We start from the raw sequence: 105099 nt of genomic DNA on the forward strand, positions 1-105099 counted from the left end.
GATTTAACATTTGCTATTTGCTTTATATATTCCAGAATGTTGCGGGAATATGATTATTATTTGATCTTCACAAAAGTTATGTAAGTTAACAGGACTAGAACCTATTATTTGCATTTTATAAAGACATTGTGACTCAGAGACTGTTGAATCCAAGTTTACTCAACCACTTAGGGTAGACTTGAATACTTTAGATCTAGGTTGATACATTGCTAGTTGGGAACTTCCTTACAAAATATTTGCTGACTTAGCCAACACTTAATTATCCCAATTATAAACAGACAACCATCATATTTTATGTCAGGCACAATGTTCTAAAGCTCAAGTTCCCATATATGAAGGTAGGAAAATGCCTCTGGGATAAACAATATCCAATATGACAGCACTCTGTTCTATTGTCTCCTAGAAAGGATTTAGAGAGTCAGGAGTGATGACAATATAGTGGTCACATGAACAGGAATTAATGTTTATTTGTGTAAGTTATAGCCTTTTGATATTAGGGTAGTTGTTTTCAGATATTTTATGGATAATACACGAGACACACAGACTGTTGGTTTTTTTAAAAATCAAATCTGCCTTTTTCTCATGGAGTTGTAGACCTTAAAATTTAAATGATCATTGAACCAATATAGAGTGAAGAATTGACCAATAGCAAACCAATAGTAGGGTTTGATGATACTTGAGGCCTACTAATTTTTACCAAGTTGCTTCTAATGGTACAAGTACTGTGAAAAGACTGCGAATATAAAGGTGATGGGTCCATCCTTGGTGTATGTTCAACTTTATTTTTGCACTTGACCATTTGTTCACTCAGGATATATTAAGCAATTGCTTTGTGTAGAACCTTCTGTAGGTTTTGAAGAAACATAAAACTTGCTTGGAAATGCAGATAAGTAAGTAAACAATAACACAAAGTGTTATATGGTACTGAAAGAAATGAATATCTCATGAGATGGAGGTACTAGGTCTGACTAGGCAATGTGTACTTCATATTTGAATAATAATTGATAATGCTGATAAATGAGGGTAATTTTTTTTATCTAAAGATTTATCTCTCAGATACTTTGCTTCTTTCCCCTGAGATGTATCTCTATTCCTATCTCTTTTCTATTCATGACCATGTAATGTAGCCAGATTCTGGATTACCAGTTCAGTTAGTAGGAACTGGTGCTGTGGCTCAAGTGGTAGAGCACTAGTCTTGCACTGAAGAGCTCAGGGACAGCACTCAGGCCCAGAGTTCAAGCCCCACAACCACCACTGCCAAAAACAACAAGCTTCCAACTGAGTTAGTGTGCAAATAGGAAGATAGATCAGGCATGTAACTAACAACAGAAACTTGGCCAGCTCTGCTGGGAGAAAGGGCTCCTCTTCATCAAGGAAAGACTGTCATCAGCCAATTTTAGCCAAACCTTCACACAGCAAATCTATCACAGCCAAGGAAAAGAGAAGATGGAAGATTTTATAGTATTTGCTATACAGTTTACAATCTTTTCTTCGTTGGTCTTTTTTAGGAGTCTTTCTCCCACTTATTCACTGTGTTTTCCCCCTTGGCTTCTGTTCCTGATAGCACACTCTGTATCTGTGCCTTTAGATGAACACCTTCCTTCCTTCCTTCCTTCCTTCCTTCCTTCCTTCCTTCCTTCCTTCCTCCCTCCTTCCCCCTCTCTCTTTCTTTTTTTCTTTCTCTCTTTCATGTGTTGAAAATTGAACTCAAAGATTTCTACCCTTTGTTGGCTTTTCCTCTCAAGGCTGGAGCCATATTTCTACTTCTGACAGTTCATTGGTTAATTGAAGATATGAAATTTATTTTTGTCTGTCTTGACTGTCTTAGGAACTTAATCCTCAGCTCTCAGCCTTCTGAATAGTATTACAGAGGCAAGCCATAGGCACATATCAGTCATTTTTGAAGATCTTATTTAAAAAAAACATTAGGAGTTTTGGCAATACCTAGGTAGCCTATCCCACGTGCTAACATTTGTTTAAAATAAATTAAAGGAAGTTTTTATTCCAAGAGGTAAAATTCTAAAGCTTGGCCTTTGATGCAATGAGTTTATAATATGTTTATTCCAATAAAAGTAAACTTGGTTTTCATTTTTGACAGCAAGAGAAAAATGATGTTGGATATTATAAAAAGATGTACTATTTTTCCTCCTGATGGATGCATTCTGTAAATGATTCAAATATTTTAAATGTCTAGTAGAATTGATAAATGATGGCTCAGTTTACTTTGTGAATAATTTTATGGTCTGTATTATGTTTTAGAAAAAGAATAAAAATTACCTCTGTGGTATAACACTGTGATAAACACCATTTGTTTCTCAGAAACTAAAGTTTTATGTTTATGTTTTTCCCATTATTCATTGGCAAGATTTTTTTCATATTCATAATAATTATTTCTTTGAAGAAAGGTTAAACATCATTTACCCACTTACCCAAGAAATTTAACCACCCTAAGTCTGATGAAGATGAATGCAAACATCTTTAAAACTAATAAACCTTGTAATATGCTAAGCCACTCTGCAGTTTTGGGTTCAGTTGCTGTTCTAAAGGGAGTGTGATTTTTGCATATACTGTGAAAGCCTGCAGCAAGTACTTAAAAACCATCTTTGACAAATTAACTCTGACACCTCTGGGTTTTGTGGCTTCCCTGGGCATAATACCACACCTTATTAAGATGCCAACATAATTTACAGTGAACTTACAGAGACAACTGATAGTACCCACAGCCCACAAGGCATATATAATGAAGCATTGCTATCATGGAAAACACTAATTATTTCTCTAAAACCAAATATCTGGAAGAAAACTATGATGTCCCTGGGGCAGATGCCTGGGCTAGCTATGTCATTGCTAGCTACCAATCACATCTTTGTTCCATAAAGAATGATGTTCTAGCCTCTACCCCTATTAGACTAGGATCATTTGGCCATCAGACAGAAAACTTAAAATTTTATTATCAAATAACTTCTACGTGAAAAGGAAAGCCCAGGTCAAATATGTAGCTGGCTTTCTTCTTCTCTATTCTTCAAAATTTCTAACAATAAGGAGGGTTGGAACTCTCATTTTAACATGATAAATCACATGGTGGGAAGGTAGGAGGAAACTGAGTGGCACAAGACCCTTTGCATTTTTTTATTTGCAGCAACTCTGTGGGTTTATTGGAACCCAACAAATCTCCACCTTCAGTTTCAGGCAAAGGAACTCAATTGGGATATTCTGATAAGGACAATTGGGACATAAGGATGAGAAAAGTGTCTCAGGGACACAACGTTAGACTTAAGGGTTTTGTTTCCTTGGGAAAAAACACCCAATCCTTTCCATTCTTTTAGCTAAGCCCAACCTTGTACAGATGAGGTAAAACTCTCTCTATTTGGAAGTTCAAAAATGCAATACTTCTGGTAATAATATTTTAGCAATATAAATAGATAATTACCAATTATTTGCCAAAAATTTGACAAAAGGTTTTGAGATCTTCAAAGCAAAGCTTCCCAATGGTTTCCAAAGAAATTTCTTTTCAAAGAAATTTATTTTGTTTCATTGTAAAGATGAGGGATTACATTTGCATAAGTAAAGTAATGAGTATTTTTCTTGCTGAACAATGTTACCCCTTTCCTTATTTTCTTTCACTTTCCCTCCTCCTTAGCTCCCCTCCACCAAGTTGAAAGTTCATTTCCAACATAGTGTCTTGTATCACTATTGCATTGTCCTACCCTTTGCCTTTTTGTCACCATTTAATGATCCCTCTTCCCTTTCCCAAATCAGATAAACATAAAGGTATATGAAAGTCACATGTTACCAGTATCAAAAACAGTGGCAACAAGGGATAAATCAAAGTGGGGAAATATGAAAGGGAAATGAAATAACTTCACACAGTACATAAAAAAAAAAACTCTTGCAGGACCAAGTGTGGTGGCTCATGCCTGTAATCCTAGCTACTCAGGACACTGAGATCCGGGGATCATGGTTCAAAGCCAGCCCAGCCCAGGCACTACTGTGAGAATCTTATCTCCAATTAATCACTAAAAAACAGGAAGTGGGGCTGTGGCTCAAGAGGTAGGGTGGTACCCTTGAGCTGAATAGCTCAAGGACAGTGCCCAGGCCCAGTTCAAGACCCATGACCCACACGCACAAAAAAACCCCCAACAAACTAAGATGTTAAAATGTGAAGGCCAGTGTTTTATATTTGATAAATACAAATGTCTAAATATAGTAAAGCAATTTTGTTATGTTTGAATATATAATAAGACTATAGTACAAAATGTCAAATCTCAAAAAATTCAGAGAAAACCAACTAGCAACGAGTAACAAAGGCTTCAACAAACCTAATAACTACTTTTCATCACATTAGCATTTATTATATGTTTTAATAAAGGACAGTAAGGTAATGTATAATTTTTAATTTTAGTCTTTCTTGCAATTGATGAACTATTTAAATTTAATTCATTGGATTAATACATTTTCAGACATTTTATTGGCTGGTATTTTTACCTTCTTTAATAATGTAATATGAATTATACCTAAAGACTGAATTAGGAAAAGCTCCAATTTTAAACTCTTGGCATTTCACAGAGAAGAATTAGTGGCAAATGTCAACAGAATTGCTGTGTGAAATGACAGCAGAGAGAACTGCACACTTGCAATTCTGTGGAAAATAGATTCATATGACTGAAGACAATTCTACCCTGTCATGTAGCTCATGCTGTTTTTTTTTTCTTTTTAAAGTTGTAGTAGACTTATACACATTGCTTTTCCAAATTGAAATGAGTAGATCCATTTATGGAGAGAGATGTGGCCAGGATTATGTATGAAGGAAAAAAAAACCTGAAAGTTAGAATACCCATTCAATTCTTCCCAATACAGACACAGTCACAAGAGATTTATTAATGCTTTCTGTAAATCTACCACTGATTTACCTATCAAGTATTTTTTTTATCTCATCACTGTTCAAATCTAGAATAAACATTTATTTATTTAATATTTTTATTGTAATTAATAAATGGGTTACATGATATTTGCCAGATAGAAGGTGCATTAATTCACATACATTGATACCCTTTCACATGTCTTGGTACCCATTACCCTCCCCCCACCCCCATCTCTCTTGGTTTTCCCCCCTTCCCTATCAAATTTCAAATAACCAAATACAAATAAATTCAATATATCAGATAACAAAGTGATATACTGTAACAATATGAGATAACCAAGGGACAGCAAAAGAGATGAGATATAACATAGTACATTAAGGACAAAAATCATTCGTTATATGGCTTTTGTTTCAATATCCTGAAGGTCCTTTCAATTAGCTTCATACTATATGGCCTTATGTATCAAGATTTTGCTCTATTACAGATCTCTGCTAGTAGAGCCCAAGGTTTCTACTGATTATGACAAATGAGGGAAACCATTGAGCCTAAGTTCCTTTGAGTCTGGCTTACTTCACTTAATATGATTTTTTCTAAGTCTTTCCATTTCCTAACAAATGGGGCGATGTCGTTCTTTCTGACAGCAGCATAGAATTCCATTGTGTACAAATACTACCACTTGTTGATCCACTCATCAACTGAGGGACATCTAGGTTGGTTCCATATCTTTGCTATGGTGAATAGTGCTGCAATGAACGTTGTTGTGCTAGTGGATTTAGTATGCCCTTGTTTCTGGGTGGTTGAGTAAATGCCAAGTAGTGAAATTGCTGAATCATAGGGGAGTTCTATGTTTAGCCTTTTGAGGCACTGCCACACTGCTTTCCATAGTGGTTTGCACTTCCACCAGCAGTGTAGTAGTGATCCCTCCTGGCCACATCCCCTCAAGCATCTGTTATTATTTGTTTTCCTGATTCTGGCCATTCTAACTGGAGTGAGGTGGAATCTTAGAGTTGTTTTGATTTGCATTTCTTTTATGACCAGAGATGTTGAGCATTTCTTCATGTGTCTATAGGCCATTTTTGTTTCTTCTTCAGAGAAGACTCTCTTTAAGTCTTTGGCCCATTTTTTAATGGGATGGTTGTTACTTTGGAGATTAGTTTTGGGGTGATTCAATTTTTTGAGTTGTTGATATATTTTAGATATGAGGCCTTTGTCTGTTGTATGGTTGGTGAAGATCTTCTCCCACTCTGTAGGCTTCCTAATTAATTTACTAGCTATGTCCTTTGCCATACAAAAGCTCTGCAGTTTAATGCAGTCCCACTTATCCAGCCTTTCTCTGATTTGTTGTGATTCTTGGTCCTTATTAAGAAAGTTTCGACCTGTGCCAAGGAGGCCTAGTGTATCTCCTGTTCCTTAGGATAAAACATTTATATCCTTAGCTGACAGCAAATACTTCATGCGACTGATTGAAACTTGGGGAGTTAATAATTTTATAGCAATCCAAGCCTCCCAGTTATCCTAGCCCCACATAGCATTCTTTGGTGAGGGCCAAATGAAAGTGGTTTAAAGTGAGTAAGGGTTAGGGTTAGGGTTAGCTGATATTAAATATAAAGAATTATCTAGTGGGATACCTCCCCGCTACACACACTGCACATGCGATTACAATCTTGTTATATTTTTATCAACAGCATCAAAATTTAGAAATATGCAGTATTCCTGAGTATTAGAAAGTAGAAGCATCTTTGTATTTCCACAGGGCCAGTCAATGTTCAAAAGTATTGGCAGGAAGGAGAGCAGAAAGAGTGACTGGCACAACACCATTTCCAATTTGCCCGTCTTCACACTAGAAGCCTCTTGAATCCAAAGAGCAAAAAAGGATGTGACTACCTTACAGTAGTGATAGGAAGTCCAATTCCCAATTGTAGTCATGGAGACCACAGGAGGAATTTATAAGGTTCTAAGCAACTATCTTTTTTTCATATTTTTTATTGTAATTAATAGAAGGGTTACATAATATTTGCCATATAGAAGGTGCATTAATTCCCATACCTTGATACCCTTTCACATGTCTTGGTCCCCATTTCCCTCACCCCCCACCCCCACCCATAAGCAACTATCTTTGTCTTATATTGGTTGTAAGACAAATCAAATGTTTCTGAGATTCCAGAACTCAAAGGACAGTCAGAGCACTTCCAGAAGATTTTGAACAATTAAGATTTATTTAACATTTTAACTTAGAGAAAACAAGATTAAATACAAAGCAGGAGCCTTGTGCTGTAAATTCTATTGCCAAGCAGTATCTAAAAATAAAGACAAAAAATTTATCTAACCTGCCTTACCTTACTGGAAATAAAAAAGAATTTATTTATTGAAGATCATTTTGAAATAATCAATAGATGTTAAAATGCATTATAATGAGAGGAAAGAGCCAGGAAGATGAATATTTCTTTGCTCATCTTATGAAATAAAAAATTATGTCGATTCATTTCTACTAATTATGCTCTTCTATTTTGTTTCAATGGATCCCAGAGGTTACTAAAATTAGTATTTTCTTAGCCAACTGGTATCCATACAACCTCAAAATCTGGAAATCAAGATTTTTCTCCCATCTCTCAAGAAAGAGATAAAAAGAATATCCATGGAGAAATATGAGTCTTTGAGGATATTCCCTACCACTAAATAGATGGATAATTATAACATTTAAGCAATAACACACAACCTCAAGCTGACCTTCCTCAGAGGTAATACAGATAATGGAATATAGGAGAGGGTGACAAACATCATGCCTAATTTTAACTTACATAAAAGTTTTAGCCTACTTGTGTTTTATTTCTAAAGTACATTGCTCATGCTTCCTCAGAAGCTTGTAGGCATTGAGAATTATAACGAATTTCACAATCAAATCAGAATTCTGTACAGTAACCTTGTTTTACTGCTGAAGGGCATAGGGCATTTCCTAGGACCTCCTCTGGCATAGAAAATGAGCCATCAAACAAGGAAGAGGCTTACCTGAGGACTATGGGTTCTCTTTTCATTTTTACTGGAGTGGAATGCATTTTTTTTCTGTCCCAATTCATTACTTTCAGAATGATTATTTAGCTTCTAGACTTTCATGGGCAGATCTAGGTCTAGTTCTGATTTCTTCTTTCCTACAGAATATTCTCTCCCCTGATAATCCTCTGAAAAGCATACACACTTCCAGAACATATTTGCTCCAACTGAAATAATTTCTCATTTATTATTAATATCACAGACTCTACAACATACCTTAGCTTTAAATTCATTGGAGGTAGATCTTTGTTTTCCTGTATGCATGGTATAAAGTAAGTCTTTTAAACATAAAAGAACTTAATATCCAGGTGCCGATGGTTCATGTAGGTAATCCTAGCCACTCAAGAGACTGAGATTTGAAGATCATGGTTAGAAGTGAGCCACGGCAAGAAAAGTTCATGGGACTCCAATTAACCACCAGAAAATGGGAGATGGAGCTGTGAGTCAAGAGCTCCAAATTTCTTGTTTAAAATATTTATGTGAATTCCCTGGTATAAATGACCTAGACTACATCTGACTTTCTCAATCCAGAATACAGCTGATACTTTGAATCAGATTAAGGGACAGGGCTCTATGCTTTTCAGGAAGTTTAGCAGCACTGCTGGACTTCATTCATTAGATGTCAGTAGCAATTCTTGTCCTGAAGCTGAAATAATCAAAGAATATCTTCAGATTTCCACAAATGTCCCCAGGTAGAAAAGTCTATCTCCTATGGGGAGTTTGCATCATGATTGGAAGTAGAAATAAAAATGTAAAATGTCACAGTTAAAACTTCTAATGTCTGGGGCCAGGAGTTTAGCCTAGAGGCAGAGTGTTTGCTTAGCATGCACGAAGACCTGGGTTCGATTCCTATGTACCACATACATAGAAAAAGACAGAAGTGGTGCTGTTGCTCAAATGGCAGACCACTAGCCTTGAGAAAGCCCAAGGACAGTGCTTAGGTCCTGAGTTCAAGCCCCAGGACTGGCAAAAAAAAAAAAAAGAAGAAGCTGGGCCTTTTCCCGGTACTAGTGTTTCATGTCTGTAACTCTAGATAGTCAGGAGGCTAAGACCTGAAGATCACAGTTCAAAGCTATCCCAGGCAGAAAAGTGCATGAGACTCTTCTCTCCAACAAACTACTCAGAAAAAACCTGAAAATGGTGCTGTGGGACAAGTGGTACAGCACTAGTCTTGAGCATAAAGAGGCTCAGGGACAGTGCCCAGGCCCAGAGTTCAAGTCCCAGGACTGGCAGCAAAAATAAAGGGGAAAAAAAAAGAAGGAAAGAAATCAGGCCTCTAATTTTCCATTCAAAGCTTCAAAAAATGGTAGCAATGCAAATCAACCTGTATGATTTCCCCCTATAACCTTAACTTTACTGTTTAGAAATCTAGCAGAGGAGACCCTTGTTTTTCCTGATACTCTATGATCTTTAAGGAGTTTGTTGTTGTTGTACAAACATATATCATAAAAATAAAGAAGTCAGCTATTTTAAAATTGGTTTTAATGTCATCTTTTGAAAATGTGGACTTTGCTCTCATATTCATAAGCTTTGGACAGAATAGCTCTCAATTCAAATAGATCTCACTGGAGGGGATCTATTATTTTTACTGTATTTGAAAATCAAATCATGTAGAACTTTCCACCAATATATCAACACTGCCTCCAGACTGTTTTCTAGAACCCAAGTACTTTGTAATCATGAGAGAAAATCAAATTATCTTCTATTTGTATACTCCTTAGATGTAAAAGCTGTTACACAAACACTAGGCTCAACCTTGCTAGTAGTATTTTTTCTCTTCCCTCCACAGTTTATTATTTTCTAATGGAATCAAATCAAACTATAACTTTCTCAAGGCACTTCATGAAAAATTAGGATATTCTGTCAGCTTGAGAGATGAGGAGTAACCTAAAATAGTTAATTCAGATCTCTGGCAGCTTTTTTGAATTTTTTTTCCAAAATGGTCAAGACAGAATTTTAAATATTGTCTGTCTTAACTCGATTGAAATATTTCTAGTTTATCATTGTTGGAGCTAGCAGACTACAACATACTTATATGTTCTCTGTTCTTTATTTATCTAGCAACTTTCTTCCAAAAGCTCAGCACTGATGAAAAACCATTGATAAATTCCCGGGGCAGAATCCAGATATCATCATTGTGGGACATGAGATTGGTGAAACTTGCTAACAGCTTCCTCTCAGGTATAAACAACAGCACACTTTGAAGTAAGACTGCCCACACTCAAAGAAGAAAGGAGGTCAGAAAGGACATTATTTTTTGTGAGAGAAGAACTGGAAGGTTTTGGAGTAGAGACATCAAAGCATTTATTCACTCAGTGTTTTATGTTTTTGCAAGGTAGGGAAAAACTTGACATAGACCATAAGTACTACACCTTGCGGCTTTTTCTAAATTCTATTTTTTAAATGTATATAATCAACTCAAAAGGATTCAAGGTAAGCCAAGTTATTCCCTATCTGTTTTCGTTGGAATGCAGGAAGGCTTTGTTTTTTAGAGTCCTTTCAGATGTACTGTGTTTAAAAAAGAAATTAGAATCACATCTTAGGCATAAAAATGCCCCAGGCATAGTTAGGAAATATTTCAAATGGCAGCAGTGCCACTAGAATAACTCTACTGTTTGAGTAAATTTTATGGGACCAGTCAATTACAGAAGTGACCAACATTTACATAGGCTGTTTTTTTGCCCTAATGTATTTTACACCAACAATGACCCATTATGCTTCCTTCTATCAAAAATTGCCCCGAGCTTAGTGACAACAGATATTTATTGTCTTCCAATAACTGCACTGAGCAGGCTAGAAGTCTGACATGGATCTTACTGGGCCAAAATGAAAATATCATCAGGGCTATTTATTTTTGTGGAGGCTTGCCTATTCCAGCATTTATAGGAACCTAAATCTCTTCATTTGTGGCTCCTAACCTCTATCTTCGAAGAAAATTGTGGGTCAACAATTGCTCAAAAGCTATGCACATAAGGTCATATAGGATAAGACTAAACGAAGTGAACTCTAGGATATGGAAACAAGAAGTTTATTTTTGTGACTGTTCTTAATGTACTACGTTATTTCTTTTCTCTTTTATCCTCCTAATGGCTACTCTTATGTGGTTACTGTATCCAACTGTTACCTGGTATATTGTGTATTCATTTATTTGTTTATTTGAAATAGGGAAGGGAAAGGGGGAAAACAAGATGATTAGGAGGGGCCCGGGGAAGGAAATGAGGACAAAACCACGAAAAAGGGTATCAATGTGTGAGAAGTAATGTGCCTACGCCGTGGCAAATGTAACTGTAACCCCTCTATACATTACCCTGACAATGAAAAAAACAAAAAAGAAAATTGTGGGTCAAGTTCACACATGGAATCACTCCATCTTCCTTCTGCCCCTTTCTTTCATTTATAGCGTATTTTGTGATTTATCTGAGCTAACTTTCTGAAGGTATGCTTAGCAACATTATTCTCACCTGCATATATGCTTATCTGCAATATTTCTATAAATAGCTATATGGATCTATCTACAAGTTCTAGGAATTAGATGTGGACACCTTTGGGGAAGGGGTCATCCTGTCTACTACTGTAGACATAAGTCATAAATCATAATGACATAAGTCAAATTTAAAGACAAAAAAAAATCAAATTGACTGGAAGCCAGTCACACTGAGGAGCAGAATCACAGATGATAATTTGAATTTCACTTTCAGCCTTACTTGCTGCATTTGAAAAATTCAGAATATAGAGATCAATCATCTTTCCTTATCCTTACTCTACTTTTTGTGTTTTTATATTATAATTTAATTTCTGAAAATAAAGACCATAGGGTCAGCCATATCTTGTGTAAGTATAAACATTAGTTTTTGTTGTTGTTGTTGCCAGCCTTAGGTCTTAAACTCAAGTCGTGAACACTGTCTCTGAGCTCTTTACCTCAAGGCTAGTGCTCCACCCTTGAGCCACAGCTCCCTTTCCCTTTTTAGTGGTTAATTGAAGATAAGAGTCTCATGGATTTTCATATCTGGGCAGGCTTTGAACTGTGATCTTCAGACAGCCTCCTGAGTAGCTAGACTTACAGGTGTGAGCCACCAATGCCTGGCTTATAAATGTTACATTTACAAGCCAAAATAAAAAAATGGATAGTGCAGATTTAAATGTCTGCTGTTGTTTCAATCTGATCAACCAGCTTAAATGAAAGCTGCGAACTAACAACCATTTCTTTAATAGGAAAAAAAAGATCTTTTAGCTTATTAGCAAAGAAAATACCATAACACTCATCATCAGGCTGAAATTTTAGTATAAACTTGTATAATCAAGTCACTTTTCATTAGTCTACTTTAAAACATATACAACTATAGTATACAAACATGTATTCTAAGTCATCAGAACATAAATACTTGGGACATTCAAATTACTGCAACAAGTTTAGAAAGTACTACAGAAAAGATGTCCTAAATGATGTGGTTGGAAGATGGGAGAGCATTGCTTATCATTTATGTGTTCACAGTTATTTTCCACTATATAAAAACATACATGAGTAAATAGCTGTCAAAATGTAATCTGAAACAGAGACCATACTAAAGCCTGAATTATCGTTCAAAGAAGGTAACTGGTTTCTCCTACTAAACTACAGAACACCCTTGTATTTAGAGCCTTTGCTCAATTTTGGTATGGTCCTCTCTCAGTCAAAGATGTCTTCTTACTGTTTTCTTTTAATCTTTTTCTATTATAAGTAGTAAAAAAAAATCCCTTTATGTTGGGATTCTTGGCTCTCAGATGAATGTCATTTCCCAGCCTCTCTTGTAGTCAGAGGTGGTCATTTAGCTGGGGTGTAGCCAATGGATATGATGTTGGTTCAAGCCAATAGTTCTTTCGAGTCTGACTCATAAAATCTGCCTATGTATGGCCTTCTGTGCTATTCATCCTCTGTACTGGTTGGATTAAAAATGGTTCATATATTGTAATTCAGCTATTTGAAACCCTTCAAAACAAAATGATTCAGAGCTACCTTTAATCTGAAACCCTCACCAAAGACTAGTGTATGAAAGAGAAAGCTCTTGTTTTGAAAGCCACTGAATATTCAGAGTAGTTTTGTTTCTGTAGCTCAGTCTGTACAGACTGATTTCTCCTATACTCTTGCTGAATTCTCTCTTTTCTTCACATTGTCTTACTTTAGCCAGGTATTTCCTGTGCAAAACCTCATGGAGCTGCTTCTACTAATGCTACGCAGAGTGTACACATGCACTACTTAGAGCTCAGAGTGATCCCCTAGTTGTTCAGAAATCTTTGTGAATTTCAGGAAAAGGTATCTCCTTTGGATGAACCAAATGGAAAGGTCCCCTTGGCGCTAATGCACTCCATAACTGTCCTAACTGCACAGGGAATAAATTGCTGTGCAGTAAAACTCCAAAGGGTATTTCTCTTCTCTAATTGTATTGGTTGACTGACACCTCTCCTAACCTTCCTACTTCCATTCTCTCTCTGACCTCTGCTTACCATCATTCTATGCTCTATTTCCAGGTCATACAGAAGCTACCAGTTTCAAGCTTTTGGAATTTTCTGTGATGACTGCTCTTTTCATCTGCAGAATTGTCTGCCTTCATGATAAAAATCCTTAAAGGAAAAAGAGATTAGCTATAGCTGTGACCCAGAAACTATGCTTAAATTCAAGACACAGTCACAGTTATCTCAGCCCATTCCTAGGATTCATTTACTGGCTTCTCATCTTCTGGCTAAGACTCAGTGTTCATCAGGCACTGAGGTCTCAAGGAAAAACAAAGCTGTCAGAGGAAAAGTAGCTATGTTTCTGAATATCTGCGTGGTGAAGATAAACCTGTTGATGTGAACAAATAACTTTCCTTTAACTTTTTAAGCCTCTGCAATTTTGTTGTTGTTGCTGTTTATGGCAACAGCCAACCTACTGTACTTTAGTACTGTATGGATATTAGTTTTCATGATAGCTTGACATTAAAAGCACTGTTTGAGTTAATAGAACACTGGATCTATCTAAAGCTTGAAAAATCAATGAATATAATACCATAGGGTTATTTCCAAATATTATATTAAAAAATGGGAGCCAGGCAGAAACAAGGACATACTAAATCCACTAGCACAACAATGTTCATTGCAGCACTATTCACCATAGCAAAGATATGGAACCAACCTAGATGTCCCTCAGTTGATGAGTGGATCAACAAGTTGTGGTATTTGTACACAATGGAATTCTATGCTGCTGTCAGAAAGAATGACATCGCCCCATTTGTTAGGAAATGGAAAGACTTAGAAAAAAATCATATTAAGTGAAGTAAGCCAGATTCAAAGGAACTTAGGCTCAATGGTTTCCCTCATTTGTCATAATCAGTAGAAACCTTGGGCTCTCCTAGCAGAGATCTGCAATAGAGCAAAATCTGGATACATAAGGCCATATAATGTGAAGCTAATTGAAAGGACCTCCAGGATATTGAAACAAAAGCCATATAACGAATGATTGTTGTCCTTAATGTACTATGTTGTCTCTCATCTCCTTTGCTGTCCCTTGGTTATCTCATATTGGTATAGTATCTCACTTTGTTATCTGATATATTGAATTTATTTGTATTTGGATATTTGAAATTTGATAGGGAAGGGGGGAAAACCAAGACAGGTGGGGGGTGTTGGGGGGAGGGAAATGGGTACCAAGACATGTGAAAGGGTATCAATGTATGTGAATTAATGTACCTTCTATCATGTAACCCTTTTACTAATTACAATAAAAAAAATAGAAAAAAAGAAAAAAAAATGGGAGCCAGGTTTTTGGCCTAGTGGTGGAGTGCTTGGGTAGCATGCATGAAGACCTCAGTTCAATTCCTTGGTACCACATACATAGAAAAAGAAAAGATGGAATGGTGCTGAGGCTCAAGTAGTAGAGCTCTAGCCTTGGGAAAGTCCAAGGATACTCTGAGCTCAAGCCCAGGACTGGCAATACATTTTTTTAAAAGATGAAATGGTATTTAAAAATTATATTAAAAAAACTTAGCACCATGTCTGTAAACAGTGTAAGACATGTTACATAACAATAATACTCTTTAATTTGGAGCATTGATATAATAGTTTTATTTGTACTTCACTTTAATTTAAACATGCAAATCTCTCTTTTGAAGAAGTTTTAGCGTATTACATTGTAATGACATCTAGCCTCACTTCAAAATTTAGCAAATTTAGTTCATTTCAGAGAGAATGGCAACTGTTCCTTTGTTACAAAGAGCACAAATGAGATGATTAATAATTCTTCTGATTAAAATTAATCCCTGCTGTTAATAATATTTTATTCTTACATAACATTTTGCTTTAGTATATGTAATACTATTATTGCCAGTGCTCAAAACATATCATTGAATTATGGAGACAGCATTGAGTGGATGTGTGTGCCTGTGTTCATTTACCCTTACCTGTCTACCAGCTACAAACAGAAGAGAATCAAGGGCTTATTTGGTAGATGCTTCCCCCATGATATCTGTAGAAACTGGTACAGGGGTGGAAATGAAATAGAAATGTGGGCCAACATCTTTGTATTGGTTTGGCTGGTGAGAATCAAGTGGTTAGTCCAAGTGTCTAGAGTAGTAGGGTCCAGAATGTGGTAATCCATATGAGTGGTACCAGAGCTAGTATTTTAGGTATACTTTTCATGTTGGGTCATCTTGGCCAGGCATTGCTTCCCTTGGCTTAAACTGCTCAATTGTTTTTTGTTTTTGTTTTTTTTTTTTTTTTTTTTTTTTTGCCAGTCCTGGGCTTGAGCTCAGGGCCTGAGCACTGTCCTTGGACTTTCTCAAGGCTAGAGCTCTACCACTTGAGCCTCAGCACCACTTCCGGCTTTTTTCTATGTATGTGGTACCTAGGAATCGAACCCGGGTCTTCATGCATGCTAGGCAAGCACTTTAACCACTAGGCCAAACTCCCGGCCCTGCTCAATTGTTTTTAATGCATCTATTTCTCCCTAATTCTCTGAGCTGCCCAATATTTTAAAATGTGCTTGTTTGGGTTAGTTTATGATTTGAGATATTTATACCTTTACTGCTATAATTGTCTTTGGTATAAAATTGTTATTAAAATGAGCAGTTGGAGCCAGAAAAAGAGAGTTCCTAGAGTGAACATTTCCTTCAGGAACATGAGTAGCTCTGTGTCATCCCCTAGTCTCTGAGATCATCAGTCTTAGCAGTTGACATTCTGCATCTCTTCCAGTAGTCCTAGTATGAAGCTCAGTTGCTCTTTAAAACAGAAGGCTTCTAATTCCTCACCACATTTTAATTCTCCAGTGAACCCTCACTTCATCCAGGAAGTCCTCAAAGGCTTCTCTTCATTTTGATCACTACAATTTTTGCTCTCATAAAATGTTCTTATATAAGCTTCACTGTGCTTATCACAGTGAAGGGATATGTGGGCTTACTCCTCTCCTAGATTAGAAGCACCCTGAAGAGGGACCTTGAGCTATGTATCCCTGTGTTCTCAGACCTGATATAGTATTTGGGACTTAGTAAGTACTCAATAATGTCTGTTGAGTGAATCAAAAGAATTAAGAATTAAATCCCTTCATGTATGTGAAGGAATTTTTCACAACTGTTTGGACTTTTACCATTTTCATGTTGTTCTCAACCTGGATTAACGATATATTCTTGAGATGGTTGGTCCTGCTCATCAGCTTGCTTGGATAGAGAGATGCCTAAGACATTACTTTTGGGTGTGTCTGTCCATCAGGATGTTTCCAGAGATGGTAGACAGGGAGGCCAGCCACTCAAGGATTTAGAGTCATAAAGGAATTTTAGGATTACAAATTCAAATTTTTACAACACTCCCCCCCCTGAATTTAGTGATTTTTATACCCATCCATTGGCACTGCAGTTAGTAAGAAACAACATCCATAGTCACAAATCTGTTCTCCTATTTTCCAGCCCAGCTTCTATGTGCTTGTACAAACACGTGTTCTGTTAAAGGTGTGTGAACAAATCCATGTAGAATTTTTTGCTTGTTTCTGGAAAGAGAGTGATGGTGCTCAACGTTTACTGCTCTCCTATCGTAATATAGGCACTATACAGACATTCTGAATTTCTTCTATTGCTAGTGTCTTAATGACACAGAAGAGGCAGGTATTATTATCTATATCTTACAAAAGATAGAAGTAGAAGAAAAGTTGCTCAAGAATACATGCTGAGACTTAGAATTCAGTCTGTGTAACTTGGAAGTTACAGGAAAATTATATTAAAATATAAGCAGAATTTTTCCTGCTATGGAAGAAAGTTGTACCTGTAACCTGTAGAATTCTCCATTCAGGCCTTTTGGTCCTCTGCTGATCAAGTTCTATATTTGCCTATGCTATTCTCAACAGCATGCTCCCTTCTCTAGTCTTTTCTAGAAGTTTCCACTTTGAACTATATTAGAGATTACCTCCTCCTTAAAATTCCATATACCTTAGGGGGAAAAGTCAAATGTTACGGATTCTGTTCAAAATGCCATACAACGATCCATAAAAACTCATAAGTACACTTATCATTTTTATTTATTTTTATTTATTTATTTATTTTTTTGCCAGTCCTGGGCTTGAGCTCAGGGCCTGAGCACTGTCCTTGGACTCTCTCAAGGCTAGAGCTCTACCACTTGAGCCTCAGCACCACTTCCAGCTTTTTTTGTATGTATGTGGTACCGAGGAATCAAACCCGGGTCTTCATGCATGCTAGGCAAGCACTTTAACCACTAGGCCAAACTCCCAGCCCTACTTATCATTTTTAAAAATAAATCTCCAACTCCTCTGTACATTATGCTGACAATAAAAAAAAATCTCCCACTGAATAGTTTGTTTTCTAAATAGAAGTAACTTAGAATTAAGCTTTCTACTTGGGCAAATTGGTAGTAGAAAAGTTTTCTGTGCACACTGGGCCAACATGAAGGAGTCAGGCAAATACATTTGAAATTGATCACATCTGTCTTAAAGGGAAATAGAGATTACTGTCAGAGTCTAGATAATTGAGCCTAGGAGGGTACAGAGATCTATCAGTAAGTCCCAAACTAAAATTAAATTTAAAATTAAAATCTCATAAGGGGTCTATATAAAACAGAGATAATAATACATAGAAAATACATTAAAATAATTTACTAAGCCAAATAAAGCTTTCCTTTAAAACTTACTCAATCCTTATCTACAATTTTTCTGATATTTAAACTAAGATTTAAATTTCTTTGCAACCATTGCTGTTCTTTTTTAGTATATTTCTAACTCATCTTGCTACAGACTCATGTATTATTCAGTACATACATACTTTGAGTCAAGGAAGGCTCATTGCAAGGAATATCAATAGCAGTTAAGTTTCTGAGAAAATAAAATAAGGAAAATTTGTTAAATGTACTTACTACCTTATGTACATAACTGTAACCCCTCTGTACATAACTCGGACAATTAAATTAAATTAAAAAATAATAGTAAAAGGTGAAATTATTTACTTAAATCTTATTGTTGAAACACCAATGATTCTTTAATCCAAGACAACTCTATTTTGGGTAAAAGTACAAGAATTTAGTATGGATAGAAAATATTCATGCAAAAAACTGTGGCCTTTTTATCTATACAAATTTATCTGGACAAATACCAGAGGCGATCTTTCTTTATTTTTTGCCAGTGCTCAGGGCCTGAGCACTGTCCTTGGTCTTTCTCAAGGCTAGAGCTCTACCACTTCAGCCACGGCAACACTTCTGGCTTTTTCTATGTATGTGGTACTGAAAAATTGAACCCAGGTCTTCATGCATTCTAGGCAGGCACTCTACCACTAGGCCAAACTCCCAGCCCACGCATTCTTTAATTGAATATCAGTACATTTTAGTATAGCTCCTCCGCAGATATTGCAAGGAGTTTGTCCAATCAGAACTCACAGTCATAAGGTTATAACATAATTTATAACATAAATTATCACAGCCTCAATTAGAAGACAATGCTCTCCCAGGGCAACTTGTCAGTAACATAGGTGACAACTATATTCCAGACTTTTTGAGGAACTCATGAAGTCTTTTATATATATATTACAACAATCAACAAGCAAATTTTCTCATTTATCACTTTTCCTCTTCTTGAAGGTATAATAGGAAAAGTGCTTTCTATGAAGAAGTGTGGCAAGATACCTTAGTGAAATATAGCCAAAATACAGTGGAGAATGCTCTAGAAAGTGTGACATGATGCTATTATATCTCAATCATACAAGTTTGTATAATTTCCTACTTTAAGTTCTTATTTCTTATTACCATGGAAACATCTTTAAACATTCAGAAAGAAAGCAAAAGGTATAGAAAAGACTTTGAAATGACCCCCAACATCTAGAAGCTAATCCAGGGAGAAGTACCAAACCAGTGATAGAAGAATTACATTTCATGTCTGGGTTAAGTTCTTATTTTGATTTTATTTTTTTTTTGCCAATATTGGGCTTGAGCTCAGGGCCTGAGCACTGTCCTTGGACTTTCTCAAGGCTAGAACTCTACCACTTGAGCCTCAGAACCATTTCTGGCTTTTTTCTATGTATGTGGTACCGAGGAATCAAACCTGGGTCTTCATGCATGCTAGGCAAGCACTCTACCACTAGGCCAAACTCCTGGCCTGATTTTAATTTTTAACAACAATTTCATTTGAATGCTAGCAATAAATGTATAAGAAGTAATTTACATCCTTGATGTTTTCAACTTAATAAACTTGTTTCTTTCTCACCAAGGTAAACAATTTACAACTTATCACTGTTGTCATAAAAATAAATATGAAGTTAGTAAAATGGAATAAAAAATTTCTAACATTATTTAATATGAACATCAAAAGGTACTCATAATAGAGAGAATGGAAACCTCTTGGATTTGCCCAAGACCCTATCTGCTTTTGCTATGGTCTGGATTGCATGAGAAATATCTAGAGCCTTAAGTAGCAGAGCATAAAATTAACCTCAAAAATTAATGGCCATAGGGGAGTTCTATGTTTAGTCTTTTGAGGCACTACCACACTGCTTTCCATAGTGGTTGAACGAGTTTGCACTCCCACCAACAGTGTAGTAGTGATCCCTCCTGGCCACATCCCCTCCAGCATCTGTTATTATTCCTTTTCCTGATCCTGGCCATTCTAACTGGAGTGAGGTGGAATCTTAGAGTTGTTTGATTTGCATTTCTTTTATCACCAGAGATGTTGAGCATTTCTTCATGTGTCTATAGGCCATTTTTGTTTCTTCTTCAGAGAAGACTCTTTAAGTCTTTGGCCCATTTTTAATGGAATGGTTGTTACTTTGGAGATTAGTTTTGGAGTGATTCAATTTTTTGAGTTGTTGATATATTTTAGATATGAGGCCTTTGTCTGTTGTTTGGTTGGTGAAAATCTTCTCCCACTCTGTAGGCTTCCTAATTAATTTACTAGCTATGTCCTTTGCCATACAAAAGCTCTGCAGTTTAATGCAGTCCCACTTATCTCTGATTTGTTGTGATTCTTGGTCCTTATTAAGAAAGTTTCTACCTGTGCCAAGGAGGTCTGGTGTATCTCCTATTCCTTCTTGTAAAGTTTTCAGTGTGTCAGCTTTTACCTCCAGGTCTTTGATCCATTTGGAGTTAATTCTAGTGCAAGGTGACAAAGAAGGATCCAACTTTAGTTTTCTACAGGTGCTTAACCAGTTCTGCCAGCACAATTTGTTGAAGAGACTGTCTTTCTTCCATTCTATTTTTATGGCTCCCTTGTCAAAGATTAGGTGGCCATAGGTCTGTGGTTTAATATCTGGGTCCTCAGTTCTATTCCATTGGTCTTCAGGCCTGTTCTTGTGCCAGTCCCAAGCTGTTTTGAGAATTATAGCTCTGTAATAGAGTCTAAAGTTTGGTATTGAAATTCCTCCTGCCCTGGTCTTTCTGCTAAGAAGTGTTTTTGCTATACAGGGTCTTTTATTATTCCATATGAAATTTTGAATTGCCTCTTCTATTTCTTTAAAGAATGCCATTGGGATATTAATGGGTCTTGCGTTGAATTTGTAGATAGCCCTTGGCAAGATTGTCATTTTCACAATGTTGATTCTCCCAATCCAGGAGCATGGGAGGTTTTTCCATTGCCTTAGTTCTGCTTTAATTTCCTTTTTTAGGGTTTTAAAGTTTTCACCAAGGTCCTTTACATTCTTAGTTAAGCTAATTCCTAGGTACTTTATTTTCTTTGAGGCTATTGCAAAAGGAGTTTCTTTCCTGATTATTGCCTCGTTCCTCTCACTGTTGGCGTAAAGGAAGACAGTTGATTTTTGAGGGTTGATTTTATAGCCTGCTACCCTTCCAAAGTTTTGAATCAGCTCAAGGAGCTTGGGAGTAGAGTCTATAGGATTCTTTAAATACAGAATCAGGTCATCTGCAAAGAGGGATGGTTTTATTTCCTCTTTCCCTACTTGGATCCACTTTATGCTTGCTTCTTGCCTTATTGCACTGGCTAGGAATTCTAATACTATGTTAAAGAGTAATGGAGAGAGTGGGCATCCTTGTCTCGTTCCTGGTTTTAGAGGGAATGGCTTTAGATTTTCACCATTAAGTGTAATACTAGCAGTGGGTTTCTCATACACAGCCTTTATTATATTGAGGAATGTTCCATGGATTCCTAGTTTCTCCAGAGCTTTTAACATAAAGGGGTGTTGGATCTTGTCAAATGCCTTTTCCGCGTCTATTGAGACAATCATGTGATTTTTGTCCTTGCTTCTGTTCATGTGTTGAATTATATTAATTGATTTGCATATGTTGAACCAGCTTTGCCTCCCTGTGATGAATCCAGTTTGATCATAGTGTATAATTTTTTTGATGAGTTGTTGTAGACGGTTGGCCAGTATTTTGTTGAGAAGTTTTGCATCGATGTTCATCAAAGAAATAGGTCTATAGTTCTCTTTCTTCGATGAATCTCTGTCTGGTTTGGGGATGAGGGTTATTCTGGCTTCATAGAATGAGTTTGGTAAAGTACCTTCATTTTCAATTTCATTGAAGAGCTTGAGGAGTATTGGTGTGAGCTCTGCTTTGAAGACCTTATAGAATTCAGCTGTGAATCCATCTGGCCCTGGGCTCTTTTTAGGTGGAATTTCTCTAATTGCCATTTCTATTTCAGAGCTTGAAATAGGCCTGTTGAGTTGGGTTAGCTCTTCTTGGTTCAGTGTGGGTTTGTTAATATTGTCTAGGAATTCATCTATTTCTTCTAGATTCTCAAATTTGTTGGCATAAAGGTTTGAGAAGTATTCCCTCATGATATTCTGGATCTTGGTAATTTCTGTCGTGATATTACCATTTTCGTCTGTGATTTTGTTTATTTCGATATGCTCTCTTCTTTTTTTGGTAATATTTGCTAAGGGTTTGTCAATTTTGTTAATTCTTTCAAAGAACCAACTCCTTGTTTTGTTGATTCTTTCTATAGTTTTTTTGGATTCCAAATCAGTTAATTCTGCTTTGATTTTAATAATTTGCTTTCTTCTACTGGGATTAGGGTTGGTTTGTTGCTCTTTTTCTAGGAGCTTCAGGTGAGACATTAACTTGTTGGTTTGCGATTTTTCCAACTTGTTGTTGTAGGCACTCAGCGCTATAAATTTTCCTCTGAGTACTGCCTTTGCTGTGTCCCAAAGGAGTTGGTATTTTGTGTGCTCCTTATTGTTAAATTTCATAAACTGTTGGATTTCTGTTCTGATCTCTTCAATTACCCATTGCCCAACAATTCCACTACTTGGCATTTACCCAACTATCCAGCAACAAGGGCATACTAAATCCACTAGCACAACAATGTTCATTGCAGCACTGTTCACCATAGCAAAGATATAGAACCAACCTAGATGTCCCTCAGTTGATGAGTGGATCAATAAGTTGTAGTATTTGTACACAATGGAATTCTATGCTGCTGTCAGAAAGAATGACATTGTCCCATTTATTAGGAAATGGAAAGACTTAGAAAAAATCATATTAAGTGAAGTAAGCCAGACTCAAAGGAACTTAGGCTCAATGGTTTCCCTCATTTGTCATAATCAGTAGAAACCTTGGGGTCTAGTAGCAGAGATCTGTAATAGAGCAAAATCTTGATACATAAGGCCATATAGTATGAAGCTAATTGAAAGGACCTCCAAGATATTGAAACAAAAGCCATATAACGAATGATTGTTGTCCTTAATGTACTATGTTATATCTCATCTCTTTTGCTGTCCCTTGGTTATCTCATATTGTTACAGTATCTCACTTTGTTATCTGATATATTGAATTTATTTATATTTGGATATTTGAAATTTGATAGGGAAGGGGGGAAAACCAAGACGGGTGGGGGGTGTGGGGGGGAGGGTAATGGGTACCAAGACATGTGAAAGGGTATCAATGTATGTGAATTAATGCACCTTCTATCTGGCAAATATCATGTAACCCTTTTATTAATTACAATAAAAAATTTAAAAAAAATTAATGGCTTCCTGGGTCTGTGTCTCACAGCTGTAATACTAGCTGCTCAGGAGGCTGAGTTCTGAGGATCAAGGTTCAAAGCCAACCCAGGCACAAAAGGACCTGAGACTCTTATCTCCAATTAATCTCTAGAAAATGGGAAGTGCGGCTTGGCTCAAGAGTAGGGCAGTAGCCTTGCACTGAAGAGCTCAAAGGAGAGCACCCACACTGGTTTCAACCCACATGACCTACAAAAAAAAAAAAAAACAGTGGTTTTCCTGTATGCCATCAATAAGGAGAGAGAGGCAGAAATCAGGAAAGCAACTCCTTTTACAATAGCCTCAAAGAAAATGAAATATTTAGGAATTAAGGATGTAAAGGAACTTTATGATGAAAACTTTAAAAACCTGACAAAGGAAATCAAAGCAGAACTAAAGAAATGGAGAAACCTCCCATGCTCCTGGGTTGGAAGAATTAACATCGTAAAAATGGCAATCCTGTCAAGGGCTATCTATAGATTCAGTGCCATACCCATCAATATCCCAGTGCCATATTTTAAGGAATTCGGGGAAGCAAGCCAAAATTTCTTATGGAATAATAAAAGACCTCAAATAGCAGAAACAATCCTTAGCAAAAAGAACAGTGCTGGAGGAATATCAATACCAAAGTTTAAACTCTATTACAGAGCAATAGTATTCAAAACAGCTTGAGACTGGCACAAAAATAGGCATGAGGACCAATGGAATAGAAATGAAGATCCAGAAATCAACCCACAGACATATGGCTACTTAATCTTCGATAAGGGAGCCAGAAATAACATGGAAGAAAGACAGCTTCTTTAACAAGGGTGCTGACAGAATTGGTTAAGCACCTGCAAAAAAATTAAAGCTGGATCCTTATATGTCACCCTGCACTAGAATGAATTTCAAATGGATCAGAGATCTTGAGGTAAAAACAGATAACCACCCTAGATAAACTAGCAGCATAGAGACCCAAGTAATAAGCAGTGTGGCGGTTCCTCAAAAGACTAAACATAGAGCTCCTTTATGACCCAGCAATCCCACTCCTTGACATTTACCCAAATGCCCAGAGACAAGTCCATACTAAAGCTACTAGCACAATGTTGTTCACTGCAGCAATATTTACCACAGCTAAGATATGGAATCAACCCGAACGCCTCTCAGTTGATGAATGGATCAGCAAGATATAGTATTTTTATACCTTATTTTTTTTTGCTAGTCCTGGCCTTGAACTCAGGGCCTGAGCACTGTCCTTGGACTTTCTCAAGGCTAAAGCTCTACCACTTGAGCCTCAGCACCACTTCTGGTTTTTTTTCTGTGTATGTGATACGGAGGAATTGAACTTGGGTCTTTGTGCATGCTAGACAAGCACTCTACCACTAGGCCAAACTCCTGGCCCAAGATGTGGTATTTATACACAATGGAATTCTATGCTGCCATCAGAAAGAATGATATCATCCCATTCATAAGGAAATGGAAAGTCTTGGAAAAAATCATATTAAGTGAAGTAAGCCATTCCAAAGGAGCATTGGCTATATGGTTTCCCTCATTTGTAATAATTAGTACACATTTAGGATTCTCCTGGCAGTGGATCACAATAGCTCAAAAGCTATGTACATAAGGTCATATAGGATGAGACTAAACGAAACGAACTGTAGGTCAATGAAACAAGAGGTTTATCTTTGTGATTGCTGCTCTTAGTTTACTATGTAAAGCTATTTCTTCTCTCTTTTATCCTCTCATGGTTAATCTCATGAGGTTATTGTATCTGAATTTGTATACTGACGTACTTACTGGTTTATTTGAAATAAAGAAGGCAAGGGGAACCAAGATGACTGGGAGGGGGAAGAGTGGGGAAGGAAAGGGCAACAAAAACATGAAAAAGGGTAACAAGAAATAATGTACCCACCACTTGACCAGTGTAACTGTAACTCCTCTATACATTATCCTGACTATAAAATTTTAAAAAAAGAAAAAAGAGAAATATCTCGAGCCTCATAGGTAATAAAAAGAGAAACATTTTGTCTCTTTATGAATTATTATGAATTATTTTTCTTCCTTAGCCATATCATTTGGAATAAGAACCACTTTGTACAAGCATTATTTGAATTTTTTGTAATGTCATGCATTAATTGGTGCCATTAATAATTATTTTTATTACATTATTACAAAATATTCTGATTTTTCCTCTCACATTCATGGATATATTCTCTCTTCAAACAGGATACATGGTATATGATTTAATCTGTACTGTGGTTTACTACAATTTTTAATAAACATGCAATTTATGATGGTTAACTTTACATTGTATTACCTTTTCGAGTTAAGTAAACATTAGTTATATAGAAGTGAAAAGTTTTGATATTTTGCTTCTATGTTACACTTTAGGATGAGTCAGAAGGGTGGAGAAAGGGAAAGTGGGAGAAAAACATGGGAAGGGGTAATAATGATCAAAAAGTAATACATCCACTACCTGATGAATGTAACTGTAACTTGTCTGTACATCACCCCAACAATAATAAAATGAAAAAAGAAGAATGAGGTTGGGATATTGATGGGTTTTGCATTGAATTTGTAGATAGCCTTTGGCAGGATTGCCATTTTTATGATTTTAATTCTTCCAATCCAGGAACATGGAGGTTCTTCTACTTAACTTTCTTAAATCTGTTTAATTTCCTTTTTCAGGTTTTTAAAGTTTTCATCATAGAGGGCCTTTACTTCTTTGGTTAATTCCTAATTATTTTATTTTCTTTGAGGCAAATAGAAAGGTTTCCTGAGTTTAATCTTGCTCTTTTCATTGTTGGCATACAGGAAAACCATTGATTATTGTGGGTTAATTTTATACCCTGCTACTTTACCAAAGTTTTGTATTAGTTCGAGTAACTTGGGAGTGAAGTCCATAGGATTCTTTACATACAGAATCATGTCATCTGCAAAGAGGGACAGTTTTACTTCCTCTTCTGAAAATAACTTTAAGAACAGTGTAAAGAATTAGTCAATTTTATGCATGGACACAAAGTCACACAGTCATTCTCAAATTACACTTAACAGTCTGATATTGTATTTTGTTAAATTTCAAGTTACAAAGTACTCATCTAGCTATGGACATACAAAATAAATAGGAACTGGCTAGGGGACTGGGAGGTAAGACCTCATTTCCTAAGGCTCTCTACCTTATATTTTCAGAAGAAAAAGCGATGGAGAAAGAAGGGTAACAGATCAATCCCATCTTCTATACTTCCTGATGTGGAGACTGCTATGATTTATTGAATACTAATGGAATCCTGAATGGATTAAAATATATGCTAGATAAGCTCTGGTGGCCCATGCCTGTAATCCTAGCTACTCAGGAGACTGATATATGAAGATTGTGGTTCAAAACTAGCCTTGGCAGGAAAGTTCATGAGGCTCTTATTTCCAACCAATCACACACACAAAAGGTAGTAGTGGTGCTGTGGCTTAAGAGGAAGATTGCTAGCCTTGAGTAAAAGGAGATCAAGGACAGCATAGAAACCCACAATTCAAGCCTTAACTGGCAAAAAAGAAAGGAAGAAAGAAAGAAAGATTAAGAAAGAAAAGAAAAAGATAGGTCAGTTTATGTAGCGAGAGGCACTAGTAATAGTACCAAGATAGACTGTTTTTCCTGGTAATGGTGGAAATGCTAATTTCATTTTTCATTCTTACTTGTCAAAATCAAAGAGCTATAACATCAAAAAATTTTAACTTCAGAAAAAATATTTTTCATCTGAAAATTATTTGCTTATTTTCAAGGTACATCATTCTCCAGGATCAAAGAATGTCAACAATGATTTTGGAACCAGTTTGAGATCCAAAGTATTTTCAGGCTCCAAACATTTGTTGTTTGTTGGATGTGACCAATTTTAGTTTTATCTTCTAACAGCTAATTCCTACAGATTCCACATCTGTTTCTCCAACGTGCCTATTAGAAAAGTTGCTACTCCTTCCACCTAAAGGGACATTTTAATTTACATTATAGGAACAAATCACACGCCTAATGAGAGTGATGCTTCTCCTGGGTAAGCTGACAACACCACTTGTAATGAGCATAATCAGAAATGAGACGCAGATCCTACCTTCAGAAAGGCATATCACCAGGAGATGATGATTATTACCCATCCATTTTCCTAACAAAGTGACAAGGAAGCCACCTGCACCAGGAGTTACCTTGAAGACAAGCTGCTAATTGCCACCCACCATTCACTAAGGACGTATGACTAATAGACACAAATGACAATCAAGAAGACAGTTGGTGAGGAGGAAGATTCCAACTTGTCCACCAAATAAGACTGATGGGCAAAAAAAAAGAGGGGAAAAGGGGCATTGAGCAGAAGCAAAACAAGCAAGTGGGACTTAAAGGGATTTTCTAAAATGTAAACAATGAGGGTTAAAAATACCTTGTAGTTGAATGCACCAGTGCTAGTCTTTGCATCCATCTGGAAATTGAACTTTTGCCTTTCTTTTAGATTAGGAGTGCACTGACAAAGTGAAATGTCACGCTGTGCTGAGTGTATTTTACAGAATATTATGATACTTTTCTTGACCCCACTCCTTCTCTTTTCTGCTCCTCATCATGTAGGTGCACATGTCTGTTCAACTTATTGTTGAATATTTACATGTTTATAGAAGAATATCTTGTTGATACTTTCATTAATCTACCTATTGACATATCTCTATGCTGTTATACTTCCTTATCTCCACTTGTGATCTCCTGAGGATGGAGCTACACTGATCTTTCCCCTTGTAAGAAGGCTTCCATGAGTGGTCTCCTTTTCTTTCTCCCAGGACCTTAAGACCAAGAAAGAGGGAGAAGATCCTGGTAAACATAAACTTTGGTGAGAACTGAGGCTCGTGGTTCAAAGCCACCCAGAGCACTAAAGACTGTGAGACACTTATCTCCAATTAATCACTAAAAAACAGAAAGTGGGACTGTGTCTCAGAAGTAGGGTGGCTCAAGGACAGCACCCAGGCCCACAGTTCAAACTCCATGACCCCCACAAAAAAAAGAAAACAAAAGTAAACATGAACTGCATTAAGTGGATGCTTCATAACTACATTCAGAAGAATGGAGAGTGTTCTGCCATGTGAGTCTGAGCCTTCCTCACCATCACCAACTACAGCTGCCTGCCCACTGGAGTCAAACTTTGCTGATATTTTCACCAAAACACTTTGGACTGGGAGTTAAAACCAAGAAGAGATTCAAAATATGGTCTTGACAGGATGAAGAAGCTGCAAAGATCCTTCCATTTGAACAAAACTATAAAATGTAAAGAAGTCCCCATCAGGATCAGACAGGCATTGAATCTTACCTGCTATTGCAGTTTTTCAAAAGTTAAATTTGTTATCTAAGTCTATGAGTAATATACAGAGGATACAACTGAAACTAATAGCAAGATTAAGAGTTCAGGTCCTAAATTATGAAACACACAGGCTGGAAAACCAGCACTGATGCCTTATAGCTATATGTTCTTGGTCAAGTTACTTAATATCTCTAAATGACATCTTTCTCAGATATATACATATATAGTCTCATATATATTATGTAATCTGCATTACAAGAATTCTGTGAAGACAAAATTTAGTAAAGCAATTACATAAGAAATTAGCAAGAAAATAACAATGTTCCATAGAAGGTGATTCTTTATGCTACGTTTTTATATAAGCCACTATAATCTCACTCAGTGATAAATTTGGCTAAACCTTCTTTGCAAAAATCTCTATAAAGTGCTTTAAGCTGTACACTAGTGGTTCATGCTCTTAATCCTAGCTACTCAGGAGATTGAGATATGAGGATCATGGTTCAAAGGCAGCTCAAGCAGGAAAGACTATGAGACTGATTAAATCACAGAAAAAGCCAGAAGTGGTGCTGTGGCTCAAGTGGTAGAGGGCTAGCTTTGAACAAGTTGCTCAGGGATGATGTCCCTGAGTTCAAGTCTTAATACTGGCAAAAAATAAAAGATTTACTTTAAATTTATCAGAGTTCTTAAAATAGTAAAGCTTTTTTAAATTTAATTTTTGATTGTGTTATATGGAGGGGTTACAGTTTTATTAGCCAGATAGTAGGTACATTACTTCTCACACATTGATACCCCTTCTCATGTTTTTGTCCCCATTTCCCACCCTTATTCCCTCCCAATCATCTTGTTTTCCCCCCTTCCCTTTTCTATTTCAAATAAACAAATAAATGTATATACAATGTACCAGGTAACAAAGTCAGATACTGTAACAATATGAGATTAACTGAAGGGTAACAAAAGAGAAGAGAAATAACATAGTACAATAGGAGCAACAATCACTGAAGATAAAGCTCTTGTTCCATATCCTGAAGATCCTTTCATTTAGACTCATCCTAAATGGCTTTAGGTATCTAGGTTTTGAGCTATTGTAATCCTCTGCTAGTTGAGTCCTAGGTTTGTACTAAAATTACAAAACTTTTGTGACCATGAATTATCTTCTATTGAAAGAGTAATTGAGATCAATTCCCCTCCCACTGCACTCTCTTCTCTTTTTTTCTCATATATTTTTTATTGTAAATAATAGAAGGGTTACATTATATTCACCAGATAGAAGGTGCATTACTTTACATACATTGATACCCTTTCTCATGTCTTGGTCCCCATTTCCCTCCCCCCACCCCCACCCCTTATCTTGTTTTCCCCCCTTCCCTATCTGATTTCAAATAACCAAATAAGCATATATACAAAATATCAGATAACCAGGTGAAATACTGTAACAATATGAGATAACAGGTAGAATTAAATTTGTCAGAGGAGTAGGTAAAACACTGGTGAACAAATATTGGTATTGCTAATAAGTACAATAATATAATTACTGTATACATTATGTATCTAAAATATTATTGAATGTCTATTGTACTACATTTAAATATAATTAAAAGTTGCTTTGACGTATAATATTGTGCTTGATTTTGTAATATTGCTTTTTCTAAAATACTTTGAATCCTAGAGAACTCCTAACTCTGCATTCAGGTGATCCACACCCACTTGATCTTAATATTAACTTCCTCTTTCATTTATTTTATTTTTAAATATTCTTTTCATTGTAATTAATAGAAGGGTTACATTATATTCACCAGATAGAAGGTGTATTACGTCACACACATTGATAGCCCTTCTCATGTTTTTGTCCCCATTTCTCTCCCCTATCCACTCCCCTCATCTTGTTTTCACCCCTTCCTTATCCTATTTCAAATAAACATATATACAATATACCAGATAGCAAGGTAAGATACTGTAACATTATGAGATAATGTACTGTGTTATTTCTCATCTCTTTTGTTGTTCCTCTTTCATTTATAATCCTTAAATCCTAGTCAAATTGTCTTTGAGTTCTCCGAGTGTTATTGATGCAACCTAACTTGGCCAATATTCTTTTTTTTTGCCAGTCCTGGGCTTGAGCTCAGGGCCTGAGCACTGTCCTTGGACTTTCTCAAGGCTAGAGCTCTACTACTTGAGCCTCAGCACCACTTCCGGCTTTTTTCTATGTATGTGGTACCGAGGAATCGAACCCGGGTCTTCATGCATGCTAGGCAAGCACTTTAACCACTAGACCAAACTCCCAGCCCGCCAATATTCTTATCATCCCTTGGAATATGGTTTCTTGCCTGCCACACATTTTTGACAAAGCCAACCTGAAGTTCAACTTCCATGTTCCTCTTCGTTACTTCCTCGGCTGTCTTTCTATACTCTACATTTATTAACAGTCTGAACTCTTGGTGTATTTTTTATTTAATACATCTTCAATAGTTGATTGTCTTTAGTTAATTTTATAGATTATAAGAACATTGGGGACAGACTACTAGTTTAGGAAAACTCTTTAATATGCATACAAATTAATTTATTTTGTTTTTATGGTCAATTTATTAACTCAACTAGGAAGATATTGCCAGTCATATTTTCGTAGGTGATAAAAGCTTTCAGAGCGTGAGAGGAATGTATCCTTAGCTCCAGCAGCTGGTAAAGCGAAATGAACACAATCTTTACATTCCTAATTTAGTGGTCACTTGGTTCCATGATCTTACATCTACTGAGGCTCTATATTATGATAGGATTCTTGGAGGAACCAAATAGCTGTGAGGTTTGTTTCCTGAGTAATTCATTACCAACTTGAGAACAAAGCACTAACACAAAAAAATGATGTCTGAAGAGAGACACACCTCACTTTATCTACCTGTATGCACCTCACAACTGAAGTTTAAAATACAATTGAGTAAGGTTCTACGAAGCATCATTGTTTTTAGATGCTAGCGCTGCCTCCTTGTAGTGATCTTTCAATAATGGGCATTTAGGTGTTCACTCATTCTTTGCTTGCAGGTTCAAACAGGGAGTAACTGGAAGACAAAGGCTGTTTTGGGGGTGGCTGTGTGTGTGTGTGTGTGTGTGTGTGTGTGTGTGTGTGTGTGTGTGTGCTCTCTTGTTTTGTTTTGTTTAGACACATTACAGTCCAAATCCCTTGCTTGCAAAAGATAGACTATATATTCCATTCAGTCATTTTGCAGGTGTGTGTGTGTGTGTGTGTGTGTGTGTGTGTGTGTGTGTGACATGCCTTTTGACAGAAAACAAATTTGGTGAAAGTAAATTTCCTTCTGTTGACAGAAGGAAACAGGTACCAATTGGCTATTATAAGAAAGGAAAGGACACATGCACTAAAATAATTAGCAAAGAAGCACTAAGCATGCCTTACAAACAATGCAATACATGTTAAATAGTTTAGTGAGTGGGAAATCTTGCTCATGTGTTCATGTTGCACAAATGAATTGTGTCCTGAGAACTAAAAAGCAAACATAGAACAGTGCTCTGTCCTCTGCCCTCTTCACTTCCGGCACATGGTTTAATGACCTGCTGTCATCATCTTATTATTAGTCATTTTAAATAAAGAGCCACATTTTTATTTTGTAAGAAGTTCTGGAAACTAAATAAGTAGTTCTACTTAACACTCATCCCAAACTGTTAGGTGCCTTGCAACTGTAGTTTTCTTTCAAACCAACGTTGTCTTGCTATTTCTTTAGTTCATCAACAGGAAACACTTTTCTGAAGAAATCCTAAGGAACAAAAAAGGACTGTGAGATATTACAAAACCAAACAATTTCCAAGGAAATTAATGTCTGGAAGTCTGGAGAGAACCTTATTGAATCCAAGCACTGGAAACCACAAATCCAGGTTTCCTGTAACATTTTTAAAAGCATTTATAAAGGAATACAGTAAAAGATGAGTGCTTATTTGTTGTGGGAACCCTCTCATTAGATCCTCATTGACAAGAATTTTATTAGAGTGATGTGTCTGGCTTAGCTCTGTCTTGAAAAATGAGAAGTCTTAAAGGAAAGAAACAGAATGAAAAGGGCATTAAGCATGTTAAAAGTCTCAAACTAAATTGTCAAGAAAAGCTTAACATGTATGGCTTCTACCACATGTGTGAATGTCTAGCATTTGGATAATTATTGTTCTAGCTTGACAAGAATTTCTTCCTGAATGGGATGGGCTTATGATTAAAGGATTTTTTTAGTGTTCTGATAGTAAGACATGATTGTCTTTGAGCTAGAAAAGGAAAAGTTTTTTGAAAGAAAGTGCAATAGAATTTTTTTCATTGAAAAGCAAGTAGTATGCCATGCTTGCAAAGCAGAGGAGGTCAGGATGCTAACTTAGCATGTACTTTTCAAATTGTTATTATTATTAGAGGTTGAAAAGAAAACCAATGGGATAACTAATAATCTGGAAAGAGAAAAGTGATCTAAATGAGAAGGAAGGAAAGTGAAGCAACAGAAATCAGCTATTAATATTCAATTTATTGCCAGTCGAAAGTATCTGGCAATGACGGACTTAAACAGACTGAAATGTTAGCATAAATGTTTAAAAATTCTGAAAGGTTTCTATATCTCTGATGTTCATCTTTGTGCTTCACAAGTGTCCTTCATTTCCTGTGAATGTTTCTCCAAAGACTTCTTTGGTATTTTTTTTTTCAGAAAAGTTTGAAATGGAGTCTGTGACATGAAAATTAGGAGGATTTCATAGCTAAATGTAGGTTAACAAAGCACTGTTTCTTTTCCAGATACTATCCTCTGCAGGGAAGAACACAGATACAGCCTCATATGTTTGTATAATGCAGAGACTTCAGCTGTTTAAAAAGAGATAATTCATTTCTTTTCTTCCTGAATGTTTTAAGTGTTTGCATTTGAAAATGCATAGAGAAAATGAGAGATGAAACAGAAAGTTTGAAAGAGGAGATGGAAGGAGGAAGAAGAAAATGGAAGGAGGAAAATGAGAAAAGAAGATAGAGGGAAAAAGAGAGAAAGAAGAGAGAAGAACGAAGAGAAAAAATGAATAAGGGAGAGGAGAGGGAAAGAAAGTGAAGAGGGGAAGAAAGTTGAGAAGAAAGAGGAGGATGGAGGGGAAGGCCAGGAAGAACAAGAGAGGAGAGGAATGAAGAGGAGAGGAAAGAGGAAGAGGGAAGGGGCGGGGAGGGGAGGGGAGGTTCTCACTCTTTCAGTATTGCTTTGGCTTTAGTATAGTATCATATTTAAAACATAGGTCTCCATTGGTAGCCTCAAATTTATTAAAACCTGTTCTTGTTCTATTTGTAATTCTTAGCAACTACTAATAGCAGATTCAATTTAAGCCAACTAAATCATTGAACAAAAGGTTGTCACTTTCTTCATCCATCATTCCTAGCTATTGTGCCACATCCTTCACAGAGCACTAAATATTAACAGAGGCTTGAATCATTCATCATTTTAGTTGCATTGTTGTTATGTCCTTAAAATGAGCACTTCTGTCTTTCAAGAAAAAAGAATATAATTTAAGGTACTGACTAGGAGAGCACTTGACAAGGAAAAAAAAGAGAGAGAGAGAGAGAGAGAGATAAGCCTATTTTACTCTGCCTGTCCTGGAATAAAGAACATCAGTCTTCAAAATCTGCCAACTTTTCATGTTGTTAAACATTTACAAGTTAAATATGCTTTGTATGTGGCAGTGGTAGAGGGGGCCATGGGGCTTGAACTCAGAGCCTGAGTACTGTCTCTGAGCTTTTTTCACTTTATCACTAGCACTGTACCACTGTGAGCCATAGAGCCACTTTTGGCTTTCTGATGGTTAAATGGAGATAAGAATCTCACAGACTTTCCTGCCCTGGCTGGCTTTGAACTACGATTTTCATGTTCCAGCCTCCTGAGGAGCTAGGATTACAGCTGTGAGTCACTGGCACCTGGCTAAATATGCTTTAAAATGATAACAATCGATGCCATAGGATCTTGCAGTGTTTATCTAGTTCACATGTCTTCACAAAGCTGGATTGTTTAAGAGAATGGATTTAATATATTGTTCTAACATTTTCGTGTTTTTTAACAATGAAAGTGTCATCTTTTTCAAATAAAACACTTATTAGTTGCAAATAGGAGAATTTTGTGGTTTGTGTTATGCAAATTACTAAGGAGTTAAGTAGTTTAGCTGTTAACTTGGGATAAACCTACAATTAAGATTTGCCACCGTGAATTTTATCAGTCAATCATCTCATATCCTTTGCACATAGTACAAATGCACTACTGAGTTTAACTCAAAAACCATGAGTAATTTCAGAGATGATTACAGGTTGCTAAACTTCAGAAGCTGTCACTTACCACTGTTAAAGAGGTAGATTTCTGATTCAACATTTTGAGAGTTGTAGGCTAAAATGTACTTTTGAAATAGTTGTTAAAACATTCAAGCTGGATATCACTGGACTGAGACAGTGTAATCCTATATTATTTCATGAGAATTATTCAAGATAGATTTAATAAAGACCTTTTAATGCTCTTATATTAAGTTACTTGGCATATGTCCTTGCCATTGTTTTGAAGCTTGGCACAGTTTCTCTGATAGAAAGTATTAGAGTAAAAAACACCAAATTGATGTTAAATGTATCCGATTTGGGCTCTGAATTCAGATCTACCTCAACCTATAGCCAGGAACTGCTCTCAGCCTATGAAGAAGTCAGAAGGACAGATGTGTGTCACCACTGCCTGGCTCGTTTTGAACTTTTAAAATCACTGTCAAAACTGTATCATCATTTGTAGCCTGTGTCTTTGTGGGGATAATAGCTCCAGAACATGATGTTTTACCAGCATCATGCATCTGTTCTGATGTCAGGTTTTCATCAGTGAGGACCTTGGCAAAGTAGTAACTTTCATTGCTGTATTGTGAAGATTCATTATCACTATACATATTTAAAAATTCAATGCTATGATTTCATTATGTTCACTCAACCACACCGTTGGACATTCACAGTTCTCAGTTTTCAGTTCCTCATTAGAAATCCTTGCTTGCTTAATGACCAGCATGTCATTAAGTGGTATGTGATCACTCACATGCTGATACACCTGCTCTTTCTGTGAAGAAATGAACTCATCATTTTCAGCTTTATTCTTTATTTTTCTGTTTCTCGTTAGCTTTCATCTATCACTCTCTGCATAGAATTCCAAAATTTATCTTTTTCTTCTTCAGCACATGTATAGTGGTCATGCCAATGCTATATTCGCTTGGAAACATTTCATTTACAGTGTCTTCAGTACTAATCAGTGTCTCCACTAGGCTTAAAATTGTGGTAAGGTGAGCAAATGAAGAAGCCACATTTTGGGAAGCCAAACCTTGGGAATCTTTATTAAAAAGCTGGTGACTGCATGGTGAACTGTTGTCTCAAAGATCAACAGCCAAAAAAAATACACTTAATATTGTTAGGATACTGTACAATGAAAGTCAGAGAGGAAACAAAGAACAAAATACCAACAAACCAATTCAGCTCCCATGGAAAGACGAAGTAGGACCTATCATTTGTCAGGATAAAAGACAGGATAGGAAATGTCACCTGAGTTGGTCTGGGCCTAAATAGGATCAGGTCAGGGGGTAGGTTCATAGAAAACTCCCAGTCTCTGACACGGGACTGACAGGTGCAGTAGCCTATCAGCCTCTAGGGATTCAGGCATGCCCATTACCTGGGGGCTTGGGAGCTTCTCTTTCTCCCACCATCAGCACAATATGCCAGATCCAACCAGCCACCATGTGACCAAGATGTCCTGGCCAGACCTGATCACCCTGTTTCATAATCAAAAATGTATCTTCCTTTATTATCATTGTTATTCCAGGTCTTTTTTTCATATTTCTAACCACATCTTTATACCACAGAACTGAGAATAAGCAAAGAAAACATTTAGGTACCGACTTCCTGTGGAGAAATGTCATTGATATATGACCTGCTTGTGTGCCATATATATCTTTTGTCACCTGCTCCCATGTGGGAATCTAACATGCACTGCAGAAATATATAATAATATACTTAGTCTATAATAATATAGTAAGTGGACTGGTGTCAAAGAATCTTTTATTTTCCCTGCCTTTTGACTGCAACCAAACACATAAGATCAGGTAAGGCATTTGCAACTTGTAGCATAATATTGGCATTCACAAGTTTTAGATCTGAATTTTTGGATGCTCAACCTGTATTTTTTCTTATTTATTTTGTAACTCTGAGCTTAGCTGTGTGAAACAGGAAGCATTTTGACTAGTTTAAGTTGAATTAGGTTTAATTTGGAGATTTAGTGCCAATATAACCATTGGAAGGGTTAAGGGCAAACTCTTGACTTTACTTTCAGAAAATAACTATTACCACACAGAAGTGGTTTACCAAAGGACTACTGGTGACTGCCTCTGTTAGGAAGCTGAGAGGAAACCAAAGAATCTTCTGTCTCTAAGAAAAGTACTTCTGTGTTTTGTGTCAACAAAATGGTCTCTCTCATGGCCCTTGACACCCACTAAACTAAGGTCTGTGCACTGACATTTTTATTAGAGCTGCCAGAAAGTAAAAACACATGCCTTCACATTGGTGCATAGCAACCGAAAGGAGAAGATGCACCTGCACTTCATCACCTGTCCTTTGCTTCTCTCATCAGATACAAGTGCTTTGATTCCCCCAGAAACTGGACCCCAGGAGAACAAAAACTGGAAGCAGGTCTTGGAAAGTTGCCTTGAACCTTCTCAAATGTAGGCCGTAATAGTAACAACAACAATAATAATGGTAATAATGAAATGAGGAGACTAACATTTTGTTAATTTTTTACACATTTAGCAAAGGTCATTTTTACTATAAATTAATATCCCTCTAATACATTTCAAACAATTAGTATTCTCCATTGACAAAGTTTTAAGAAGTTGTCCTTGATTATACTGCTTAGAAGTAGAAGAACTGCATTTAAATATAAATTTTCTGTCTCAAAGAATAGTAGGCTTCAAGCTACTCAGGAGGCTGAGATCTTGGTTCAAAACCAGGTGGGGCACTAAAGATGGAGAGACTCTTATCTCTAGTTAACCACTAGAAACATGGAAGTGGCGCTGTGGCTCAGGGGTAGCATGGCAGCCTTGAGCTAAAGAGCTCAGGGACAATGTGCAGGCCCAGAGTTCAAGTCCCATGACTGACAAAAAAAAAAAAGTAGTCTTCTACCTCTTCACTGCTGTTTGAGGGGCATCTTGGATAATGAATATGATTACAAATGTGCACACACCTGTGCACACACATACTCATAGATGTTTATTTGTGACACATTTTTCTTTCTCTGAGCTCAGTTTTGGGCCCCAGTTAAGAACATGAAGTAGAAAACCTGTAGGCTTTTAGACTATGTGCTCATTCATTGCTTCATTTTCAGATACTAAAACTGGTGACATTGCCCTGTGATGCAATACAACAGTACCATAATTAGACATCTAAATCACAGTGAGTCTTTTCCCATTTACTTACAATCATGGATATGATTAGGATATTCAGCCTTGCTTTGAAAATAATGAGAATTTCTAGGGTAGAACCAGACCACAGTTCATTTTTCTTTGGGGTAAAAATATTAAGTATACATTCAAACATGCTTCCTTATTAAAAATTAATTATGGTATATTTTTCATAAGCACATGAATGAATTAGATTACTATATTAGGTGCTAGGATAAATGATACAGAAAAACAGTTGATATTTATGTTTTAATAATTAGCAGTGAAGGAAGAAATCATACTGTTATACAAGAAAGAAATGAAAACAAAAATTACTAAGGTTAAAAAATTTTGCAACTCTTTGAGAATATGGAATATAAGTGTAAAGGATAAAAAATGCAAAATTCTCTTGAAGATAGAATTTTCCATAAGAAAGAGAGAAGAGACAGAGAGAGAGACAGACAGAGACAGAGACAGAGACACAGAGAGCAGATACAGAGAGAAACAGAGACAGAGAGAGACAGAGACAGTGACAGAGAGAGACAGAGAGAGAATACTGTGGCCATGCATGAGTTACCTTAGCTGCTACTCATGAGAAATCTTTAACTGCAGAAAGATGGTCTGGGGCCATGTCTTGTACATATGAGCTCAAAAAACCAGGGGTTTTCATAAAATTCTATTCTTGGGAAAGGCATAAAGGGAGAAAGAAGAATGATCAGCAGCCACTTACTTGCTAAGTTACAGCTCATTATATCCTGTAAAGCAGCTTTATTGCCTGAAAGAAGAACAGGAAAATACTTCCGTCTGCATGCAATGTTCTTGTGGATTTCAAGCAAAATCCAGAGGGCTTATTTGTTTCAGAGTAAAAGTAAAGACAATTTTTTTTGAGGGGGGGGAGTCCTGGCCTTGAGCTCAGGGCCTGAGCACTGTCCTTGGGCTTTCTCAAGGCTAGAGCTCTACCACTTGAGCCACAACACCCCTTCCAGGTGTTTTTTTCTTTTTTTCATATATTTTTTATTATAATTAATAGAAGGGTTACATTATATTCGCCAGATAGAAGGTGCATTAATTCACATACATTGATACCCTTTCACATGTCTTGGTCCACATTTCCCTCCCCCCACCCCCACCCCTCATCTTGTTTTCCTCCCTTCCCTATCCAATTTCAAATAACCAAATACAAATATATCCAATATATCAGATAACAAAGTGAGACACTGTAACAATATGAGATAACCAAGGGACAGCAAAAGAGATGAGAGATAACATAGTACATTAAGGACAACAATCACTCATTATATGGCTTTTGTTTCTATATCCTAGAGGTCCTTTCATTCAGTGTCATATTATATGGCCTTATGTATCTAGGTTTTGCTCTATTGCAAATCTCTGCTAGTCGAGCCCAAGGTTTCTACTGATTATGACAAATGAGGGGAACCATTGAGCCTATGTTCCTTTGAGTCTGGCTTACTTCACTTAATATGATTTCTTCTAAGTCTTTCCATTTCCTAACAAATGGGGCGATGTCATTCTTTCTGACAGCAGCATAGAATTCCATTGTGTACAAATACCACATCTTGTTGATCCACTCATCAACTGAGGGACATCTGGGTTGGTTCCCAGATTTTTTTCTATATATGTGGGACCAAGGAATCGAACCTGGGTCTTCATGCATGGTAGGCACCCACTCTACCAATAGGCCAAACTCCTGGCCAAGACAATTTTTTTTAAGAGCAGAGGAAGAGAGATCTTTAATAATGAAAATGTGATCAATCTCTAACCATTTCCTTAAAAGTATACTATCATCTTTCACCTCTCAGAAGGTAGAAGCAAGCAATATCTTTCCTGATGAACATGGGTACCAAGTGACATTTTTTTTCCTCCTCCCCCTCCACCTCTTTCTTCTTTTTTGTTGGTCATGGGGCTTGAACTCTGGGTTGGGCACTGTTCCTGAGTTCTTCAGCTCAAGGCTACCAACAAACCCCTGAGCCACAGCCCCACTTCCCATTTTCTAAAGATTAATGGGAGATTAAGAGTCTCACAGGTTTTAGTGCCTGGACTGGCTTTGAATTGCAATCCTCAGATCTCAGCCTTCTGAGTAGCTAGGATTACAGGTGTGAGCCATTGTGCCCAGATAAATTCCTTCTTATTGACATTTGCCTGTTACAGAGTATGACACTCACTGAAAATTGCACATCTATATATAGCCAAAGCTTGCCTATAAATGGGTAAAAAATCCTTTGGTTAAAGGGTAACGAGTCTTCCCTAGTCTATGGAAGCAACTCTCAAATTTAAACCGTGGGGCAGGGAGCATGGCCTAGTGATAGAGTTCTTGCTTAGCATGCACGAAGACCCGGGTTCGATTCCTCGATACGGCAGATATAGAAAAAGCCTGAAGTGGAACTGTGGCTCAAGTGGTAGAGCTCTGACCTTGAGAAAATTCAAGGACAGTGCCCAGGCCCTGAATACAAGCCCCAGGACTGGCAAAAACAAAACAATATTCAGATGGTGCTTGCAATAGTCCTTAGTTCTCTCTTCCCAGGCATCGTGATACCGAGTTACTATTAACCAGGGATATTCCAGCTACTTTAGCAATAGAGGAAGCTGCAAACTACCATGAAACTCTGCACAAAATATCCACCAAAGATTTAAGACAGCTTAAAGACATCCAGTGATACTTTTTTTGTCTGGACCAAAAGCATGATGTCGTTCATTAGATGGTTCCTGATTGGAACCCAGGTCATTGCCCCAGTGAAGAAGAGATCAAAAGAAAAAGGCTAGTTGATATTCTCAAAAGAAACTATGGGCTGGTGAGTATTTTTCTGAGGAACCCATAGCATGGTATATATTCCTCATTACAGATGTTCTAAAATCGATTATTCAGAATGTTCAGACTCTGGGGAATCAGTCACATAACACACAAAGACAAACTAATATGTCATAGAAGGCTAGAAGCAGATCTGTCAAGGGGATTATGGTGCTGTGTCCTCACCCAAGGTAGTTAGCTGGAAATACCAAATGAAACAGCAAAAAAAAAAATTGAATAGGAAACACTTCAAAAGAAAGAGCTGGATGGTTTGATGGGCAGGAAATGCTGTTCTGTTTGGCTGTGTGCTCTCTCCCATGAGGCAATTACAACTTCCAGGGAAGACCAAATGCAGTATCCTTTTTTTGTTTGACATACAAAGTTTTATTAGTTTGTAGGAAATTCCATTGTAAAATTTAATCATATAAAATATGACTCATAACGCAGCCATAGCCTCTTAATTATAACATGTCACTAATATTACACACACACATACACACAATTTTTTTTCTTATGTAGACTATATTCCAGATTTCTGCTTTATTTGCATCCTTCTCTCTGAGCTTTCTATTCACCCTTCTTGGCTGAATAATAACAAAAAAATTATTTATAGTCTTGTAAAAGATTTAGTAAAATGTTATTAAAATCCTCTTTATATTCTTACTAAATATTGTAAATCAAATCTGGTTCTGATCAAACCTCACTATGAAATATGGAGATAGAAAGGCATGATCAATACCAAAAAGGCACGAGCCAATATCAATGAATATCCTAATTTTCTTTGACGAATTAGTGCCAAGTTTAAAAATAAAAAAATAAGAGATAGGAAAGTAAACAAAATGAAAATTATGAAGTGTACCTGAGATCTACAATGCATTATTCTTATTTCAGATACTTACTATTCTGTAAAATTAAAACTCCGTATAGCAGATACCTGTGAATGAGATAGTCTTTGGCAGAGAGGGGTTTTCTGGGATGCTCGTGCCCTTTTATTAGGGTCTGAAATGTATAAAATGTGAAAATGAATAAAACAATAAATTTATAATTAATGTATTTCTATTTATGTGATAAAGTGTTTTCTAAAATTTATGAGACCTTGAACACTGACATTTGATACAATTAAGGAATATTTAGAATTTTTGTTATCGTTGCTATTGTTGATGGTGCTGCGGTTTTGTAAAAAGGAAAAAGTCTTTTATTTATGCCTGCTGAACATGGGTAAAATGTGAAGCTTGAGATTTGTTTCAGAAATTGTAGGGCCAATGTGAAGATGAGTTGGAGTTGATATTGGTCATGAGCTGAGTAATTTGTGTAACATCATCTGAAGGATTGAAACTATGTCATCAATTTTAGGGGAGCACATTAAGGTGTCCTCTTCTTCCCCGTATCCAAAGTAGTTATAGAAGTTCCCTTAGGTAAGTCCCTTTGAACAGTTTCCTAATGACAATTTGCTTGTACTTTCACCTATCTCCCTTCTCCCATCACGTCTAGTCTTCTCATCAAACCTTTTAATCTGTGCTCTCACAGCCAGTGCAGCTCAATTGGGGTCTCTTATTTGGAGAATGAACTCAATCTACAGACTCTAAGCACCTAACTTACAAATGTAGTGATAAAAACAAATCCATAAAAAAGTTTGCTTTAAAATACAATAAAAATGTTTGCTTTATTTTTTTCTAGAAGGAGGAGAATTACCTTCTAACTGCCAAGAAAAGCAATTCCCCATATTTCACCCCCCTCACTGCCTCTCTCCCCATATATACATGGATAGGTAGGATTTACCTCTTGATAAATTTAAGAAGTATTATCACTAGCAATAGTAATATAGTAGTTAACTTCTCTCCATGTAAGCTACTCCTTTTGGCCACTAATACTAAACTATTCTATGAAAATCCTCACAAACTTTGACATCAGAAGATGATCTCTGAACTAGTTACCAGTTTTGAAAGCTCATCTTTTTAGGGCTTTCAATCCTCTTCACAAAAGCAATAATGGTTGGATTTTTCTTTAACTGAGACATGTGGCACTTGTGGAAGAAGAGAGGAAGAGTACATATTTGCAGATAGTTCATTGAATGAGTGGAAATCTCTGTAAATGTCTGGTGAGAAAACGAAGTAAGTTATGACATGTGGAAAGGAAGCACCAAGTTTATCTAAATAAACTATCTTTCCATAAAATAGGGATGGTATAAAAAATTTTACTTAAATGATCTCCAAACATATGTTTATCAGCCTAGAGACAAACACACAAATTCATGCTTGATTTAGAGATGAATAAACACATGTGACTTGGAGAAAATTAAACCATTCTATCAACGTCTATGATACAACCCTGTGTGATCCTAAGTTATAAGTCTCTAAATAACATCCTCTCTGTCTTTGGGCTTCTGTCCTCATGTCACAGTGGCATCCACTTACTTGGCAGTGGGAACCTGCCAGTTCTGTCACAGCCATTAGATGGTCTGCCTTTCTTTACCTTCCCACATATCACCTTCATTTATGAAGCGTTTGGGTGATTTTCCTGAACAAATCACTCACTGTCATCTATTCACATTGCCCAAGGCCTGCCCCTGCTAAGAATGTATCACAAGGTATACACAGCCCAAGAAGGGCATCAATGGTGATGACTGAATTATTAAGAGAAATTCATCTACATACGATGCATTTATTTGACACCTAGGCAATCTGAACAGAAATAAATTGTGAAGAAGGTGAATTCTGATAGGGAAGGACATTTTCAAGATTCTTTTGTTGGGAGGGAGGTGTACTTACTAGGAAGGTATTTTCCACTTGAGCCATGCATACAGCCCTTTATTCCTCAGTTATTTATGAGATAGGGTTTTGCTTTATGCCCTGACCTTTGATCCTCCTCCTTGTGCTTCTTCACATCACTAGCAATGACAGGCACATGCCTCTATGTCTAATAGCTGTGCTACTCCTGTATCTGGGATAATAAATGTATGCTGCCACCCCAGCTATTAGTTGAGGAGTTTTGAGGTGCTTAGCCTTCTCTCATGATCCCTAGATTATGTGTGCTTTCCAAGTAGCAAGGATAGTAAGCTTCCGTCAACTATACCCAGCTTCAATTTCCTCAGCCTTCATAGAATATCATGCTGCATACTGTGGACTTCCCATAGAAAGGCCACCAGACTCTAATTAAGAATAATTTTGAGAAAGGGTACCAATGTATATGAAGTAATGCACCTTCTGTCTGGTGAACATAATGTAACTCTTCTATTAATTACAATAACATATATGGAAAAAGAATAATCTTATGTTGTTGACATAATTTATAGCAACACAGTTTTTTTCAGAACATTGAACCATATGTGCATGCCACTCTGAATTAACACATAAAGGAAATACACTCTTAAAGTGGAGATACTTCTAATCAGATGCTTTTGGACAACCTGAGTTTCCAACTGTAAGAAGGGAGATGACAGGTTCACAGAGAAACATACTTAATGGTCCATGAAAGAAAGTAAGAGTTTTGGCTGCATCTATACAACAAATGGGATTCAAGACCCACCCACTTCTTCTATGTGGGGCTCCCCCTGAGGAAAGTACTATACTATGTGATATAGTTCAGTGAGAATCAGCCAGTACAATGTTCAGAGCATCAGTACCAGTTCACATTATCAGAATCTTCTAAACCCTTCCTCATTTTTAAAACACACAGAGAGAATAGCAGTTCCTTTGGCATTGGCTTTTGTGGAGAATAAACGATTTCATATGCATAAGCCTTCAGAACAGGTCCTTCTGCCTCATAGCTAGTATTCAGTAAATGTCAGCTACTTGGGATTAGGGTTGAGCAAATATCCAAGAATGATGATGATCTTGATATGTGATTAAAGGATATTTAAAGATGATTATAAGGATGTATGGTGGCTTCATACCTTTGACTTGTGTGTTACAAATCAGTTTAATAGAACACCAAGTCTCAAATGACAAGGGAAGGAAGAATTGCAAAACAAGAGATAAAACACTGGAATGTCAGAAGAAATCTAGGTTTAAGTCTTGGAATTGTACTGCTTCTTTGCCCTGGAATCACGGAATTCATGCATTTGGACTTAACAAAAAGGTGCATCTTTATGAGCTGCTTCTCATTTAAAATTATAAGTTCATGTAAAGTGGGACTTAACTAATTTTTCTAGATGCATATTGAAGTTTTAAAAAGAAGCATAATTTTGAGTCCCTGGGCTTCTATATTCTTCCATTGAAAAATTACCTAGACTGATTATCCTAATGGATGGTAGAAAAGGATGCACAACAAACTAAAACAACTAAATAAAGAAAAGAACAAATTGACACAAATGTGGCGATAGCTCACTGTAAGCCAAGGGGAAATGCAAAGTGAACTGAAAGTAGATGACAGAATCAAAATGCTTCTAGTAGAAAATGTTATAGGTAAGCTTTTCAACCAGTCCAAATGCCCTTCTAAGCTCATACAATGTCATTAAGATGGAGTTTCTTATTAAGGAGAGGTTTCATTCCAGCCTAAGATGGGTCAACAAATAGTTCATGAAAAAGCAAATCTTAAACGTATCCACCCAGCAAACCATTATTTCAGTAGGCCTCCCTCACATTTGGTCCAGTAATTCTGCACCATGGGCTGCTCCTGGGGAGAGACCTCCAAACCCTGTACAATTTCATCATTGTCATTTTCACTCTAGAGAGGGCTTTCTTTTTCAGTTTCCTAAGAAACTTTATTTACCTCTTGCTTGAATTCTTATATGGTACCCAAGGATGAGTTGCTGCACTGACTTTTCAATAACAGTAGAATTTGACAAATATCTTGTAAATAATTCTTTTTAAGGCACAGGATGTTTATCTTCCATCTTTTAAAATAATATTTATAGTGGCAAATATATCCTGAATGAGGTTTTTCTTCCAAATAATGGATAGACATCCTGTCATCCTGTTATTGATTACCAACTACCCAAATTTCCAGGAGCTGGTCAGAGCTCTAGCTATAGACAGTGGCTATGAAACTGGGGCATGCTGACCTTTGTGAGGACTGGTGACTCCAGTCCTGAGCAGGTTGCCACCTGCTAAATGAAAGCCCAACTACTGAGATGAACTAAATTATTTAACTCAACAGCAGGGATGGCAGATCTCAAAAAAGATTTAAGCTGACGTGATAAGTTTCATACAAAATATGCCTTCAAGAATAACCTGTAAAGGGCATTTATAACAATCACTTTGAAATCACAAAAAAAGAATTCTGACATACATTGATATTTTCTGTCTCTAATTCCCCCAGTAGAGGCAGTGCTCATTATCAATTCAGAATTTAAAGGGATGCACTCACCAGGAAGGGTAACTGAAATTCTGTAGACATTATCATGCAAATTCTGTCTTACAGCTCTTTAGTTGTTAAAGTATTCAAGTGTAGATAGCCATGTTCTCATGTTCATAGGAGAAATGGATTTATGGAATATCAACATTGACTTAAAAAAATGAAGCAAAGCTAACATTTTTAAAATGCCAAAAGCAGTCTTAAATTCATAAAAATCTGACATGACATTAAAAAGGAATATGAAGCATTTATTTCTTAGGATTACATAGATATTATTTCAGGTAAAATAGCTAAGGAAAACTCCATGGCTTCCATCCACAAAGCTTTCATGTCTTGGGAAGGGAAATTCAAATAAATTCAGTAGCACCCGATGCTGATATGAGACCATTGGGCTGCTATAGCAAAATACATAATGTGGATAATGTAAAAAAAAAAGTCTTTTTAGTTTAGAGCTAAATAGGCTATAAGCACCATTTTCTTGGTCTTTGGTAAAGGGCTTTTCAAAAGTATTATAACGTTCATACCAGATGGAATCACCTGGCTGCATTATTTGCAAGACAGTTGGCCACGAGGTGAGATAGGAAGCTAGAAACCAGAGCAAGCACAAGTTTGCTCTTTTACAATAACCCTCTTGGGAGAAGTCCTCAAAACTACTTCAGTTCAATAAACCTTGATGCACTGTTGCAAGACAGCATTGATCCATTAAACAACTGTCTTCCACTCAGTTGTCCACTTCAATACCACAATACTAGGAATTGAGCTTTCGGTAAATAAATCTTTGGGAGTCAAACTATGATTCATACCATCTACATGGAGTCTTTAATAACATTAGGTACTTGAAGACATTGAAGATGTCTTCAAAGGCAGGCAGGCAGGCAGGCAGGCAGGCAAGCAGGCAGGCAGGAAGGAAGGAAGGGAGGGAGGGAGGGAGGGAGGGAGGGAGGGAGGGGAAAGATAAAAAGGAAAGAATGATAGAGAAAGAAAGAAAAGGAAGGGAAAGGAAAGAAAGGAAGGAAAGAAAAAGAAAATGGTCATTGCTATTGCAATAGGGAGGGAAAGGAGTAAATAAACCAACATCTGAATTATAAGGCAGACTGCAAATATCATAATTCTCAATAAAATACTTGGAGGTGAAAGATTGTATTTGAAGGGGGAAAGGTTTTATGTGGAAAGGTGTTAGTTCAAATGTGTTCCTTCAGCAATGTTTCTGTCATTTGTAAGTAGTTTTACTGCTTTTATTTGAAAATCTAAGTTGACCTCTAGGAGAATAATGGCAAGGCATTGCATATGGAAGGAGTATGGACTGAAGGACACAGATGATGCAGATGTAGGAGAAAGTGCTCCATGGAGTGGATGGCTGTTCCAAAAAGGAAGATGAACTTTTCTTGGCGTTTCCCTTGCAAGATAGGTAGATTATCCTCTGAGAAATGAAGGAAGGAAGAAGAAGGAAACCGATTTTTAGATCAGTTATTATGGGGTTAGCTAAAAATAAAAAATATCCAGAGTAGCAATTTGAATTCATACTCCAATATGTCTTTTTAATTTAACTAGCCTGGAGGAAGTATACAAAAGCATCATCAATATCTGAGTTAGCTGATTTCCAATTTGTTTGTTTGTGTCCTGAAATCGGAATACAAAGATTGAATTATTATTTATTCCCAGTTAGTGACATAGATTTTCCACTGTACAATTCAAAAGGAAGAGGTCATCTTATTTCTACTCGTAGGTCTTATTGTACAAGCCATTTTAATCTACATTGAAATCCAATCGCTATCTTCATGAAATACAGTATTGGCTGGAATCCAATGAGGAAATAAAGAGGTAATTGGCACATTAAGGAAGTTTTCCAATTACCAAGTTAGCAATAGTTGGAGCTAAGATTTACATAAAGGAATTTTATTATCTCTATTTTTGTTCTGCAGTCTTGGTTGCAGAGTAGTCCAAAAAGAGGAAGCAAAGGATATTATTTCCCCAACAGTAACACAGCCACTTCAGAAACTGACGCTGAACATGCCAGGACCACAAAGAAACTGAGAAGAGTGAGTAGCAGGCTCTTTCATTGAAAAACTGGCTTCTGTCAAAAAAAAGAAAAGAAAAGAAAAGAAAAATAACTGGGCCTCTTCACAATCCCTCTAAGCACTAGAGGCTAGTTCTGAGTTTCCCACCTACCGTGAAACAGTGTCACATGTCAATCACACATAGCATCTGACGGGGGAAGATTGGCAGGCACCAGTGGATAGACTTCCATTTCTTCTTAATGATCCCCTGGAGGAATGGACACAGCCTCCAGGCATTTTGATCAGGGAAGCAGTTAAAAGTATCACACTGAGCCTGTGAATCACCACAGCTAGAAAGACAGGCACATTTGCTATCTATTTGAACTGCCTAATTTGCCTAAAACTGACATAGGAAGACTTGTCAAAGAGGATTATTTGGCAGTGTCAGTCTCTCCCTAAGAGGATTTCCGTCATGTGGCCTTTCGTCTGGGCTGAGTTAGAGTAGGAGAGAGTACATCTCTTCCTCTATATTTGTCACCTTAAGTCATTTCTTTGTCTCACTGAGTGATAATGCACACTGCCACTTCACCATTACAAGTAGAGTTAACACTTTCTGTGGTAACCACAGCTTTGGCACTAGCTGAGCTCCCAGAATTGCCTCTGCCTGAGACACTGAAACTCTTTGCCAAATATTCTAGAACCATTCGCCTCCACATCATATCATTTTTACCTTGCTGTCATTAAATGGTATCACAAACTGAAGCCTCAAGAATGCCCATGTCAAGCCAGTCAGACTACTATGGTAGATGGAGAGCCCAGGAGTATAAGGAGTCTAAAGCTTGAACATTATGCTTATAATGACTTTCCTGATGAACTGAACAAGGTATCTTTCTTCTGATCTTACTCCTGGTCTCATTTCATAATGGCAATTGCTTTGTTGTTGCCATGTAGATAAAGCTATAATCATTCATTCCATGTTATCGGTATGGGAGAGTTGGACAGTCTCTATAGAACGCTAAAGAAACAGCTGTCCATCCTAGTGACAAGATGAGTAAATTCTAGCCTTGGGAAAGTGAGACATTTACTGAGGGGCACACAATGATAACAGGTTGATTTTCAACTTCTCTCTCTGTCTCTCTCTCTGTCTCTGTCTCTGTCTCTCTCTGTCTCTCTCTGTCTCTGTCTCTGTCTCTCTCTCTGTCTCTCTCTGTCTCTGTCTCTGTCTCTCTCTCTCTGTCTCTCTCTGTCTCTCTCTGTCTCTCTCTCTCTCTCTCTCTCTCTCTCTCTCTCTCTCTCTCTCTCTCTCTCTCTCTCTATCTCTCTATCTCTCTCCCTCCCTCTTTCTCTTGCCAGTCCTGGGGCTTGAACTCAGGGCCTGGGCACTGTCCTTGGACAATTTTTTGCTCAAGGCTATCACCCTGCCACTTGAGCCACAGCACCACTTCTGGCTTTTTTCATGTATGTGGTACCAAAGAATCGAACCCAGGGTCATGCATGCTAGGTAAGCACTCTACCACTAGGCCAAATTCCTAGCCCAACAGGTTGACTTTCAAGCTTAAGTGTATCTGGCCTCAAAGGCTGTAGACTTTTCTACACCTAGGTCAAACACATGAGTTGCTAGGTCCCCTAGAATTTTCCTCTCAGAGGGAAAAATGTATATCATACATGGAAACTCAACCAAAACTCCAAAAAGCACTGCAGTGGCAAAAGCAGTCTTCATGAAAAGTGTTAGAACACTCCACAATGCAACCAGACATGTGTTAGCTTCATGACAAAGAAGTAAAATTTGGACATGTGTTTAAAAGCACAAAAGAAACTCCTTCATTTTAAGCAGTTTTTGTGTGGAAAACCTCATTTAACCTGCAGAGTGACCTTGATAGGGTAGCAGGACAATCACCATGGCCATTCGTCAGGCAAAAATCCATCATGTTTCTCAAAGGTAACTCTCATGGTTCTATCACAGGGAAATACAAAAGCTAGACTTAGAAACCTCTTTTTATTTGTATGTTGGTTACTTCATACACTTGAAAAGGAATGTCTCCCCACTTCTTTTGCTCTCACCTCTAATTCCTGAACAAGGGTATTCTCTCGTGTTGCACTCTTGCTTTCAGGGATAAAATTGAATCTCAGCTATTCTTTATTTTTAACTAGTAGCTGGATTTAACTGCTAAAGTTGAACCAACAAGGGAAATTTGATTATATGGTCCCATGGAAAGCCAAAAACTCTGTCCTGCAATATAAAACAGAAACAGTGATGTGAAAATTTTAAAAAAAATGGAAGTGCAGGGAAGAAGGTTTAAGCCAGTCTCCAGCCAGCAGATTTAGGAGACATTTATATTAAGTAATGGTATACAGTGAAACTACTAGAGAATGAAAAGGATAAGTAAAGGGTTGTGGATAAGCAAGATAACATGACATTTTAAGAAAGACAATAGAAGGACCTGGAATTTGGCCTAGCATGCATGAAGATCCAGGTTCAATTCCTTAGTACCACATACATGGAAAAGACTGCGAGTGGTGCTGTGGCTCAAGTGGTAGAGCTCTACCCTTGAGAAAACCCAAGGACAGTGCTCAGGCCCTGAGCTCAAACCCAGGACTGGCAAAATAAAAAAAGACAATAGAAAACAGAAGAAACTCAAAATAGATGCAAAACAGAGGAGAATCTGAATCAACAATGTGCAATAGAAGAGAGTATTTCACTGAGTGCATACCATCACATTATCCTGACATTCTCCTGACCTGGATATGGGGCACCAAAGAGGAAAATAAGAGAAATAGATGAGAAAGAGAGAGAAAAAGAGAGAGGAAGAGAGAGAGAATTAAGGGTAGAGATGAATGTTGGAATTTCAGGAAGAGAGACAAAATGTATTCAGTATGAAGAAGAAAATCTCCTGAAAGAGGGGGCATACCTTTCCATGGCTTTTTAGATTGTTATTATTAAATAAAATCCGAGTATGAAGAGCTGGAGGAGGACTTTTGGCAATCCTAACTGTCAGTCCTTCTGCTGACAGGTTGCTATTTTTTCCTAGTGCTATTTCATTCCTTCCTAGCATCTCCTTTTAACTTGCAGGTGAATGAGCTGAGTGGTTCCACCCCCACCATGCTGGCTGCTCCCTCCTGGCATTTAGGCAAGGAAGCAATTGCTGCAGCTTGAGGGGAGGAAGACATGCATGCTGCTGAAAGAGAGCCCAGGGTTCTCCGAGGCTTTGCATGGAGTGAGCAGTTATGACAGGCTGGAGACCAAAGGAACTTGAAGTTTGAGTACAGATGAACGTGGGAGACAGTGACAACCAACCCCATAATCAAACACAGAATATTCCCACAATGGGGTCCTGCGTCTCCCTGGGTTTTGAAAATGAAGACTCGCATCTACCTTGTGGGCTTTAACTTTTTAGGATATTTTTGTAGAGAAACTAGATCAGTGTAATAACAAGTTGTGATAACACTCACTGGGTTCTACCGTGCAATTATTAAAGTCTCAAATTTCAAAATATTTTAGTAAAGCTCTAAAATGGGATAACACTGTGCACACAAAAGAACTTTATCTGTCAAAGGGTTTTCAATAATCTACCTTCTCTATATCCAGCTGACTTTGAAATGTCACAAACCTAGAGGATTTTTTTCCCCTAACTGGATTCATTCCCTTTTGTAACTAATTCCTCACAGCTACACAGTCCAATTAAAGAAAGGAAAGCTAGATCTAAAACACAATTAGGAGAATAACATATATAGGTCTCTATGCATATATACACAAACTAACAAAAGGAGGATATTTGTAAGGGGGGATCTAATAGCATAATTCCTCTGAACAACTAAAGCACTACTTATCAAAATGAAGATCACAGAACGGATACATGTATTTTTGGGAACAGGTACAAGGAAGCACAGAAATGGAGGAAAGAAGGGTGAACAAGTGCAGTCATTGTAGTCAATAAACATTATGTAAAAAAAGAACTATGTAACTTGTAGGTAGGGAGGAGAGGGAGAAATGGGGGAAGAAAGGACTGACTGTCCAAGAAGCATTGTACTCATACCCAGTCTTATGGAATTGCAGCTCTACTTAATACCAACAATAAAAAAGAAATGATATTGATATTATTCCCAGCTAAATGTTTAAATAGTTTTAAAAGAGGCTTCAAATAAGGGCATTAATACCATCACACTCACTGTCTCCTGTGGGTTTTCATCCTAACTCCCACGTAAGTCTGATCACTAGCAAGACAAAGTCAGGACTTTGCTGTGAGCCTTCTGACATTTGCCAAACTGAAAATTCCTCCCACACTTTTTCTGAATTTGTCTTGGCAGACAAAAACCACAGGCAAACACAACCAAGCACTAACTTCTCAACTTTTTAGTTTAGGAGAATATGTCCTTCAGGTAAGGAATTTCCAGAGCAAATTCCAAACTTACTCTGTGATTTTTATTGTATTCATGCTGATCTACCACTAATGCTACACACTTCGTTTGAAAGTTTTCATTTACCTTTTGTGAGCAGTTTTTCTAGAAAGCAAATTAGATAATCACAACAGCATTTTCTGACTATGGGTAATACATACACAGCAATAAAATGTAAAAATAACCAGAATTAAAATAGAGCGATTAAGTACCAGTGATTGTGACATTAACTCTTTGACCTCCATGGAAGGAAATACATTTCAAATGCAGTCAGCTAAATGTGAGGAAGATCTGGCTATGAGCTCCTTCCTCACAGCTACATATCTATCCCTCCCTAAATTGCATATATGTGGCTCAAAAGAAAGAGACTTTCCCCAATAGAAGGGGATGTGTTCTCTTGCTATATTCATCGAATCATGCTCTGAAATAAAGCCAGTTTACCTCTATTACTGGTGAAGATGGATGAATAGAAGAAGCTTGCATTGGGATTCAGAGACTTGCTAAATATATAGCAGTGAGTTTGGTACTTGAATAACAGACAGACATTCCCAGAGAACTTGCTAGAAGTGCAAACAGGACTTCTGGAGGTGGGAGCAGAGAAGTTTGGTTAACAAACTATGAACGTTTTGAAATAATGCTGAAGCTCAAGAGCCACTGTTTTAGGTTAAAACCGATGTCTGCTACTTAAAACTTTTACAACTCTCTGACTTACAAAGAACAGCAGTTTTGGGGGAGTAGGAGCATGGCCTAGTGGTAGAGTACTCGCCTAGTATGCAGGAAGGCCTAGGTTCTGTTCCTCACTACCACATAAATAGAAAAGCCCAAAGTCATGCTGTGACTCAAATGGCTGAGCCCTAGCCTTAAGCAAAAAGTGTCCAAGAACAGTGCTCAGGCCCTGAGTTCAAGCCCCACGACTGGAAACAAAAAAATAATTTTATTTTAGGATAGTTTAAGATTTTACTGAAATGATACAAAAAATTCCCCTGTAAATTTGTACCTCCCATCATTCATCTTATATTAATGTAGCATATTTCTCACAATTAATGACACATTATGATTAACCACAGCATATGTTTGGTTAGAATTTTATCCATTTTTGTCCATTTTCCTATTCTAGAATCTCGTCTTTGATATTCCATTACATTTCATTTTAATGTCTTACATTTCACTTTAATATCTCCTTAGGCTCCTTTCTCTTCTCTGTGATGATTTCTCTGATTTTCCTTGTCTTTAAGAATACTGGTTATGTATTTAGTAGACTATTCCTCAATTTAGCCTTGCCTGATCACTTTCTTGTGGTTAGAATAGGGTTATGAGAATTTGGGTAGACACACCACAGAGGCAGTGTGATAGTCTCTCATAATATATGCGAGCACATACTATCAGCACAAGCTATCACGGATGACATTATCCTTGATGCCCTAGCTGTGGCCATGCTAATCAGATTTCCTTACCATAAATCATTTAGTGTTACAGCCTTTTCATGGTCTATTCTGTGGAAGTAAATTTCCATGGGTAACCCACACTTAGGACATGGGGGATTATACTATACCTCCTGGAATGTGGTGTGTCCATGTAATTCAGCCACAGAATCTTGCAATTAAAAAAAATCAGTACAAACCAGTAGTGACAGGTGAGATGGCTCTGTGAAAGAATTTGAAATGCAAGATTGGCAAGTCCTCAACATAAGGAAAAGTAAAACCGTAATGACCTGGGAGAGGTGGCTGCCATAGGTTCAAAAATGTACCAGCACAAAGTCATTTCGGGTTGAAAAGTGGTAACATGGCCCATTCTCCCTGGCACTGAAATAAGTGACTAGGAGTAATGGCCACAGCAATTTCCATTCATTTACTAACAGCATCTCTTTCTGGTCTCAGCACTTTGTTCTTCCTCAAACAATCCTCAACCTCATGAGAAAGTTATCCTGGAAGCTAGACTAGGAAATTCTCTGGGAAGAGACCAAATAAAGAGAGGAAAAAAATCAACAAAACAAGAAAAGCAGAAATACAAAGGATATGGATACCTAAGGTAGAATCCTGCGCTGAGAAGTTTTACCAAAAAATAAACTAAAGAAATAGAATGGGGATACTAGGGTGGTAGTATTTGTGCGAGAACATATGTTATCAACACATTTTACAGACAGAAGAGAAGAAGAAAAATGAAAGTAGACAAAGGACAGCTCATATTTGAAACATAATGGAGGCCTAATCTGGGTTTTGTGTTCGAAGTTTATGTATGTCCTAACATGAGTCACCTTTTTACTTGCTCTTGATTCCTTCCTTACTTCACTTTATATTCTTTCCATCTCCCTCAGCTCATCTATAGCCTTCTTTACCTTGTAATAAGAAACACATCCATCTTTCTGCATGCATGTCACACCAAAGACAATGGGTTGTTAGGTGAAATTAGAGAATTTTATTTATTTATTTATTTTTTGCCAGTCCTGGGCTTGAGCTCAGGGCCTGAGCACTGGCCTTGGATTTTCTCAAGGCTAGAACTCTACCACTTGAGCCTCAGCACCACTTCCGGCTTTTTCTATGTATGTGGTATCAAGGAATCGAACCAGGGTCTTCGTGCATGCTAGGCAAGCACTTTAACCACTAGGCCAAACTCCCAGCCCAAGGTTAGAGAATTATTTAAAATTATAGCTCTCAGTTTCACTGGGCTTATATTTTCTTTGGATGATAAATCATAGATAGTGTCATCATTTCAATTTACAATTAGTACTTTTTTTGTTGTTGTTTTTGGGTGCAAGTTCTGAGGAACTGAGCACTGTCTCTTGAGCTTCTTTTACTTCAAGGCTAACATTCTACCACTATAGCCACAACTTAACTTCTAGATTTTCTGGCAATGTAGTGGAGATAAGAGTCTTACAGACTTTGGTGTCTGGGCTGGCTTCGAACTATAATCCTCAGATTTGAGCCTCCTGAGAAGCTAGAATTATTTTTTTCAAAGAAAGTACATACTGTATACTAGTATAAGAAGTGCAAATAGTGATATATTACCTCAATAGACAGGACAATAACTTTATAGGGGTAGTGAGAAACGGGAGTAAAGTAGTGAGTAAAGGGGAGTTGGAGAAAAGCTCTTTTTTTTTTTTTGCCAGTCCTGGGCTTGAGCACTGTCCTTGGACTTTCTCAAGGCTAGAGCTCTACCACTTGAGCCTCAGCACTACCTCCGGCTTTTTTCTATGTATGTGGTACTGAGGAATTGAACCCAGGTCTTCGTGCATGCTAGGCAAGCACTCTACCACTAGGCCAAACTCCCGGCCCTGGATCAAAGCTTTGAAAGAAGGCAGTTCACAGAGATAAGATGATGTCCTTCATAGATAGATATCTGGGATCTGGAAGCTTGGAAAGTAGTTTCTGGGAAAACCTCAGTAAAATGATTAGCCCATAATTTTTCTTCTTATTTTCTCAACAGAAGTTAATGTCACTTAAGATATAGCAAGTACTACTAACTACTGGAAGGAAAGATTAGAAATTTGTGGCTTCTAGGAAGCTTAAGAATGAAATAAGAAGTAACCTTACAATGGACATAAAGATTAAAGAATGTATTTTCATATATGAAAAAATCATCAAAATTTAATTTAGTTTGAGATTTAGTTCCTAAATTCAAGAGGTCCTATTAATATATTATATATGTGACTATGCTTAGGTAGCAAGTCACTTGAAGAGAAAGTTACAAATGCAATCTATCACGCTTTTTAAAACCATTTAGACAAGGACTTCTTTAGTAACACAAATACTTTCTATAAAACAAACATATAGGTAGGAAAATGAAACATTGCTATAACTTCCCTATATTTAAAAGAAAACATCTGACATCTTCTGTTTTATTGTACCTGAAATATCTTGGAAGTCCCACTTCCAGGATGTTAATTAGAATGTGCCATGTATTATGGCTTAATAGAACTGAAATCTTGGGCAAAGGTCACTTGGTTAATTATTATTTTCTTCTGCAATTTCTAAAGATGTTGAATTCTCCTTGCTATGCCAAATTCCTTTTTTTAAATTAACTAATTTAGAAAAACATTCTTGGTGAAATCATATGGAAGCCCACACAGAGAAACCTCCACAAGATCTGTTTATGAAACAGGTTCTACTACTGCTATAAACTGATTTATTCTAAAACAAAACTCCATTATTTCTTTAGTTTTTTGACTAGCTCAGCCCATTGTTGTCAGCATGGTAATACAATTTCAAATGCAATTGTGGGTCTGTCTCTCTCCCTACAACATGAGAACATGACTCTTCCTGGACTACCTACCATTGTGTCTCTAGAGCTTAGCAAAGTACTTGATAGAATGTGAGCATTTGATGATTATTTGTCAAACACATGATAAGAACCTGATAAGAAGATCACTGAAGTGAATAGTGATATATTTAAATATGAAAGCAATATAAGCTAATAACTCATAATGAAAAACTGCTCTGGGAAGCATTCAGTGATTTCCGGAATTTTTGACATCCAGCCACCTGCTCCTATTTTCTCCCTCTCCTTGCCTTTTTGCTCTACAGACAGTAATGCAAACAAGACAACTGGTAGACAACTGATAGAAGACTTGCCAGACAACTGATAGAAAACTTGCCAGAGAAAGAGAGAGAGAGAGAGAGAGAGAGAGAGAGAGAGAGAGAGAGAGAGAGAGAGAGAGAGAGACAGAGACAGAGACAGAGAGACAGAGACAGAGAGACAGAGACAGAGAGAGACAGAGAGACAGGGAGACAGAGAGAGAGAGAGAGAGAGAGAGAGAGAGAGAGAGAGAGAGAGAGAGAGAGAGAGAGAGAGAGAGAGAGAGAGAGAGAGAATTATCCCAGTTTGGTTGCTTAAATTGTAACTCTTTTCTTTTGCCAGTCCTGGGCTTGAGCTCAGGGCCTGAGCACTGTCCTTGGATTTTTCTCAAGGCTAGAGCTCTACCACTTGAGCCTCAGCACCACTTCTGGCTTTTTTTTTTTTATGTATGTGGTACCCAGGAATCGAACCCGGGTCTTCGTGCATGCTAGGCAAGCACTCTACCACTAGGCCAAATTCCTGGCCCTTAAATTGTAATTCTTAAGTTGAACACCAAAACATTTCTTAGAAAGAGGTTACAGGCCCATGGCTGCCAAGAAGTAAAAACATGAATGCAACAGAAGAGACAATACAATACTTCACATCTTCACGCTGGCCAATGCCCTCATTATTAGATTTCTTGTGTATAATATTATTAGATATACTTGAGCATAGTGCAAAATAACACATGAAGATATACATTTTGTGGAGACAACAAAATCAGATGTCCACCCTCTGTATCTAGACTAATAGCTTGGGGATTTCAAACAATAAATACCTCATCTATGGTTTTCGGCTCCTTGCTCAATAATAAATAAATAAATAAGCAAATACAATATTTTAAAACTTTACTTCCTTTACTATTTCTTTGTAACTAATTTTTAGGAAGTCTAAGATACTAAAATATCACCTGAAGCAATATTTTTAATACATATGACGTTATAGAAATCTAGGAAGCAATAAAACATGTTGGATGATGATTCACAATATTCTGTTATTGCTTCCCAAAAGTGATAAGTGTGATGCTATTTCCTTTGAAGAAAGCTGTTATTTATGAGCTCACTTACAAAGGTTGTACCAATTATTTATAAACATCTGAAGGTAAAATTGAGTTATCCATTGTTTTTTATTCCCAAACCACTGGCTCAGTTAGGCTTTAGGCACACAAATAGAGCAAAACAAAATGAAATAAAAAAACAAGTCTGGCTTAGGCTGCTTTACGGCGGAAGCAAGCACTTTTACTTTTTTTTTCTTTTCTTTCTGGTGGTTAATTGGAGAAAAGAAGATAAGTCTCCTAGACTTTCCTGCCTGGACTGGCTGTGAACCAGGATTCTCAGATCTCAGCCTCCTAGATAATCCTGATAATCTCTGTAATCCTAGTAGGCAGGATTCTTGGCATGAGCCATTGGTTCCTGACTCTTATAGTTGCTTTCATAATGTAATTCTGGGTATAAAGTGGAATAATGAGAATTATAGATAAAATTCTTGCTGAATAGGACTTCCGAGACCTGACATTGCAACTCATCATACAAATGAGGAAACTGAGACTTTGGAAAGTCTGGCCACACAACTCAGTTAATGAAAAAGAAAGAAAGAAAGAAGGAAAGAAGGAAGAAAAGAAAGAAAGAAAGAAAGAAAGTATGAAACTAAAGCTTAATTTCTTAAAGAATACTTAGGTCCCAGAAAAAGACTTTACTTGCTCCAGTTATATTAATGAAATCTAATTTTAATACATCACAAGGTCATTAAAATATGATTATACCTGTGCAGTTGACATGGTAGACAGAATAATAAACCCCTAGAGATACTCGAATTTTAATATCAGAGCTCATAAATTGTTATCTTGTGTGGCAAAAGGAACTTTGAATGTGTGCTTGGATTAAGGTTTTTGAGCTGGAGAGGTAATCTTGAGGTTAATTTGTGAGAATCCAATGAAATCCCAAGAATCTTCATGCAAGACTGAGGAGGAGAGTAGAGGTCTGAAGCAGTTGTTTAACTATGGATGGAGAGGGAAGAAGTGGGAAATCGATGCTTCTAATGGAGGAAGGAACCACAATCCAAGGAATATGGGTGGCCTCTAGAATCTAGAAAAGGCAAAGTACACGTATTCTTCGGAAGGGCCTCCAGAAAGAACATCTCCCCCAGTTTGGACTTGTAGGTTGCTTTTGAAGACAGAGTATTTATTAAGGCTGAGAGTACTAGGATATAGCGTCCAACTTTCTGGGTACATCACCTGATCTGAAGGCCTGCTGCTCACTTGAGCACCCGAAAAGAACAACATGCTAGTTGTACTTCTTCCTTTCTCCACCAGTTAGAAAGTTAGTGTGAAAATAATTCGAAAGCTCATGATCTTCTCCTTTCCTTTATCTGTATACTTTGAAGAGAAAAATTGTGATATGAACCAGTCTGGGAGAAATTTAATGGAGCAATTTTAAAATCTATCCCCGATTAATACATTGAACACTAATGTTGTGATTAGTTATTGGGCCATGAAGCTAGGGTAAAAAGGCTATCTCTCAGGCTTCATCTCCTTTTTCTCTCAGATTACCTGTTTAATTTCTTTATAGTTCTTCTTAGGAATTTTTATACTAAGATATCACCTGTCTACCCAGATAGTCTATGGGATCTTTCAAAAGCTTTTCCATATAACACAATAGCCAACAGTCACATTAAACACTGATTAAAAATAAAATAACATTTCTCAATCTCACCAGTTATGCTTTAGATACTCAAGAAACCTCATATGTTTGGTAGGGAATCATACTGGAGACCTAGAACATTTCCATTACCACAGAAGGTTTTCCTGAGCAATGTTGTCCCTAATAGAAATCTTCTCCTCAAAGAAAATACATTCATACACATGCATACACATTTTTCTTTTCAGTATACACATATTATATAGCCAGAAATGGATGATTTTCTCTATTTTTTTTTTGAGCCAGGCCCTGTTATATAGGTCATACTGGCCTCAAATTTGCAACCCTTCTACTATCAGTAGTTTGGCAGGGTTGAATTGTTTCTGTTTGTAGTTTATAGGACCAAAAGTATGTTGAGGGCCAGGATTTGGCCTAGTAGTAGAGTGCTTGCCCAGCATGCACAAAGACCTGGGTTTGATTCTTCAGTACCACATATATAGAAAAAGGCAGAAATGGGTGCTGTGGCTCAAGTGGTACAGCTCTAGCCTTGAGAAAGCCCAAGGATAATAATGCTCAGGCCCTGAGTTCAAGCCACAGGACAGACTGGCAAAAAACCCAAACAAACAAGTATTTTGAAATTGTGAAGTTAATTTTTTTTATTTTTGCGGGTCATGGGGCTTGAACTCTGTGCCTGGTTGCTGTCGCTGAGCTATTCAGTGTAAGGCTACAGCCATAACCCCAGGCCTGGGCATTGTCCCTATGCTCTTAAGCTCAAAGCTATCACCCTACCCTTGAGCCACAGGCCCACTTCCTGTTTTTTAGTGATTAATTGTTGATAAGAGTCTCACATATTTAGATCCTCAGATCTCAGCCTCCTGAAAAGCTGTGATTACAGGCTTGAGCCACCATGCCAGGCTGTGAAGTTGATTTTTTAAATGAATCAAGACTATAAATTAAAATAATTGATTCAGTAGTATGAAAATTAAGCCTCATTTTATTTCATATTTTTCTGAACACAAGTTCACTAAGTTTTTGTTTTGAACATCAAATTAACAAATTCTTTAGGTAAGGATTTGAAGTGGAATGCTCTCTAGATGCTATACCAAGGACCTTACCCTCATAGAACTAGAGGACAGATGGGAAATGCCAGGAAAAAAAACGGATTAAGGCTGGGACATTTTGAAGTAAAAAACAAGTAAAGCACAGTTTTGGGTGTGGTCTAAAGGATCCATGCTGATACACAAAAGTCACATAGGACAGTGCCTGCATAAGAGGGTAGCCTTTTTGAACTCTAGGGATGTTTTTTTTTCATAAGTCATTTATTGTTGATTTTTCCTTATATTTTTATTGTAATTAATAGAAGGGTTACATTATATTCACCAGATAGAAGGTGCATTACTTCACATACATTGATACCCTTTCTCATATCTTGGTCCCCATTTCCCTAAACCCACCCCACCCCTCATCTTGTTTTCCCCCCTTCCCTATCCTATTTCAAATAACCAAATAAGCATATATTAAATATATCAGATTACAAGATAAAATACTGTTACAATATGAGATAAACAAGGGACAAGAGATGAGAGATAACATAGTACATTAAGGACAACATTCACTCATTATATGGCTTTTGTTTCTATATCCTGGAGGTCTTTTCATTGAGCATCATCCTATATGGCCTTGTGTATCTAAGTTTTGTTCTATTGTAAATCTTTGCTCTGCTAGGGATGTCTTAAGCATTGTATGTGGAATGATGAGACACAAACAGCACTGAATGAAAGGCCTAGTTGTTTCTAAAACCTCAATACTCTAGCCAACCAGACCAGGGTAAGTACATAACAAAGTCTATGAAGATACACGAGGCCTAAAGCATCCAACAGTATGATTTGGAATATCACTTTTTGGATCACACTTTTCAAAAGAAAAACGTCTATTTCTCCAGGGTCTCCCAGTACTGAAGCAGCCTTGACCAGAGCATCATATATAATAAAGGAGGTGGGTGCTCAGGAACCAGGCTGATATAAACTTGTCTAAATAAGCAAGTGAAGAAAAGTTACATGTATTGTCTCCCTGTAGGAGCCAAGAATGAAGGATAGTATATAACTCTAAAGGCATTTAAGTATTTTCACCTTTCAAAGATTTAGAGAAAATGTTGAGCTAGGATCCAAGAAGACAGATGTACACTAATGAATAACACATGCAGCTGAACAATTATCAATGGTAAATGCTGGTTATTACTTCTGAAATTCAGTCCAGTCCTACCCAGATTTCTGGTCAACTCCTTTGAATATGGGTTCATGCTGTCCCCACCAACACCCTGTTTCTCAAATGATAGATCTCACCAAAAAGCCCTTTGCAAAATGGTGATCCTGGACCCTCTGTGGTATGGGGTCAAAGGTGCCACCTCTCTCAATGGGCTTCACCTGGATTTTCTCTCCCTCCAAACCATGCATATTATTATTAAACACATAAAGACAAGTTAAAAGTTTCCAACCCAGATCATATTGTAAGTAATTCTCCTATGCAACCATTGTCTATCCACTCATTCAGGAAATACTTACTGAGGACTATAGGCACTGTTCTGCATTATCAAAGGAAGTTATTGAAAAAATTGTATTGTTCAATAAAAGAACCATCTTCTAGGGGTGGAGGGAGAGCAGATAACAGAAAAAGTAAACAGATAAATGTAGGTTCTGATAAAGACCATGAAGCAAATAAAGCAGGGAAATTACTATGCTCTGCTTTGAATGGCAAAATCCGGGAAACCTCTCACATGGTGATATATGGGCTGCAATCTGGATGATGTAGTGGCGTACAAGGCTCTAAGGGACCAAAGTTCAAGGCAGAGGGGACCGTTTCTGCATGGTCCCTAAGAAGGGAGGGACCTCTGACTCTCCCAGGGACAGGGAGAAGGCTAATGGGAGCAGACTGAGGTTAGGGAGGAAATGAGGGTACAGGAAAGTTTGGAATGTATTTTCAGGATCTAGGAATCACTGTTCTTCTCATTTCCAAACTATATTTAAGGTAGTTTTAACGGTGATTAGCTTGTAAGGGGAAAAGCTCAAAGCAAGGAAACATAGCACTCATGTAGCTCAGGACAGCTCAGCAGGAAGCTTCGGATTGGGGCAAAAAAATTAGCACAATGCATGGCCATTGGCTAAGATACAATAGCCACAGGGAGATGTTCTGGTAAACTTACAGGCTAGTGTGAACAAAAGAATGCTCAAGGGTGACTCCTTAACTTATTTCTTATACAACTTAATGGATGGGGTGCCAGCTGCTAAGATGAAGAAAACTATGGGGGACCTAAGTCTATGTAGAAAATAGTTCAAAAATCAGAGGTGTATCTAGAGTATACTGCAGTTAGATCAAATGCTGAGAGATGAGCTCTAGAGCCTAGGACTTCCTTTCCTATCTCTTCTGCACTGGCTTACAGCTGCTACACATCTTACTTACTCAGAAGAATCTTTGTTATACCAGCAAACTCCAATAGCTTAACAGTTCCAGGAGTGAAAGTTCTTGATACTTGGAAGAACCGCATCAACCATATTTAGGCATCAACTTTGGTGAAATCAGCTGACTTCTAGCCATTTCTTCTTCCAAATTGTAGTCAAATTCACTGGGTTTCCTGATTTTCTATTTAATAATTTCAGGATAATACAAACAAAGAAGAACAGACAACATAAAACATCTGCCTCTGCTGGTTTGTAGGACTATGTTAACTCCAAGGGGGTGAGAACAGTTGTGCTTCCCCCCACACACACCCTCATTACAATACCTGGCTGGTCTCTTTCCTCTTACAGGATATTAAACATGACAATGCCACCTGTTGTTCTGAGATAACCGTAGCAGGTGAGAGGCCCAATCAATTGTGAGCTCCCAACCCGGAAATCAAAGCATTATTGATAGATCTCTAAAGATTCTCAACATTCCCATTAGACTGGAAGAGATTGCTCTCCACATGGGAGCCAAGCACCTGTCTTGTAGCTCAAAAGGGCTGCTGTCTGACTTCACAAACTGCCACTAGCAGTCACTTTTTGCTTGGCTGTGGGGGTGGCATTTGACACAGGAACACTTTGTAGAACAAGAGAACATTAGCAGTACAATTAATAATTCGCATTACTTCTTAAAAATAGGATCTATTTTTACACTTATTTCTGAGTTGTGAGACATTTCTTCTTTGAGATGTTGCTGTTTTCACTGATGAAAGACTAAAATTAAATTGCCTTCTTCCCCAGGGATACATTTCTTGTGTTCTCCCTAACAATTTAACCTTCCTCTTTGATTTTTTTCATCAGGCAAGGTTGTTACAAAGAAAACTGCTTACATGGAGTAAAGTGAACTCTGGAGATGAGAGGGAGTTAGTACTATTTAGACCAGTAAGGAATCTCATGTTCCATAAATCCTAAGAAGGTTGGACTTCAGCTCATTATCCAGTTTGCAAAGCTTTCCTCTGAAAGAGGAAAATTCAGCAGAGGTTTTTCTGTAAAGAGTTTTGCACCTGGTTTGTAGTCTAACAATTCCAGCTGTAATTTGATGCTCTTCAGAGTGGCAAATCACAACGAAGTTTTGCAAAGACATTAAGTTTATGCATGTTGGGAAAGTTCTTTGGCTGTGGAAATGTGAATCTGCCATCTAGTCTTCTTGCTCCAAAGGCTGAAATAAATCTCATTTGAGTGTTTGTTGTAGATCTTGATCATTTTTAGTTAAAATAAATGCTTTGATTTCCTTTTTTTATTCTGTGTGTGTGTGTGTGTGTGTGTGTGTGTGTGTGTGTATGCACGCGTGTGCACATGCACAGACACAAATGTGTGCACTGGGGGTGGGGACATAGGGTCAAAAATAATTACCTTTCTTGACTTCTTTAATTTAAAATTTATATCTAAGACTTCAAAGTGTTGTTTTCCCAAATGAGCTTCCAGCTGTGTCGTCTGGGGCTCTGGGCCGTCAGTCTTTTCTGCCTGGATGAGGCAGAGCAGAAGGAAGCCCTATAGAATCATGTTGCAGCAGCTTGCCAGCACCAGACAAACAGTAAACTGGAGCTGGCTGTGACTCTCTGGCTTGTCTCAAGGGACTTGCAAGGGCATAGTACAGTTTGTGTGGAGGGTAAGAAAAACAAGGGACTAAGATAAGATAGGTATCAGGGTGATAGGAACAAACCAGACTAAAGATTGAAGAGGTTTCTTGATGTGGGAAGACAGGATATGAGAGTGAATTGACCATGTGTCCCCAAACTCCTTCCAACACAGTAAAGAGACATACTTTCAATAGAAAATATTTCCCCTAAGCCTTCTCTCAGGCTAATATATGTTCTCTAAGACACAGTGATGGAAATGTTGTGGAAGATGCTGAACCACAGCTATTTTCGGCAGAGTTCCAGCAAGGGTGGAAGGAGACAGGGAGTATCTTCTAGGTGAAGGGAAGATTTTCTGTGGATGTGACTGCCTCATATAGACCAGGGTGAGGACATGATTATTGGGTTTGAGTTTATACCTCGTATAAGCTCATAGTTCTCCGTATTAGAAGACAGGTGAGGAAAACTTCCTTTGAAAAATGATTGATTTGGTATAGCAATTTTAACACCTCAATAGCAAAAGGTGATAGAACTCAGCCCAAAACTTCAAATGAGGGGAAATCTCCATGACAAAAGGAGTCTAGTCATACCATACATAAGAGTTTTCAAGGCTTTCAGAAGTCAGATACATCGATGAAAGCTAACATTATGACTCTCCACCCAACATTGTTTAACTGAGCTGTAACTTTAGGTTGAATAAATTCTGATTTCCAGGTTTACCTGATATTTTAGGGACATCAGTTTGTAAATCTCTGCTACTCCCCTCATTGATAGTGCTAAATAGAAAAGGAAACACCTAACAGATACAGTGTATGGAGGGCTTGATGTATCCTAAGTAGTAAGATTCATGGAAATCTATCTCAAAACAGACTTACCATGATCATTCCCTGACAGAACTTAGTGAAAATGTGATAATGGTTAGGAAATTACATCTTATTTTCATCACCTGTTTTGTCAACTTTTCCTCTGTTGACCTAGATAGCCAAGCAATTATTGCAGAACTAAAGGAAGGTAACAGATTTTTCAAAAAGATGGTTCCAGTCACTGGTGACTCACCTTGCCTTGGACTTGAGTGTGTAGGATGCTTCCTTTTGTTTGCCTCTCCATCTCCAGTCAGCTCACAGCAAAACTTGACTTCTTGGAAAATTCATCATCTAATTAGAACGTTTTATGTGCTAGTGAGCATGCAATCAGCGTGAAGTGGGAAGTAACTGAACGTTCACATAAATTTGTGTGTCAGGCATTGCACTAACCCTGGGAATCCAGTGGTGACCCCAACGTGGTTCCTGCTCCAAAAGAATTTCAGATGACTGAAGGAAACATAATAAATGAGCCAAAGCGAAACTTCGTTCTAAGTGCTTCTAGGACAAATAGTTCTAAATTATTTTGCTCCCTAAAGGAACAGGAAATGTGATATAAGTATATGGTTTAGAACATACACAGTGCTGGTGGGGGAAGTTAAGGAAGAATGTGCAGAAGAACATACAAGCAAATCTTCCAGGGGAAGGTATCTCAAAACAGAGCCCTAAAAGAGCTAGGCAGAAATGATCATTCCAGTTATTTCTGGGGTGGAGGTGTATCTTAGAAGTTAAAGTTTTTGTTTCCTGGAGTGTGTGTGTGTGTGTGTGTGTGTGTGTGTGTGTGTACTCAGGACCTGGGCGCTGTCCCTGAGCATTTTCTGCTCAAGGATAGCACTCTACCATTTGAGCTACAGCACCATTTCCAGCCTTTTCTGAATAATTTATTGCAGATGAGAGTCTCAGACTTTCCTGTCTGGACTGGCTTTGAACCATAATCCTCAGATCTCAGTCTCCTGAGTAGTTACAATTACAGGTGTGAACGAAAAGTCAGTCTTTAAGCAGAAATTTTGAACTTTGTTCTATGGAGAGTTAAAATAGATGATCTCTGAACTTGACAATTCAATAGTTTACTTCTTTATGAGGCTATGGTAGATACATTTTGTGAAGGGGTTGACACTGAACATTATGACTTTAAGCCTTCTCTATTAGTAGGTTTCCGGAATCCTGGCAGCCATTCATATATCTTCCAAGCAAGAGATCAATAAAGCATTTGAGGATCCTGACCAGCCTTCCCCAAATACCTAATGATACTATGATATAAATTCCCACTAACTCATTGAGATGACCCTTATTAACATGCTTAACAACCTATAATCATTGGCATAGGACTTGAAGCCTCAGAGGAAAATAGGAAAATCTTTTTAACTAAAAAGATTCCCTGGAGATATTTCAATAAAAGAACTGTTTAAAGAAATCAGAAAGAACAGTGACTATCCAAAGATCGGTACAAATCAGAAGATCTGTAAGGGAAAAGGGAGAGAATAATATTGCCAGAATGTGTATTGCCAGAGTAAGAGTTGTGGAGGAGGGAATGTTTTAGTCATTGTAAAATAACAGTAGTTTGCAACCAGTGCAACTCTCCTCACAGAGCAAATGGGCAAAATGTGGAAATATGAGAGGCAATCTTAGGGCTAGAGTTGCTGGTTGAGTGTAGACACACACACCTGGGATGTTACCACTGTAACTTATTACTTAAGTGCAGATCCAGACTAAAGAGGCCTGGGAAAAATGGAAGGCAGCTACACTGATTTTAATTTACTGAGGAGTATGTTTTACTTTAAATATATATTAGATGCAGATATTAACTAGTCTGTTAATACTGATTAGTAGGATATATGCCTACAGTATGCACTGATCAAACTTCACATTCCATTTTTTTATTCCTTCTCCTGCCAACTTCTAGAAAGCAGTATTCTACATTCACATGTATGTTTTGTGTTCATTATCTTATCAAAAATATTAATACAAACAAAACTATGGTTTTCTTGTTGGTACTATTTTCCTGCAGAGTGAAGGTAATTTCAGTTGACGTCTCATGTAGGAAATGAATTTTAGTTTCTTGTCCTTCATATTCCTTACATGTTTTCACAAAAATATATAATATTAATTGTAGAAAGTTATTTAAGCTGCCTTCGAAGAGCATTTATGGTGTGATTTTTGAAGTGTGGAACAATACACTTTGTTTAAAATGTTCAGGACATCAGAGAAGGAAAAAATATATAAAAGCCAAGGTACTAAATACAGTAATTTATTTCCAATGACATCCCATGCTGCCTATTCAGATTGTTTTTGAAGAAACACACACATTCAATGTTATGTGTTAATCAGATCCCAGTTCAATAGGAAAATGATTAAGGCATAAACATTTCATAATAGGAAGTTATGATTGAGGATTGAGAATGATATTTCCTGACTTGCTCTGTGGAACAGATAATCAAGTTGTCTTTCAAAGACTGAACCTGCAGTGAATGTTTTACTCGAGAAATAAATGAAATTGATTATATATTCTACTTACAAAAAAATACACACTGTAATTACTTTCAATCTCCTCTTAGAATGCCTTTCTCTTAGTAGAAATTTTGAAAAAAAATTAGCAAGTATAAGAAAATGTGAGCATGAGTACATTTATCCTGCAATCAGAAGCAGAAGCGACCTTTTGAGTTGGTCTTTCCCTCTCCTCATCGAGATGCTCAACTCCACTCAATCCATCAAGTTAAAGAGAATTTAACAATAAATTTTATCAGTTTTCTCAAGGCAATTTTGCACTGATGTTTTTACTGGGCTTTAGAAAGCAGCGTGGGTTTTAGTAAAACTTGCAAATCATTTTCTTAAATTACCAGTCTCCACAATATTGCTTTGGCCAGAAAATCAATACATTCGTACATACTTACCTCTTTTTATTGCCTTTCCTGTTATCAGAGCAAAATGAAAGTATTTCTTTCTGTTGAGCACTGGCCACAAAATTAGGCAAATGAGGGAAGTGGCAAGATGCAAGGCTTTTTATGCTCTTAATGTGTATTCCTCTTCTCTCCACAAGTACTTCTTCCCTTCCAAAGGATAATCTCCACAACAGGCCAGTCAGGCTGCTGGACCTTCAGCCCCTCTCTGTTCTGTCCACCTTCTCTTGGAACTTGATTACTTGATCATTACTTGCCTACTTCCAAATCTTTCCACAGAATGCTCTGGAAACAAAGTCTTGGTATCCTTAAAGACTTACTCTAAACTTTCCTTTCATCTTACCTGACTGTTTTTTAATCGTTGGTCTCCTTTTTTCCCCAATGTCTATGACTTCTTTTTTTTTTTTTACATCTGCATTCCATTTGCTTGTGCTATTTTCCTCATCTTCTCAGATGGCCTCCCCAGCTGCCATGCTCTCATTTTCAGAACCTGTGCATGTTAGTTTACACAGAAAAAGGCAACTTGAAGATACAGGAAAGGTTGTAGAGCATCAGATAATCCTGGATCCAATGGATGAGTACAGTACTATTTTTTTCAGCATAGAGAATCTTCTAGGCTGTCAGTAAAAGACAACATCACTTGAGAAACACTGTTGTTGCTAGCTTTGAAAACAGAGGGAAGGGATCATGAGCTAGAATGATGAGGCCTCTAGAACAAAGATCTTAGCCAATGGGAAAAATGAAGATGGGAGTGGGGAAGGGATTATGACTCAGTCCCCAAACCACAAGAAACCTCTTTTGCCAACAATCCAAATAAGCAAGAAATTGGTTCTTCTTAGATCTTCCAAAATTGTATGCTGCTTAGATAACCAATTTTTAACCCAGTAAAACATACTAGATGTATGGAATGTAACATACTAATTTTGTGTTTAAGCAGTGAATTGTGTATGACAACTTCTAGTTGTGTGTGTATGGTTGAGGCACATTTAACTAAACAATTAAAAATGTATACTAATAGAGTGTGGCCATAATTTAAGACTCTGTGAATGTCTTGCTCCCAATAATCTTTGACCCAGTTGTTTGCAAAGTTAATAATGATCCTTGCTGTATTTATTATTCTATTATTGTAACATACTTGTAATATAGTTCTATCATTTCTTTTAATATCACTATTATTGTCATTATTGTTTCTGATGCTTATTTATCTCATTTGTTCTTCCTAGCGCTTATGTATTTGTTTGTATTGTTAAATGTGTGTGAGCAGAAAAATTGGAATTTGTTCATCTGCTCTCCATCAGAGGGAGTGCTGGTCAAGTTTTATGATGGAGACCTCTAAGACCTGTGTTAGTTCTGTTGAGGACTGCACATATTTTTCCCTAATAGATCTTCACCATCCACTAAGCTTGTAGCTTATAAATATCCTCTATGACTGCTTTTGTTCATTCCTTTTTATAGAAAAATGGCAGGAGAGATTTGAGATTTCCTGTTTTTACCTCTGGAGTTCTCAAACTCTATTGTTCCTTTTTCTGTGTTTTGTCAACTACTGCACTCATATTGACAAATCTGCGATTTGTACTTAGTCCTTCTAACAGTACATGTCTGAGCAGTGTTTTATGTAAGTGATTTCCATCCATTTCTTGTTCTCACCTTTTCTTCCTTTTCTTACCTTCTCCCCGGATGTATTTTTTTCCTCCATTGTTGTAAAATACATTGCTTTTAGATACAGATCTCTTTTTATTCCCATGCAATTGCATCTGATTTTGAGCATCACTATCATATTCTGGATACCATGTACTGAGAATTTTTCTTTCCCACCCACTCTCTGTTCTAGGCACAGTGTATCAAATGTACTATTTACAATCCCATACACTAACATCTCTGGAGAATGCAGAATCTGTCCAAAACTCTTGCATTCCACTCTGTTGACTTCCTTTAAAAACTCTTATGTTAAGAGACATAGAGACTAATATCTCTTAAGTTCCATCCTTCACAAGTGCTCTACAACTGAGTAATTTATGTACATGCCTAAACATTTTTCTATAATTATTCCTAGTGCTTCTCATTACTTATTGCCTGTATCATTTTGAGATGAACTATATATAAAAATTATACAATTTTGTATGGAGGAAAGATAATTATAAAATATGAAACAAAGATCAACAAAGGGATCTTTGGAGCAATAATGTACATATACATATTTGTATGTATGTCTGTGTAAATATAAATATGTGTATAAATAGAGGCACATTTTTTATCATAAAGTTTGAGTGTCTAGGCTTGGTGATTTAAAACTCATTCTAATGTGTTCCTTTTTCTTTATAAAACTCAGATTGCATGTATGTGTATGAGAGATGGATTAACATTAGACTGTTTAAAAGTTCATCAGTGTAAGAGCTATTTCAGATTACATTTATAGATGTTTTTAGCTCTTTAGCTCCACTGGGGCTCTAGAAAAAGTTCCTTTCTCCAACTTTATATTTTTCTCTCAAATATTCATTCACACAAATGAGTGCTCACGTCACCCAGAGTACTGAAGTATGAAAATCATCTTAGCCATTTTTATAGATTTCCAGAAATTTATCCTGCTAATTATAACTTCTCATGTAATCCTTCTATTCAAGTCTGACAGGCACAAAAGTTCCCTAAATTGGTCCAGTGACGTTCTTGGGCAAGATCTGACACAGTAAAATCTGCCCAGCAATTTTTGACAATCAGCTTTACATTTGCACAGTTTCAAAGACAAGTAGGTTCTTAACATCATCAGGAGAAAAATGAACAATAAGCTAAAAAACCCATTACTGCACATATGAATCTCCAGACAAAGGTACAGTTAAATGCTCTGGGTTTATACAAGATTATCCTAGAACATAGCCTTGGCTGGAAACAGATTCAATAAAGTACTCAATAAACTCAAAGTCACCAAGAATTTTAAAATGTAAACATTTGGGCCATATTCAGTTGAGATATCTTTACCGTTATGCCCCTAGTTTTGAAGTCTTTCCTGTTTTCCCTTCTCCTACTAGAATTCAAGAACTGGAAGGAAATAAAACACCTGTTATGTGCTGTCTTGTAGGGTTTCAAAGGAGAAAACTGTGGCTGTGGGGCATCAGATCACAAATGAATTCGCTTAGACAGTTGGGGCAGGGCCAAGAACTCAGAGTGAATGCCCTTATTTCTCTCCATACTTTTTCTGGTTTGCATGAATTTCACTTCGTTTGGAAATTGTCAATTCTTTTTCTTCTCTCATTCTACATTCTAGAAACACCTTATCAAGTAGCTCTACATCCAGTAGGATTTTCAGGGCTAGAATGTCAACACCGAAACAAGATGACATGATTCAAATAAATTCATTTACACAAAAATGTAAAGTAGCATATCAAGCTATGTTTAAAAAATAATCATTCTTTCAACATTTAGTGTAGATGAGATATATTCATTTTTCTGACTAGCTGATTAATTATATCAAATGATTACTGCATTAAAATAATCATTGTCAAAAAGATTTTTAGTTTCAAACAGAAATATTTTATTGCTTTTCCTTAAATAATAGATTCTAAACAACTCAATGTATTGAGCACATTTTTTCTTCTTATGTTAATGTGATTATCTAGCTTATACTTAGAATAGTTTTGACTGTTATTTTTTTGTAAATCCTACATATTACTGGCTTCTTATCCTAAGATACATATGAAATCAAAATCTTTTTTTTTGTGCAACGTTTCATGGTATGAACCCATACAGGATTAAGAAGCATGCATTCCTGACATTCTGGAAGGTATTTGCCTTCCAGGTAGATACCACGATCCCAGACCATTGTCCTAAACATTCTCATTTTTCTTCTACTCTTGATTTTCTTATTCTCTACCAGGCCTGAGGCAATCCTCTCCATATCCTAGAGTCCCTTTAATTAGTCTCATCCTATATGTCTTTATGTACCTAGGTTTTGAGCTATTGTAATCCTCTGCTAGGAGAGTCCTGGATGTGTACTAATTATTACAAATGAGGGAAACCATTGAGACTATGTTCCTTTGGGTCTGGCTTACTTCACTTAATATGGTTTTCTCCAAGTCTTGCCATTTCCTTACAAATGGGATGATGTCATTCTTTCTGATGGCAGCATAGAATTCCATTGTGTATAGATACCACATCTTCTTGATCCAATCATCTACTGAGGGGTATCTGGGTTGGTTTCAAATCTTTACTATGGTAAATAATGCGGCAATGAACATCATTGTGCTAGTGGCTTTAGTATGTCCTTGTTTCTGGTTGTTTGAGTAAATGCCAAGGATTGGAATCGCTGGGTCATAGGGGATCTCTGTGTTTAATCTTTTGAGGAACCGCCAAACTGCTTTCCACAGTGGTTGAATGAGTATGCACTCCCACCAACAGTGTAGTAGCAGTGGTCCCTCCTGGCCACATCTCCACCAGCATCTGTTGTCCTTTTGTTTCTTTTTAACTGTAGGTACAAAGAAAGAAAATATACTGCCCGAATTTAAATCATAATCGTTATGATTCTAGACAACCCCCAAAGCAATATTCATTCTAATTTGAAATTTTTCTTTAAAACTTGAAATGTATTTTTAAGTTTATATTTTAAGACTCTCTTTGCCTAAGTGAAAAATCAATAAGATCTTCACAATATCCTTTGTGGAGAATTAGTCTTTTCTCCAGAGAGATAATCTACTTATTTTGGGAAACCAAGTTAGGTGTCCTATAGTCACACTTTTAGTACAGAACTCTATAGTTGAATATTGTCTAAATTTCAAGTTTCTCTAAGTAGTTCTGTACTTAAAGTATTCAAACACAGACAGTTTTAAAATATGAGAAACTGTGATTTAAAATATAACTTTAGTCATTTTCTAGCAAGAAGGAATTATGCATATACTTAACCTAAAATTGTTCGGATTTACTTTTGTTCTTGTCTTGTAAAATGGAATGGTGTGAAAATAAAGTAATGTATTAAACATAAAATATCTTGCCTACTGGGCAGGGAATTTAGCCTAGTGGTAGAGTGCTTGCCTAGCATGTACAAAGACCCAAGTTCGATTCCTTAGTACTAAAACATAGAAAAAAGCCAAAAATGGTTCTGTGGCTCACATGGTAGAGCTCTAGCCTTGAGAAAGCCTAAGGACAGTGACCAGGCCCTGATTTCAAGGCCCAGGACTGGCCAAAAAAATTACCTAGCTTACCACTGGCATACTTCCTTATTAAGGAACTTTTGTCTACTGCATCCCAGGGTACATGCCCCAGGCACTTAGGGCCTTGAGCATTTTATCAAGTAAGCTTTCATTGAAAGAAGCCCAGGCTACATTTTCTGTTACAGTAATGAAGCTCCCATTGCTCTTCTGAGTGCCAAGCCATATCCTAAATTTTGTGCACATGCAGTTCACTTTTTTACCAGCTCACTTAATGCCCACGGCAAAACATACCATATTAAACTTTGTTTCATAGAGATAAAATGAGAGGTGAAAGATTAAATAATTTACCAAGTTGGCCAGTCCAGAAGCTTGAAGTCCAACTCAATTGGTTGGGTGTTTAATTTGTGTTCTGAATTGACAAGAGAACTATTCAAGGCCTAGTCCAAAGATCTTAACAACTGCAAATCTTAATACACTTACAATAAAATAAAAATGATCATAGAATGTATCCTCCCCCACCCAAATTATCTCAGTTCAAATGCAAAGGACATTATTTGGCCTCTGTTTAAAATGAGGGAATATGTCTAGATGATATAGTTTTATTTATAGGAAGTCTGATACTTCACAGGGCTTGTCTTTCATCCTTCCCAACTATGGGTAAATGAAGGAAGTTCTGCTATGGAATGGTAGGATATAAACAAGAGAGTTCTCATAGGCATGTCTACCTGTGATTTGAAGGGGTAAATATACTTGGAAGTATCAGGAAGTTAATTAAAGCTGAAACAAATGACTACCAGACACGTGGCAATTTCATTCCTTCACCTATTCAAATTACTACACCTGATCAATTTATTCAAAAAATATTTATTGGTTGCCCATACTATTGCTAGTGTTAGCTTGGGAGAGGAAATTCCATTCTGACTGAGCTCATTTCTCAGTTTCAGGAGACAGACAATAATCAAGAATCTATTACTAGGTTATACACTAAAGTTTTTATTTTTTTTTCTTTTCATTGTGTATTTCCTACCTACCTCATTTTTTTCTTTCATTGTACCAGGAATGAGGATCAATGATTTTCCTCTTCCTGGTTATTCCAAAGCAAAAAATCAAGATTAATAATTATCACTCTCAAAAAATGAATAAGTCTCAGCCTATGGGAATGAAAGAATGAGAAAATTCAGTAGTTATACAAGCAAAACAGTGTGGAGACCACCTTCCAAATAGAGAATGGTCTTTCATTATTGGATCCATATGGAAGCATTAGAAAGACTAGACAAAATAGAGAGCATCAGAAAGATTAGAAGACCTATAAGCAACTATAAAGTCCTCAGAGGACAGATCACAGTTATCTAGGCCTAGCACTTAATACATTTATAATACCTTTAGCACTTAAGATTATAATCCCTGGAATTCTATTGTTATTTTCATCAAAACCATTCTTTCAGCACTAGGCATCTTGTGCGAAAGACCTTTTCCATGGTTAAATCTAGACTGCCAACTACATATTAGTTTGACATCTCTAGGTTATGTTGCTCACTCGGCACATCTTGTCCAGCTGCCTCCTCTTGCTCACTCCAGCAAGCTCTAGGGTAATTTGCCAAGGACCAGCAGTTGATCTCTTTTCTTAGCTTTAGCAAGACACTCCCAGATCTCCTTTATCCTGATTTCTAGAGTTCTGATCTCTTCTTATGTACATGGTATAAGTTAACTTCTGCACAAAATTGATAAAACATCCACAGTCAAGACTGACAAGTCTCCACTTAATATTCTATCTATAGGAATCTGAATCTTCTGGTATTAACTCAATTTTCATTAGGCACAGACCTGTCAGAAAGAGTAACAACTATTTAATTTGCATATCACAGCTACGTATTTTCAGTAAAACTCCAAATAACAACTAGCACTGTTAAAAATTTATCCTCTATTTCAAGGATCAGGTTTTTTAAAAATATTTTTATTGTAATTAATAAAAGGGTTACATGATATTTGCCAGATAGAAGGTGCATTAATTCACATGCATTGATTCCCTTTCACATGTCTTGGTCCCCATTACTCTCCCCCCACCCCCCATCTTGGTTTTCCCCCTTCCCTATCCAATTTCAAATAACCAAATAAAAATATATCCAATATATCAGAAAACAAAGTGAGATACTGTAACAATATGAGATAACCAAGGGACAGCAAAAGAGATGAGAGATAACATAGTACATTAAGGACAACAATCATTCATTATATGGCTTTTGTTTCAGTATCCTGGAGGTCCTTTCAATTAGCTTCATACTATATGGCCTTATGTGTCAAGGTTTTGCTCTATTGCAAATCTCTGCTAGTCGAGCCCAAGGTTTCTACTGATTATGACAAATGAGGGAAACCATTGAGCCTATGTTCCTTTGAGTCTGGCTTACTTCACTTAATATGATTTTTTCTGTCTTTCCATTTCCTAACAAATGGGTCAATGTCGTTTTTTCTGACAGCAGCATAGAATTCCATTGTGTACAAATACCACATCTTGTTGATCCACTCATCAACTGAGGGACATCTAGGTTGGTTCCATATCTTTGCTATGGTGAATAATGTTGCAATGAACATTGCTGTCCTAGTGGATTTAGTATGCCCTAGTTTCTGGATGGTTGGGTAAATGCCAAGTAGTGGAATTGCTGGGTTTTAGGGGAGCTCTATATTTAGCCTTTTGAGGCACTGCCATATTTCTTTCCATAGTGGTTGAACGAGTTTGCACTCCCACCAACAGTGTAGTAGTGATCCCTCCTGGCCACATCCCCTCCAGCATCTGTTGTTATTAGTTTTCCTGATCCTGGCCATTCTAACTGGAGTGAGGTGCAATCTTAGAGTTGTTTTGATTTGCATTTCTTTTATGACCAGAGATGTTGAGCATTTCTTCATGTGTCTATAGGCCATTTTTGTTTCTTCTTCAGAGAAGACTCTCTTGAAGTCTTTGGCCCATCCTTTAATGGGATGGTTGTTACTTTGGAGATTAGTTTTGAAGTGATTCTTTTTTTTGAGCTATTGATATATTTTAGATATGAGGCCTTTGTCTGTTGTATGGTTGGTGAAGATCTTCCCCCACTCTGTAGGCTTCCTAATTAATTTACTAGTTATGTCCTTTGCCATACAAAAGCTCTGCAGTTTAATGCAGTCCCACTTATCCAGCCTTTCTCTGATTTGTTGTGATTCTTGGTCCTTATTAAGAAAGTTTCTACCTGTGCCAAGGAGGCCTAATGTATCTCCTATTCCTTCTTGTAAAGTTTTCAGTGTGTCAGTTTTTACCTCCAAGTCTTTAATCCATTTGGAGTTAATTTTAGTGCAGGGTGACAAAGAAGGATCCAACTTTAGTTTTCTAGTTCTGCCAGCACAACTTGTTGAAGAGGCTATCTTTCTTCCATTCTATTTTTTTGACTCCCTTGTCAAAGATTAGGTGGCCATAAGTCTGTGGTTTAATATCTGGGTCTTCAGTTCTATTCCATTGGTCTTCAGGCCTGTTCTTGTGCCAGTACCAAGTTGTTTTTGATCATTATAGCTCTGTAATAGAGTCTAAAGTTTGGTATTGAAATTCCTCCTGCGCTGTTCTTTCTGCTAAGAAGTGTTTTTGCTATACGGGGTCTTTTATTATTCCATATGAAATTTTGGATTGCCTCTTCTATTTCTTTAAAGAATGCCATTGGGATATTGATGGGTCTTGCGTTGAATTTGTAGATAGCCCTTGGCAAGATTGTCATTTTCACAATGTTGCTTCTTCCAATCCAGGAGCATAGGAGGTTTTTCCATTTCCTTAGTTCTGCTTTAATTTCCTTTTTCAGGGTTTTAAAGTTTTCGTCAAAAAGGTCCTTTACATTCTTAGTTAAGCTAATTCCTAGGTACTTTATTTTCTTTGAGCATATTGTGAAAGGAGTTGCTTTTCTGATTGTTGCCTCGTTCCTCTCACTGTTGGCATAGAGGAAGGCATTTGACTTTTGAGGGTTAATTTTATAGCCTGCTACCCTTCCAAAGTTTTGAATCAGCTCAAGGAGCTTGGGAGTAGAGTCTATAGGATTCTTTAAATACAGAATCATGTCATCTGCAAAGAGGGATAGTTTTACTGCCTCTTTCCCTACTTGGATCCCCTTTATGCTTGCTTCTTGCCTTATTGCACTGGCTAGGAATTCTAACACTATGTTAAAGAGGAGTGGAGAGAGTGAGCATCCTTGTCTCGTTCCTGATTTTAGAGGGACTGGCTTTAGCTTTTCGCTATTAAGTATAATACTAGCTGTGGGTCTGTCATACACAGCCTTTATTATATTGAGGAATGTTCCATGGATTCCTAGTTTCTCCAGAGCTTTTAACATAAAGGGGTGTTGGATCTTGTCAGATGCCTTTTCTGCATCTATTGAGACAATCATGTGATTTTTGTCCTTGCTCCTGTTGATGTGTTGAATTATATTAATTGATTTGCGTGTGTTGAACCAGCTTTGCCTAGGGGCTCAGGTTTTTATTGTTTATTTTATTTCTTTGTTTTTTGGTTCTTGTTGAGTTCTTTGATGTTTAGGTAAAGACCATGCAAAACCCCAGAGGAAACTGTTTTTACGAGGCTGTGTGTTTGGTCTTACAATTGGTAACTGGATTCATTATTAAAATTGACAATGAAGTTTCTGAAAAAGTTATCCAGAAACAAAGATTCCTGAGAGGTTGTAAGGATTAAAATAGATATTAAGACACCTACAACATGTCTATCAACTGTTTATATTTTCTGTACATACAGTAGAAGACACAGATACAGTTGAATTTCAGCTAGACAATAGCTAGGCCAGAAGTAACATTACTCAGTGGGTCTTCTAATTGTACATACATGCTAGAAATCAGTCCATTGCATTCTGTTTCAGTGGTTTATTGGTGTTTTCTCTGACTTACACAAGAAAAAATATGGCAAGTAGGGAAAATATGTAATGTATCAGAGATGGTACTGATTCCTTGAATAATTGATGGGACAGATGTGTATCTCTTTATTTGTGCTAGGAATTCAAATGTTATTAGCATTCAACATCAGCCTCTTGGAAGAGTTAACATAAACTATTACTTCATTCAATTATACAACACTCTACTACCAGTCAATCACTTGGCATGGACAATGTTCTCTATATACTACCAGTTATTGCGGCCTCCACTTAAAGCTGTAAATTCCTTTTCTCCCTTAATTTACAGGAACTTTGAGAAGACTAAAGTGTAATGGCCCTTTGGATTTAAAGTTAATGTACTTTGGGCTTGGAAAGAGCACTTGTCAGGAAATCATTCCTGTGCTGAGGTTTGACTCACTCATCTATTTCTGTACTAATCTCCCATCAAGTAACAAAATAGTCTTATCCTTATAGTGCCAATCAACCTACCCCCTAAAGCCATCAGTCAGGTGTCATTTTCCACTTACATCTTTATATGGGCTTTCATGTCACCGTTTATATGATGGAACCACAAATTACTGTCTAGAAGTACATGTCTGTATATCATTGCATTTCATCAGTCATCAATGATAGAAAAATTCACCTATCAGAAAAAAATCTTAACTACAAATAACTAAAATAAAAACAATTTGATTTATGTAATAAAAGGTAGCCATTGATAAAATGTTTTGTGTCTGTCTTTTGAGTATATCCCAAACATTACAAGATCTTTAATAATAGCCTTAATAAACTAAGGAAAGCAAGAAATATAAGGCAAGAGATAGTTCATGTTCTAAGTTCTGAATCACTGATGTGGCGATCATTTAAATAGCTGAAATCTTGCATGATTAATTGTTATGAATTGGGAAAAATCTCACAGCCCTTGTACTTCTTAGGACAAGCAGCACTTGAGTAACAGGGGAAAATATTACTAAATTTGGAGCTTTGTCAGAAATAGCTTTCCCTCTAGGATTCAATAACAAATAAAAATGCAGTATTACAGGCCAGCTCATTTTAGAGATAGCCAACAGGATGTTCACTGACCCCCCCAAAAAAACCAAATATACGACATTCTGGAAGGACAAGATAGAGACTATGACAGAAGGAAACTTTGATTAGCTCATTAAAATATTTTCAAAAGTGCAAAGAACCAAATTACTCACACATCATCTAAGTTGCATGTTTTCTGCGTGTGCTCAACAGAGAAGAACAGAGAGAAAATAAAGGAGAAGTTTGTACACACTGGTGGAACTTACCTTAGAGAACTGGGAAACCCTGAAACCCTGAACTCCTCTTCACTGTGTATTCACTGCGAACCATTGGCATCTATCTACACCTTGACCCTACTTCCAAGAGTATGGTTCATTTATGAGGAAACTGGGCATTAGGGAACAGATAAAAGTATGTATCTACAATAAAATGGACAACCACACTCACAGGCAATATGTTTATGGATACAAAGTCATTTATTTTCATTATTCCCATGAGAAGAATGTCTATTTGAAGCCTTATAGCTCTAACATTCATGACTTTTGGGAAAGAGACAGAGGATGTGGTGGTAAAGACAGAGGAAGCAAAGATAGACAGATGGATAAATAGCTTTGTTATTCCTTCATACATTCTTTACTATATCATCATTTGGGATTATGCTCATAGACTTTTCACATTATGTAGATAAAATGTCCCTCTCACTTCTGAGCCATAAAACTTGCTTATTTTTAATAAAAGGAAATGCTGTTAAAGTAATCTTTCTCCTTTTCTATTCCTGGGAGTTTGAGAAAATTGAAGAAAATTATATGAGAAGAGATAAAAATAAGCTGGGCAAAAGAGGAAATGACTGTGTGTCCTCAGAACTGAGCAAAAGCTTCAGACAGTAAGAAGCTCAGTCTTGGATCACTATATGAGATTTAAGAGTGAGCCTAACACCAGGATCATGTATCCTCCAAGTACAACAAATAGTTGTTGTATAAATAGTAGTGTCATTTATCAGACAAAAAAGAGGCCTAGATAGTTGTCTTTGCTGCTCTGTACTCATGGTTTGTCTTTAACAACCTATAGTTCCCAGAAGTTTCCCCAGCTCTAGAGTGAAAACAGTAGGCCTAGGATGAAAGCTGAGGGCCTATTGTGGACCCCATCTCCATGGTAAAGGTGTAGGAAAATGGCATTGGGCGGGGTGTGGGGAGGGAGGCAGGGAATTGACAGCCCTCAGTGAGAATTGCAGTAGGACCAACACATTAAGGAGAGATGAATTATGAGTAGAAGTGGGTTATGCTAGGCATGTGTATCAATTAAAAATGTGAATTTGTATCAGAGTTTGTATCAGAGCCTCAAGATGCCCAAGGAAAGTATTTCTTATTCTTTTCTTTTTTTCCTTTCCTTTTCTCTTTCTTTCTTTCTTTCTTTCTTTCTTTCTTTCTTTCTTTCTTTCTCTCTTTCTATCAATTTTTTTTATCTTTAAGTAGTTGTGTAAAGGAAGTGCTATTAAACCAAGTACTTTATGAGTATAATGCATCTTTTTGTCGATTTAGCATATTTTATACTCATATTTACCCAAGTTTTACTTGAATAGAAGATAGACAAAGAATGTATAGGAGATAAAACTTGCATCTATTTTTGTTCTTAGTAAATCCAAGCATTCCTAAATTAATTTTGTAAGTAATTTAAACTTAAGAGATTATATTTGTCTACTTAGGATGTACTACATACAGTTTGGATCTTGACTGTATCCCAGAAGCCTCTTTGTTAAAGAATAGATTCTCAGGGTGATATTGGAATGGGATCATTGAACCTTTGAAAGGTGGGCATACTGGGAGGTTTTAGGTCACTGGAAACATGCCCCAAAGAACATAGTAAGAACCAACTTCTGTATTTTTTTTTTTTTGCCAATCCTGGGGCTTGAACTCAGGGGTGAGCGCTGTCCTTGAACTTTTTCAAGGCTAGAGTTCTACCACTTGAGCCACAGTACCATGTCTAGTTTTTTTATTTTTCTGTGTATGTGGTACTGAGTAATCTTCATGCATGCTAGGCAAGCATTTTACCAGTAGGCCAAACTCCCAGCCACCTAACATCTTCTATTTGTATTCTTACCTGTTCTTAGTCTGTGCTTCATTGTCATGAGGTGAGTGCATTAGGGTTGCCATGAGCTCTCACACCTTGATGTGCTGCTTCATTCGGCATAGGCCCCACCACATACGATCAATGAAGGGTTGGAGTTTCAAATTGTGAGTGAACAGAGACCTTTGGTTTTTATAAGTTGATTATATCATTTATTTATAGGTATGAACATAGGGGTGGAAATCTGAGGGCCAAGGATGCTCTAATAAAACAGGGTAGACTTGAGGACATAAACAATAAAATTTTATTTCTCATACTTCTAGAGGTACAAACTGATGCATGAAGTATAGTGTCCCATCATCCCATCATCATGGAAACAAAAACCAGGCCTCTATCAGAAACCAGATCTGCTAGCAGCATCTTCATCTTGGACTTCTCCATTTACAAATTATAAAAATAAATTTCAACTTAAAAAAAATAATTTCATCACAAGAGTGAGGACTCAATATCTGCATACGCAATGCTATGGATATGGTAATGGAAATATAAACATAACTATATGGATATAAAAACCTATGACTCTATAGACATAATGTTTTAGTTCATAAATTAATATGTTTCTGTGACATACAAACCCTTAGCCTAATTTTGATTAAGTTCTAAAGACTAAGTCCCAGTGATTGTAAATAGTGATTCCCTTCTTGAACACTTGTTTGTTAAACTTGTCATTTAAAATATGATGTAAAAATCAATGTTAATAAATTCTTTAATAAAAAATAATTCCATCATCTAAAATATTCTGTTATAGCAAATTCATGTGACCTGAAATGCTGCAACTCAACTAATCTTTATAGGCTCACTGTGGCCTCCCTTCTACCAGGAATTGTAGCTAGCCCAGTAAAAATATCTTGCTTTCTTGACTGACATCCTGTTTCTTCCAAAAAATCATAAAGAATAAGCATAATAGAATTTCCTAAACTGGAACCCTAGGGTATAGAAAAAAATGCTATGTGCAGTGAACATTGCACAACTTCAGCCTACATTGGCATCTAAATATCCCTCAACATCAAAAACATTCATTAGCTTTTAAGAAACAGAATAGAAATGCATGCCTCTACCTCTGATTTCTATTTTTCCCCATTAGGCAAAAGAGCCAATCCCACAAAGTGATTTCCTTCCAATTACTATAAGAGCTGTACTTTATAGTTAATTGATTATCCATGTCCTTTATTTCTGCGTTTCTAGCTTTGATATTTGTGGCTACCTTCATTGATTGATTATAGGCTTGTCCACCAAAGGGTATATAGAAGGTCAAGGAAGTAAATTTATTACTTAGGAATTCAACTAAAAGCTGAATAGAAAGATACATTGATACAATATATAGGTTTTTGAATGGAAAACTTTTGACATTTTCAAGTTTTTTTTAAAATAAATCTCATATTCTTTAGCACTAATAATTAGAAGATAAGCTTGGCCCAAAGACAGCAATTTATTACACCAGATTAGGCATGTCTTCTTTCTCCTGCCAGTAACATGCTCCTTCAAACATGCCTTAGAAAATAAAACACCGTAGCTGTCAAATATACATTAATTACTAAGGGGGTAATGTCCTAAGAAGTTGAGTAATAAGGGGCCAGGAGTTTGGCCTAGTGGTACAGTGCTTGCCTAGCATGCATGAAGACCCGGGTTCGATTCCTCGGTACCACATACTTAGAAAAAGCCGGAAGTGGTGCTGAGGCTCAAGGGGTAGAGCTCTAGCCTTGAGAAAAAATCCAAGGACAGTACTCAGGCACTGAGCTTAAGCCCAGGACTGGGGGGAAAAAAAGAAGTTGAGTAATAAAAAAAGTGTGTGTGTGTGTGTGTGTGTGTGTGTGTGTAGTGTGTAGTGTGTAGTGTGTAGTGTGTATTTGAGGGAGCATAAGACATTTAGCATTCAACATAGAGATCAAGTAACCAACCCATGAAGGTGCTTCTTCTTCCATATTCTGATAGTCAGGGAATTGTTAGCTTACTTTCTCACTACAAAAAAGTCAATCTAGAATCCACACGTGGTAATTATCTCTGCTGGAATAATTCTAAAAAGAAATTTGAAGAAGGAATTCAATCACAAAGCCTCATCCTTTTAATCAAATATTGGTTGTTTATCCTACTAATCTCCTATTGCAATAGTTGCAGGCATGAAAACTTGGGAAAGAATGGAAGAGATTTTCTGGAGCATATAAAACAAATGCATGTGTGAGATTTGGAAACTGAAACTACCATAGGTGATACTTCAATAGGCTGGCTTTACCCTGGCAGCCTAAATAAAGTTTGTCCTTTCTGACTGTTGAATTACTAACAGAATATGAGCATTTGTAGCCAGTTCTTTAATATTAATAATTATACTTGTCAACTGAAACTTTTTGCCATATTCTACCATTTGGTTAATACTCTTTATGAATGGCTCAAACAGTAAAATTCTAAAAGTACAGGCTTCATTTTGTATTATATGCCAATTGTGTACAGAGGCTATAGGACCATTGCTGAAGTTTAGATGAAGGATTTATTGCTTGCTTTGTAGTCACATAGTATAGTAGTAAGTAGACTATAATGCCTAGTAGTGATAAAGAAGTTCAAAATTAATTCATACTTTTCTCAGGATTATGAGAAATCCTAAGGTTGGTGAAGTTTCTCCATGCATCTCTCAGTGAGTACAAGTTTGCCAGCCTGGCTACATTCAAAATAAGAGAATTAACTCATTTGTTAAACATATATACTGTCCCCTAACATTCTGAACAACACGCTTCCTGGTGCTTAAAAAGATGATAGATACATTACTGTTCTAAAAATATTAAAAATGAAATATAGACTAGGTAGGGCATCCATTCTAAATGACTATTTCAACAAATGCACTTAAAAGCATGAATCTATCAAGGTACCTTGAATTGGTGTGAAAACAGAAGGCTGTAGGGCTACTACAAAGGAGAGAAAGAGGAAGAGTTAGGCTTTGTAGCCTGACAAGTGAAACTGTTAACCAGTCATAAAGTTTGTGAGCAAGCAACTCCTATTTACAAAACCTATTTACTGAATTAAAGTCATAAAGCATTGCCATTCCTGCACTTCAGAGTGTTTTCAAGGATAGAGATTAAATGCAAGATGAAAATTTTTAGCATATGTCAACATCTGAGTGAAATACAAAATTACATTACACTGTCAGGTTCATTCCCGAGGGTTTTCTCAGTACCGCATAACACTACATCATGACTCTCTAGTTAGAAGTTTGCCTTTCTTTTCCTGCTAGAAGATTTTTAGCTCAACCTCTGGAAAACTTTTAACGTGATAAGATATATGATGTAATATCTTTGAAATAGATTTTGGACCTTATTGACATCACCATTATCAGGAAATGCAAATAGTTCCTCATCCCAGTTTGAAGTTAGTACCAAAAAAGCCCAAAATAAATTAATAACTAAAGGAAATGCTGGTAAGTTTATGGAGAAAATAAAACTCTTCAACACTCTTGGTAGGAATAGAATTAGTCTAGTCATTATGGAATGTTGTATGAGGATTATTTTATTGTTGGGATAAGGTATAGAGGGTTCTTAAAAAGTATTTATAGAATTACAGAATGATCCAGCAATCCCAGTACTGAATAGATACCCAAAGGAAGTGAACTCACATGAAGAGATGTCTGCTCTCCCACATTTACTGAAGCACTATTCACAATAACCAAGTAATAGAAGCAATCAAGTTGTCTATCGCCAGATGACTGGATAAAGAAAACATGCCATATATACAAATTGAACATTATTCACCCACTGAAAGAATGAACTCCTATCATTTGAGGTAACATGATTGAAGTTGAAGGACATTATATGAAATGAAGTAAACCTAGCACAGAAAGGCAGTTACCATATGTTCTCATTCATCTGTAGAAATTAAATAAGGGGTGTGTGTGTGTGTGTGTGTGTGTGTGTGTGTGTGTGTGTGTGTGTGTGTACTGGAGCCTGAACTCAGGGCCTGAATGCTGGTTTTAGCTTTAGTGCTCAAAGATAGCATTCTACCAATTGAATCAGTTTTATTTTGTGTGAGTCATGGGCTTGAACTCTGGGCCTAGGCACTGTCTCTGAGCTCTTCAGCTCAAGGCTACTGCCCTACCTGAGACACAGCCCCACTTTCCGTTTTCTAGTGATCAATTGGAGATAAGAGTCTCACATTCTTTAGTTCCCCATGGCTTTGAACCATGATCCTCAGATCTGAGCCTCCTGGGTAGCTAGGATTACAGGCATGAACCACTGTGCCCAGGTCCCATATCAGCTTTTTGGTGGTTAATGTCATTATGCTGAGGGGCCAGGAGTTTGGCCTAGTGGTAAGAGTGCTCTCCTAGCATGCACAAAGACCTGGGTTCGATTCCTTGGTACCACATACATAGAAAAAAAAGAGTGTCATTGAACTTTCTCACATAGTCTGGATTTGAGCCATGATCCTCAGATCTCTATTTCTGGAGTAGCTAGGATTACAGGTGAGAGCCACCAGCAGATTGATGGGAAGGTAGGTAAGTAGATAGTTAGGTAGGTAGGTAGATAGCTAGCTAGCTAGCTAGCTAGATGCATACACACATGCATGCATGCATGCATGCATGCATACATACATACATACAGGTAGGTAGGTAGATAAATAGATAGACAGACAGACAGATAGATAGATAGATAGATAGATAGATAGATAGATAGATATAAAAAATCATTGATTTTGTCCAGCTTTATTGTAATATAATTGAAAAAATATTTAAAGTCTATAACATGATGATTTTATATGCATATTCATTCTGCGATGATTATCACAATAAAGGTATTTAACATCTATTATATGAAGCAGTTACTCTATTGTATATTTGATATATGTGCATGTATGTGAGAGAATGAGAGAGAGAGAGAATCAAATAGATGAAGAGAGGAAGATGGGAGGAGTGGAGATAGAAAACACAAATTTCAAGTATACAACAGAACATATTAACTAGAGTCACTACCAGAAACCTTAGATTTCTGGAAGTTAATGCATCTTATAACTGAGATTAGGCAAGAATTAGTACATTTGGAGATTAGCACATATTTTACCAGGGTCAGGGATTGTAGGGAAATAAAGAAATGTTGCATAATCTGATGAGACCATCAAAGGTTGTCTTTATTTCTGTTATAATAGTTTTTATTTCTATCATTACTTGACTCTTAGAATTTTGAATAGTCTGATAAAACACACAAAGCAATGGCACCCTGTAATGCTGTGTACCCTTTGGACACTTTAACTTCCAACTTTGGGCCTCTAACAATGAACAGTTCTGTTTAAGTTATTGTTACTGACACTGGCTTTTGCTGAGAGCTTCTGTTCTTGGGCCTCTCCTACTGGCTTCCTCTGCCTCATATATTGTAAATCTGTTTTGTCTATCTAGCCAGTTTGGCAGGGGTAGCAGTTTATCCTGGATCTCATTTTCTGAAGAAACAGACCTTAATTATGTTAACCTTTACTCTTGTGAGAACTTCTAAACTTTTTATATGTTATTGGAATAGAAACAGAAAGTATTCGAAATAATAGTCATAATTTTTCATTTCATTTATTAAAATTTCCATATTGGAAAGCTAAAATATAGATTATGAAACCAGGAGTATAATAAAAAGCATAGTTTTTCTTCATTTCATGTGTTTTATGAACTCAAATGGTGAAAATAACTCAGAAATGGCTCTGTACAGTATTACTCAATGATACAATGTTACCTATGTACTTAATGAAAAAGTAAAATACACATTACTAAATACTAACCAGTTCTCTCCATGTTTTTCATTAAAAGGAAATGTGAAATATCCAACATTATATATGGCATTATAAGAAGATTGACTACAATTAATGTAAATATTTTATGACAGGAATAAAGTATTTCATTGAAACCCACACTGTGATTAAAAGAAAACATCTACAGTTTTACCTGTAGCTTCATCTTACATAAACTGAAAAATATGATAGTGCATGAAGCATTACAGTTGCAATTAGAAGAATGAGCATCACAAATCTGTACCACTTTAGCAGTCTTATGCTGATTTTCTTAAGAGATTATGAAACAAGAGAACCTAGAAAAGCTAAAATAAAACTGTCATTTAAATATATGAAAAAATTATTTCTAGGATTTAATATGTTTTACCAGTGTGCTGCTTTCTTTATTCTCAAAGGCTCTGTCTTCTTAGTGATTAGGAGATGACATAGGTGGGGTGAGAAACAGAAATTCTCCTTTATTCTCTCTTCCCACATTGAACCATGGATTTGATTTCATAATCTCCCAACTAAGGCCAGAACACCCTAATATTATTTTTCAACATATTAACACTAGCAAAACTAAGATGATTTCCTCTTTTATTGTAAGTAATGTTATATTCACCAGATAGAAGGAGCATTATTTCACACACATTGATACCCCTTCTCATGTTTTTGACCCAATTCCCTCCTCTACATCCCCTCATCTTAAAACTAAGATTATTTCTATAGGATAGGAAGTCATTGAAGGATGTAGACCCCTTCCAACTGCTATCCTAGTATCTCAAAGAAACTCATGGGGGCTCATGGGTATTTTTGCACACCAGTATAGATCAAGAAAGTAAGATTTAAGATAGGCATAGAATATATTTTAAATATTAAAATTCATAGAGCCAATTATAAAATAGGAAATAGAAAAATATATAGATATGCATATATAAAGCTGGACAAATACTGCAATGGAAGTTGAGGATAATCAAACTTTCCTTGAAAAGATAGAGGCCATGTACCAATTCAAAACTTTGTGTACCTGCAATGCTATGGATATAACTGTTTGATGACCACTAGTTTAGTTCAAACTGTGACATTGTAAAATCAGACCATAGAAAATAAATGACTTGTCTAGCACTTCACAATTACTTTGTGACAGAATATTGATACTAGAATCATACCCACCAATTTCCCAATTTATTGAGAAATTGTCTTCTCAATTTATTCTTCATTGCAAGGATGGAAAGACTATATTTCCCTTTACCATTGCAGCCTACCTTTATTTTTGGTATTATTGTTAAGGAATAATAAAGGAAGAAGGTCTGTCCACAATTGAACCAGAGAACAATATGAAGTTGAAAAAAACTTAGCAAAACTTAAATTGAGCTAAGAGAAAGCTGAAGCAAGAATTGATAGTTATCAGAAGACAGGAGGTATCTATCTTCTTCCCAGCAGAAATCTCAGATTTCCTGGAAGCAGATTCTATTTGTACCTACTTCCAGTAGAGGCTTAATTCCTTTTTTGGACAGTAGAGGAGAAGGTGAATTCATAAGCTAAAAACTTCACTTCAGCTACCAGGAACTATTTGAATGAACTTCCACCATGGGTCATGTGTTGTCAATTTTCTTGGGCAAACCATATAAGAAAAGATTTCACTAAGAATCTTTGAACCTACTGAAGTTACCAGGCACCAGTGGCTCATGCCTATATAATCCTAGTTTCTCAGGAAGCTGAAATTTGAGGATCATGGTTTAAAGGCAGCCCAGAAAAAATGTTCCTATGAGACTCTGTTCTCCAATTAACCACCCAAAAAACAGAAATGGCACTATAGCTCAAGTGGTAGAATACCAGCTTTGAGCACAAACAGGCTTAGAGACAATGCCCAGGCCCTGAGTTCAAGTCCTACAACTGGAAGATGAAAGACAAAAATCTACTGTAGCTGAAAATCATTTTCACAGACACCTTACAGGCTCTGGTGGGATATATATTTTTGTAAAATGCGTGACAGGGTCCTATGTTAACTACACTTACTTCCTAACCTTTCATACTTTTTCCCTTAGTGTCATGTAGCATCATGATCATTACCAGTTTGGAAATCCAATTATGGAATCCCAAATTTGGTGATGTGTTTAGTTTGCTTGAGGTATAATATTCTCACATGGGTCATAGTTACACAGAATAGTTATTTCTTCTGGACACACTAGACCACTGTTCCTTCCAGTGCCATCAAGTGGGTGTGTAATGTGTTCCACAGTATCAGTAAGTACATGAGCTTAAAGAAGAAAGGAGTTATATATGCCCCCAATGTACACAAAACCAAGAACAATGTTCCAAGCATGGCTGACTAGCCCAGTAGAACAGAGAAATCCCAGATCTTTCTTGCCAAGCTTTTATTTACAATGTCATCATTAAAACTTAAACCACATCTATCAGTTGCTCTGATGACTTCATATTTTACCATTTACTACTCACTTGAGCCTTGTTTGTCTATATCCAAGCACTTTAAGTCATATAAACACTTCTTAAGACTGATCTTGGCTATAATCTACAGGGCTGTGAACACTCTGTCACTGACAATGCTGCTATTCTTTCTGAAGACAAGGATCTCTGTGAGGACAATTAAAAGAGAATTGCCTGCAAATTTCAAATGAAAATATATATTGAGACTTCACTGTTAGTAATGGTTCAACTCAATCACTGTGTTCTATACTGGAAATGACTGCCTAGATACCCAACAGAAATTTTATTAAACTATCAATTATCATTATAATTATTGCTATTATTACTATTCTGCATGTTTAATTAATTTTTTTCTAGGACTTACTCCCAATATAAGCTTATTTTATCAGCGTTTTAAGGGATATTAACTATCACATTGAAGCATCATCTGTACTCTTTTTTTCTCTAGTCTTTTCTTTTGTCAGTTGTGGGACTTGGATTCTGGTTCTGGGTGCTGTCCCTGAGCTCTTCAGTTCAGGGCTTCTGTCCTACACCTTGAACCACAGAGCCACTTTCAGTTTTATACTGGTTAATTGGAGATAAGAGTCTCAAGCTCTTAAAGTTTTCATCAAAAAGGTCTTTACATTCTTAGTTAAGCTAATTCCTAGGTACTTTATTTTCTTTGAGGCTTTTGCAAAAGGAGTTCCTTTCCTGATTGTTGCCTCGTTCCTCTCACTATTGGCGTAGAGGAAGGCAGTTGATTTTTGAGGGTTAATTTTATAGCCTGCTACCCTTCCAAATTTTTGAATCAGCTCAAGGAGCTTGGGAGTAGAGTCTATAGGATTCTTTAAATACAGAATCATGTCATCTGCAAAGAGGGATAGTTTTACTGCCTCTTTCCCTACTTAGATCCCCTTTATGCTTGCTTCTTGCTTTATTGCACTGGCTAGGAATTCTAACACTATGTTAAACAGGAGTGGAGAGAGTAGGCATCCTTGTCTCGTTCCTGATTTTACAGGGAATGACTTTAGCTTTTCGTTATTAAGTATAATACTAGCTGTGGGTTTGTCATACACAGCCTTTATTATACTGAGGAATGTTCCATGGATTCCTAGTTTCTCCAGAGCTTTTAACATAAAGGGGTGTTGGATCTTGTCAGATGCCTTTTCCGCATCTATTGAGAAAATCATGTGATTTTTGTCCTTGCTCCTGTTGATGTGTTGAATTATATTAATTGATTAATTTGCGTATTTGTTGAACCAGCTTTGCCTCCCTGTGATGAATCCTGTTTGATCACAGTGTATAATTTTTTGATGAGTTGTTGTAGACAGTTGGCCAGTATTTTGTTGAGAAGTTTTGCATCGATGTTCATCAATGAAACAGGTCTATAGATCTCTTTCCTTGATGAATCTCTGTCTGGTTTGGGGATGAGGGTTATACTGGCTTAACAGAATGAGTTTGGTAAGAACCTTCATTTTCAGTTTCATTGAAGAGCTTGAGGAGTATTGGTGTGAGCTCTGCTTTGAAGACCTTACAGAATTCAGTTGTGAATCCATCTGGCCCTGGGCTTTTCTTAGATGGAAGGTCTCTGAAAAAGGAAATTAAAGCAGAACTAAGGCAATGGAAAAACCTCCCATGCTCCTGGATTGGAAGAATCAACATTGTGAAAATGACAATCTTGCCAAGGGCTATCTACAAATTCAACGCAAGACCCATCAATATCCCAATGGCATTCTTTAAAGAAATAGAAGAGGCAATCCAAAATTTCATATGGAATAATAAAAGACCCCGTATAGCAAAAACACTTCTTACCAGAAAGAACAGCGCAGGAGGAATTTCAATGCCAAACTTTAGACTCTATTACAGAGCTATAATGATCAAAAACAACTTGGTACTGGCACAAGAACAGGCCTGAAGACCAATGGAATAGAACTGAGGACCCAGATATTAAACCACAGACCTATGGCCACCTAATCTTTGACAAGGGAGCCAAAAAAAATAGAATGGAAGAAAGACAGCCTCTTCAACAAGTTGTGCTGGCAGAACTGGTTAAGCACCTGCAGAAAACTAAAGTTGGATCCTTCTTTGTCACCTTGCACTAGAATTAACTCCAAATGGATCAAAGACCTGGAGGTAAAAGCTGACACACTGAAAACTTTACAAGAAGGAATAGGAGATACATTAGGCCTCCTTGGCACAGGTAGAAACTTTCTTAATAAGGACCAAGAATCACAACAAATCAGAGAAAGGCTAGATAAGTGGGACTGCATTAAACTGCAGAGCTTTTGTATGGCAAAGGACATAATTAGTAAATTAATTAGGAAGCCTCCAGAGTGGGAGAAGATCTTCACCAACTATACAGCGGACAAAGGCCTCATATCTAAAATATACCAGCAGCTCAAAAAATTGAATCAATCCAAAACTAATCTCCAAAGTAACAACCATCCCATTAAAAGATGGGCCAAAAAGGAACAAAAATGGCCTATAAACACATGAAGAAATGCTCAACATCTCTGGTCATAAAAGAAATGCAAATCAAAACAACTCTAAGATTCCACCTCACTCCAGTTAGAATGGCCAGGATCAGGAAAACTAATAACAACAGATATTGGAGGGGATGTGGCCAGGAGGGATCACTACTACACTGTTGGTGGGAGTGCAAACTTGTTCAATGGAAAGCAGTATGGCAGTGCCTCAAAAGGCTAAACATAGAGCTCCCCTATGACCCAGCAATTCCACTACTTGGCATTACCCAACCATCCAGAAACTAGGGCATACTAAATCCACTAGCACAGCTGTCAGAAAAAACGACATTGCCCCATTTGTTAGGAAATGGAAAGACTTAGAAAAAAATCATATTAAGTGAAGTAAGCCAGACTCAAAGGAACTTAGGCTCAATGGTTTCCCTCATTTGTCATAATCAGTAGAAACCTTGGGCTCTACTAGCAGAGATCTGCAATAGAGCAAAACCTTGATACATAAGGCCATATAGTATGAAGCTAATTGAAAGGACTCCAGGATATTGAAACAAAAGCCATATAACGAATGATTGTTGTCCTTAATGTAGTATGTTATCTCTCATCTCTTCTGCTGTCCCTTGGGTATCTCATATTGTTACAGTTATCTGATATATTTGTTATCTGATGTATTGGATTTATTTGTATTTGGTTATTTGAAATTGGATAGGGAGGGGGGAAAACCAAATGGGAGGTGGGGGGAGGGTAATGGGGACCAAGACATGTGAAAGGGTATCAATGTATGTGAATTAATGCACCTTCTATCTGGCAAATATCATGTAACCCTTTTATTAATTACAATAAAAATATTTTTAAAAAAGAGTCTCAAGGTCTTTAGTGCCGACGCTGGCTTTAAACCATGGTCCTCAGATCTCAGCCTCCAGAGTAGCTAGGATTACAGACATGAGCCACAGTACCCGGCTCTCTGTTGTCTTTTTATTTTATTTTATTGTAAAGTTGATATACAGAGAGGTTAAAGTTATATAAATAAGGTAGTGAGAATATTTATTTTCACTCAGTGTTACTCCTGTCCCTCATTTTATCCCACTTTTCCATCCTCCAGACTCCCCCCACAACTTGTACGTTTCATTTCCAACATAGTGTCTAATGAGTATCACTCTTGCATTGCTTCACTGTTTCACCATTTCTGTGATCCCCTGCCCCTCCTCAAATGAGATAAACTCACAGACAAGACAAAGGGTACTGAAATCAGAAACAGTGACCATGGGGAATAAACCAGAGGAGAAAAAAATCATGAAAAGCAGAAGAAATAACTGCAAACAGTACACAAAAACGAAACATAATCACACAAAAAATCCAACAAATGCTCGTTTCTGTATCAAGGAGGTCATTTTGATTAGCATCATTTTATATGGTCATAGAAGCTATTGTAAACTTCTGCTATGACTATTCTAGAATGACTTATATTAATTAAGGGAGACCTTGGAGCCCATGTTTCTTTGGATCTGTCATGCTTCCGTTAATAAGATTTCTTCCATTTTTTTTTATTTCCTTACAAACAAATGACATCATTCTTTCTGATGTATCTATATACCACATTTTCTTTGTCTGCTCATCTACTGAGGATCATCTGGATTGATTCCACATCTTAGCTATGGCAAGTAATACTGCAATGGACACAGTTGTACTTTTAGCTTTAATGTGGTCTTGTTTGTGATCATTTAGGTACATGCCCAGGAGTGGGATTGCTGAGTCATAGATGAGCTCTATGTTTAGTCTTTTGAGGAATCTCCATACTGTTTTCAGGGGTGGTTTAATAAGTTTACATTCTCCCCAACAGTGTAGTAGTATTCCCTTTTGGTCATATCCCCACCAACATCTGTTATTTGTTTTCTTGAAAATGACTATTCTAATTGGGATGAGGTGGAATTCCAATGCACTTTTTTGTCAAAGTTAGTAATCTACTTATCACTTGAGACATAGCACCACTTCCAGCTTTTCTATGTACGTGATACCAAGGAATTGAATCTGGGTCTTCATGCATGCTAGGCAAGCACTCTACCACTGGCCAAACTCCCAGCCCCTCAATGTACTTTTGATTTGCACTTATTTTATGATGATAGATGTTGGACATTCCTTCATGTGTCTATTGGCCATTCTTATTTCCTCCAGAGAAATCTTTTTTTGTTTTTTAAATTATTTAGGCCACTTATTAATTGGATGGTTGTTTTTTTGAGGATTTATTTTGGGGGGTTTAATTTTTTGAGCTTTAAGTATATTTTCAAAGATCTCCCAATTTGTTGGCTTTTCGTTTATCTTGCTAGTTATGTACTTTGCCATGCAGAAGCTCTGCAGTTTAATGAAATCACATCTAGCATTTCTTTGACTTGTGTTATGTTTCTGCAACTTTATTTAGGAAGTTTCAGCCTGTGTTAAGGAGCCCAAATGTATATGCTATCCTTTCCTATAATATTTTGCCGGTATATGCTCTTACTTAGAGGTCTTCGATCCTTACAGAGTTGATTCTGGTACATAGTGATATATAAAGATCTAACAAGTTTTCTGCATATGTTTAGCCACCTCTGCCAGCATCATTTATTGAAGAAGCTGTCTTTTTGCCATCTGATGATTTTGGCTATCTTACCAAAGATTAGGTGGCTATAGGTATGTGAGATCATTTCTGCATCTTCAACTCTAGTTCATTGAAGAATGTTGTTGGGATATTGATGTGTATGTTATTGAATTTGTAGATAGCCTTCAGCAGTATTGCCATTTTCTTGTTAATTGTCCAAATCTAGGAGCATGGATTTTTCTACTTCCTTAAATCTGCTTTAGTTTCTTTTTTCAGATGCTTAACGTTTTCATCATAGAGGTCCTTCACATGTAAATCTCAGGCAATTTTTTTTGCCAGTCTGGGGACTTGAACTCAGGGCCTGGACACTGTCTTTGAACTTTCTCAAGGCAAGCACTCTACTAGGTGAGCCACAGCACCACTTTTGGCCTTTTTTAAAATATGTAATACTGGGGCCGGGAGTTTGGCCTAGTGGTTAAAGTGCTTGTCTAGCATGCATGAAGACCCGGGTTTGATTCCTTGGTACCACATACATAGAAAAAAGCCGGAAGTGGTGCTGAGGCTTAAGTGGTAGAGCTCTAGCCTTGAGAAAGTCCAAGGACAGTGCTCAGGCCCTGAGCTCAAGCCCAGGACTGGCAAAAAAAAAAAAAGTAATACTCAGGAATCAAACTCAGGGCAAGCACTCTACCACTAGGCAAGACTCCTGACTTCGTAGATTTTTTTTTGAGGCTATTACAAAAGGAGTTACTTTCCTGATTTAAGCCCCGCTCTTCTCATTGTTGAAGAACAGAAAAGCTACTGATTTTTTGTGTTAATTTTAAACCGTGTTACCTTGCCAAAGTTTTGGATCAGCTCAAGTAACATGGAAATAGAGTCTACAGGGTACTTTAGATACAGAATTATGTTATCTGTAAAGAGGGAGAGGTTTTAGTTCTTTCCCTGTTTGGATTCCCTGTATGTTTGTCTCTTGCATTATTACTTTGGGTAGTAATTCGAGTACTATATTGAAGAAGAGTGGAGAGAGCAGACATTCTTGTCTCATTCCTGATTTTAGAAGATATGGTTTTAGCTTTTCATGATTAAGTGAAATGCTAGCTATAGATTTGTCATATACAGCCTTTATTATATTGAGAAATGTTCCATGGTCTAGAGTCTTCATTGCAATAAAATTGTCAGTTCAATGTAAGTGATAGCACCATTTATAAATGCAACATAATCCAAAGCATAAATTCAAGTACTTGATAATATTGAAACATTTAAGAAAATCTTTTCTCTTACACTTGTGATACTTTGCATTTGAATATTAGTCTTCTCAAGGAAATTTATATGAACAATTGATGTGAAGAAGTATATGGAAGGGACCTGTTTCATATTCTGATTTACAATATGTTTACAACTGACAACTTTCCAGATCATAAATTTATCCCCCATTCATTTGCAATAAGAAATGGCTCATAATCTGAAATCCTGACACTTTCATAGCTAACACAAGAATCACCTAGAATTTCTGTAAGTTTTGTGGACATGCTTATGAAATGTAGGGAGACTCTCTACATCCAGCTCTAAGATCTGGGCAAGATCCAGAAATCTAATCCAAAGGTTTAAACAAGCATAGCAAGTAACTATTATACATAGAAAAGTTATTTCTTCCAGCAACACTAAGTCCCTGACCACTCACTTGTCATCAAGTGACAGAACTGTGTGTGGAGTTAGCACAGATGGGAATGCGAATGTGTTCCCCAGTTATCAATAAGTACAGATATTCATGTACTTACATCTGCTCACACATTTTCTGATAGTGTGGAATACACACACCAATTGATACTGTCACAAATACCAACCTTTAAACATCTCTGTGTACTCTTCAAACAGGAGAACACACAAAAATTAACTTTAAATGGAAATCAGACCTAAATGTAAAACTCTTGGAAGATGATATAAGAGAAAAGCTGGCTTTTTGTAGGTTTGTAAAACTTTTAGTTATAACATCATCACAATCTATTCACAGAAGAATTGATAGTCTTGGATCCATTAAAATTAAATTTTTCTGCTCTGTGAAAGGCACTGTCAAGGAAACAAGAAGACAAGCCACAGAGTGAAAGAAAATACTTGAAAAACACATCTCTGTTGAACATTGTCAAGCTGGTAAGCTTCAGATCTGTTAATATGAGCCAATTTTCTTCAATCCAGTGAAGATTAGGCTCACACTCACACATATTGTAGGTGTATGTATAAATATGTATATATGCATACAAAATCTGAATCCAGAATTCATACTGGGATGATGTAAAACATTTCAATAAGGCTTGATGTAAAGTGAGACTCTTAATCTTTCCATTGAAATGAGAGATGCTTGGCTGTAAATCTACTGAGGAAAACTCTGTTGCTGTTGAGAATGGGGAGGGTGGGGAGTGGGGTAACATGAGATGTCTCTACCATGCAGACAAGAATCCAGGGTGATGACAAGGACACTGGAGTGAAGGTGAGATCCAGGAAGCTGTGTCATGTAAGGATCTTTCCTTCCCAAGGACAACCACAACCTCCAAATCTACCCGTGACAGCCACCAATGTCACTAATGGGAGGACTGAGGGAATATTGATGTGAAAACTGAAATAAACGCGATGAGTTTCTCTCATTGGTTAAATAGGACGAACTTAAGAAAGAGACCAAAAATGAAGAAGCCCTTCAGGAACAGACCTTTTGGATTGGGTTTAAGCTACCTCCAGGTAACATATTAGAGAATTAAGGATAATCCTGCCTATTCAAGATAAAAGAAGATCTCAGTGTTAAGCTACATAATGATGCCAAATTCTCAATTGAAAGATGCACAATTGAACTTAAAACTTTTAAAATTTGCCATCACAGCTATATAGAACTTTTCCTAAGAGTATACGGTGATTTAATAATGGGACTCAATTAATATGTTAGAGTGGTTAAGTAGATCAAAGAATATCAGTACAATTGTTTCAATAATTGTTATTATATATTTATCATGTTTATGTCAGATGGTATTTTCCCAAATAGCTATGATAACATTTCTTTTCCCAGATTGCTTACAGAACTTTGTCTCTTTCCATCAAAGCCAAATTCCCATATCCTTGGAATAGAATCCACTCTTTTTTTAAATTTTTTTATTGTAATTAGTAAAAGGGTTACATGATATTTGCCAGATAGAAGGTGCATTAATTCACATACATTGATACCCTTTCACATGTCTTGGTACCCATAGAATCCACTCTTTTTAAGAAGCAGCTATCTGAAATTTTTGCCGATGCTTACTTCTAGATAGGTGTAATTTAGTCATTGACCACTTTACCTGAGAAAATGTGCACACAATCATAATTTCTGGTAAAAAATTAGATTTTTGTTACTAAGAAAGAAGACAATGGATATTGGTAGTAAAATTACAGTTTCCATCATGCATTACCTTTTTGGAGAATTATTAAATGCCTCCATTGAGCAAAAAAGCCAAGTGAAAATGGGAGGCCCTGGATTCAAGCCCTACCAAGACCAAAAGTAAAGAAAAAGAAGGAAGAAAAAGGGAAAGAGGAGAAGGTGCAGGAGGAGAAGGAGCAGGAGGAGGAGGAGGAGGAGGAGGAGGAGGATTAGGAAACACTATGTCATTTTATAGACTGCAACACAAAGTGGAAAGTTTTAAATGAAAATGCAATCTTATATCTCATACTTAGTTCTTTGTTCTCTGCTGGATCTTCATTGCCGTATGGATGAGTGTTTAATAGTTTACAAATGAATGAGAAAGCTAGCTGTCTAGACATACAAACAGTCAGGCTTCATGGGACTGGAAAGAGTGCCATATTGAAGAGAGTGCCAGAATAAAATCCAACTATTCTCAGTCTTTATTGCTCTACTCAAATCACAATTGCAATTAATCTAACTTGGCCACACCTGTATCCTATGACAAAGTTAGAACTGAGTATCTGATTGTCCCAAATTCTGTGCTTTAAAAAAATAATCTAGTTTTCCAGGAGAATCCAAATTTCCCTTAGAGACATAAAAAGTAAACTGTAATAAGAATTGAAATAAATATAAACAAAAACACATTGGTCTAACATCAGGAATTCTTCACTAGATCTCTTGCTCCTAACTGGTGACATCTGTGGCCAGGATGTAGAATGGGTGGGATGGAATTTTCCTTATCCTCCACATTCCTCTCTTCCTCTTAGCTCTCTTTTCCTGGGTATAACACCTGAATTTCAATTCTATGATGCCTTTCAAGGGATAATCTAATTTTCTATTACTTCTTTTAGACTGTTCTCCCTCTTTTGCTTTCATCAGATAAATTCTTTTTTTTTAACATAAAAAACTGTCATTAGGTAAAGGCTTTTCTAGGCGCACACATACTCATAATAACACAAAGAAGCTCTGTCTCCAGAGATTTTTATTAGCCAATCTCATGTGGAAAATAATTGGTAGAGTTTCTCTACCTGCAGTCTCTAAGAAAGATCTGACAAGGAATTCTATTCCCTCCCTTCCCAGAAAAGGATGAAAATGTATGTTTGGAAATAAATAACATAAATACAAATTTCATAGTCATATAGTCCACAATCACTCATGCAAATATTCTTCTGTGAGTGTATTTGCGTGTACTTACATATCTTTAAATATGTCTATATTCTTTTATATTTGACTCAAATTCTTTTTTTCCATGATGCAAGAATTGAATGCAGTTGTGGATAGTGTATTGTAGTCAATTTCTGTGTGATTTTAGACAGGGAGTTATAAACTTAACTCTTCAAGTTTGCTTCACACTATTTTCTACCTGTGTAGATGTCTGCTTCTGGAAGTTTCTTCAATGCCTTTGTCACATAACTAATTTCTACTCATTTTGTGCTGGCCTCTTACTACAGAGGCAAACAGATTCCTCTGAGTCAGACTAAGTTGGTGACCTGTTATAATTGAGTACCCACCCTGCTTCCTTGGTTCAGTCACTCAAGGTGCCAAAGCTCCATGAAGCCAGTGAGTTCTCTCTAGTTTACATCCATGACCAATATCTTGGGCATATGGAGAAATAGCTGATCTTCTGTCTTCTCTAGGAGCAAAAAGCACAGTCCCATGTCTACAGCACCCATCCCTCTATTGTGGCTCCGTCATTTTGGGAATACAAGAAACAATCATGAGTTTGATGCTTAAAAGAGTATGTCAGAGATCCAGGCTCAGGGATCTCAAGCACGTCATTTCTTTCTAGATGGCTGCATTTATGCTCTTCTTACCCCAGACAGGTGTGGGAGTAGGAGAGGCAGCAAGAGAGGTAGAGTGAAGCCTAAATGCTCCTTCTCCTTCTGAGCACTTGGACCTTTCACTCTCTCTGGAGACAGGGGCAAGAAAAGGATAAAACACACAGAATCAATTACATGTCCTTTCCAATTCCTCTGTGTTGAAGAATTAAGCATTTTTGTATACTGGCTCTCCTTTTTTTTTGATAGTCCCTAAATTGAAGGGTGTCAAAAATGTGACTACGAAAGAAACTATCAGATAATCCTTGTCATATTAAAATATTATGCTTATACGTATAAACAGATAAAGGTTCCTAAGTACAGAATAAACTGATAAAGAGACTATGAGCCTGATTTAATGCATGCCCACTACACCTAGAAAACAGTTACCAGGAAATATATTTGTTAATACTTATGTGATGTTTTACATTCTTTGTCATTGCCCTTTATTTCCTAAATTCTACAGTTGGGAGTATACTTTCTACTTTATAACAGTAAGAAAACACTTTTGAAAGCTGTTGTGTTAGACCACTGTACTCTCATACTATTGTTTTTCAATGCATTTATAATAAAACTTAGAAGGCAAGATACTTGAAGCAATTTCTTCCCCCAAACCCCAATTTCTGGACAAAGACTGCTTGTGCTACAAGTACAGATTATTTTTATACAAGTTTTTTGAGGTAGTCATGACATAGGCTTTTCCTGTAATCTTATTTGAAAATTAGCTAAGTTGTTCTGAGTTGTTCTATGTTTTATTTTCATGGAGTACTTTCAAAGTCAATAATGGTCTTCTTGTTCCCATAAAAAGAAGCCTTTAAGTTAGATGTGACCATCTTAGACTCCCATTCTGCACACGGTAGTGAGCAGACAGGGAACATTTTCAGCAAGGCTAGGAGCTGGTCCTCCATCAAGAGAGCAGAGAAGAGATTTGTATTTCAGGAAGGGTGGCTAAAGAGATGAGCCATGAGACTAAGTGCTTCCTATGTATCAGTCTGATTTCCCACTAACCTGAATTCCTTTGTCATATTGTTTTCAGTCACTCTAAAGATAATAGAAGATGTGACTATGTAAAATGAAAGGCAGCTATGTGAAAACAAACAAGATATGGCTGGTTGTAAAAAGTCCATACCTTATTGCTCAAAAATAATGAGAACGAAAGGGTTGGTATCATAGTTCAAGTGGTAGAGCACCTGCTGAGCAAGTATAAAGCCTTTATTTTTTAATATATACACGTTTATTAAATATATAATTCTTTAACTGTTATATGAACAAGGGGTTTTGAAGGAAAGAAAAGACATTCTCTAGTACTGATAAGGTTACAGTTAAATGAATATTTTATACCATATAAATGAGAAAATGAATTTGTACTTTTTAGGTGAGCAATTAGTATTAGGGGGGAATATCTTAAAAATTTATCACTTGATGCATGAATGTCATGCCTTTGTGTTTATCTTTTAAAAATTGATTACAAATGTTCACACTCATGTTTTTTTGTTTTTTATTGTAATATATAGAGGGGTTACAGTTACATTCGCCAGATAATAGGTATATTACTTCTCACACATTGATACCCCCTCTTATGCTTTTGTCCCCATTTCCCTCCTCGTACCCCCAAGTATAAAGCCTTCAGTTCAATCACAAATACTGTCAAAAAATTTACCTGAACCATTTTTGTTGTTGTTGTTGTTGATCATGGGGCTTGCACTCAGGGCCTAAGCACTGTCCTGGAGCTCTTCTGTTCAAGGCTACTGCTCTACCATTTTGAGCCACTTCCAGTTTTCTGGGGGTTAAAAGTAAGAGTATGGTGGGATTTTCTTCCCAGACTGGCTTTGAGCCATGATTCTTGGGTCTCAGTCTCCTGAGTAGCTAGGATTAGGGGCATGAGCCACCAGTGCCCAGCCTGAGTCTTTTTCTTTTCCAGAATTTTTTTCCTGCACCATCTGACCTGACCATCTGTATTCCCTGGCTATCTTGAGCCTTCTAATATAGTTTCCAGTTTTGCATTAGAGGAAATCTCTTGGGCAACATGCTCAACAAAGAATTTAAATGATGTAGAACCAAAATACACAGTAGAATCAAAATACACAGTTCTCAGAAAAGGTTGATTGTTACTGTAAAACATGTGACAAGCTTCCCTGATAATAAATATCTATATTATAACAGAATTTGACCTAAAACTTACTTTATTTGTCTTTTTTTGCCAGTCCTGGGCTTGGGCTCAGGGCCTGAGCACTGTCCTTGGACTTTCTCAAGGCTTAGCACTCTACCACTTGAGCCTCAGCACCACTTTCAGCTTTTTTCTATGTATGTGGTACCGAGGAATCGAACCCGAGTCTTCATGCATGCTAGGCAAGCATTCTACCACTAGGCCAAACTCCCAGCCAACTTGCTTTATTTGTAACATACTATTTCTTCCTATATAATAGAAGGTAATTATGTTTATAAATGTATTTTATAAAACAAAATTAAGTAACTGGAAAATTACAGATCACAGTGATATACAGTTAGAACTAAATGATAAGGAATGGAACCAATTAATCCAAATCACTGGAAAGGATATGCTTTAATTCATTTCAAAGTCTATATTCTATGTCAAACATAGTATCACAAAATTATTCTCCTTGTAAAACTGTGAAGTGTATGATTACAATGTTAAATTCAAATTCTTTACAAATGTCTAATGGTCCCCCTCAATCAGAGATGCCATAAAAGCCACAAAACAAATTCAGTTTAATATGATTATGAGTAGTTATCCAAAAGATATAGAAGAAAGTAAGACTTAAAGGTGGCCAGCAACCCTTAAAATGTTTAGGTTCTCCATAAAGCAGAGACTCTTGATCATGTTTTTGAAGGTCTTTCATATGTTTCCCATTTTTAGGACAGATGAATATGACATAGATATCTGTTCCCCGTATGGGTGCTGACTCATAAGCCTAATTACATTCATATTTAAGGTATTATTGAGTTTTCTCATTAGATTTTCCAAACAGAGGCAAGGAGAATGATAATCTAGTTATTTTCCAGGGCATAAGGTCAAAATATCATAAAGGGAAGTTGGTATAGGGACTTTGGGAATCGAAGAAAGATGGTAATATGTCCTGGTTTATTTCCATTTCAGTGTAGCTGCTTAAATTTTACATGCTTTAAAAATTCCTAATAGATACTGGTGGCTCATGTCTATGATCCTAGCTACTCAGAAGGCTAAGTTAGGGAGGATGGAAGCTTGAGGTCAGCCCAGCAGAAAAAGTTCATGAAATTATTTCTTAACCAATAGCTAAATGTGCTAGCATACTCTTCTCACTTGATCTACCAAAAATAGGTAGATTTCTCTCCAGACCTGAATAGGAACTAAGACCCTATCTTAAAGTAAATAGGACAAAAACGGCTGAAGGAGTGCGTTGATTTATCACAAAGCATAAGGCATAAGAGCAAGCATAAGGCCTTGATTTTAAACAAAAACACATTCCTGAATTGCCTCAGTAAATTATCATGTGATGATCTAAACCAAAAATGGCATAAACTGCTTTGACAAAACAAAACGACAGATATTTATTGTCACAATGTTGCTTGGTAGATATCTATTTGAAATACATCAACTAATATCTGAAGGAAATACTATATTCACTTCAACACAACAATACAAAAGCTATCTTGCTATTTGCAATTTCAAACTGAAAGGAACATGTACTCACACAATTTTGTTTCTCTGGATATAAATGTGTATACCAGTTCTCTGTTTTCTTTCTTTCTCTTCCACTCTTTCTCTCTCTTTCTCATATATAATATGTATATGTTCATATATTAAATTCATACATGTGAGAAGTATATATATACATAAGTAGATATATTTCTCATATATATAACAAATATATGTATATATATGTGGGGAGCCGGATGGCACCTGTTTCCTGCCTCGCTCTTTGTAACTTATTTGGTATGTGAGTGCGAGGCCTTTACTCGTTACTAAGTATCAAGTTGCTCTTCAGTCTGCGCATGACGAAAAAGGGCGTGACCAATCCCGAGTCTCAAAACGGCCTTAGCAACAGAGCAGCCAATGGTAGAGAGCCCCTTGTTCCTTGGGCTTATATAAGCAGTTGCATTTCCCGGCCCAGGGCCCCTCTGCTTCAGCTCTCCCTTCAATCAAGTGGCTCTTCAATAAAGCGTGATACAAGAAGGATCCTCGGGTGGTGTCCGTTCTTCCCTGCCGGTCAGGGGTGTCGGGCGCCGCATATGTTTCTCCAGATAGATACATAGATATGAGAGAGAAGATGAGGAGGATCATGGGGAGGGAGGGAAGAAAGAAAAAGAGAGTGCATAAGTAAGTCTAAGAACAAATGTCTCCAACCTCAGAAACAGGGAAGCTGATGGAAATATTCTCACTCTAAGCCTAAAGGTACACGAACTAGGGAGGTACAAAGAAGATGCTCTGCTGCCAGTCTCAAAGAGAAGACAGAACATGAGAGCATATCCAAAGATTAAGAAAAGCAAAGCTACACGAGCAGAAGAGAGGTAATTTACCCTTCCTCTGCTTTTCTGTTTCATGTGGGTTGCAAGCGAATTGGATGCTGTGTGCCTGTATTGAGGGGCAATCTTCCCTGTAGTCCACCAACTCATGTGCCAATCTTGTCTGGAAGCCCTCTCACAGCCACACCTGGAGCAGAATAGTCATTCTCATCAAAAGCAAAATACTCTGCTCAATACAATAGGAACAGGCTCAGTGCCTATTAAGACACTGGGAATAAACAGTGTTCTCCCAGCTGTGGGAGTATCTTTAATCCAGTCAAGCTGACATTTAAAATCAACCATTTCACACACTTAGACATCAACTTCAAATAGTTTATTTGGCAAACACTTAAGACACTTGCTGGGTCACTCCTATAACAGATACACCTTGTTATTTTTA

At 37.0% G+C, this 105099-nt stretch overlaps 1 long non-coding RNA gene across 1 annotated transcript; it reads left to right on the top strand.

Annotated features, from left to right (window-relative positions):
- The first annotated feature begins 42916 nt into the window (after positions 1–42916).
- On the top strand, positions 42917–82096 carry LOC150063402 (uncharacterized). Its single transcript, XR_016535419.1, has 3 exons — positions 42917–42990; positions 48097–48213; positions 82025–82096. It is a non-coding gene; the product is annotated as an uncharacterized LOC150063402 (long non-coding RNA).
- Positions 82097–105099: the final 23003 nt, after the last annotated feature.

This window comes from Megascapheus bottae, chromosome 5 (assembly GCF_031878675.1).
Source record: "Megascapheus bottae isolate mThoBot1 chromosome 5, mThoBot2.hap1, whole genome shotgun sequence".
In the NCBI taxonomy this organism is placed as follows: domain Eukaryota; kingdom Metazoa; phylum Chordata; class Mammalia; order Rodentia; family Geomyidae; genus Megascapheus; species Megascapheus bottae.